Consider the following 144,179-nt stretch of genomic DNA (forward strand, 5'->3'; position numbering starts at 1 on the left):
TCGTGGGGCATTCCCGAGGGAATTCTCTGTATTTGCTGTTTTGGCAGCTTCTACCAACTTTCAGTTCCTAAGAAAAACATTGGAAAAAATGACCATTAGGGCCATAAAATGAATTCAAATATAGCCCTTCTGTGAGATTTCTATGCATTTTAATTTGATGGGGAATGTCTGTAATGTTCTAGTAAATGTTTCTGGACAAGGGAAGTCAGATGTGGAAGGCAAGATTTATTGAAGAATCTATTCCTTCTTTATTTTAAGTTCCACAAGATTAACTGTTTCCCTTGTAAGTTTTTGGAAAGTTAATTCTGCCATCAAAAAGTAATTGCTGCATTTACAGGGAGAAAGATTTAACAAGCTCAAGAAAATGAATGAACCTGTGCTCATATGAAGCATTCAAGTTCAATCATTTCACAGTGAAAAGCATTTTCATGGCAGGGATTTTTAAGTGCTTCTGGTATTTATAAAGGAGGGAGACCCTGAACTTCCCCCATGCCTCTTTAAGTCTCAATACAGAGCAAAAATAATCATTTGACTTCAGACTTGCTGTTTTCAAGGATTCTTTTCCCTGTTTTCACAGCAAGTCCTGTAAGGGAAAGTCAGATGGAAGAAATCCTCCAAAAATACAGTGAAGGGAAGAGTAAAATGAGTGAGTGTTGGCTGTTCTGAGCCCATCCAGGATTCAGGGAGGTTCCCAGCTCCTTCCGAAATTCTTCTGAACATCCCAGCCCTCCTGCTCAGCCAGGAGAAATCAACTCACCCCCTTTTAGTATCAAGGCAGAGACAGGTGAGGATTTTTCTCGGCAAACTTTGCCACAAATGATTACTTTTTTTTCCTTAAAGGCTTAGGAAACATCCTGAAGAATCTCTGTGACAGGAGCAAATTTAGTAGGGGAAGCTGAAATATTTGCATTTCCTTTAACCCCCTGAGTTTTGGTGCACAAATACCCCTGAGTCTCTGCCTCTGGGTCGTTCCACACTTTATGAAGCAGAGGAAATCACTGAGTGCTGTGAAGTATTCCCATCTTTGGGGCAATGGGTTGTCCCAGATTTGGCAAGGGAGGACTGACTCCTATCATCAAATTTTCCTTTTCAGAACCCAAATCGTTCCATGACTCCATGATTTTAGGTCCTTGTTCTTTCCTCAGAATGGCTCAAATGAGATTTCATTTAACTCCCCTGGAAGGGATTGATTTTCCTAAAATTCAGCAACGTTATTTCCACCTCTGTCGTTTTCTTTAAAGTCAGGCAGCTCTTATCTGAAATGTGGAGTTGAAGAAATTCACATCAGCTTCTTCTATTTCTTTCTGCTTCTGTGATCGAAAGAGTAAAATAAAATAATAAAACTCTTTTATTACAAAGTGCATTTCAAAGGCCTTGGCTTGTTACTATACAATTAGTGATTTTGTGTTAGCACCCCAGGCCCAGAGCCAAATCACAAAAATAAAGGAGAGAGGATGAAATGTACACGCTTTTTGGGATATCATCACAGGTAAACAAAGAGGGAAAGCAAAGGCACCAACGTGAAGCTGCCAGGACTAATTATTGGGTGGGATGTGAGGCACTCAGTGAACAAAGAATGAGAAAAAGCATCCAGTGTTCCATGGCTGCACCTCGTAGGTGTCCACAGGACGCCTCTCCCTAAATTCTGGCACGTTCAGCTTCCAGGGGTTACTCAGTTGTAAGGCTCTGTCGGCCTTTAATCTTGAACTGGATATTGAATATTCTTCTATCCTAAAAGAAACCTAAACCCTCATGGTGCTGGAATATTTGTTAACCAAAAGGTCCTCTAAGCGTGAAGAAAAAACTTCATTTTCTAAGAATGGGGAGTTCAGGTCTAATAAATGTGAAAGCTCACACTGACATTTTTTCATTAACAGGGATTCTTTTCCTGGTTATCCACTTTCTCACTGCTTGTTGGGGGTCAGTACCTTTCAGCCTTCCACCTTTCTGTAAAATACATCTGAAATTAATCCATGTGTTTGACGATTAATAGAAATACAGAGAAAAACATGCATAGGAAGAGAAACTGTGAACATCTTTCCCTAGAAAGCAGCATATACCAATAGCATTAAATGATCTTTGGGGGTTGGTATTGAAAACACTGCAATAAGTCCTGAAATAGGAATTATTTTTTTTATCTTAAGCAAATGTTTGTGCACAAGCTGTTGAAATGAAATGTGGGACACTGTTAGATGGGATAAATCACAGCTTACATATTGCAAAAGGGATCCTGTGTCGGGAGTTGTCAAACATTTCCACTTGAGGAAATAGATTTTCTCATAGATAATTCTTCCTTGCTTTTGATTATAAAATATCTCATGTGTATCTAGAGTAATTTGCTTGCATGGGATCCAAGTGCAAGCAGGAAACAATTCGGACTATTTTACATTGTCTATTAATTAAAGCAGAGAGAAATTAGGAGGGGTCACAAAAATGTCATCCCTTTGAAGCAACCTCAAGATACAGAAGAACAGACCATAAAGGGCAGTAAAAGCTGTGAGACACAGAATAAAACACCTGAGGTCAATGACTGTGAGGTGCAAATAAGGCCCAGGACACACCTGGTGCTGAGTGAACGGTCTGTTTATTAATAAACAGAGATTGGTATGTGGAAAACAACATTTTTCCATCCTCATTCTGAGTCAAGTAAGCAGCATTTAAGTTGGGTTTTAATTGGGCCTTTTGTCGGCAGCAACTCCGTTTGAGAAATTTGGATTTGAAGGAGCTCTTAAGAGCTGGAATTTTCCAGTGCTGCAACTTTGCTTCAGGGGGTCTTGGCTTTTATTGAATGGTCCTTGGATAGGAGCAAAATAAAACACAGCCTTGGCAAGGAAAGGGGATAACGTAAGAGGAAAAGACAATGGTGCAGGAGTCCATGGCAAAAAATCAAAGGAAGGAGTTGTTACACTCATCAGATTGAAAGCAGTGAGGAGAAAAGCAGTAGCAGCAGGACATAGCTGTGAAAATAGAGCCATTGTTTTCGTGCCCTGTTAGACTCAGCACCTCTTACTGGCACTTTTATATCAAAGTTCTTGTCCTGACAACTCATTTACCTACAGCGCCATCAGAAATGGATATTGGCACATTCCTTCTTTCTGACATTAACTGATTCATTAGCTAATAAAATATCACTAATTGCAGAAACGGTGGAGCAAACCAGGGTTGTGGAATATTAATTCTGGTGGCTGATAGCACTGCTGAGCACTGAGAGGGGAGGGTAATCTGATGTGTTCTGCAGACAGAACCGTTTGCCTGACGGAGCATCACATTAATGAGGCAAACTCCGACTTTTGCACAGTGCAGAGATCAAGACGTAAATATCAGGGTGTAACCCTGCAGAGGAAAATCCTCTAAAGACTTGTTGAAAGATGTGGTATCAAATGAATTGCTTGCTTCTTAGAGACTGCTTTGATATTTATTGGTTCAAATTGCTCCACTGACTCACTCTTGCATAAGCTTTCATGCCCCATTTTAATCTTGACATTTCGGGAAGCCAGGCTGAGGCAGGGTAATGACTGGGTTTACAAAGGATCAAAATGAAAAAGAAGAAGCTGGGCTGTAATAATTATAGCCTGTGTAAAAAAAAAAAAAAATACATACATTGAGAAAAGAGAGTGAGAAATGATCATCCATTAATGAATGGGGCAGCAATGCCAAGATGTTTAGAAAATAGAGCCCTGACTTTGGGAAGTCAGGCAGTGCAGGATTTGTATTTCAAGGTACACAAATAGTTTAGTGTCTGTCTGAGGGTGTCATTGTCTCCACACAATCTCCTGAAGTCACAGAGCTGAGATCTTGGGGATTTATGTGGGAAATAAACTTCACTTGCTCCCTGAATTCTGGGGACATGGGACAACTAGGGAATAGGGAAGGCATTAAATGGGCTGAAATCTATCTTAACCCTTCCAAAAGATGTTCCAGCACTGCAGCTTCCATTTCTCTTCTATTGGTACATGTAAAATGAGATTTATTGTTCAATACGAGGCCTAACTGTGAGCAGGCCGTGAACTTCACCCAGTGCACTCTGTCCAATGGCAGCAGCGGAGGATGGGATAAAGTATGGGGTAAATGTCAGACACCCAGGGGAAAACGTGCCTTACCACATCTTGGGAAGGCCATTTTTCAGGGTAAAACAGGGCAGAGTGAGGCCAGGTCAGCTTTCATGTTTCCAGGTGACCTCTGGGATGTTGTATCTCGGCCTATCCCCACTCCCTGGCAGATGGATAATGGTGAGAGTTTGGTGCCCACTGGAACAAAGAGCATCCAGCGTTTTTAAGACTCCAGGACTGAAAGCATTCCTGGGGCAAACCCTTTTAATAGGGGAAAATACCAGCGTGCTTCAAGTATTAGTAAACAAATTATTCCAAGCAGACACTGAGGCCCACAAGGACAGTGATTCACTGCCTCAGGAATTCATGCCAACTTTAATTCTCACCTGAACAATACCTGGAGCTGCTGGATGCACTGGAGCAGCCTGCAGCTCCCTCTCTGTCACTGCTTATTCTCATTGTCTGAACATGCATTTCGGAGCTGAAACAGTGCAAATGGAATCAGAAATAGCTGTGGTTAACCCAGTCATTCAGAGAAAGACCTGTGCTCTGCATTCAGAACAAATGTGCCCTCTTGGAGCTGCTGGGGCTCCTTATTCTGCAGTTGCTCCTGAGATCTCAGCTTCCTTTAATCACATCACAACCTCAGACCAGCAGCCCTGGAGGGCAGAGATTTCTCTGTGTTTCCTGATGTATATAAATTGTCCAATATTGTCCAAATGTGATTGTTCAGAGTTCTCAGAAAAGCCTGAGGAGTCTGGTGCATTGGAAGGAGAAAAAGTGTAAAAAAATCCCGTGTATCTATTTAGAGCAGATGCACAGTCCATTCTAATAAACTGGATTTCAGATAAAATGTCATTGTAGGTGTGTCATTTATAAGCACAACACAATTTGGGTTAATAAATTGTAGTGGAGGTGTTTCAGAGAGTGACCCTTGACATTGTTTTTCCTTCTGTATTATTGTTCCATGCAATTCCAGGAGGTCACGTTGAAAGCTGGGGTAAAATGATGTTGTTGTGATGGTGTGACCTGAGTTTTCCTTCACATCTTGGGCTAGATAAAATTTTCACCTAGCTCATAAAATAGGTAAAATCATTCTCTTAGCCTTGTGAGGGAAACCCTGGAGTCAATGTGTTGATGCCAGGTCTGTTCTGCACAAATACAAAAATAACTTGGAGCAGAATAAATCCAGCATAGTCGGGTTGTTTATTGTTTCTCATTATTTGGGAGTGTAAAATCTGTCAACTTATCTCAAAATAAACTGAGCAAGAAAGACAGTGGCATTTCAAAACTTGGCTTTTCAGTTTAAAGTTTGTCTAAAATGCTTTCCTTGAAATAAATTATGTAGTGACCAACTTCGCAGACAGAGAACTCCTGTACCTGTTGTATCAGGGAAACAAATATTTCAGCATTCATGTTTGGAGTATTCACCCCTAGGTACAGAGAGAAATTTGGAGTGGTTATCTGACCTTTGATATCCAGAGCAAAGCAAAACCCAGCAAGATGTGGACATAAATGGAGGTTTCAATGGTGCTTTAATGGTTTTTAATGGTGTTCCATGCCACCTTTTAGCAGAAATCGAGTACCAGGTTCTCCCAACTGTTGTTTAGCTGGGAATAACTACTTTAAACTTGTGTGGACAGGATGGAAAGGCACAAAACTACTGATCCCCCACTGAATCTGGTTTTCTCTTTCTTTGGCTATGCATAATTTTACATCAAGGCCAAATGTATCCTGAACTTGGGTCAGACAGATGTAGAAGAAGCAAAACACGGGAGGTGTCAGTTCATAAAGCGAAGTGTGGAGATCTGATCACCATACCCAGAGCCATAAATGCTCCCTGATTATTGATTCCCCCTCGACTTGGAATGAATCCTCCCTGGAAGTTCTTTGAGTGTTAAATACCGTTGATCAACATTTAATATAGATCAGCCTTGATAGAGATCTAGGCTGGGCTTAATTTCTTTTAGCCTGAATACTCCCACCTCCCTGAAAACATGTGATTAAACTGTTCTGATTTCTGTTTTAGATGAAGAACTCTGTCTCCACCGAAAACAAAAGAAGGTTCTGTCGCAAGACAAATTGAATCAAATTCTGCAGGAGTTTTGCAGTTCAATTAAGCTGTGGGATAGTCCCTATCTGAGGTGCAAATCTCTCTGTGCGTTACAGGACCACAGACAGGGATGTGGCAAAAGGTAAAACCGGGAGTTATGTCTTTAAGGGCTCGTTGGAGACACTTGTAATCTCCTTTTATTGGTGGTACCCTCCCCAGCATAATGAACTTTGATGAAATAATGAAGTAGCTGTGGCGCCTGTGAAGCTGAGCAGGCTTTGCCAGGGAAAGACCTCCCATGAACAAAATCGCCCAGGCAACAACTCCACACTGCAGCCAAGCCAGAAACTCTGGCAAAGTCACCTCTTCCCATCTCTTAACTCCTGCAATTCTCCTTTTCAAGCCTTGAAAAATTTTTTTTTAAAAAAAGGAAAAGATTGCCCACTTATGTGGCTGAGTGATAGAACTTAAAAACAAAAATAATAAATTCTGTGAGAATCCTCTCCATGGTTGAAAATGGTTCCGAGTTCAGCAGCAAAATTACAGGGACCAGAAGGCTCTGCCACTGAACAAGTTCACTGTGCAAGGAAATGAATCTGTGGAAGACTTTAAACAGCAATATTTTTAATTCAGCAAAGTTTCCACCCCCTGCCAGACTTGGAGAGATGGGAATAGGAATCTGTAAATTCATCATTGTTGTTTTTAAGGAGTTGGATCCGGGGAGCACAAACATTTAATAATGGATATAATTAAATTCTTTGCTAGTTAGCTTGACTCAGGAGCCAATTGGCACCATAATGTCATTTCATTTACATAAAATATGTAGTAATTCTGATTCAGGGAACTGTGATTTCACAGAGCTGGAACTGCAGATGAAATAAAGGTGAAAGAGATCAGGTTTAGGAACATCTCTCTGATAACTTGTCTCAGGTTTGGAGTTCAGATATTCAATCTCTGATTTTCTATAATCAAGCTCAGAGCCAAGTCAGCTCCAAGCACAATCATTTTCAGTGTAACAAATGACTACGGGCACTTCAGTTTCCAGATGATTAAATGAAGATACCTCCAAGTGACCCGATTTTGATAGATGATATTAAACCAAGCCTGAAAATCAGACTCCCCTTGTGGTGGAAAACCCATGGGATCAACTAACAGTGAGATTTCTGCTGTCTTGGTGATGAACTGTCCTAAGAACTGCATTTCCAGTGCATATGAAGTGACCTTTGAAAGCTTCACTGGAAGTTGATCCAGATGTTTAATCTGACCATCACCAAGCTGGTTCATCTCTACATAAAAATACATTCTCATTCTGGTTGGAAGTGAAAATGCAGCACTTCCTTCTTTGTCTTGGGTTTTTTAAGCAAACATTGAATTATTTTAAGTCAACACCACCAAGGAAAGATTTCTGGGGTTGCTTCTTGTTGGGAATTTTCATTTTGAAGCAGGCTTCATGCTTTAATAGGCTGCCTCTCAGCAACACTTGAGGGAGTAGCATCTGCGGGGAGACAAATATAAATTGAAGTCAAATCACAGCTGGGTTTACTGGGAATGTTCAGAGCTTCAACCTCCCTTAGGACTCTTCAGGCCATGAAAAAAAGGTTGAGTGGAAATCCTGGCTAAAAACACCTTTTCTTCTCCTTCTCTGCCTTCAGACACTCATCCCTTTGCCCTGCAGCTTCCTCAGTTATGTCTCTCAAGAAACTGGAAATATTTGACTGAAATAAATAAAAAGGCCATTCTTTTGCAGCTTTTCCCTAATTCAAGTGAATTCCCTGGTCTGGTTCCGTGACCAAGTCCCGAAATACCTGCTCTGGCACAGTGAGGAAGGTGATACCCACAGGATGGGAAAGAGGAATGGGATAGAAGAGGAAGGACAGCAATTAATGCCTAAACTGTTCCTGGTGCTGAACTCTGCAGGATCCCACTGCTGTCCAACAGTTCTCCCCAACACCAGCCAGACATGGCCAGAAATACCCAGGCTTTGGGGTTTTGGGTCTTCCTGAGGCTGTGAAATCTCATATTCATCCATAAATGGGAGATTTATTCCCTACAAGGGCTTGGAAGCACTTCAAGAGCTCAAATCATCCTTCTCCCCTCAACAGAAGGATCAGCTGTGCCCACGCAGCTGTTTCCACCCACCTGCACACAGGATTGTGTGGAGTGATGAGGGATCCAGGGTCTGGGCCATTCCCAAAGATCCCAAGGAGACACAGGCTGGTCAGGTCACCCCGGAGCTGGGAGTAGTCATTACCCTGATTGTGTGGTCACAGAGCCTGAGATTGTGCCCTCTCCACAATAAGTTCCTGATTGCTCATGAAAGTTTTGGGATGTTTGTGGCAAAGGATTGGTGACTTAGTTTCTCATTGTCTGCATGTCAGTGGGGTCAGTTTCCTACTTGTCCTGGGGCAAATCAAATTCCAGCTCTGCCATCCAAATGAAACTGCAAACACAGGGCGAGCAGCTATTGTGTGCCTCTCACCCATCTCTGCTCAGTTGTCACTGAAGGAACAGCTCCCTGTCTGTTTTACCTGGAGAAACTCAAAGTACGTGGTGCCCTTTTAATCTGGAAACAAAAGAGAACAAAGGCAAACAAATGGAGGCCAAACTATCTTGCCCTGAGATCTGAGTTTTCTCTATATTGAACTTCTGGTACCTCCTTAATGAGCCTGGGTTTTTGCTCGCTGGTGATCGAGAACAAAGCAAAGTGACTCATGCTGCCTTGTTATTGTTACATAATCTATACAAGTCATTTATTTTTATGGTTAATTACTGGATTAGTTAAGTATATTGGAAATGTAAAGAGACGTGGAGTTAGGAGAGATTCAGACCGGTGTCTGTGAATCTGTGCAGGATGTCTGTGGGTATCCAGAGGGAAATCTGAATAAAGCACAGCTCTTTTTGGGCTGTGAATTTACACCTCTGTGTGCAGCTGGGCTCCCTTCAGCCTCAGCAGGCACTCAGGTTGGGCAGAGCCTCTTTTAGAGTGACAAACCCCCTTTTTTTACCTCTCTGAATCATTCCTGCTGAGGGAACCTGGAGTCAAGATGTGGTTCCTCCTCACATGAGCACACGGGGCCCCCAAAATCACTGTCTGTAGCAATCACCACCGAGCTGGGAGAGCATGTGCTGTAAATCTTCCCAACTCAGCTGCCAGAGGTCGGTTTGTGTCTTTTTTTTATTAAAATGCAGCAACAATAACTCCTCAGAAGTGGCTGGGTGCACCTCACTATGCAGCAGACACCCAAGAATGCATTTGAAGTCGCAAACACCACGAAGTGACCTAAATTGGGGTTACCTGCTGAGGCATCAGTTTAATATGGAATTACTGCTCTGTTTTTATTGTAATGACCAATTAAGGATCAGCACCTCAGAAACCTCAGGTGGCTGCTTTACAAGGAGCAAGCACGGCCTTGCCAAGCTGCCCTTTTGGAAAGGCCAGCACCGGTGTGTTGTGCCAGGGTCACCCGTCACCATGGTGCTGGCAGGGCTCTGTTGTGTTTGGCTGCCCAGCACCGATCCACCCTCGGTGCCAGGGATGAATTGTGAGCAGGGAAGTTGCTAAGGAGCCCGGGGAAACACGAGTGCTCCCTGCTTTCCACACAGCTCCACTTCAAAGCCACGCAGCGCGCCCGGGGAAGGGCCCAGCGCTCCTCTAGCAACGTGTGCTGCGTGGGGTAGGGACTCACTGCGGGTTCTTTTGGGTCTTTTTAAAACAAATTTTTATTTAACCTCTGCTTTGACCCAGCACCTGAATGTGTTGCCCAGATATGCTCCATTTCAGTTTATTTAACCAGAATGTTTGCTTACTCAGTGACCACTGGAGGGGAACTACTGTTCTTATTAATTCCACAATGGGTATTTGTTGCTTCTTGTTTTCTGACATTTTCTTTATGGCCATAATTGCAGAGTTCTTGTTTTCAGATAATAAATGCACGTGTCTATTTGCTCAGGTATTATGTAATTGATCCCCAGCTATTAATTAAAGATCTAGACTCAATGTCTCTGAACCTGCCTCCGGATATTTGTCCCTATTGTGTCATACCTTGGAAGCACAAACAGGGAAACCACGGGCAGTTTTGCATGTGCACTGCTCCTTCCCTTTAATAAAGGAGCCTAAATTCAGGAGTTGCAAAGAAGGATTATACAGAGCAAGGAATATTTTTCTGATGGGATTTTGATTCTTCCTTCTTTCCCTGGGCTGCCAGCGTTTTCCTGAAGATGCTGACATGCAAACATAATGAGCTGTTTGCTCTGCACTGCTCTCCACAGGCCCTGCACACTAAAAGGAGTTTATTTTGCCTTTATTGCTGTTGCTGTTAATAGCAGGGCAGGCTGTAGCTGGCACTGGGAGCAGGATGAAGATTTCATGGGTGAAAAGAGAGATCAGAGATTGCAAATTCACTGCAGAGAGAAGACAGATTGGTTGCTCTCATTCCCAAGAGCCCATTTGGGAAAATATGTTATATGATCCTGTGAACAAATTGTTACTTTTCCAGACAAGTCTGTTTTCTGTGTAAACACTTTTACTGTAGCAATGTACAAGAACAACACTTTCAATCCAAAACTCAACAAAAATAGACACCCCAGAACATTTGGAACTTGTTAAACTCCAGAAGGGGAAAATAGGGAAGAGAGGCTGCTAAGAAAAAAAAAGCTTTCCATTTCTAAACATTCTGATTTTTATATTTTTAATGGTCTAAAACTCCTGCCAGAGAGCTCTGAAGCTGTTCAAAGCAGCTGGGTCCCCACATATAGCGAAGGTACAGCTTGGAGAGGCAAAAACTGCTTTGAGTCCACTTAGTAAGAAGTCCTTACATCTGAAGAGCAAAGTTAATGAGCTTGGGAAGCCGGGATTTGGTTCCTACCCCTTTCATAGACTTCCTGTTCCCCTTAGGAAAATCCCTGAGCACCTTTGTGACTCAGTTTCCTCACTGCCAAATGAGAAAATACCTTCTGACCACGCAGAGAGGGATGGAGCTTTATCACCAGCAGGTGCAACTCCTGTTTCTCACTGCAGCCAAACAACCTTCACGTGAGGAGGCTTCCTCTGAGAGATTCTGGTTCTCTGGAACCAAAAGGTTTGGTGGAAAAGAAGTGATTTTGTTGTGTTATGATAAAAAATTAGTCAAAGCTTGTGCTTTGAGACATTTCAAGATTGTATCAGTGCAGTTAAATGTCTCATTTATCAGCTGTGCAACAGTTAGAAGGGCAGTGCTGATCTTATCGGAGCCAAGTCCTTCAACATTTTAATCCTTGTGCAGACCACTGGGCATTCCTTAAAGCTTCTAAAAGTTAAGGTTTTATTTATTTGTTTAAAACTGCTAAAACTTAACTTTTAAAATACTGTTTCACTTGAAAAGAAAAGGTTATTTCTTCCTGTCTTCAACAAAAGGACCGTCTCTAACCCCCAAACAGACCAAAGGTTTGGTCCTCATCCCTCTGAGCGGTCCCAGCCCCCCAAAGACACACAGAGGCATTATCTGAACACAAAGTAAAATCACCAACTTTATTTTACCCCTGGAGCGCTGTCAGCAACTCACAGTGAACACACGTTAAAATAAGGAATTGACATTTCTGGTTTGATCCTGAGCTGGAAATGCTGGGTGTTTCTTTAATTTTTTTTCCATACCCTAGACAAATTAAATCTTTTGCTTCACGAGCTCCTAGAGCCCTTCTCTCTTTCAGCATTTTGGTTACTGAGTGAGCAGCAGCAGCCCAGAGCTGCTTCAGTTTGGAGGGGCTGCTGCAGCCTCATATTTCTGTACACAGAAAACACACAGAGCTCCTGATCCAGCATCACAAAATCCTGCCTTAATTTCATCCTGCATGACAAAATGAACCCCATGAGAACACTGCCATAATCTCTTGGCTCCACAGGCTTGGCTGCCCCAGGCTCAGCTCCTGAAGGTTTCAGAACTTTTATCCCAGTTCAGATAATATTGCCAAAACTCAGGCTGTCATCTCTATAAAATAATTGCTTGTCCAAGTCTTTACAGTCTCTGCACTGGTTTAATAACGAGTAATTAGTTGAATAAGTCCAATTAATGCCTTTGTGCAGATCTGAGATTGGAGTAGGATTGTAGGTCAAGTTTAATTTTAAAATACATTAGAATTTCTATCAGTCTGAACACACCCAGGGCAATGCTATTATGGGCTTTCCCATTAATACACATGAATCATGATTTGGACTCAGAGCCCAGATCTAGCAGTGCATGTGTTTAAATCTCTGAAGCCTATCTAGAACTGGAATATTCTCTGCACATGGGCCTCCTGGTTTTTTGATTTCTCCAATAAACCTGCTCTGGAGCCAGTGTCAGGTCTGAATGACGAGGTTACTGCACAGTCCTGTTGATGCCTTTTCCTGGTCTTAAAATCAAGAGTCATACACGGTTAGAAGGGGAAAAGGGATTTTACCTTGGGATTTATTTTAAGGATCTTTAGGTGCACACGTCCAGGTCGAATGCACCTCCATGCACACCCCAATGCCCCCCCAAAAGATCTGGTCCAACATTCTAGGTGTTACTAATTAGCAGAACTATCAAAGACTCCCCAGTGAGAGGCTCAAGTGAGCCTCCCTCCCCAAGGAACCTCCCCCTGGATGGTTCTATCTTGGTTTACAGAATGTGTTCTGGAGAGGACCTTGGGGTCTGGGGCACACTGATCCCTAACTACGAAGCTTCTAAAATGTTGAGTCTCTCAGCTTGACAAAAAAGTCCAAGAATGGAGGCAAAAAGCACTGAGAATACAGAAGTTGTAAAAAGGTATAACAGGGGTATAAAAGAAAAGGCAAAAAATCTTCATGGCATCACCGTAAGTGGAACAGAGAAACCCAAAGTGTGAGTTTCGTATCAGATGATGCTTCACAGGGGGTCCTCAAGTCCTGAACAGCAAAACCCCCAGAGATCCACACCTGACCAAGGCTGTGCTTTTCAGAAGCTGCTGAGATTCATGAGTTTTAATTTTCATTTTAATTTTAATGGCTGACTCTGTTGCTGCAGGGCTCTGACAGACCTTGCCCCAGCCCTTGGCTCAGGCTGTGGCAGTGCAGGGAGACTCTCTCCCAGCAGCTTTCTCGCTGAAAAGCATCATTTAAGATTAACGGGCCGGGCCAGGAAAACTTCACAGCCCTCTGGACAAAGTGTTGTCGAGCCATTAGAGGCACAAAAGGACGAGCAGTGTTTTGCAAGGCAGCTCATTTACTGCGTGTCATTAAAAGCTCGTGTACCTCCCTGGTGTGTTGTTCTCATTATTAAATGATAGACAATATTGCACTAATTGGAGGTGAGTGTTTTAAGTGCTGTTTTTATCCTCTATCACTCCTTTGGGTGATGAGAGCTCTCTGTTCTTGTCCCTCTTGACAAATTTCCTCCAAAATGGCTTTTATGTGAACGATTAAATTAATTACTGTCTATCCTGGACCACTAGCAGCTGTATTGTGATATCACAGTTAAGTTTTAAATGGTTTCTTTTTATTTCATTGACATTCTTCACTGAGCTGAGGTGAGGATTCCAGTGAGATTATTGCTCACTGGGTCAGATGCCCATTCTGAAGGTTTTGAGCTTATAAGAATAGGAACCATAATTATAAATTACATTTCTAGCTATGGATATTCAGAAATAAATAAATAAATAAATAACTGTTATTTGAATGTAGGTTGTTCAGAGCAGCTGATGGACTCAGGCTACCAAAAATGTCACTTTTATGACTTGGGCCCTTCTATCCTCACAGCAGTGACACCCAGAGCTTGCTGACATTTTTTGTGAGCACTTTTCTTGCTGATTTGAAGGTTGTTCCCTGCTAAGTTTAGAGATTGTCCCTCAACTCTTCTGCTGGACAAGGAGAAATGCAGTTTAGGTGAGGTAAACTGACAACCATCACCTCAGTGGGTTATTATTGTTTATGACGTGCAATTTAAAAGCCAAATTTTCCAACAATTTATGGATGTAATTATGCACCTAATTTGCACAGTTATTTTAGACTTATGTATAATATTGGCTAACTGCAAGTTCAGCTGGGCTAATGCAGGGCTGGAACAGCCCCAAATGTTCCCTGGTGTGTTTTTCCAGGGGATGATGCCACATTTAACATAATCTCTTCTAACTGCAGAGAGCAGTAAGGCAACCATGCTAATAGTTTCACACCAGCTAAAGCCACATTATTTTTCAAGGTGAGAACATCCATTATTCTCAATAGAAGAAATCTCCTCTGACTTTGTAGTTTAGCACTAATGGGCACTGGTCAGACAAAAATTAACAACACTGACCAACCGAGCTGCTCCTTTTTCAAGTGCAGGTCACAGGAGCAGCACAGCTTGGGAATTTTCATTTGGGTTTTCCAGCTGACACAGCATTCATGTCTATAATACACAATATATGTATCCATTGGCTCATCAGCAAGGATTTTGGTAAGTTCTTCCAGAGCCCACGGCCTCTGAAGGGTGCAAAAGGCCACAGCCTTGGACAGGCTTGGAAATCCATCCTTGTCATGCACAACACAGGGAAAAAGAAGTGTTGCAATTCCTGCCCAAAGCCAAGCCAGTCACGGGGCCAAAAGTTTGCCCACAAAACTGATGTTATTGAAGGATTTTCAGGAAGCCGTTTCAATAACTCAAGACAAAACCTCCTGAGTGTTTGGCTTCACCCAGTGCCACACTGGGGAGTTGAAAGCCAAAGGTTTTGGAGGGGAGGGGTCTCTGTTGCTGTAAAAGGCCCAAATCCCCTGATGGCAACAAGAAAATATAAATAAATAGAAAAGAGCAGTTCTAGCATTGTAATGACTCATCTTGGTGGTTACACAAAGCACTTCCACAGCTCAGCTGAGCTGAATACTTCATAAAAGAGACAAAACTGAAGAGGATCCATATGAAACTGCGTATTCCAGAGATTTATGGGGAGCCCAGATGGCTGTAAATCATTGACAGGGCTCTTGTCTGACTACATCATGTAACAGAATGATCACATCACATAGTGAGATAGAAATGACTCATTTAATTTCATGGCAAGACAAATCTTGGATGATATTGAAGTTTTAGGAACTCGAGCCACTCATATGTGTTCACTTTGGCTTCATGGTCTTTAAAACCTCTCAAATAGCTTTGAAGTGAGGTTATTTGTTAGAAATAAAAAACCAAACTAAGCTAAATTCAGACAGCAATACAAAATAGACATACAAATATCTGACCTGAATAAACATTTCGGGAAAAACAATTCAAATAACAAATGAACAGCACAAAACAACATCATCATGATTATGGCGCTTAAAACTATTTTCTCCAAGCTTGCCTGCCTTCAAAGACATTTAAAACCTGCTTCTCCTCCAGCATGTATTAGTGTCAATCAAAAATAACTCTGCTCAGGTCAATGGATTTACACAATTGCAAAATTAGTATAAGTGAGAGGACAATCAGAGCTTTTGTATACTACAAAAATCTCTCTTAATAGCAACAGCAATAGAGAAGGAGGAGGTGGGAGGTGCCTTTCCAGGACAGGCTGGGTGGATAAACAAGAAAAACCTGCTGAGCTTGTAAGTGAGGATTTGTAGGAGGAGCTGCAACATTATTTTAACCATTAATTCACTCCTTTAAAATTTCCCCTTTCCTGTCTTTTCCTTCATCTGACACATTTAGCAGGAGTTGGGCTACAAGTTTAAAATCAGAGTGCAGAGACATGGTCTCCATCACATAGGATCCATAAGAAATATGGAAGTTTAGAATTACATCCTGGAACAGGAGCAGTGGCTTTGGGGTTGGGAATGTGTGACAAAGGGTGTCCCTCCACTCTGGGGCCCACCCTGGGGGTCTGCCCAGTCCTGGGCTGCCTTCTGCAGCTCCAACCCCACCACTGGCCACCTGGGAGGGTGGGTTGGTGGATCCATGGGGTGGCTCCAGGGAAAGGTGCCCTCAGGAGGCACATTCCCACTGCAGATCCGTGTCACAGGATCAGCCCTTCACGTGCAGGGACGTTTCTGCCACAGGACATCCGGGACCAAACAAGGGGACATCAGGATTTCACTGACCTGTGGTGGCTGTCCAAAGCAGCAGTGACCCCCTGCTGCCTTCCCTGACTGGGACAGCCAACATGAGTCTCTTAGGGCATGGAAAACAACGGCCAAAAGGCAAGGAGAAGACACAGCACAGAAAACCTTTCTCTGTGTGACTCCACAGATGTGCCAGAAGTGGATTTGTTCAACTCTTGTAGCAGGTCAGATTCCCAGATCACAGGAGCCACTAAAAATTGTCACTATAATCTTTTGCTGGAAGATCTGATGGATTCAAAGCCAAAAATAAGTAGAGATGTGGGGAGAAAAAGCTCCAATCCTGTACAGAGGCACTTCCCTGGGCACAGAAGGTCCACGTTTGGAGTTGAGAAATAGTTCACTTTCCCTAAAGAAAAGAGACTGCCCCTGCATCAATAGATATTTAAACCTTGCCAGCCAGAGAGGAAAATCCACTTATTCAGGACAAAACATAACTTCCTTAAAACTGCTGGAACTTTGCCAGCAGCTTAAGCCACAAATAATTTACCCAGGGAATATGAAGTCAACAAGCTCTGGAACTGTGGGAACTGCAACTGTTGAATAAATCATTTGTGAATCTCATTTAACTAAGGACAATTATAATATCCCAAAGTAATAGAGGGATCAGTATGTTCCAGATAAGCACGGAACAGGCTCTCAGCTGAGACCAGAGCACAGCTTCACTGAGAGCCACGTTCCTCTGTCACTTTGGGCCAGGGAAGTAGAACCAGCACTAGGGGAGTTCATTCTCTGTTTTGGGCTCACGTGGAACTGCTTCAGAGTGTTTCAGTGGAGCAGAGACCAGTTTCTGTAGGATGTAAAAGCTACTTTTGAGCTAATAGGAACAAGAAGAGTTTTCCCACAGGAGAAATGTAGCACCATGTCCCGACAGTCCTGCCCAAGGGAGTCTCTGTTTGTGCTGGAAGAGTCTCTTTGCCAGCCCAAGACTGCCCTGGAGCCACATTTCTCCAGAGCTTCTCTCTGTGGCTCTGCAGAGCCTCCATGTGCTCTCTCCCAGCTGCTTCTGCTTTGGTATTTGGCTTCAGCGAAAGGCCAGGGTTGCAGGAGACACAGCCACCCACCCGGGCCGTGGCACTGCCCTTGCTCCCAGCAGGAATCCCTCTTCCAAGGCTCCCTCCTCCCTCGCCCCCACGCTCCTGTCCCATCCCTGGCTTGGTGTCAGTGCAAACAGAACGAGTCACGTTGTGATTTTGGGTCACCACCCACCTGAAAACCCTTTTGAGCTTTTGCCTGAGAATAGGATCTGGTTGGGTTTTTACTTTTCCCATCCAAGAGAAAATCAGAAAATACAAAGCTCTGAGGTTTTTTGACGTTTTTATTCCAGTTTCACTCCCTCTCAGGCTCCCCTGGAGAGTCTGTCACGGCTCAGGGGGTATTTTCCCTTCTGTCCTGGTCTTGCTGACAAACAGCAAGAGGTAAATTTGGGAACGTCATCCCAGCTCTAAGAGGGTTTCTCATTTCATTTCTCAGCCTCCTGAGGCTCTAGGAGGGAATCCCACCTCCAGACAGCTCATAAAGTCATTGGTGACACAGGATGTCCCAGTTACTATTTAGGAATGCTGAAAGCATTTTATTTTCTCCCCTTTGATTTTTATTGGTTGAGCTCCCAGTGTTCTGTGAGTAATTATACCATTTGCTTTATGTCTTGCTTTTCTAATGACTAATACAAAAATATATGTACAAGCAAATGGAAGCGTATTACTGAGTGATTAACAATGGACAATTAGGATTAATTAAGGCAATTATTTTAATAAATAAGAATTAGTAAAATATATTCATAAACAAAGCCGTGGCACATATTTAGCAGGGCTGATGCAGGTTAAAGAAGCAGAATTGTGACAACTGGGAGCAGAGGCAAGGAGGAGACAGAGATGATTAAAGAGAAATAGTTGTGTACATAAAAAATGTAATTAGGCATAAAACAGAATGTGCATATCCAGACTGCTCTGTCCCTGGCAAGGGTGTTTCATTTCATCTCTTACCACTAGAAATGGGGTTTACACACAGCCATTCCTGTGTCACCATGTCCTCAAACTTGCTTCTCTATCACAGTCGTACAAAGAGGTCAGAAAGGCATAAAACTGTCCTAAGAAACAACAGGAAAATCATTCTCTCCCATCCTTTTTTAGCACCTCAGTTCTGGAAGCTGCTCATAGCACCAAGGGGATGCTCTGTCCCAGGATTCTGAGCTGCGAGTGAAATTCTAAGTGAACTAGACAAGATTTGCTCTGGCAACACTGAAAGCAGGAGAAAATACAATATTTCTTTTAATGCTTCTGCACCTATTGATGACACTCTTTAATATTAGATTTTTTGACTGATTTTGGAGTTGAAGTTTGTCTGCTGTGCTATTTAGTACTGCCGCAGATTCCTCAGCTTCCGTCACCTCTGAGAAGGACAAAGCCTGGTGTGGCCACACTGGAGGATGATCCTGCTCCTGTGGCACCACAAGTGATAGTTTTCCCTGGGGCTAATCTGCCCAATTAAATGGATATGGTTTATTACTGGGCAATGTTAACCTTTGGCACAATCAGATCAGCAGAAAGAAGCCAGTGGAGCTGTAAAATCAAAGCAAACCTCAAGGTTTGATGTGCCAGACCTGTGCCAGCAGCTTTTCTCCCTACAGCCAAGTGCTTCAGCAGATTGGAGTGCTTAAATTACAATCAAATGTCACTAAATGGTTGCTGGAAGGTTTAATACCCAGAGCAGTAGGAAAGGACAATGAAACACTGCGAGTGGTGCCACAGAACAAGGCTGTGGCGTCCCCAGCCCTATTCAGCACACAGTGTTTACCCCGGGGTAAAATCCAGTTGGCTCCTTTTTGGATGGGATGCTTTAGGGGTATAAAGCTGTCAGGGCCACAGCCATGCTCTCCCCTCCTGCAGCAGAGCCCAGCTGCTGGCTCAGCACTGGTTTGTTGTGGGGAAGAACTCCGAGTCCCAGCGGAGCCTCGTAAAGCAGCTCTGGGCCCGTAAATCAAACTGGGTTTCTGTGGGTGCTGAAGGTCAGCACAGCAACGGGAGCACACACACAGCTAAGAAACCAAACCCCCAGCAGAGACTTTCTCAAGTCCATGGATTATTCTGTTTGTGTGCTTTGTCTGCTCTTTTTGGCCGTGATCAAACAACAGGTTTAACACGTGGTTTAAGGACTTTTCTGAGCTGGTGCCTCAATTTGTTGTTATGCAGCTGAGTTTTTGGTGGTTATCAAGATTTTCTCTGGTCTGTAATCAAGAGGCATGGAGGGGAAGGGACTAAGAAAGACAGAGACCAGAAGAGTGCATCCCATTGCCCCAAGTCCAAGCTGGAGGCCTCCAGACATTTCACTAACTGGAAAACAGCATGATTTGAAGGGTAAAAGAATGTGTTACATTCGAGATTAAAACAAAAAAGTCTGCTCCAGTCCACTCTCAGGGAACAAAAAAAAGGCACGAAATCTTTTTTGTTTCTTTAGCGTGGAAGAACATCAAAATGATATTTATCTCCCTTTTGGGAGAGATAGAATTGAAAGCATTTTAATTCATAAATATCTGGGTTCTTTCTTTTCGGAAGCTGCCTGAGAATGCAGAGAGGATGGGGAGTTCCCAGTTTGTAACCATGCTGGCAAATCCAGGTGGTGCAGCTCCCTTCCAGCTCCCAGCCATGGATATTCCCACGGAATGATGCACACACACTGTTGACAGGGCTCTTCTCCTGGCTGCCTCTGGAACACAGCCCTTCCAGCCTGCTTTTGAGCGTGTTCTGGCCACTTGATTGAGCCATCATTTTATCATATGGCTTTTGTAACCTCTCTTGCTTCACTCTCATGCTGCCAATAAATCACAGTTTCCCTCTGCCATGTGCAGGTTCAGAGGGGGTTTTGGAGGTTTGAAGGAAAGAAGGGGATCCCAAGGTTTGCTCTTTGGGGTCAGTGAATTATATTTCACTGTGTAAGCAAACACAGGCAGAGTTTTCTGTTAAGGTTTTCAGGCAGAGCAGTCCAACAGGCAATTTCCTGTCCTAAGTAGTGTTATAATTAGAATTGCCACTGGAATGAAACACTCTGTGCCCATATTATGGTATTACACCATGTTAGCATTTAATTGTCACATCTGACAGACTTCCACACCCCCACATTTGGAGAGGTGAACTTCTCATACGCTGCTTTTCACAGCCTGGTTTTAAATTCCCTGGGTTATTCCTCAATAAATATTTCCATTCACCATGTGTATCAGTAGAGGACCAGGGATAGTAAATCATCACAAACTCTTATGGTTATTTGTTATCTGTACAAAGGCACACACACATTTATCAGCATCTTGGCTGCAGGAATGTCGAGAGAAAATGTTTGGATTTGGTGATCGAGGGAAACCTCTCAAATCCAGCTGTGCCAGCCCAGGAATCCTCCTGAGTTCTGTTCATAAAAGTAAATCAGCTGAAGCTGTCCACAGACACACACCAGGTTCAGAGGATCTTTGTGTTTCTCTCTGCCAAAAAGACACTTTTGACACCAGTGGCAGCATCCATGGGCAGTTTATAATTCCAGCTTTCCATGGCTGGCCTTTAGGCTTGCAGGGCAACCGGGGGATGCTGAAAAGAAAAAAAATTAAGAATAAAATTAATAATAGACTGCAAGCTGCAGGCTTGACTTGTGTGTGAGGAGCTGTTTGTGTATGGATCATTGCTGGTGGCAGGCAGGAGCCTCCCCAGTTCATTAGGAGCCAACGGAAGTCCTGCAGCCCCAAATTCCTGTCATTTCATCTAGAGAGGAGGCCTCTGGCGTGTAATCAGATCTCTGCCCTGCTTTAGGGCTCCCTGATCTTTGCCTTCAGACTTCTGGCCAGGATTAATTTACATAGGGCTGGAAACAAGCGTGGCACTGGCCGTCGGCTTGAGTTACACGCAGGGAACACCAATAAACTTCCTGGTGCAGCTAATAAAGGAAATTGGGGAGGAAGGAACAGTCTATCAATTATCAATAGGAGAAGAGTTGCAGGGATCGGGCGAATTAAAGCGTGCAAACCAAGGAGCTGAAAGTTGGAATTCAAAAGGGGATGCGGAGCTCGCTCTCATTTTGAGCAAAATTCCATTTACAGACCGGCAGCAGAAGAGGCAAATAAGGCCAGAGACAGGGAGAGTAATGGCTGGAGATAGCACATTTCGGGAAGAAAGGAAAAAAGGATGATTAATTCCTAGCTGGGAGAGGTGGAGATGTGCCACTTTTCATAAGATGTGAAAAAAACACATTTTGGGGGGGCGTTTCCTGAGCCATTTGTTTGCATCATTGTTTTAATGCCACTCCTATTTTGCTCTGATCACTAATAAATTAATTTAATTAATTCCAGTGAGAACAGTACTTCCATATTCTGTGATTACTCTGACCCAGGGCAAGGAACTGGGACATCATGGAAGAAGAGAGAACTGCTCTTGTGGGGATTTTCCCCCCTCACCACTCTCCAGTTAATGGGGTTTTTTTACCAGTGGCTAAATCTGCTCCATTTCCAAGAATCCCGTCCTGCATCTCAAACACATTAATACTTTCTGCCTTGGGTCTAAGTTTTCTTCCAAATTGGGCTTGTAATCCTTTCTGCAACCTATTTCTGCTGGTTTCCTTATAGTAGTAGTAGCAGTAATAATAATAATAATAATAATAATAATAATAATAATAATATTCTGGTGGCTAAATTGCTTCTCTTTTCACATTCAGATTTCACCCGAACCCACAAGAGAGATTAAGAACAAAATCCAGGAGAGTGAAAACAAATATTTGGTCTTGCAGCACTCTTCCATGAGGTCAAGGATCAGAAAGAAAAAGGGCCAGAAAGCCCAAAAATGGGCCACACCCTGACTCAGGCCTAACCTTAACTTAGGCCTAACTCTGAGCTCACTGCTAAGTCTCTTTTTGGCAGATGGGCTGAGCAGAGGGATTTCCTCTGCCAACGAGCTACTTACAATCTGTGTTTTCAGTAGTCGGAGTCAGGATTGGGAAAGTTGTTTATTATTCAACCATCTCTTCCAAAGCAAGGGAAACTCTGTTTATAAGAAGCTTCAAAAGCCTCTGTCACAGCTATCAAGGCTCTATGCTCTGTGCCTTTGCCAAGTCAAATTAGGTTATTTTACTTGATATTAAGTTTGACAAGCAAAGAGCCTGTGAAAACCAGAATCCCAACTGGGCGTGCCTCCCACAGCTCGCTCCATTTTTGAGGGCTAAAATTCCTACAGTAGCCCCATTCTCCACTCTCATATTTCTGCCTGTATTTATCTTGTCTGGAAATTCCCCTCACTGTGTCCTAGACATCTTCTAATATTCAGCTTCTCCAAGAATGTGACCAACTTTGTTTTGGCAAACCGGTCTCACCGCACGGGGATGTCTCTGTGGGCTTTGGTTTCCATTTACCTCCACAGATGATAAAGTTATTATCATGCTAGCTTGCAGGTCCACTGAGTGTATCAGACTTGTGGGCTCCTCCATCCTATAAAAATACCCTTTTGTTGCATCATTTCCTGGCGGGGACTGTGCCAAGTCAATTTGGGTATGAACAGCCATAGAAAATGAGGGAAAACATTAATAACACGTTGCATTTTTAGAAAGCAGGACAAGCTCTTTGAGGACAGAGGGAGCACAGAAGATTTCACTCCTTACTGCCTTCCACTAATTTGCTTTGACCATGTTGAAAACAGCATCAGGCCTTTGAGAGTCACAATGCTCCAAAATCCACTGAACTACTTAATCAAGTCATACTTGCACTTTACTGAACAAGGCTGTGAATGTTGGCCTAAATCTTTCCCAAAGCCACTGCCGTGGATTTCCCCCAATCATTTCGGGAGCCCAGCTTTGGGACAGCTCCATCACTGTCTGGTTTAGCACTCTTGTTTCAGTGTTTGTGCTTCCAGTTGATGTGGCCACCAAAACTGAAGCAGAATTTAAATATATTCTTCAACAGATTGAAATACTGATCCACATTAACATAGAAACGTGAAATAATTGAATTATAGCACAGCCTGGGTTGGAAGGGACTTTAGAGATCGCCTAGATCCAATGCCCCAGTCCTGAACCATTCCATGAAGAGAGAATATCTGCCTCTTCTCTGACAATGCCTTGTGCTCCAGGAAGAGTTGTTGGCAGTGGGAAAAGGAGCTCCAAAGGGGCTGGTGTAGCTGTGTGGGAGGTGTTACCTGATCTTTCCATGCCCTTTTCTGGCTGCAGCCAGAATGCAGAGGCATTCCCACAAGGCTGGGATGAAGCAGCCTGAGGGATCCTTGACTTTTCCAAGCCATCGGAGGGTCAGGGATGTCTCTTTGCACTCTGACTCAGTGCTGATGGAGGACACCCTGAAAAAGGGTGATCCCACCACTGCATTCCCAGCAAATTGCACCAGGCTGGCACTGAGTGCCTGTATCACATCACAGACCCCCAAATAAGAGCTCTTTCCTTGCCACAGAGGGGGAAATGAAGGAGAAACACTGCAGGAGAAAACCTGTGCAAAGTAGGAGCCCGCAGTTTTATAAGGGAGCAGTGGGTCAGGGTGTGTAAATTTGACTGTCACACTCCCGTACAATTTAGGTCCACATAAAAAGTCTGAGAATGCCACTTTATTGACTCCTCAGTAAATGCAGTGTGCACTCGAGGAGAGGGTCTTGTCTTACATCCTGGGAATAAGGTCACTGGTTTGGGATTCATAAACAGGGTCTGGACAGGAAGAGGGGATTATGCCAGCAATGTGAGAATCCACCACGAGGAATATTTACAAGCTATAAATCCAGCTGTTAATTTCAGGTTATCAAAACCAATCACTGTCTCTCAGCTCTCAAACAGCATCTCATCATCATCATCATCATCACCATCATCATCACACCAGTAATCAGCCACAGCAGAATGAACCCACAGTGAAGCTGAATTTCCTTAAGTGCATTGTGTTCTTTTCCCTCACCAAACATTGAATCCCAGCCTCAATTAACAAGATATTTCTTGCTTAGGCAGGAGAGGGGGCAGGAGGGGGAGAGGTCTTCGAGAAATACATGCCCAGCTTTCAGGAAGCAGAAATGTGTTTGTAATTTGCAACAGGAGGGAAAATAAAAGGCTGAAAAGAAAGATTGATTCCAGTTTTCAGACTATTAAATCAATGTCAACTTATCAAATCCTTGTATTTCCTGGAAGGAGAACAAAGGTAACATAAATGAATATGTTTCCAGATTTGTGATCTGTTTACAGTTATATTGTGCACTTATTAGCAGTGTGTCTATTCAACCACAATTAGAAAGACTACCAGTTTTCCTTTGAGTTTCATGTGTAAATTTGTACTCAGAGGAGTGATAAACAAAAATCAATCTCTACAGGAGCTGTTCAGACAAGCATCCTTCAGACTTTACTACCGACAGCTGCACTGAAATACTTCCCCAACCACAGGACAGAAGCTGCCAGCTGTTCTAACCCTGCACACAGAGCTCATGCTCTGCCTTGCAGCCTTGTCCCACAGCAGCACCTCAGCTCTGAGCCTTTTATGTTGCTTTTATATAGAAATGCTTTATGAGGGTGCAATTCTATCATCTTCAGATGGAGCCACTGCCCATCCACCCAGGTGTGAGAGCACAGCCAGAGCCATACAAGGGACAAAACCCCATCCCATTGTCAGGATAGTCCCATATCCCAAATCTGCAGAGCAATAAAGAAGCTGTTTACAGCACAAAACATCTGCAGTTTGGGTCTCAGCATGTTCTGAGTTGTGGCAGAGGTGGAGAGTCTGATCTTTTTTGGCTTTCTTCTCCATCAGTCTTGTTTTCTAATTTTGTACTAATCAGCTTTTATTGTCTCAAGTGACAGGATCTTTATGCATCCTTGGGGATAATGATCTGTGGTGCTCTCGAGCTGTCATTTTGATGAGAGATTGACTGGGTTGAATAAACAGGTCAATCCTAACATAAAGATTATCATTGAAAATCAGCTGTCAGAGGCCCTGCTTAATTTATTCTGACCTCATATCCCAGAAAGCAACACGAATCCTTCTGGAAATACCAAGATAGCTCTGGCTCAGTTCCAGCACTGACAGAGATATTTTGATCAATGGCTGGGTAGGTTCCTTTTACAATGACATTAGGCGTGGTGTGTCTTCACCAGAGTCCAACAAATCATTGCATGCTGCTTATTCTTCTCCATCCTTCCTCCGTGGAACAGGATCCAGCAGATTGGGTTCGGAGTGCAGCAGGGCTGGGGACAGAGATTCCACCAGATTTCACAACAAAATGTGCATTGCTCTTTTTCCCACGGCTCTCTGCTCCTCATGTTTTGCTTCCCCTGTGATGTGTGACAATAAGGTCTCATAAAACACAAGAGTGAAGTGAAACGACCACATCTCTCAAACTCTGCATTTTGGAACCATCTTTTGCTTTCTAGAAACTCTGAATCTGTAGGAAAATTGATGCATTTGCCTTTTTTTTTTTCCCCAGAACTAGTATGATTTTCCTAAGTTTTTTAATTGCTTATTGAGGGAAGAGATCAATTAGAGAGGCACAAATTTCCTGAAACGCTCTGACCAACCTGATGTCTCCATTCCTCACAGGACACCAGAAAAATCTCAGGCAGTACATGAGTGCAACACCATCCAAACAGAGATCTTTTCCAGGAGAACTCGGGCAGTTTTGAAGCTTTTTTCCCCAGCCCTGTGTTGTGATGAGTGTCTCTTCGGTGGCAAAAACATCAGGTTTAAGTGAGGAAGACCTGGGAATCCAATCAGAGAGTGCACAGATGTAAAATGCTGTGTCGGGGTGCAGACATCAGCCTCCAAATGTCTGGGGTGGGTGAATATTTCCTCAGGATAACCTTTTTGTGACAGATTTCTCTGTGACTGCCTCCACTCCTGGATCTCTCCTGCTTTCCTCTGAAGCAGCCTGAGTTGCTGTGATCATAAGGGGCTGGATTTTCCATGTGCTGGGGTTATTTCTATGGAATCATGGAGTACCTGCCATGTGAGACACCAGCTGTGCCTCGGTGCTGGAAAAGACACATAAAAGGCAGCGATGAGTGGCTGCAAGGAAGGGCAGTGGGGAGGACAAGTTCCTCACCCTGCTGATAAAGGGATTTCTCTTGAGGTGATGATGATTCAGGATTCACAAGGATTGCCCTAATTGTGGAGTGATGCCTCCACACCGTGCCCAGCCAGGCAGATGGGGAGAGACAGTTCCAGCATGGGATTGGTGCCTTTGGCTCCTCCAAACGTGTTCTGAGGAGCTGCCACTCATTAGGACAGGTCCACAGGTGATGCCTCAGGCTTTTTGTCCTGTATAGTGGAACTGCTGGGGTTTCACAGTTACAGAAGGTTCCCCTGGCTTGGAGGCTGAAGCCGACTTTGAGTGTCTGGAAATTAAACCAAACCAGGCACCAGGGTTAGAGACCCTTCTCCTTTTGGCTTCTGCCTGGTCCATCCTACCAAAAAGGAGATGTGCCAGCTCCAGCAGCCCCTTCTCCCTGCTGTCTCCAGCAGGGATTGCTCCGAGTGCTTCCCTGGTGGTTACCAGAGAAAGCAAATCCCAGCACTGTGTGAAGCCAGGCAGCCCGTGGGGGTGGAGGAGGAAGGGAAATGAAAGAATATTTAAAATAAACAAATATACATCCCAGGAAAAGCTCTTCCCAAGAATGTGTAGAGAACTGCCTGCAATCAGTTAATCAGCATAATTGTTTCTAATTAGGTTCCAGAGGCACCTCACAAACAGAGGATGGGGTAGGGGTCTGGGGAGTGCAAAGAGGAAAAACCGTGCAGTGCTGTATTAATGACAATCATAGCTCTCTGCACAGCCAGGGAGGCTTCTGCTCTAATTAGAACCATTCTTGCTGAAATGGGAGGCGACATGATTTGTGAAAAAGACACCCTCAGCATGTAATTTTCTATGTAACAAATCTAGAAAGATGGATGCTCTTTGATCTCGATTCTCCTGTTATTGCTGTTCACACTGGGAAGGGCCCTTTAATGAAACAATCTCGAGGTAATTTACCGCCTTTGAAGTCCTGAAATGTGCTGCCAACAAAATTTCTGGTTTAGTGGAGGCTGCTGCAGCAGTCATTCAGGGTTGCTTAATGGAGCACCAAAACTGGAACATCAAGACATCAAAGGTGAAGGTGCCATGTGATTAATAAACTGAGCTATTCATTTGTTTCTGCCTCAGAGGCAATCTGACAATTTATTGTCACCGGCTAATTTGCACTTTGTGAGTACTTGCTCTTGCTAGTTGTGCTGCCTATAGAACAAGATAAGTGATGTTTACACGGAGAGGGGAGGAGAATAGACCCTTTTTAAATCTGGGGAAGAGGAGGGAGAGGAGAGGTGTTTTCCAAAATGACGGTGGAAGCAACCCAGACTGTGGAATTTTATAGAGGGGAAGCTGGACCGAGGAGGGACTCATTCCTGCATGATTCCCTGCCCTCCCCCTGCTGCCTCTGACCATCTCCTTGTTTACACGCAGTTGCCAGGAAGCAAATCCCAATTAAAAGTGGATTACAAGGCAATGAAACAGCATTGTTATGAGGGAAGAGTTACACCAATCCATTTCTTTTTAATTTGTTGGCCAATCCAGGGGGTTCAGTGATACTGGGATAGGGAAGGTGGGTCTTGCAAATCTCTGTGGTGGCAACAAAGTCTGGTTTTTGAGGACAGGTCTTTCCTCTTGGAAGTGCCCAGGTAGGAACTCCACCCCAGCAGGACTTCCTTGCCTTGAGAAAGACTGAAGTGAAATGAAACAGCCCAAAAAAAAGGAGAGGAAAAGGTGCTTTCACAGAGAAAGTAAAAGCTTCGTTCAGATAATGAAGGCTGATCACCTTTGTGACCAAGTGAAAACAAAATATTTGTCTAAGAATTCCGGGAATGTAATGGGGATGTGGAGTCTGATAATGCTGCCTGCAACAAGGAGGAGTTTGGGGGAATCCAAACCATGAAGAGCAGGCAGAAATAGAGTCAGTACCTCCCAGATTAGATCTGCAGATGAACTCTCCCTCCCTCTTCCAGAAAAATCCCCTTTCCACGGCTGTGCCCCAGCAGCTGGATGCTGATCTCCCTCACTGCAGGGCACAGGAGCAAGGGGCATCCTCTGGAGGATGCTCAGCCTCCTCATCTGGCCTCCCATGTTGGAGCTTTCCAAAACCTCGGGCTACAGGGAGGTCATACACCAAGAATTTGGTTTGATGGGGGTACATTGGCTGATGAATTCTATTAAGACACCTTCAGGAAATTTATATCCAGCTTCAGGTTTTCAGCCTTCTCCCAAGAACTGGGAATGGGCAACTCCAAATCCAATTTTGATGTTTTCAAAATTAAGTCAGAAATCCCAGGCCAGAAGAGCCCAAGTTCTGACTAAAGGGCGAGTCTGATCATGTCGGGCTTTTTCTTTTGGTTGTTTTTGTGGTGGGGGGTTTTTTTAATGTTTTTCGAGGATTTGATCCTCTCCTGTGCCACAAGCACAGACTTCCCTACCCTTTCATGGCAGCTTGTCCCAGGAGAGGCCACGAGGTGCTTGTAGGGTGTATGGGCTGCACCGTGCCGTGCCCACAGGGCTATTGCCTAAGGCTTGCAGATACCCTACAGCCCTTGAACACAAACCAGAACCCTCCAAAACTTCCACCTTGGGCTGCCCCAGCACCCAGGGATGTCCTGCCACACCCAGCACGGAGCAGCCAGCCAAACTGGTTACACTGGTGGGGTGAGGTGGTCTCGAATTCACAGCAAAATGTACTGTGCCAAACCAGTTTAGGGGAAGATGTCGGTGTGCCAGGCCAGGATGTCACAACCACCACGCTCTGTGTGGGCACAGCAAATATTTATAGGCAACCTTTTCATGAACTGGCTGCAAACTGGGTTCACACTGGGAAGGTAGGCAGGGCCTTTGGGGTTATTTTTGGGCCTTACAGTGAGGCTGGAGATAGGAGCCTCTTTGACAGCTCATTGCCTTCGTGAGCTGGGGAGAAGGGAGGAGTTCAGAGCTATGTAAAAACTCAGGAACAGTAATTAAAAAAACAACTGGAGGACAGCTATCAAACCCCTGAAAGGTATTGTTTCGTGAGCTGGTGAAGCTGGAGGCAGTAATTTGGCTCTTTGTGAACCCCTGACCATTAAAATCTAAATTTTGCTGTGCAAAGAATCAAAAAGAACCACAAGCTGCAGCAGAAAAGAGTGATTGCAATTTTTTTTCTTTTTTTTTTCTTTTTTTTTTTTTTTTTGGAAAAGGGAAAAGAAGCCTCAGCTCTTTGCTCTATGGGGGTTAACATGCAGTATCCTGGCTCCTGTCACTAAGAAGCACGATAAGACTTCAAAGAGTACAGTGCAGGGCAGATACAGGCAGGCAACAAAAACTGGGGCTAATAAGAAGCTTGTAAAAAAACCCAAAAAACCCCTCACAAAACAACCCCCCAACCAGAAAAGGAACCTTAATGAGATCTTACACGATACAATCATTGTCCATCTTAAATAACCTCTTTTTATTAGCAGGTTTAGAGGACCCCAGACAGCAGCAAAATATTATCTGAGGTCCATAGCCATGGGCATGGAGCAAGGAAAGTGAATTTGAAGACCTCGCTACATCTGGAGTTTATCAGCTCTTTTCCTGGCTAGTATTACAGTAAACAATTATCTGTAGATCAGGAGACAGCAGGGACTTTAAAGACCCAAATTACAGAGAAAGGGAGAGAGAGAAGGAGAACACAAGAGATAAAAAGGAGCCTATGCATCTTATCGTGCTAATGAAATCAACCTGACAATCACGGCAGGCTGCGGGGGTATTACAGTGTCTGGGATGAAATGAGCAGTCCCAGCACAGGCTCCTGTGTCAAACAGCAAATAGACACGAAAGAGAAGAAAAATGGACCGCTAGGGCAAGGCAAAGTGATTTATAGGCAGCAGTCAGACGGCTGGGCAGCTTTAAACCCTCCTCGAGTGTGCTGTCAGGAGAACAACATATTCAAATGTTTCCATTAGCATTTCAAGGGGCTGGGAGTGTTCTGCTGCACGGAAAAGCTCCCAAAATGCAATTAATGAGGAAATTAGCGAGTGCCTGCAGCCGTGGTGCTGTTTACGTGCTGAGGAACCATCACCTGTCGCAAGGGCTGGAATAATCCCGCTTGTTCTGTGGGCAAATTCCACCGATTCCCACTGTTTCCATCCTTTCATTCCTGGAGTGCTCCTGGCTGGCTGCAAACAGCAGCTCTTCCAGCAAACAGTAGGTCTCCAAAGGGCTGTTTTCCAAAATTCTGGGAGGTAAAATGGCCAGCTGCAGTTGTTAAGTGTTATGGTGTGCTCTACTTTTATAAAGGCCTGATGGACCCATTATTGCTTTGGAAAACTCCTTTTTCCCCCCCTCTTCATCCACAGACTTTCTGTGTCTTTCAAGTGGAAACAACCAAGCCAAAGGATTCTACGACTGGAAAAAGATAAAGCAAAAATGGGCTTCGGAGTTGGGAGTGAAATACCGGAATATCTTGCTTAGCAATCCTTCTGGGGCACTAAAGTTGTGTTTGTCCAGTTCTGCATTGCACAAAGAGGTCCTGAGACTCAAAAAGGACTGACAGGAGATCCTCAAGTTCACAGACAAATCTCCTCCAGCAGAACGGGGCTCCTCATGGCCCATCCTGCTCTGAGACAGAGCTCCTGTCACTAAAAGAATGCACCTGGAGAAAGCCTTCCCACCACAACACTGATATAAACTGATAGAAGCTGCTCTCTGTGACCCACCATGGGATTAAGGCAGTCGGTGGGGTCAGTTCCTGTGTTACAGACAAAAAAATAGAATAAAAACTTCAAGTATTTGTGATGAAAAATTCTACTTCTTTCTATTTGACAGCAAAGTCAGTGTCTTGTCTGGGTGAGCAGAGCTGTGAGAAATCTCATGTGAAAAGCTGAAAATATGAAGTAAATTCAGAAGTGAAGCTCTAATGTTTGCCTGAGATGGAGTCAAAAATCAACAAAATACAAAGGGCCTGATGAAGTGGGCAGGGGGCAGGCAGGACACAGCCTTTTGCTACAGGCACCGAGGCACTGCACCAACTTTCCTGAGGAATAAATTCTGTAATCCTTTAGCTCGCAGCTCCATATTTGTACGTGTGAGACCAAACAGTAAAAAAATCAAGCCAAACCAGGAAAAGCAGAGGCATTAATGGCTTGTTTGTGTGGCAGGAATCCTTCCCAGGTCCTCCTTCCCCGAGGTGGGGGCTGGAGAACCCTGCATGAAGCAGAGCAATCCAGTACCATTTAGGAAGCAAATATTCATTTTGGATCTGAGTTATTTTGCCCTCTCATCTCTGTTTCCGGAGGAGACGGGTCCTGATGCCCTTGGGAAGACAGCAAAGGCTGATTTCTACCTCCCCCACCGCCCTGTGAATCTCCACATCGCACTGAGGGCAGGGCAGTGCCCAGAGGTGTCCCCTGGGGCTGGGACAATTTTCTGAAGATGCTGCAGCCTGTTTGGCCCTTCCTGCTGACGAATCCCAGGCCAGCTGGGCAGCTTTGAGCAGCTCTGCCTGTGCTTTTCCATGGATCTTTGTCCTGGAGTTGTAGTTCTGCATTTGTTTGTGTCACGGGAAGATGTCATCTTGATCTCTCTAATAGGTTTTCAAAGGATAACATTTTGTTTGAAGGGAAAAGGGAAGAAAAAAAGCAAGTGACAACACTAAATTAGGGTTACTCAAGATGTTTATATTTGCCCTTCAGATGGGCAGCGTGATGTGTTTCAGTTCCCATTCCTTCCAATAAAATCGGGTTTTAACTATGGCTATTGTTAGAACCTACTGTTTAAAAATAAATAGGAACTCATTAGGGCTTCTTAAAGAACCCAAATTGTCTAAAGGGTGAGATTATGTCATTTATAGCTCTGCCTAAGCTGTATAGGTCAAAACCATTTAAAACACACTGGAGGAAGAATTTATCTTTTGCTGAGGGTCATGAATCTGGATGAAGAGTGATGAAATATGTAATTGCTCTCTTCCCTACATGGGGAAAAAAGGGAAAGGAAGGGGGACATGGCAGGGATGCAGGAGAGGAGAAAGTAGGTGGAATGGGAAATCCTGGAATACGTTTGCTTTGGAGCAGGTTTGTTTTGCCAGGGCTGGCCCCAGCTGCTTGGTCAAACACTCTGGACCAGCTCCTCTCTCTGTGTGAATCAAGAAGAGCCTGAACTCATCCATTCCATTGGGACTGCATCTATTCATAGCCAGGGAGGGCTGTATCCGAGAGTACAAGACAGGTGTGCCACAGAGTTCATTTTCCAGGCTTGTTTTTTAAGTGCTGAACTTGATGGAAGTCATCAATGCTGATACATGGGGGTAAACAAGGCTTGTTTTGCCCCACGTGGCAGCTACAAATCATTCTGTACCTCAAACAGCACTTGGTGGAGTGGTTTCCTCGGCCAGTCAGCTCTCTAGAAACAAAACTCCTGTTGCAAATATTCTCTATTTCCCCCTGTCCCCAGAACAAGGTTTGCATCTCTCTCTCTCTCTCTCTCTTTTTTTCCTGGGGCATTGTCAGTGCAGCTTTTTGATTTCCCAGGCAGATACATTATCTGGTGATCACACCTTCCTTCTGACACCATGCCTCTCCAAGGAGATGTGGTGAAGGGATTGTGCTTCCTCAGTGATCAGACTTAAATAAAAGAGCCTAAAAATACCTTTACGGTGTTGTCTCCAAAGTGCCTGCTCACCACAGGTTACATGAGGGACCAGGAATGTTCTTTCCTTGTCACTCGGTTCTTCAGCTGAGGAACAAAATGGGGACATGGGCAGAGCCAGGCTGGCGAATCCGGCAGCAAAGGCACAGCATCTGTCACTGCTCCTTTCCAGGAGTAAAATTCTCCACATTGGGCACAAAGCCCACAGGATGTTTTCTCTTCTGGTATTTTCTTTTTTTCTTCTTTTTTTTTTTAATTGATTACATCTAAGTTTAGAGTTTGGATTGCTTTTCCCTCGTGGACTTCTCCTGGGAGCAATTCAGGCCTGATCAGCTGCGTTTGTGTTTTAAAAGCACGGCAGAGCTGAAGGCATTTTTATCTGAATGAGATAAAAGACCAAAGTTTGTCCGTTAAAGTTCTTAAAATTTCCATGATGGTTTCCTCAGGATTAATAATAGGAGCCCTGGAGGAAGAAGAGGAGGAGAGTTTGAATTAAACTGCATTCTGCCTGCCCTGGTCTCCCTGGGTGTGATTCTGCCACACTTCCATTGCTGAAACCTGCTCAGAGGTTGCACCCCAAAAATGACCTTATTCCAGAAAAAGGTAAAGTGATCCCTCTGCACTTCTTGCACACATAAATTGCTCTGGCTGCAGCTATTTCAAATCAACAGGAGATTCTGCAGAGGCAGAAAATAGTCCTTGATCTGCAGAGTATCGTGGAAAGCCAGGGTGTAAAATGCTCAGATATTTGTGGCAAACCAGAGGAATCCTCTAAAGCAGAATGAAGCATAATTTCAGCTCTCTGAACAGATGGATGGATGGATGGATACAGAATCACTCCACAGAACCAGTGGGAAGGTAGGTGCAGGAGCAGAACTCTCTGTCGCTTGGAAAATGTGGATTTTACAGCAGGCAAAAACAGGAGAGAGATGAAAAGGAAGAGGGGAATTCACATCAGTAGAGGGCAGGGATGGTTTCGAGCTTCATTAAGTCGTTTGCAGAGCTGAAGTTCTGTTTGGTCAGGATGGCAGGGCCGGGGGTGGCTCCTCAAAGTAAAAGGTTCTTTCTTGTGAAGAAAATTAGCCCTTGGCTGTAGCTCTGACTCACACAAAGCCAAACACAACAACCTGGAGCAGCTGCCCCTCTCTGCCTGGGAACAGGAATGGGGGCCCTCAGACTGAGCTGGGATGAGGCAGGGAAGAATCCAGGGGGACAATTTCTTCTTTGCCCTGAGCTCTCTGGGGGTGCAGGGCTGCGAGGGGCAGCTCAGGAGAAATCCCCTCTCTTTCCCATCAGATACGGTATCAAAGCTTTAACACACAGCCAAAGGGATCCTTTGCTAGGGCTAATGATGGTCAAATCTCAACATGTTTTCGGTGTCAGCTCGACTTGAAAGGATCCTACCAGCAGTCAGAGACTTCAAACATAGGAAAAATTGCCATATTCCTTGAGGTCTCCCATCCTTCCCTTTACTGGATCTTCTTTCTCCAAACACCAAATCTGAGAGCCCTGACCTCAAAAAACACCTCACTAGGCAAGGTTCTTCTCCTGCCAACTGGAGTCAAAATTCAACCCTCCCCAAGCCTAAAGGAAACTTTCACCTTGTATATTCCAGTTTCATTTATTTTCAAGGTTATTTTCACTGCTGCTGGAGCTTAGGGGAGTTCTGTGCATTATTTACTTATCTTTGATCCATTGTTCCCAAGTCAGACATTCTATTTCTTTCTGTTTTCAGCCTAAATTGTTTTGCATCTCTTATTTTCTTAGTCATGTATTTTGGTTTTGTTTTTCCTCTCTGGCCGTTGGGTTAGGGGGGAAACTTCAAATATAAAATGTATAATTCTTTGGTTTAGGAACATTAGGGAAAATGAGGAATGAAAGAGGGTTTGTATATTCAAAAGTTTTCTTTCTCCCTGTTATAAATTGGTTTTTTTACCTTGAGGCCAGTTGCTTAAATCACAAGGACTCCCAGTGCCAAAACAAAACAAAAAAAAGAGCCTGGTGCAAGGCAAAGCACAGTTAAATGGTCAGAAAAAGAATAATCATTTTCCAGGTTTTTTAGTTGCCAGCAGGGGAAAACCTCTTCTTTACATCTCATTTGAACTGCAGGAGCTCCTCAGCTCATGCTAAATGAACAGTTCAGCTTAATTACTGCTGAGGAACACTTGAAAGAAGGAAGTTTGGTCAAGTCATTTGTTCCTTTTGCATCTTTGTCTTCAGTCTGACATGGGTTTAACCTCTGCTCCTAATCCCCGTGTCAGTCAGGTTCAGCTTTAATCTCAGCAAGTGAAAGGAGCAGTTCAGGGTTATTTGAAGAGGAATAAAATCTCTAAAGGTGAGCACTGGGCTATGGCAGGATGGTGCCAGAAGATGAGGGGAAGAGGTTTTTCCTGGGGAACCTCTTGAGAAACAGCAGGAGCCGGGGGGGGGGGGAAGCTTGGTTTGTTTCTTGAGGAATCCCACCAGGCTTGCAAAGCTTTGTAGAGCCACTTCTTATTTATTCACTCCTCTACCTGAAGGCAGAGCACGCTGTTCTGGCTCTTCAGGGGCTCTGAAGGTAGAAGAAGATTCTTGACTTGAATCCTCTTCCCTAAATTTAGACTCTTAAATCAGGAGCCCAGCTGCTCCTCGCTTCCCTTTCTAGCCAAGGGAGAGACAAAGATGCCTCTGGAGGGAATTTAGACATTGACATTCTGCCATTCATCTCCTTAATCCTCTTTTTCTCTGCCTGGCTGAGTCCAGACTGCCCAGCTGCACCCATTTCCTTGGATTCCTTGACATCTTCTTGTCCATCCCATTCATCTGGCCCCAGAAGTGAAATCCCATCAGGATCCACAAAGCAAATGCACCTTTAGCCCAGGGGAACTCATTGCCACGAGGTCTTCCCGAGGCCAGAAGCTTTGGAGGATTCCAAAAGGTATCAGATATTTGTATCAGGAACGAGAATAGCCAGGTTTAATAATCAAGATTAAATAAACAAATAAAACTTTTGAGAGAGCTATAAACCTAACATTCTTCAGGGTTTATGTGAACTTCTGACTAATAAGGGCTTGGAGTGAGTTTTGCACGGTAGAAATTCTCTGGGATTTGTGTTTTAGCTCACTTAGGCACTTCTGAAATCCCACCCCCTGGGTCTGCTGGACTTCTGATTGATCCAGGATGACATTTGCTGCGAGCATGTGTTTCTAATCATCAAACAATGCACAAATTTGTTTTTAAAAATAGTGAAAAAAAGGTCCTGGATAATTTAGGGGGAAAAAAAGACAACAAACAAATAAGAAAAGAAAACTTTTCCCAATAAATAGCCACAAATAATTTGCTCAGCAGGATTCCCTTCCTCAGTTCTCATGCTCTGCATTGCCTTCCTGCCTGCATAAAGAAAAAAAAGTGGCCCTCTTTCTCTTCCTGCTTAGTTTGGGTTTTCTTCAAATGGCATCAAAAACATCATGGATGCCTTGGAGTCTGGAGCGATGGTGATGGGCATGGCTGGAAGAACTTCCACTCCAAGGAATACAGAATTCAAAGCTAATTACTTTACAAGGTATTTTGACCATATTTCTCCAAATCTCCAATTAGGAGCACAGTCTAATTTGGGATGCAGCTCATTATGCGCGCTGTTAATGACTGCTGTACTCTGAGGAAGTACAAAGCTCAGTCCTTAATAGCTGTCATTGGGGAGGAACCTTGGAGCACAGATACTCATCAGGACACCGTGGCCATCCTCCAATTCCTGACGGAAATGAAGGGGAGTCCCTCCAAAGAGATGTTTTCCATGCAGGATGGAGGGTAGGGAACAAGTGCCCTCCAGCAGAGAGGCAGGGACTGAGCCCGGCCAGGATTAAAGGATGCAGAGCCTGTAAAAAGAAGGTGATGCCAAAGAACTGAGCAGCACCCGTACTTAGAGCACACAGAGTGTCTCCTCACCTCGTGTAAATAGATGAGGTCATTGTCAGTTAGAAAGGAGAAGCCTCGGAAGTCAGAGCAGTCTCTTTGTTCGCAGCTTTCCCCCTGTGCTTGCAGAGATCACAGCACCTCGTATAAAGGTCACCCCACTACACACCCTGCAGCAGGGGGTGACAATTAGAGCACCCCCGGGAGCTTCTAGTCACTGCAAAATAATTGTTGTAAATTTTTATAGAAGCCTTTTGTGGGATTTTTTTTTTTTTTTTTTTTTGGTCTTTCTTTTTTTCACTCCTTCTTGATCTGTGCAGCTGAGTCACGGAGCTGGAAGGGGCTGAGGGAACTCCCGTCACTGAGGGCTCCTACTGAGCACCCAGAGCTGCTTTTGTGTCACTGAAACCACCACACTGAAACCACTGTTCTGTCACTGGGGCTGCATGTCCCTCCCTGAGACTGGAAACAAGCAAATTGCAGCAGCAAGTGGGAGAGAAAACGAACACAGAGGCTCTTTGTGTTCTACAGGCGGCCTTTTTAAATTTACAAAATGTCTTAGAGCTTTTTCTAAAAGCAGCCAGTTAGTCTTTGCTGGCCTTTTATTGGCTTGGCTTTGATCATTTCAATCAAATTTTATAGCTGCCAACACTGAAGAACAGTTACCATCCATGCCATGCTTCTTTCAAGTCCCAGAAACGATCCCAAAGAAATAACTCACTCCAGGGTTGCATCTTCAGAGAAGACAAGGGGCCAAATATTAACATGATTGCATCCATTTGGGCCTCATGCACTTTCCCCAGCCACAGAGGAAAGAAGAATTTACATAATTGTGTGGCCTTCTCTGCTCTCTTCTCCCTGTCCCACCCCAAAGAACAGCTGCATCCGGATTTCATTCCTTCACCCGCTGCTGAGGCTCTTGTGGATCAAGTTGGTGCCTAAATGGTAAGAAAATCACCTGAGATGTCTTGCTTGCCTGTGCACTGAGAGGATTTCAGTCTGCAGAGGTCTCATTGGGACAGATCTGCAGATGATCCTTTGATTTTAGAGGGAGAGAGGTGTGTCACTGATGCCACTGATGTCGTGGAATTGAATTTACCACGTGCTTCAGCGCTCCTGTGCAGCACCAGGACAGGGCCTTTCTGCCTTTCTGACAGAACATTTAATCCCACCTGTGCCTCTGCTGGGCTCTCTCACCCCATGGGCTGCTCCTGATGGTGAAAACTGAGGGCTAAAATCCTCTGTGGGTTTGTAGGCAAGAGGGACAACCATTAATGGCTGGACTCTGTTATTTCCAGACATCCAAATTGCTGCACATCAGGGAGCTGTGGGGCTGCTGTAAAGAAAGAGCCTTTTACAAATCCTAGGGATGACTCCAAGCTCCCCAACATGAGTTCCTGGGAGTTGGAAAGAGCTCTGGAACACCCACTGCAGCACTGATACACCTGGAAGTGTTGCTTTGCCACAGCGTTGTCTCTCCCACAGTCAGCTCAAATTGTGGAAAAGGAAAATTTCTGCTCAGCTCAGATGGTGGAAAGGGAGAATTTCTGCTCAGGGAAGCAGAACTCATACAACAAATTGCATCAGAGGCACTGGTTTTCTCAGAGAACATGCCTAATTGAACAGCAGTGCAATGAATCTCTAATTCCTCTCCGGGCCTGGCCACCCACCCACTCAGCCCAATGAATCCGTTCCCTCCTGGCAGCCACAGGGAGAATAAAAGGGGAAAATATGGTGAGAAGGGGCTTCAGTGAAGAACATTTGAGGGAATTTCTCTTCAAATCTCCTGCATCATTCCCTTCTCTTCCCTCCACCAGGCTGCATATGGGCAATGCGGGCCATTACTGATAAAAGGCAGCCAGAAATCTGAACATCATTGTAGGGCCTGGTTTGTTTACTGAAGGTTTTAACCACAGACTTGGCCTTGCTCATGGCTTCCCCCATCCTATGTTAAAAAGCATCCTATGGAGGCAAAGAATTAAAAGCTCATATGTCCTCTGTTTTATCCTGGCTTGATTTATGGTGCACCTTGGTTCCACTCTCTGTGTGCAACCTGTTAAATCACCCTGAGGAGGTGTAAGGATAATACCTGATGGAAGCCTGATGGTGAAGCATTTGTTTAAAAAACTGCTGAGGGCAGCCCTGCTGGGATTAGAGATTGGCAGGTGGGGAGATGATAGTTTGATCTTCATTATCTCCTTCTAATTAAATAAAACCAAAGGCGCTGTGGGCAGCAAGCAGACACCTTTTAAATGTTACACTGCAACAAACACAGATAGTTCAATAAAATCTCTCTGATGCTTTCCGTTCCCAGTAGAGCTTGGGCTAAAATCCCACAAACCACTCTTGTCAACTTTGAAGTACATTGAACACACAACTTTTTCGGTTTCAAACATGATTTTTCATTCATGTGTTGCCCTTTCCCAGGTTTTTTGCCTCAATGCGCCAAAGATGGGTCCTACTGTGGTACAGGCAATGTTCCACAATCAGAGCAAGGGAGAGGAGAGAGAGGCAGAAACCCTGATAATACAAAATAGATGTAAATTAGGCTAAAAGATCTGCTTTGTTTAATATATTGGCCTTTGATGAATGAAGTCGAGGCACGGAGTGAGTCACAAATGTAATGAAAAAGGAGTGAGCGTGTTTGGGTTTGAAGTGTGGCAAACTCCAGGCCACATTCTGATAATCCAGCAGTGGAAGGTGAAGGGGAGAGCCAGAGCTGGACTCCTGAAACCTGAACACCTTCAGATGTTGACCTGTTCCACTGACCCACAGCTTTACAAGGGCTGGAGCAGAAACCCCAGACCCTGAGCTTCACCCCTGTGTGAGGAACCCAAACCTCTTCCTAGACTTTATAGTTCTCCTCCTTTAGCACAGAAAAGCTATAAATAATCCCATTTACATTGCTGGGACTTTGATTTAATTTTCCTCCTTTTTCCTGCAGCTCTTGAAGGGAGGCACTGGATAATTTTATGATCACTGAGTACTTGTCTTGCTGTTCAGGCCTGGGCAGTCAGAAAGGCAGAGCTTTCATGGTGTAATGTGGTATTTCCCTGGGGAAAGAGGAAGCTGTGTCTCCCCTTTGATGGGATATTGTAGGTTTTGTTTGCACTTCTTATAGGAGAATTGGGAGCTGATTCTTATTTCTCCTAGGTTTGATTTCTCTGGTGTTGCCTGTGATACTTTTATCAGGAAACGTGATCTATCTTTCATAACAGACCTGCTGATTGGATCTGACAGTTGCACAAAAGAGGTTGAATTTCTCCCAGGGACGAGAAAGAGGGACAGGAATTTCTAAAAAAAAAAATAATAAATAAATATGGTAAAAGGGAGTTTGAAACCATCATTTCTATGGGTCCAGGGGGCTCAGGGATTATTTTTAAGCCAAATAATGAATTCTGATTGGTGCCAAGAGTGTCTCAATGTGGTGGGTGGACACTTTGTGCCACATGGCAATTTTACATGAATACCAATTATGTGAGAAATGGCCACTGGCTGTGGAATCCATCAGTGCCACCAGGCTGGGACAGCCAGATTGTCACAGGCAGAGCAGGGACAGCAGCCTGAGAGCCAACACCAGCCAGGGGGAGAATCTCTTGGATGCTCCTGCTGTTACACCAAGGTCCTTGGTGCCATCCAGGGGACCCCCCAGGCCTTTGTGTACCCTCCCTGGTGCCACCAGGAGCTTTCCTTGCTGCCAGCAGGAGTGGGCTGTGATCCCATTCCCAAAAAAGGCAGCTGGATGTTCTGGGTGGACTGCTGGCCTGAACCAGCGCGGCGAATCCCACGTTAACTTAAAAAACATTAAAATGATAACTTCATCTCGAGTTACTTTCCTATTCATCTATAGAATTTCTCAATTATGTATGACTAATTTTGCACAAAGTCATTATTTGGAGCAATTTGTCTAAGTATGAGAGGCAACACCTTCAACCTTCCTGGATGGTGGGTGGGGAAAATGTCATAATCAGTTCTGCTTTGGCATGAGTTATTAAGCGGTCACAGGAGTTCAAAGGAGAGAAATAATGAACAGGTAAGTCATTACATGCAAAAATTCTTCTTCTATATTATCAAAATACAAATTAATTACAGATAAGATCAAATGAATTTTCTTTAATGTTAGTTTTTTCCCAGAGATGGTAATGAAAGCGTAGAGTATGTGGGAGGAGAGGAGTGGAGATGCATGGAAGGGATGTTTTATTAATGTTGGCTTGATTTCACTGGGAAGACATTGCCTGTGAAAGCAGTAAAGGAATCAGGAAAGGCTCTGGGACATGCAAATAAAATCATTTTTATTGCACTTAGTGTGCTAACTCATGCATGATCTCATTCAGCCTCTCAAAGCAATCATAAAACTATCTCCATGCAACAATTACTCCATCAGCCCATGCAATCAGCAGGTAGGGCAGCTGGCAGCCCTTGCCACAGGAGCCTCCTGAATTCATTGCCTCGTGCTCTTGATACCCTGACAAGGCTTCCAGCCTTCATTTTGGAGGGGACAACTACCCCTAAAGTGACCATGGGACTCCCCAGAGCCAGAAAAACAAAAGAGCCCCCCCCCTCCTCCCCGCTTTCCGTGCAACACTAATATTCACATGACAACAAACATTTTCAAAATAATAGTCCTATATACTTAAGGCTAATCAGAGCGGGCGCCATCCAGCTTGCAAAGGTAGCAATTTTCCTTCATTAAAGGCAAATCAGGAGAGAGAACTTCAGGATTCCTTAGGGCTAATTACAAGGTGTTAATAATAACAATATAATGGCAGCAATTTTCTAGCTTTGCCCAAACCTATAATCTGCCCTGAGTGCCTTATAGGATTGTCTCTGAGTTTATATAAAGCCAAGTGTTAGCCCAGAAATGCTTGAAGTAATTGAATTTTTACATCATGTCTCTTTCCAGCCTGTTTGCAGCGATGCTGTAATTGCTGCTGGAGAAGCCTTTTCGTTGGGGGAGAGGACAAGTAGCAGCACGACAGCTCGGAACAAACCCTCTCCCATCTTCCCAGGGCACACTTTGTACACCAGAACAGAGATCCCAGCCCAGAGATCCCAAGCTCCAGCCCAGAAGGGTCCCAGCCCCACTGCTCCGGCCCCTCCTGCCCCAGCAAAAGGGAGGGAGGTGAATGATTATAGAAGAGCAGGAGACAAACAACAAACAGACAAACGTACAAATTATTTTCACATCCACCTCCTAATTGCTTGCTAAAAACCCTCTAGGACTGCAGGATCAAATGGGACACTTTGCTGGAGCGGGGATGAGTCACTTGTCAAAAATTTTCAGCCTCAACAGCAAATCAGCAGCGCTGGCACAGCGAGGCGTCCTCGAAATCCAGCCTGGAATTGTTGGGCAGCTTCTCCAGGGTGGATCCAGCAAGAACAGAGCTCACAGACGTGAGGAGGGGCTTCAAGATCTGCTGCTGATCCTGGAAGTGTCACCTCCACCGAGGTGAGGAGAGACAGCTCAACACAGGCACGAAGCAGAAATCTGAGCTGGAAATGAACCCCCCGCTAAATTTCAGATGCTCCCACCACAGGTCTGCCTGCAGCACTCGGCCTCGTGGTGATCACTTACCTTGACAATGTAACAACCCAGCGCAGTGTAATTCGGAGAAAATTGGGTTTAGTCATAAACTGGAGACATCAGAGACTCTGCTCTAAAGCGGAAAAAATAATAATAATAATAATATATTGGAGGGGGGGGTTGGTTTTTTTACCAGAGAAAAAGTGTTTACCTACAGCATGTCAAATTTTAGCCTGCAGCAAAATGATTTATGGACAAATTCGAAGCTTCTTCGCAGCTGACAAGTTAATTCTCACTGGGGGGAAAAAAAAAGCAGAAAAAGAGGAATTATGACAACACCGAAGAATGTTAACATGGTACCTACTCTAATTGAATAAAAGACACCTTACAGAGCTGCAGTGCAAGGCCTGATTCATTTCAAAGCTACTTACAGGCTGAGAAACTTCAAAAAATTTGGTATTACAAATAGTGGAGTCAAATTTCTGCGAGCTGAGAAGCTTATCCACCTCAGACCTTCCAAAGTTAACTGTGAAATCTCAGACAAACAGTTTTGTCTAGAAAATTTCTGGGACTCCTCAGATGACAAATAGCGTTGGGTTTTCAGGTGAAAACTGAAAGAAATGAGAAAAGTAGCAAATTGAGCAGCCAGAGTCACCCAACATATTGGGGGTTTTTGCCCCACAAAAGCAGGGAGGGAGAGAGACATGAGGAAAAATAAGGGGGGTGAGTAGGAAATATCTTAATTTTTCCTCTTCCCAGTCTCCCCTGCATTTGGGAAGGGGAAAAACAGTTGTAAGGAATTAAGTGCAGGGCTGGAGTCGAGTCAGATGAGTTCAAGTGGTGGCTCTTTGTGTATCTTAGACGATAACCCTGAGAGAAACAAGCAGCTCCTCTTTCCTGTGCTGTGTCTGCCTCCCCTTTTCAAAAGCCCCACCAGCACTTATTCAAAAGTACTGCAGACTTTGATGTCTGGAGATGAAAAGCGGTTTTGAGGTAAGAAATCACAGTTTAGTCCTAATCTAGAAGAATCAGTGGCTACTAATGATAAGTAATTTAATTTCATGCGAGCAATTTTTGTCTCTTTATGGGTTTGTTTTACGAGGCACTTAGAAGGTCAAACGGTGCTAAGTGAATAAATGAAGAGTATTTCTTGGGGATAAAGTGAGTAAAAATTACCTTTTCCCCCCACTACCACCACGACCTCCTCCCAGTTTACAATTATTTAGTGCATTTTCCCCACTTTAGTCAGATGCAGCCCCAGCAGAGAGAGAATTGCACACTTCACACCCATTCACTAAAGTAAATTCATTCTGATTTATCTCACGCACTTGTCAAAAGCTGTGCCAAGATGGATACACAAACCATTTTCTTGGATTGGTTCGAGTTAATCATATTAATGTATTTGCTTTATTGGCTTTGGGGGGGTTCCAAGTGGAAATGATTGAAGTAGGGTCCAAAAGCAGCTTTGTTTCAGTGCCAGTTCTGGTGCTAATGTGAGTCCCATTGGGTTCTCCTGTCCCTGTCAATGGGCCTGAACTTCCACATGAGGAGCTTTAAGTGGCAGCTCATGGTCAATTTATTTCTGGAAAATGTTATGCTTAATAATTCAATTATTTAGAATGCGAAACGAAAGCAAAACGTGGCCTTGAGTCTGCAAAAAAAATAAAAAATGGTGCTCATCCACTGCAGTCAGGGGAGCTTGGGAGATCCATGCTGGCTGAAAAGCAAGTTATCCACAGAAATATATAGGGAACATACAGGAAACATACAGGAAATGCTGTGCAACGAAGCAACAAATTCAGCAGATCCCAGGGGAAGAAGAGGTGGCATGAAAGGCTGAAGAAGTCCATCCCACAAACCTCAGCTTTATCAACACCCTGCAGAGGGGAAATGATACCCCTTAAAAGATTGCCCATCAAGCAGAACTCCCAGCTCTGCCCAAGTGCAAAAGCTAAATGGACAGAGGACATGCAAAAGAAAAAAGAGGATATGCAGAAGTTACTGTGACCAATATATCCTCTACTCTGCTGCTCCAGCCATTTCCAGACATCTGAAAAGCCATATTTGGCTTCTTGGATTATTCTGAGCTTTCCCAGCATCAGATTTGCTGCAGTTTCTGGAGCAGCAGGATCCAGCAGGCCGGGCTTACAGAGTCTGTGCCTTGGGATGGAGCAAAACACCTAAAAACCCCTTGGCTTGGCGATGCAAGTCAGGGCTTGCAGCAAGCACAGCTTTAATCAGAGTGTAGCACTGGAGGTGCCATTCAGAGGCAGAGTTAAGGGCACAGACCTCTTGCTGGAGCTCTGCTGAGGGTGGGAAAAACAACCAAGGCCATCCAGGCATCCCTGTGCACACACCAGACACATTCAGTGTTGCTACCAAGATCTCCAAGTGCTTTGCAGAGGAGTTTCTCCCGTGCAGGGATGTTACTCAGCCTGGATTTCCCCCATATCAGCAGCAGGATCCAGAACAGGGCTGCTCTGAACCCATACTCAGAGCTGCTTATTCCTTTTTTCCCTAGAAGACCCTTTTAAAAAAATACCTTTGTATGGTTGTCAGACACCATTAATTGTTTGTCTCAAAAAGGGCTCATATCCTGGGAAATAAATAAAATCAAAGCCCCACAGGGATGATTTTTATAGAAAAGGGTTTTTCAGCCATCTCCACATCTGTGGCTCTGTCTCCGTGCTCTGGTTCCTGGGACCTTGCAATGGAAATTGCTTCGGAGAAAAGCTTTTGGAACTGTACAAGGCAACAGAGCATCCACATATGCAAAAAGATCTCAGCTTTGAAAAGGTGAATTCAGTGACCTGTCCTTCCCTTGCCTTGTTCCCTTCCCTTGTGTCTCCCTGCTTTCTGCTCACTGATTTCCTGTTCTTTTCTCACGGAGGTGACTGGGATTAAAGCTTTACTGGGGATGATTATTCAGGAAAGTCCCACTTTCTAAATCTGCTTCTAATTAAAAAGGGGTGGGAGGGGAGGAAAGGAAAAAAACCCTCCTTACTGTACACACAGGCAGCCTAATCCATCCTGCTGACTTTCATAGGCATGAGCCCCTAGCACAGAATTAATAAACTATTTTCCAAGATTTATGTTTCTTAACCCTCGTCACCCCAGAGATTTTTTCGGATGTGAGCCGTGGATGTCACTTCAAGCAAAGACGGGCATCTGACTTTAGCCTGGACATCAGTTTATTTATGAGGGAGTGGGGCAGGAGTTCAAGCCTTGTGTTCATAACAGGGCTAAGCAAACAGCTCCAGCCCAGCCTAAGCCATTCCAAACACACGGAGGAGCTGGAAACCCAACTCCCCTCCATGGCTGGAGTTCACGTTTAGGTTGGGATTTCACTCCATTCCCAAATGTCACTTTATCCCTGCTTTTTGGGAGCTTATTTTCAAGGATTTATGAAATGTGAGATGACAAAGCTGGTGCAATAATGTTGTGGGGATTTTGCCCTCAGCTCACCCTAGGAAATGCTCTGCACGAATGGTGTGGAGTGCCTTCCCAGAACAGGCTTATTTCCCCCAGGAAAAGGAAAATCTGAGCTGTGTGTCATTAAGATGAAAAATTCAAAGAGGATGGGAGGGGTCTGAGAAGGGCATTAATCAGAATTGGTTAAAAAAAACAATAAAATGCAAGATTTCCCTTGTCTGGGAAAAAAAAAGATGCGAAAATGAAAAAAGAAATGAACTCAGAGGAGGACAGAGCAGCCCTACCAGGATTTACCTGTAGGCTGCACTCAGACTTGTGCTGCCTCCACACAATTTGCCTTTACCAGAGACAAAAAAGTCCCCATTGCTTCCTTTTTGTCTCTGTTCTCATTATTACTACTTTTTACTGGTGATACAGAGCACCTGAGCTGTGTGTCCGTATTCCCCCAGCCCCAGGAAGAGAGGATCCTCATGGATTTTCGGTGTGAGCTTCAGATCAGGGGTAAGTCAAAGGCTTCACTCATCTCTATGTGATTTATGTTTAACTGGTGTGATTCACTGGAGTTTTAGACAAGAGATATCACATGAGGATGAAGCAATTTCTCCCTCAAAATTCCCAGCTGGCCTCCCACAGCAGTTTCCCAATCCATCTGCCCGTTTTAATTTCTGCTTCCTGTGTTACCAAAGCAGAGATCTCCCTAAAATTGTTCCAGGCCAGGCTGGACAGGGCTTGGAGCAACCTGGGGTAGTGGAAGGTGTCCCTGCCCATGGCAGGGGTGGAACTGGATGAGCTTTAAAATCCCTCCCAACCCAAACCAGTCTGGGACTCTGTGATTCCTTACAGGCAGCAGCAGTTCAAGACACAGCAGAGTTTTCAGGAATGCCAATATCTCAAACCTGGCATCATAGTTGTGTATCCAATGTCTCTTCTCTCCTTGGCTCTTCTCAAATCGTTTTTCCATCACTCACCTGCATCTTTGTGTCTCAGGAGTTCAGCAGCCCCTGCCCAGTGCCACCTGAAATTCCTGCAGGGAAAGAGGGAATACCAGCAACCAGGAGGGAAACCTTTATTCCTGGAATTCCTTATGGAGCTGTGTGCTCAGAACACTGGATGGGCAACAATTAAAATTGAAAATGTACTGTGAATTATCACTGGAATCAACACAGGGTGCAAGCGTCAGGCTTGGTGGCTTTGTGACCACGTGGCAGGAAATAAAAAGAAGAATAAATTAAGAAGAACTAAAAAACAAAGAAGGGGGGGGGGAAAAAAGGAGAAGGAAATAAAAGATCAAGTAGTTCATCAGTAAGAACAACAGCAGCATCTTGGTTTCACACATGGTTTATCCATCAATGCTTTGCAGCCATTCTCTCCTAGCACAGCTACAGGAAAATCCAAAATAAAAATATCTGGCCAAAATCTCTTTGCTACTACTCGAATGTCAAGGTAATAGTAAGGTAGGAGTAATACTGTACAAACTCTGAGGTCAGGAGGGGGAAGAGCACAGAGCAGAGGCAGCAGAGCTGGTGGCTGCACCCCACAACGTTGGATGCGTTCATATGAAAACAACCATGGGGATGTTTTCGTGCCGCGGGTGTTTGCATAAATATCTGCCTGTATTTATAACCCACCTCTCCCAAAGACACAAAGCTATCTCTGCTGATTTATGCTGTGGATCTGGAATCTCTGCAAGGTCAAAGTGACAGAGCTGAGGTCTGTGGAGCTGCTCCAGATTTACGCGAGTCTAATAAAGATCAAAATCTGGCCCTGGGTATTACCCTGCCTATTCACGAGAGTATTTTTATGTTTCTGTTATCTCCTGCCTTCCTACATTCCTGGAGAGTTTTCCTCCTACCATACTTGGACTACAAGACTTGCTCTAATCACCTAATCTTGGCCCTTTTTTAAGAGGAGGGAGAGCTGATAGCTGGGTTCCATTACAAAAATGACAGCGTTTTATGACTGGTGCTATCTAAAAACCCTGATCTGATTCTCAGCCACTGCTGAGCATCTAATTCTATTCATGAAATCCTGCAGAAGTTCCACTTCACTCAAATATTTCACTGAGAAACTAAAAAGGCAAATTATTCAGAGTTAGGGAGGAAAGCAGTTCTGTCTGGAAACTGCACTTCCAGCAGTAACATCCTTCTCTGTGTGTGTGAGATGAGCTTGGTATTATCCTTCAAAATGTGAATAAAACCCAAAAATCCTAGTGGTCAGTTCTTTATGTATTAAAAAAATATGTCATAGTTGGGGGTTTGTGTTGTTTTGATTTGGTTTTTTGGGTTTTGGGGTGTTTTTTCTTTATTTCAGGTGATGCAGGGATCTGCTTGTGGATTCTTCAAGTTCCCTTTCAGGAAATGCGATTCGGGAACATTCTACAAGAATTTTTCCATGAAATCTGAATGATGTCAAGCAAAACACATGGTCCATAAAGGAGAAGAGGAACCAAAATCAAGATTTTAGATGCTCCCATCAGAAAATATAACTCTCTTTGTACAGCTGATATCCAAGCCATAGATGTGACATCCCCAAGGCCCTCAGGGAATTGGTTCCAGTGGCAGGTTGAGATTCCAAGAGTTCCCAGAGCCCAGGCACTCATTCACTCACTCACCCATTGCACCACTTAATTCCATCTGCAGAAACACTTATTCATGCTCTAAATTTTACTGGAAGCCTTTAACACACCTGATTTTTATAGTTCTTGGAAAGGTTTTAGAGGAAAAAGAAAAAGACAAATTAACTTCCATACTTTGTTTAAGAATATTCTGTTCTGCCTCAGCACAGGATGATTTCTTTCATTCCACTTTTGCACTCTGCCAATCTGTCCATATCTAAGTGAATTAATTGGGAAAAAGCTCCTTCCAGATGTAGCCTCTTTCCCCACCAATTTTAAGCCATAGTTTTAACTTAAGATATTTTCTGAGAGTGTTTATGCCTCCAGCCTGTGAGTGCCAGCTGGCTCTAGGTGGAAAACTACCCAAGAAGAGGGAATATAGAAGTTGCAAAATCGTTTTTGAAGAGTCTTCCCCCTACCTGAATGGTGATGAAAGATGTTTTGTGAGTACTGGATGAGCTTTTTAAACACCTGACCTCAGAGATTCAGCACAAATGGGGGGAGAGGGGGGCGAAGCAGATTGATTTGGGTTGATGCACGGCCAAAGGGGAACAAAGCTCCTTGCAGGCTGATGTTCCCAGAGACACAATGAAATAAAAATGTTATCTCCCTTCTGGCTGTAATCTCTGATTAGAACGTTTAATCAATTAGCATCGCTGTTGTCAAAACTTGCTCCCGACAAAGGATGAGAAAAGCTGCCCGAGGGGGATCCCAATCCCAAACCTCGCAGGAGGTGGGAGACTCGTCCCTGCAAGAAACCTCCTGTTCTACCAGGGTGCTGTGTCGTGAGCTGAGAACACTGAGCCTGCCTTATCCAGCTCAGGAGCACTCAGAGAATGTCAAATAACCCCGAGAAGAAGAAAAGCTGAAAGCCAAGAATTGTGAGTGTCAGATTTCACTGAAGAAGGTGTATTTTTCTTCTCCCCCCCGCCCCCCCATCAGAAAGCAGAGAGCTCTTGTGATCTTTGGAGAGGGGGCTGCTGCTGTTTAAAAATAAAACCCAAAGCACAACGTGTTTGGAGGCCAGCTGTGAAAGACTTGCTGCGTGTTTTCCTTGCTCCATGTGTCACCTGGGGTTCAGTCTCTCAGAGCTGGTCATTATTGGAATTCCAACAAAAATGACAAGAATTCTTTTCCTTTTTTTTCCTCCCAGTGAGGTTTATTATCTCTCTCATTAACACAACCTTTGTGTTACGGAGTTCTCCGAGGTCTTGGACAAGAACAGGATCTCATTGTGCTAAGTACTGTACAAACATATAATGGCTAAAACAAACAGGCAGGATCAGGAGACAAAGAGGAGAAGGAAGAAAACACAATGCCTCCCATTTCATACACGGCCACCCCAGCCCCAGAGAGGTCACAGGACTTTCTTACAGCAAAGGACAATGTCCAGGGCTTAAAAATTCACCCATATTTCCTGTGGGACAGTGCACAGCATTAACCACAAAATCACCTTTCCTTCCACCTACCTATCTGCTTGAGAACACACAGTGGTGAAACCTCTGGTTGCTTCCCCAAGGGCAGCAGGGTTTGTCCTTGTCCCTGTCCCTGTCCCTCCACCAAACCCCTCCTCAGAGGCCTCTCCTTGCCGGTGCTGAGCCCTGTGAGGAGCTCACCCATCCTCTGCCCTGTGCAGGAAATGCCCCAGCAGAGAAATCTGTACATTGATTTCTCTGCACCACGGACATAACTTGGCTGTGGTGTAATCTTGGGGCCAGGCCAGATGGGCGTATTAACCAGGGATATTTCTTCACAAAATCCAATGTAGGTCATGGTAAACAAATGTATTTGGATGGGGATTATTTCTTTGGGGGCAGAGAGGTTTTTGGTGGGTTTTTTTTCACATTATTTTATATGAGGCTGCTCCACAGAAAACAAATCACCAACTTGGGACAGGGAGAAAGTATCTTCTTGCCTTAAAGCTGCCAAGGAGCAGGCGGAACCCTGCAGCCCCCAGAGGAAAGGAAAGACAAACCCGGGGATTGTTCTCATGTCAGAGCTGCAGAGCAGCGAGATTTAATGTGTTGGGGTTTTTAATGAGTTGCAGAAAGAAGTGGACAGTGAGGTGATGAAATTTCCTGAAGTGCTGACAGCCCAAGACGTTCTGACTTAGTTATGGGAAATGCTGGAATATGCATGTTAATTGGGATGACTGTTTGGGGCTGTATTCAAGCGTGCAGCGTTCTTGGAAAGAGCTGCATTGGTTTCATGTGCACCTTTTTGATGTGGTGTTCATTCCTGAGCCACGACTCCGGCTCCCCAGCACTGGAAAAGACAAACAACCATGGGGAGTGTGGCAAGAGCAAAGCTGGAGAGGCCCAGGCTGCGTTAGGAAGGGTTTGAAGGGATCTCTGACTCTTGTAGGAGGTCCTAGGGCAAAACAAGGGAAAAAGGAGCCACCAGGAGCGGGAGCAAGGAGCTCTGAGTCCCTCAGCAGAAGGAGCTCTCCCACTCTTTGCATGAAGCACCCAAATGTCACACTCAAAATCAGGGCTAAAAGCTCTGGACAGAGCCCCACCATCACATCACTCAGCCCAGAAACTCTTGCGTACTAAAGAGAAAAATTAATTAAAACTGGCGGTAGATCTGTCAGCGGGATGGGGTGAAACACTGACAGAACCCTCTCAGCAACTGCAGAGCAAGGGCACGGCCGGGACAGCCAGAGCTGCAGCCTGGACAGGAGCAACAGGGCCAGCCTGGGATGTTCCTAAATGAGAGATCAGCTGCACAGTAGCGCTCCCCAACCAGGCTGGAAAAGTGACAGGCACGCGAAATTAAGCAGAACATGATGGATTCCTGCAGGCTGGGGAGTACAGTGGAGCCATTCAGCTGCTCAGAGCTCCCCACAACAGCTCTTGGGGAAATGGCTGGCTGGGTGCTGGAATTAGAAATGGAAAAGGCTAAAACCATAACCAAAAGGCTGTGAAAAAATGGTGGAATTCACACCAGAAATGCAGACTAGGAAAATATTTGGTGTGGTTACGGCTTATTTACTATTTTGTTCTGTCAGGCGGTTTTATTCATTCACAGTCCTCCAATTGCAGCTTGTAAAGATCCAAATATCCAAAGCAGCTCCTTGAATTGATGTTGTTTTACCATTTCCAAATCAAATATTACTGTCTCTCAGAATAAGCTGATTGTGCTAGAGAAAGTTTGTCAGAATAAGGAACCCAGAGCAGTTTTCTGAATTGAATCATACCCCAATTTTTCAGATTTCTGACAGAGAAGCAACAACCTACCCCCGAAAATCCAGCATGGTCCCATCCCCATTTTATGTCAAGGGTTTAATATGAGTAAACCTGAATTCACTGACACTCAGGAAAGTTCGAAGGACCAAGAAATAAACTGAATTAGAGCATTTCTGCTGTCAGAGCTGACAATGGATTATTAAAGGAGCCATATTCAAACCTCAGTGCCATGTGTTACTCATTCCTCTAATAGTCCAGAGACTGTTGTGTTAGAAAAGGGTGTAATGAGGACACATTGTCCCAGGCATTGTGTTTCCTAACATTTTGTTAACTGGACACATTTTTGCGGGTTAACAATCTCGCTTGTTTTCTGATGCTTCCACTCAATTGCAAAAGCAGCTGAGAGGAAAAAAAATACTGCAAAGAAAGACTGGAAGAAAAGCCAAGAAACCCTTCTGTGGAAGTGTAGGTGTTTGGACATGAGAGCCTTTTGGCAAGTTCAGATGTTGGGCTTTTGTTTTTCTAGGTGTTTAAAGAAAAGCAATTACCTCTGTGATGACACTTAATATGCCAAGATTCAGCCTTGAGCAATTTTTTATGGCTGTGTTCTAAACTGCAGAAAGCACAGAGCACACTGGATCCACTGAAAGATGTTTCAGCGTAGCCGTTCTGACAGGAAAACTGTGGTTACGCTGGCATCTGAAAATCCCTGAAAAAAGACAAATAAGAGAGAAAAAAAACAGTGGTTTCAGGGGGTGGAAATGCTGCATCACTGGCTGCAGAGGGATAATAAATGGGCTGAGATACTTGGCCTGTTTGAAGCTTATCTTTGAATTTTGAGGCAGATTTTCCCCCCTTTGTGTTTGTTTCTTTGAACAGCGAACATGACCTTCACTGAGGGGATGGAAGGAGCGAGAGCAGGAGATGTGAGAGAGGCAGAAAGTTTGAGGTTTTGGCTTTTTTGCAGACCCTGGGCAGCAGCTCTGAGCAGGGCAGGGGTTTATTCCTGCTCCTGTGCTTGGGTTGGGATCTGCACCCCGTTGCCAAGGCTGCAGTGGGGATACCTGGGACCTCCTGGAGCAGGCGCTGACCCTGCAGGGCTGGATCCCAAATTAATCCTGGGAAAAGACAAGTGGCTTGTGCTTCTTTGACTCCAGAGAGGTCAGGGATGGGTTTCCTTATCCAGCAGCGGTTGGGACAGGACTTTTGGCAAAGCAGGAATGACCCAGACACAAATCCCAGGTCTCCGCGTTCTGAGTGGGGTTTTAGCGTGGCTGTCAAAGTTACCCTGGCAGAAATCAGGAAAAAACCCAGCATTAAACAGGAAACCATCTAGAGGTGTTTGCTTTAGGACATATATGTGACATCAGGAGGTTTTTGTAATTAAGGAATTAATTAACAGAAATAAGACTTCAAGATGGTCCGGAGAAAAGGAAAAAAAAAGAAAAAAAAGAAAGGAAAAAAAGAAAAAAGAAAAAAAGAAAAAAAAAGAAAAGAAAAAGAAAAAAAAAGGCAAAAAAGGCCTGAAGCATGGGAGATATTGAGGAGATTTCCCATAATCTGACATTTACCCCTTTGTTTGTAAACCAGAGAAGGGGAATCATTGAGCAAAATCAGGGCTAGAATGGAAATTCCTCCCTCCATCCAGCCTGATTTTCCCCTCTACATCTTGATCAATATTTCCCTGCTGTTTCAGTAACTGTAAACTGTCATTCCGTGAGCCCACAAGTTACAACACCCAATAATGTTTTCAGATATGCTCCTGTTGTTTATTTTAAGGCTATGTCTAAATGTAGGCTTCTAATTGCTTCATGGAAAAACAAGTTTACTTTATGGTTTGAGGGTGTAAGGCTGGGGATCGCATTACTCTGTATTTGTCTAAGAGTGACTATTTAAATGGTTGTGATAAGCTACCAAACCTGCAGAGCTACAATTAAGATGTTTCCAGAAGTTGTGCCATGTCAGTCAGCACAAGGTGCAACAGATTTTTGTTAAAACGCTGAGCTGAGAGATTGGGAAATTTCTGAAAATGAGATATTTGTTTAAAAAAATCCCCTTTTTCACCAGCATCTAAATATCAGGGTTTGGGTTTGGTTGTTTTGTTTTGATATTTTCAAATTTGTTTTGATGTTTCAGACTCAGTTTTGAATAAAAATATGTTTAGAAATGTGATTGGAAGCTTAATGTTTTTTAAAAAAATTTTTAAAAAGCGCAGTGCTTGTTGAATTGTGCATTTGAATCCGTCTATAACTATAATAAATATAACTATAAAGCGAGAAAAGTATAAAGTGAGGAAAATAAATATAGATGGATGAAAAAACAAATATAAAATGATGAGAACTCCTTCTTTTAAGCAGAATAGAGTCGGTGAAGTGAATGGATATAGGGGTACTGACTGATTCTGTTAAAAGAAATGCAAACTGCAAATTTGTTTTCAGCTTTTCCAGAATTTGGAATGGAAAGCAGCAGCTCTCGCTCCCGACCCCAGCCTGCTCCACTCGGCTCTCCCAGCACTGCAAATTAACGTGTTTATTCCAGCTCGCAAGCAGAGCCGAGGAAGATCCTCTTGGCGTTGGCTACAAAGCCATTACGCAGGTGATTAACCCATTAATTTTCAAATGCGTGCGTTGTCAAACACGCCAGAACAAACGAGAGGAGGATGAAAGCAGAGCTCCCGATTACGCCGCGCGGAGGAGTCCGCCCGGATTTCGGGGCCGGCCCTTTCTCTCCCCTTTGGGGGAATTTCGCTGCAACTGCACCGAGCACTTGGCCACATCTGATGCAGCTCCTGCGAAGCCCGCGGAGGATTCCGCTGGCTCCAAGCGCTTGCGAGTGGCGAGGCTGAATCAACCAGCCTCAATTGAAATGGAGATTTGGCTGGATATTGCATTTCCTTGGACTTAGAATGTAAATTGCCGCCGACTTAGACAGATCCAGCTTTGGATGTGGGAACTGTGATTCCAAAGTCATTCAATCGAATGCGAGTCAGGGATCCACAGCGCAGTTTCTGTTTCAACCGCTGGTTATAACACTCAGGGCAGACAATAATCTTTTTATTCTCTTGTCATTGCGTTAACCAGCTTTTAATTTAAGGCTGTGTCACTTCAGGGATGGTTTGAGATCTCAGCAGCAGAGATTCTCCTCTGCGCAGTCGCTGTAAATACGTGAGCACAGAGAGATGTACACACACACACACACACACACAAAATGTGTCTGGAATGGGATCTCAAGGGTTCCTCTGCCGTTGTTTGATGGAGATATAATTGGGAGAATACAAAGAGAGATTGTTTGGAGGTAACCAAAGAAACCCTGGCATTACCCATCTTTTAAATCATCAGCTACCTCGAACATGAGCAATAAAACACATGTTTTCAGAGTGCAGCAAATTGTTTTAAAGACATCGCTCCCAACACATGGAACTCTGGATGACCAGAGTGAAGTTTAGGGCTGAAAAAATTGTTATCAGCTTCTGGTGTTCCCCTTTAGACACAGGTATGTTTTTCCCATTTAATCGCAGACTGGATTGTTTTCAGATCTCAGTTTTAACAGTCCAGAAACTTCAGTGGAACAGCAACAACCTAAAAACTAAAACCATTTTCTCTTCCACCATTACGAACACCTGCACTCAATAAAACAGAATTTCAATCATCCCTCTTTTTTTCTTTTTCCTTTGTTTTTTTGGGGTTTTTTTGGTTTTTTTTGTTTTTTTGTTTGTTTGTTTGTTTTCTTGCACCAAAACATTCATTTCACTTGGATTGTGGAAGTGAAAAACTCACTGTCATTTGCATTTATACTTTTTTCTTTCCTGGCACCACAAAATCTGGGAGGTGGTGGTGGGGATTTTAATTATATAAGATAATTCTTTTAATTGGAAAACTTAATATCCCTCTGTTTATACTTTCATCCATTTTGATTTTTTTTAAAAAGTCCTGTTTGTTTGTTTTATAAAATCCAAATTTGGCCTGAACAAGCCCCTAGAAGAGACAGTTAATAAAATTACTCAGTATTTATGCTTCTCCCTAAGGATTGCACAGAGCTAGCAGGAGAATACACAGATGAAGGAGTGTCTGACTCTCAAATCCAACACTGGATGATCTCATGTTTCTCCTGCCTTTTCATATTGTTGTTGGAAAGCTTTGCCTAAAAAATCATAAATAAATAAAGGAGGAGACAAGAGATGATTTGACTTTCTGATGGAGACACAGAATCCGTGGTGGCTGGAAAATGCTGTTGTTCCCTCACGTCTGTACGGTCTGTGCCAGTGTCACCCCTCTGCCCCCGACAGAGAACAGCCTGCACCACTCCCATCCCACACAGGAGCCAGGGAAGAGATGAAGGAAAACTGTTGGAGGGGAAAGAAATGGAACTGGCTCTTGGAAACAACTTTTAGCTCCCCATGTTGTGAAACCAGTCCTTCAGTGAAAGTTAGAGCTTAGCTCGAGCTGCAAACCCAGGATGGGGCAGGACAGGTGGAGACAGCGGGGCAGCTGCTTCCCTTGGGAGCAGGCACTGCGGATGAGATGGGAGCTCCCAACCTCTCCCCTCACAGCTGGGCAGGGCTCCAGCGTCTGCTGAATCCAGCCCAGGGCTGCAGGCAGAGTTTAAAGCCGGTGTGGGGGCACCAGAGGTGAGTGGAGAGCCAGCCTGGCTGCTGGGGAGAGCTGGAACTGCTGCTCCCTGCACCATCCCACCCCTCCTGCTCCCTTGGCCAGCTCTGGAGCAGGTGCCAGGCTGAGGAAAGCTGCCTGCAAAGCCAAGGAGCAGCTCCACACCCAGGCTGGAGAACGTGTGACAGCCACAGAGCATCTCCAACATCGAGGGAAGGGCAGCAGGTGATGCTTTAGACAAACATGATCCATGTGGGCTCCCAGACCTCATCCCAAATTGCTTTTCCTCCCAAACCAGGGCCGGTGTAGAACTAAGAAGGAGCCCTTTGGTCCCTCCAGGGCCCTCTGGCCCCTGCAGCACGAGCTGCAGCTGCAGGGATGTTCTGCCCTGGATCCAAGCCCCGGTGGGAACGCGGAGGTGACTCGAGGACAGCGATACCCCGTGATTTGCTCGCTGCTGTTTGCATTCTGCAGAAGCTGCTTTTCTTGGCATTCAGCGACTTGAAAGAGAGAACACTTTGCATTTTGCTGCGAACTGAGCTGCAGAACACAAACACACACACACACAGACACGGGATTTTGCATGCTGGCTTTTCTGCCAGGAAAGAAAAGCAAATGGATAATCACTAACAATAATGTTACACTTGCAAGAAACAGTTGTTAGGGGGGAAAGCTTCTTGAGTTTCCCAGAAGGCTTCAGCAACTTTCATATTTATTGAGTATAATCTGCCTTTTGCATTATCCTCTTTGAATTCTACCACACCAATAACTCCTCTAATCATGCAATCAGCAATTCCCTGTGAGGGCTCCTGCCACTTGCCCTTTATTATTTACAGGTAGATGTTCATGTCAAAGAATTTTCCCTCTTTTCCCATAATCACAGATTTCACAACCTTCACCTATTTGAAACATGACCAAAGAAATCAAAATCTGGCTGAATAAACTAAGAATTTATACTTGTGAATTATGTATTTACACACAGAAAGAAAATGTATTCTTTAAAGCACAAATGGAAGTGCTGAACAAACAAAGGGAGCTTTAAGTCTCTGTTGCTGTCTGCTCTGTGTGCTGTGGGTTTAGGTGGTACTGGTCATGCTCCAGGAGATCTGGTGGGAATTTTGGATCATGCAAAGCCTTTGTTACCATATTAGAGCTTGGGCTGATTAGGCCAGTTGTAATTGGAGTTAGGTCACAACGAGGTTGACTTTGCTGGCGCTACCCCAGGAATGATGGAGAATCAGAGCCGGTGTTGGCACTGCACACCAGGGCTGACCAAATTTTCCTGATTGCTTGAGCTCGAGATTTATCCCTCCACAGAAAACTGTTAACGTAATTTTAAGATGATTTTCTTGGCGCACACGGAGCTGGCTCTCATTGTGCTGTGCAGCCACCTCCCGAGCCCTCTCCTGCTCCCCCTGTGCAGAGCAGGGCTCTGGAATCCCAACTGCTGCAGATCCAAGCCTTGCCTGGGCTCTTATCTGCTGTGGGCCAAATGAAAATTCATTACGCAGAGCCTCCTCCACGCCGGAGCTCTGGTTGCTGTCTCAGCCTCTGTGTTGTGGCTGACAACCATCTGGAGTAAATCAAATGAAATAAAACCTCTATTAACTGAACCTTAAATATCCAGAGCTCGCCATTATCACGCTCAAACACCCTGACACTGCAAAAAATCTCTTTGCTTGGTACAAATCTCTGCTTCACACGTTTCGCCAACATTGTCACTGCTCTCAGGAAGGGAGACTGAGCTGCATCCATCCTGAAATATTCTGCACCACGTTTTGATGCAGCACAGTTGGGGAAGTTGACCAAAGCCAAGCCACTGGCGGGATAACCAAACCCTTAAATCCCAAAAGCATCTCTGGGCACAGTGGTCTTGTTAGCACCACTATCAAACAACGAAGAACAAGCATAGAAAAAACAATTTGATTTGTCTATAGGATAACCGAGATTTTTGCAGATGAGGAGCAGTGGGGGGGCTACTGTCCAAGGAGCATTTCAGTGGAATGGATTGGGGTTGTGCAGTCAGAGGAAAATGCAGATTTTTAGTAAAAAGTGCAGAAAACCGAGTCAGTCTTTTACAAGAAGCAAAATCCCTTAAAACAGACAACAGACAAAGTTTCCCTGAAGTGTTTCTGCCCCAAAATCTGTGCAAGCAGCCACCTCAGAGTTAGACTTGCAAAATGTTTAAATTTTTTATGTCTTAGAGACTACAAATGAAATTGCTTTAGAAGTATTCTGTAAGCACGTGGGTGCTTATAGAACTTACTCTTACATTAGAAAGAGGGTTATTTTCAGTGGGGAAATTATGGGAACAAGGCACTGTTGGATATTTCTAATCACCTTACATGTGTAGAAAGAGGGAAAGTTATACTAACAGGGATAGAGGAGTTGGGGATTCTTCTCCTCTCTGATTTCTGAGAGTCTGGGCGAAATAAATCTGTGAAAGAAGTCGCATGGATTTAATTTCATCATTTTCTGAACGAGCATCCTTCCAACATCTGCTGCGTTCTGAAGTATGATTTATTCTGCTTGTTATAACTCTCTGTGCAAATACATTTATACAGACAAATAAAAATTGTTGCCCTGCTTAGAAAGGCTTGGAACCGATACAATCGACAGAGGAATTAGGAGCATCCAAATAAATTCCCCACCCCTGCGGACCGTGGCGGGGACGCCGGTGGCATTCACTCCTGGGCTAATATCGGCTCGAAATGCAATCAGAGTCATTGCGAACGCCGTGAAAGAGCCCTGAGTGTAATTAAATAAAGCGGGGGGTGAAAAATCCCTGTAACCTTGGAGGGCTGGCTGGAATCCGGAGTGGAATGTGCTCGCTGCCCACCCCACTCACGTTCCACGCCGTGGGTGAGAGGACAGGGATGGATGGAAAAGCACGTTTGGGATGAGGATTTTGGCTGTCTCCAGATTCCTGCGGGGATCCCCGCGGCTTTGGCAGCAGCCAGCCCTGAGCTCACAGCCAGCACGGCCGGCCAGGGATGCGACACCGCGGGAGGCAGCGCGGGGTGTCCCTGCGGGGGCACCGGGACAGCCCGAGCATCTCCCAGCTCAGCCAGCGGGCACAGCTAAACCGAGCCCCAAACAGCTGCAGAGTCAGTCCCCGTCTTCTTTCTACCGAGTAAAAATAGTAAAAGTCCTTAATCTCACTTCAGCAATTTTTTCTTTTTTTTTTTTTTCGGAAAACAAATAAGAAAAATTCAATTTTCTTTGCAGAAACGAGGTTCGAGAAGTAAAGAAATCAGCCGGTTGATCTCACGGAGTCTGGCACCCTCACAATCTATTTGTACCAAATCTGAGCCTGTAACTCAAAAGCTGTTTGTTGATCGGTTTATTACAGCGTCCGGGATAATCAAAAAGAGATGGGAAATTATGGGAGACAAGCGGCAGTCGCGAAGCTGCGATCATTCGAGGGGTTCGGGATAGATTTGGGAAATGATGACGAGGAGGTGAACAGGAAAAAAATAACCGACAGAAGAGAATTGTAATTGTGGAATTGCATCCAGCGTGGGACACATCACACCGCGAATGCACTGCATAAATAACGGGGCTTTTATGGGAGCTGCCTTTGGGCACGGGACAGTTCAGTGCATCTCTCATTCAGTGTGTTTCGCATCCCGCATTCCCTCTGCATTTCCAAGACTGATGGGAGGCAGCGGGCGAAACACCGAAAACGAATCTATCTGAAATTCGACAAACTAAAATAAAATGCGCCCGTGAAAATAAAACCCGTCTGCTTGTTTCTGCGGGAAGGTGGGGAGACTCCGGCAATCATCGGGTGCTCCAATCTAAGCCAAAACAGGAGCTTTGAGTTTCTCACTCTCCACGCGTTGCTTCCCTGGCTGAGGTGAATCTTGCTGGTTTATTCATCGCCCAGACAGACAGGAAGGTGTGAGCGATTATTAGGATTCCCTGCAACGAGTTCGATGGAAACCGTTCACAAACAGAAAGAGTCCGGGGGAGAGAAAAAACAAAACGTTTTAAGGACATAGATCGTGGGGTTTTTTCCCTTTCTCTGCCTCTTAAAAATAAATAAACAAATACATGGAAGGTACCCCTGACGTTCCCCTTCTCTGGGGAGTCTCGGGGGTTCGTCCCTCTGCCCTCGGGGTGTGGGGGACGGGGCGGGAGGCACCGGGGCCAGACCCTAAAGTATTTTGCCCACGTCTTTTCCAGTGGTGGATTTGGGGGGTCCTGTGGCGGCTCTGTGCAGCTCCAGCAGGTGCCCGGGGGTTGTCTCCACGGGGCCCGATCCTGCGCTCTGGGGAGAGCGGGGTCCGGCCCTGGCCTCCAGGACACAGAGGGACTCCCCGGGGTCCAGGCTCGCAGGACAACCCTGGAGCCCCTGGCTGAGATTCTCAGCCAGGGGCCGTGCATCACCTCCAAAATCCCGGTCTCCAAGCATCCTCTTGACCGCGAGTTCTCTGCGCGTAAATTTAACCTCCCTACCGGCGCTTTCCTCCCTCGAACCTTCCCCTTGTGTTTATTTAAAAAGTTATTACTTTGGCAAAAAGAAAAAATCGTTTTCAGTCCTTAAGGGCAAAACTGTTAATTGCTTTGAGCAGGAAGACATCTGATCTCTCCCAGCTATCTCCTGCCTCTTGCCAAGCAGAATAAATATCTGCTGGTAAATCAAATACCTGCGCAGAGAGGGGGAGAGAACAACCCTCGGCGGGTGCGAAAGGAGACGCTGGCGTTGAGCAGCGAGCACGGTTCGTTGTGCACTCGCTGTCCAAACGAGTGGATGACACGGGTGCGATCAATGGGGATCATTGTCGGGTGACACAGGGGACAATTACAACGCGTGATTGCGCTTAGCGCAGCTCGGCTCCATCGCTTCCACCTTCCCCGCGCCCCGGGAGCCGGGGCAGAGCCCCCCGCCCCCTTCCCGGCTCTGCGGGACGCGTCCCCCCGAAGGATGCTCCGGGAAGGGTCCCCTCTCAAACCACTCGGAGCTGGCTCCGCAGCCAAGAGCTGTCAGCCAAAACGGCTTCGGGAATCCAGAGGGGGATCTAGATCGAGGCGTCGGTAACCAGCCCTGATCCCTCGGAAGCTCTGATGTTCAGCTCTCTTTAATTCCTTTCTAGCGTCTGGAGATAAACGCGTATTACTGTTAATACAACGCCTTTCTCTTGGCTCCGGGTCTCATCTGGGGCAAGGCGATGAAACAATAATCTCCCAGCCTCTGACACATCAAACACTCCCTCGGTGTACACCTCGTTCCGGGGCAAAACTTACGCTTGATGCCCACTCTGATTCCATTTTCCTGCCTTTCCTTCTCGAGGTAAATCGGGAGCCTTATCTTCCTTCCTTGAAGGATGTCCTCACGCCAGCCTCACGGCGGCTCGTTAAAAAAAATCTCCTGTCTCTAGAAAACGGATTATTAACCAAATCGATCACAAAAGGAGGGGGAAATGCTCGCGAGGTTTTCCCTCCCGGAGAATAAACGCGCTCCCTACGGCCCACGGGCGTTTTGTCCTCCCGAGGTGTCTGTGAGGGACAGAGGCTGCTGCTTTACGGGACTGGGGACACGGGACATCATTCGTGTAATGGTCCCAGTGAGCTCCCTCCTGATTTACACCGATAAGGGGAGGGGGATGTCGGACAGCCCCCTCCCCCAAATCCACCATCCCCAGCTATCCCAGACTAACGATGCTGTGGAATTTCGTGGCGGGGATGCTGCTCCCGGCTTGATGGATACAGGAGCGAGGATGCTGCGGCACTGCCTGCCCGACACCTCCCTCCGCCTCCAGGCTGGGAAAAGCGAGGCGGAGGTGGGCCCAAGGGTAGCCTGGAGCCCGGGGGAGGCAGAGGGGGAGGCAGAGGGGGAGGCGGAGCTGGCCGGGACGGGCCGCCGCTGCTGCTGCTGCTGCTGCTGCTGCTGCTGCTGCTGCTGGAGCCGGTCAAACTGCACAGCCACTTCCCCCAGGAGCTTCCCTTTCATCTCCCCGCTCCTGGCGCCTGCAAAACAGCCTCAGTTTGTCTGCAGCGTCTCTCTTCCCCCTGCGCTCCCTCCCTCCCCGCCCCGCTCCAGCTGAGAGCCCCAGGACCGGGGCGCCCAGAGCCCTCCCCGGCTCACGGGGCTGATGCTGCGGGAGGGAGGGGGAGAGACGGAGGGGCACGGGGGGCTGGGGGCTCTCTGGGCGTCCCTGGGACCCGGCCGTGGCCCCCAGAGCCGGCCCGGTCCCGCCGAGCCCCGACGGCCGAGCCCCGGGGTCTCATCGGGGACACAAAGGGGGAGCCCGGCGCAGGGGAAAGTCCCCAGATTCACGTCGTTTCCTCGGGCTGGGAGAATTCCTTGCTGGTCTGAGGCTGGGCGGCCGTTCTGCGATCCTGGATGGGGGGCAAAGCTTAATTCCCAGAAATTTCTCCAAACCTCGTCTCGGCGAGGTTTCCGTGCAGACATTCAGTACCGTATGGAGCTTCATCCTCTGGTGTTTAACTGACAGCAGGAGGATGAAGGAGGGGAGGGGTGAGAGAGGATAGAAATCTCTAAGTTCAGACTTTAGACAGAAAATGCTCCAATTTGGAGATTGCCTGAGGCTGAAGAGGGAAAACACCACTAGCAAACCCTGCCATGCTTTGCTATCCCAGGCGCCTCTATGGCACCCAAAATTCAGCCAAACCAGGCTGGATGAGCCAACTTGTGCTCCGTACTTCACAGCACCGAGAGCAGCTTGTCCCTTGGTCCCCTTTTTTCCTCCGGCCTCCCCAAATACAGCAGCGCAGAGGAGCTTCTCCAAGTCCACGGGGACAGAGCTTGCACACCCGGCGCACAACCGGGGAGAGAACCGGCACCCAAGGGACGTGATCAGTGTCACCATGACCCCGAGCTGTGGCTCCCCAGGCGCCCTTCCAGCGGGCATTGACTTTGGGGGCGCGGTGTAATTATCCGCGGCATTTTCAGCAGCCCCACAATGGCTTTCCACGGGTGGTGCATTGTTCCTGACACACAGACATTGTTCCTGCGTGTCCATCAATTCTCATTTACTTGTCACGGTGCAGGAAGCATGGAGAAGGGAAAGGAAGGGAAAGGGGGGGGGAGAAGAGGGGCAAAGTCAACCCCACTGCAGCAGCAGAGCTTTGCAAGGCCGAGGCTGCCTGGCTGCTGTCTCGGTACCTCCCAGCAAAGACATGAACCCTGTGGGGAAGGAGAAGTGACAAACTGGGGCTAGCAGGGGCAGCTGGAGAGGCATCAGCTTGTGGCATTAACTGTTATTTTCACCCTCGGAGAAAAGCCCGAATCGGGGCTCTGCCGACTGAAATGTGGCAGCCAGGCTGGCTGGATTGAGGCAGTGCAAGGCATCGCTTCTCTCCGCAGATCTTTAATCCTTAACCCATCGAGGTCTGCAGTAACACTGCCAGCAATCAGTAATGAGTGTGCAAACCCTGCTATTAGCCCCGCTGATGAGTGGGGTTTTGTAACACGGCTTCTCGTACATGTCCTCCCACACTCCTTCCCACATGGCAATCCCGTGCCGCGGTCCCAATTTGCTCTCCCTGGCACCAGACGAGATGCTGTCAGGGCTGGGGCCACTGAGATATTTGGTGGCTGACCAGTGGGGAGGGATGACCAGGGCTTTAAGGGGTGGGGAGGACCCCTGGGCCCAGTACAGTGCACTCCATACAGCCCCATCCTCTGCGAGCTGGGAAGTTGCAATTTGCAGGGCTGGAGATTTCCAAAAGTGCTGCTCCTGAAAGTCAGGAGTCCAAACCGGGCAAAAGATGAGCTAATGAAACCCTCCATGTTCTATGGAAGGGATATATCCAAACATTCGTGGAGCAGAGTCCTGCAGCCGTGCAGGACCGAGCCCGCAGCTTTGTCCGAGCTGCCCCTGAAGTCGGGGCTTGGGGAGAGGAGTTGTGCCTCTCGTCTTCTCAGGGTGGTTTATAGTGGCTCTAAAAAAACCCCTAATTTATAAATTATAACACCAAAACAGCTCCCAGACACTGCCCACCCTGGACGTTGGAAAACAAAAGAAAAAAAAAAAACAAACTAAACACCTGAGAAAGTTGCGGGCACAGCATGAAATAACGCCCGGCGCAAGATTAAAATAATTATGAAAAGAACAATATGTATTCGCTTTTATCCGCGCTGTAATTATAAAAGCTTTTTAAAGGATACTCTTTATTCATACCACTGGTAGGAAGTCAAAAAGTGAGAGAATCGCTTTCAAAGTACGGGTTTGATATGACTTTTAATTAAGGGCTGCGTGCCCCTAATTTATTAAAGCTCATCTATCCATCACGTGTGTAATTGACGCTGGAAAAAAAAAAATAATTACAGATCTAACCTCTGCAGAGTGGTTTTGCCCGACTTGGGTCCTGCTGCCTTGGAAACGCAAACAAGAAAAAAAAATGGATGAAAAACCAGCGGCGCAAACAGCGGCGCTCGCGTTTCACCGCGGGAGCGTTTGGCTGCGCGGGGCCCGCATCCCGTCTCCCTCATGCCGTATCCCTGATCCCCCATCCCCAGACCCCTCTCCTTCGGGAAAGGGACTCGTGTTTGGGGGAGATGGAGGGAAGGGGCGGACGGACCCCGCTCCGGGACGGTCGGCGGGGCGGGGGTGCGGCGGTCCCTGACGGGGCGTTGTAGGATCGGGATGAGCGCGGGGGTCCGCGATGAGCCTGGGGCGCCCGGGGAGGAGCCGAGCAGGCGGCGAGAGGGGGCAGAGCCGCGCTCTTCTGAAGTTCCCTCTTCGCCTCATCATCAGCCTTAATTACCGCGGCGATGTTTTACTTTTTTCCCCGCTCGCTTTGCTCTGATTGCAGCCCTGCGCGGCTCCGGGCCAGGCGCGCTCGGCGGGCGGCCCGAGTGTCATTAACCCCTAATTGGGACCGGGGGGCCGGGCCGGGCCGGGAACTCCCCGCGCGGCACCGCCGCCACCGGGGCCGGCTGGGCCCGCCCCCCGCGCGCTCTCAGCCAATGGGATGACGCCTCTCACGACGTCACGCGGCAGAACGGGCGCTGATTGGTCGGCGGGGCGGCTCCCCCGCTCGCCAAAGGAGGACAGCGGCGGGGAGCCCCAGAGGGGGAAAAGGGGGGCGGCCGGGCCCGCTCCGCCGCACTCGCCGGGCAGCGCCAGCTCCGCCGCACCGCCATGGCTTCCCCTCACAAGGCCAAGGAGGTTTTCTCCTCCGACGAGGAGGGCCCGGCGGCCGGCGCCGAGGAGCACCACAAAGTCAAGGTGTCGAGCCTGCCGTTCAGCGTGGAAGCGCTCATGTCCGACAAGAAGCCTCCCCCCAAGGAGCCGCCGCTGCCCGCGGCCGGCGGCAGCGCCGATGGGGCGGCCGTGGGCACCTCCAGGAACCTGCTGCTGGCGGGCCACGGCTCCCGGGACGCGCACAGCCCGCCCGGGGCGCTTACAAAAACCTTCGACACCGCCTCGGTCAAGTCGGAGAACTCGGAGGACGGCTCGTCCTGGATCCCTTCGGAGGCCGGGAGATATTCCCCGCCGCCAAGTGAGTGCCGAGCGCCCGGGAGCGGCGGGGGCGGGCGGGATGCGCTGCAGCACGGAGATAAATGCTCATAAATCCTGTATTTTACCTTCGGTTTTATATCCTGTATTCCCATCCCTGCAAGTGCTCGAGGTCACGTTGGATGGGGCCCTGAGCAAGCTGCTTTAGTGGAAGGTGTCGCTGCCCATGGAAGGAGATGATTTTAAGGTCCTTTCCAACCTAAAACATTCTGAGATTCCATGGTACTTTTAAAGGTATTCATATGTGTGTGATTTTTAGGTATATTTACATACTTCTTCACATATTTATTACGGTTATATATTTATAGAGTTATATATTTCTATACGTGTATTTCTATACGGTATATAAATATATACCGCCTTCAAAGCCACAGAAAGATCAGAAATCACCAGGGACCAGCTCCCTTTCCCGACTCTCGACCCCCTGGCAGACAGCTCGTCCATTTATGTTATCCCCTTGCAACAACAACTGGAATTTCTCCCTGTTCCCTTCTCCCATCCGCGATGCGCAGCAATCTCTTAAACTCGGGAATTCTCCCTTCCAACCTTGAGCTGGCTCCGCGCTGGCTCCCGGCGCGGGGTTTGTCCCTCCATCAGTTCTAGAGCCTGTCAAAGTTCCCCGAACTGGTCCTGACCCCTTTAGCCCCCGCGATCCCTCCCGACCTCGTCCCCCGCCTTAGGGACACTCGCTCCGGAGGTGACAGGTCACTTCTGAAACCCCTTTGCAGTCCGAGCGGCTCTGAGCCGCGTTTCGCTTTCCGTGCGATTTGGGGGGGAAAAAAAAAAAAAAAGGAAAAAAATTTGCTTTTAAGAAATTAAAAGTTCCAAAACATTCTTCAGGAGAAGGGGAAGGAGCATGCCGGCCGTGCCAGGCTTCCTGCCTTCCCATGGCCGGGAAGCTGCACACCTGTGTCAGGATTTATCCCCTCTCGTCCCAGCATCCCAAACTTGCCTGGTGGAAATTACATACTCTGCTTTATTTAAGTTAGACATTTTACAGACGTGAACTGTCTCACGGAATTTTTTCCTCTATCTACTATTGCAAGAGGAAAGTTTAGTGCTATTACAGCTTTCCTTATTATTTTCTTTTTTAACAATAATTTCGATTTGGCTTTCATCCACTTCCTTTCCTTTATGATAACCCCGAATTAATTTGATTTCTGTCGTGCTTGGAGAGGGCAGGAGGAAGGCATCCCGCCCGTGGCAAGCCCTGTGTAGCTCCAGTTTTTAATTTTCAGGTACCCCAAGTGTGCTGAAAAAAACATGAAAAGAAGCGTGTGCCCCTACTTGGACCCTTTCTCTAAATGTGCCCAAAACCCCAGACTTAGACACGGCCTAATAATCTCCCTCTACATTTTTCCCCTTCGAAATTTCTCTGCTTTCTCTTTGAAAATTTTTCGTTCTTGGGATTGGCAAAATAGTTTTGTAAAGGACTTCAGGAGCTGGAATTCCAGTGACTTCCGAGGGATCTGGGGAGAAAACTGAGGATCAGGGCAGGGAAAATCCTTCGGCCTCGACCATTTTCCTGATTTCCCACCTCGGCAGGAGGCAATGACCGGTTCTCCCGCAGGAAAACTGCCTATCCATGGAGAGCTTTGACATTAAAAACCGCCCCTCGATTTATTGTTATTAATATTAATATTAATATTAATATTAATATTACGGGTGGGATGAGCTGAGGGAAAAGCTGTAAAAGTTAGAATTTTGAGGAACACGGAGAGGGAACCCTCTCCAAATGATGATTTTTTGTCCGGTGTTGGCCAGGAAAAGGAGGATAAAGAGAAAAAACAGTGAAACAAATCAGTGAGGGCTTGGGGACTGGCACGGGATAAACGCAATTCCGGGGGCTGCGGTCCCTGCTGCTTATCAGAGCCTGGCAATCCTTCGAGGGGCTGCGACAGAAGAAGCCTGGGAAGGCTGGGCTGTATCCCGGGGCGAATATTTCCCGGGATTTCATGGGAAAACATGTTCCTGCGGTTTCCCCGTGCGCGGCAGGAGCTGGGACGGGTCGGGCTCACCCGAGAGCAGGGGAAGGTGCTGGGACACGGTGCCAGGGCCATCCCTCCAAACCCTGTCCCTGCTGCGAGCAGCTGAGTCTGGGGAGGGCTTCACTTTGGGAAAAGAAAGGCGCTGGGTTTAAAAATAGCGTGGAACAACGGGCTGAGCGGCAGGGAATTCAGGGTCGGCTTGCTGTAGCTTTAGTTTAATGCAGTTTTAGGAGTGAATCAGCTGTCACGGTGAGCACCTGAATTATTAAACTGCCCTGGTGGGATCGCAGGCCAATATTTGACAAGCTGTTTCCTAAAAAAGCTTTATTTTTGGCTTTCGGTATCCAGAGGAAGAGCAATAAGAGAAGTTTGATTTTTTTCCCGCTGTAACTGTTTTCTCCCTCCCCTTTCTGAACTTTTCAACAATTCCCTTGTGGGATTTTTTTAATTGCATGATACATGCTTAAACAGCTTCTTAGTCTGGTTTATTTTTAAAAATAAAAGAGAAATGAGTCCAGAAAACCCAAAGTGCAAATACTGACAAGCATTTGAAGCAGACACCACAGCGGGAACAAAACTCAGCAGCCTCTTTGGGCAGCCTGGGTGTCACTTGCTGTGTCTGGCCAGGGTGACTTGTCCTGTGCCCCGGGAGTGAGCAAAACACAGCCAAATTACCGAGCTCTTGAAGTCAGCCGCCTGCTTTTTAGTTATTCTTTAGATTGCAAAATTATTAGTGAAGTGCTAAATTAATCTAAAGGCAAGTCAGCGCTCTGCCATCCCAGGAATATTGCCTAACCTGGCTGGGATTTAAGGCAGGAACAAAAGGTGGTGGATTTTCTGGCTTTTATTGGCTACAAAATGCTGAAGTTTTGTCTGGGTTTTGTTTTATTTTTTAATTGGCAAATGTCATAAAAGCAAAATGTTGAATTAAAAGAGCGCTGCTTTCTTGTTTGAGTTTTTGTTAGGGGTTTTTTGTCGTACATGCAAAGACCAAACATAATTAGGGATTTCATGTATGACATTTTTTATACTGGTTGATAATCAGAAAATACTCACTGAAAATCGAAGTTAATAAGCAGAGGAAAAGCTTGATTTGGAAGAAGAAACAGCAAGGAAAAATGTCCCATTAGCAGAACCACTAAAATTGTCAGATCCACTTCTTCAGCTGTCACTTGTTGCGCTTTGTGGGGAAATCCTGGAGCAGGGCTGAGCTCTCCTCTTGCCCTCTGTCCTTTTGGGAATCTCCTGCTTTTGTGGTGTTTGTCCTGTGCTTTATTGGAGTTGTCCTGGTTTGTGTGCTCTAGACCCCTGTGAAGTGGCTCCCAAAGTGACCTGTGAATCCTCTGTCCCTTTTGAAATCGCTGAGGCAAAACTTCCCTTCCCAGCACATCAGCTGAAGTGCTGTGAATTTAAGTTTGGCCAGGAAGACATTTCCCGAGCCCCTTTGCCAAAGGATCCCGTGTTTGGAGGGGATCGCAGGGACACCCACCAGGCACAGCATCCCTGCAGAGCTCCAGGCTGTCCCTGCTGTTGTGATAACCGGCCTTTCCCTTCCTTGCAGGACACCTGAGCCCCACTGCCTGCACCCTGAGGAAGCACAAGACGAACAGGAAGCCCCGAACCCCGTTCACCACTTCCCAGCTGCTGGCTCTGGAGCGCAAGTTCCGCCAGAAGCAGTACCTGTCCATCGCCGAGAGAGCCGAGTTCTCCAGCTCCCTCAACCTCACAGAGACCCAGGTCAAAATCTGGTTCCAGAATCGGAGGGCCAAAGCCAAGAGACTGCAGGAGGCCGAGCTGGAGAAGCTCAAAATGGCAGCGAAGCCCATGTTGCCGTCGGGGTTCAGCCTCCCTTTCCCCATCAACTCCCCCATCCAGGCTGCCTCCCTGTATGGGACATCCTACCCTTTTCACAGACCTGTGCTTCCCATCCCGCCCGTTGGACTCTACGCCACTCCCGTTGGATACAGCATGTACCACTTATCCTAAGAAGATCCGACACAGACTTCCTGGTGGATCCTGTCCAGCCCTGAGAAGGCAGAACCCCAACCAGTACTGGCCATTCCTTCTGCACGCTTCTATCTGGCATCCTGAGTGTCTGGGAGTTTGCTACGGGTTGGGCGTCTCCTGAGAGTGCTCTGAGCACGCAGAGTCTGCTCCTGAAAGCAAAAAAAAAAAAAAAAAAAAGCATAAAAACCAACATAAAAAAAAAAAATTTGATTAAATGTAGGGGTTTCATCCAGTGCACGTAAAACTAGGTTAAAAAAAGAACGGGTGAAAAAGGAATTTTATCATACGGAGGCAGAAATTCCCTGACACCTTCCTGGCCCACCATGGGTTTAAAATAAGAGGGGTGCGTGCCCTTGAGCCACACTCTAAGTTGCCATCACTTCACATGGGGGCAGGGGGGAGGGCAATAAAAAGGTCTAATCCAGGTTTTGTTGTTTGGTTGTTTTTTTAAGGACAGCAGAGCCTGTAGCTAGAGACGTGTAAATAGAAACTAGAGCCGGTGGAGTCTCAGTGAAGTTCAGAGCCAGCAAATCCCTGCATTTCTGGGGAGAGGGCAAAGTTTTGCATCCCGAACCTCGGTGAGATGAGCAGCAGGGCCTCTAAATGTAGAGCCCAGCTTTCCCCACCACGGCTCCTGTAACGCCTTTATGTGTATAAATAGCTTCAGCCTTTGTAAAGCACTGGGAGGGGAGGCGAAGAGCAAGGGAGGGTTCTTAGGCTGGTTTTTATCTCTTCCTATTGGCGTGCTTAGAAATTTTTAGCTGCAGCCAGGTAATCTTGGCTCTGCAATGCTCTTGGAAAGCCAGGAGAGAAGGGAGGAAGACATGGGTTGTTCCCAGAAAGGATTGTTGAACCCTTCTGGGGGATGTTGTGGGGTTTCTATTTGCCACGGCCTGTGTTACACAGAACCCCCCGAGTTTTCTTCCGTTCTAAGGATGCCAATAGGAGTGACTCGTGCTTCAAGCCCTTCTAAAGAGAGATCCGGGTGTCACAATCAGCCCCACGAGCAGGACAGACGGGTGATAGAGACTGTGTGACTTCTCTGTCCCCGTGGGAGCTCTGGCAGCAGCTTCCCCAGGCTTCTCCTTGTAACTCTTGTATTATGTGTATTACTCTTGCTAAAGTTTATGAGGAAGTTACTCCCAAGGCTGTGGAGCACTGAAGTCAGAGTTTCTCCTGGATTTATTTTCTTAGCATGCTGTTGTGGAGGAAAGAAATGAAACAAAAAAAAAAAAATCAGAAAAAAAGGAGAGAAAAAAAAAAGCCACGAGGTTTTGCTGGTTTTGGTTTGTTTTGACCCAGGCATTGATGCTGCCTGGGACCCACTATAGATGAACTTCCTCTCTCCCTTCCCCTCACCCCCGATCTCCCATCATAGGAGAATCCCTTTGAAAGGGATGCCTTGTACAATTTTATATATTTTATTGAAGATTTATTATTTCTTATCTCTTATTTCGAATTAAATTAAAAAAGAAAAAACGTGTTTAATCGTGTGTGGGTCTGTTGGTGTTTGGAGTCCTTTGAAAGGTGCCTTCTCTCTGTGTGTGTTTTGCACCATTGGGTCAAGTTCAAAGGAATGTTTGGGTTGCCTTTGTGATTATTTCCCCTTCCTCGATCTGATTTAAAGCCAAATTTGCAGCGCGGGAAGGTGAATTGCAAGTCAACATTTCAGAGTCAAAAGCCAAAGCTTTTATGAGGTTTCCTTGTTTTTAACAACCGCTTTTAGGCGCCTCTGTTCTTTACAACATCGTGCTCCGCTGATGTTTCCATCACTTTTAGCTCGTGTGCCTTTCCCTTTCCTTGGGAGCTCTCCCCTCGACTCCACCTCAGCTCTGTGTGCTTTAGAGGGAGACGGGTCTCGACTCCCGAAGGATTTGAGGGGGAGTTTGGGACAGGTTAAACCTGGTGGGGGCCCTGCAGTGCTTTAGCTGCATTTCAGGGCCCCAGGGTGCTGCGCTCTCGCAGTTTTGGGGCCAGGCTCAGAGAGCAGGTGCTGGACCACCCTCCCCTGGTGAGGGGGGGCTCGGATAAGGGCACCCGGAGGGACCCTGGCACACCCAGGTGCCACCCCATGGAAATGTTGTCTCAGGAGGGCTGTCGGGGTTCGGAGGGGGTGCGGGTCCGAGGTGTGTTTGCCCCCTGCCCAGCTGTGTTTGCCCCCCCCGGGACTTCTCCCGGGTGCCCTCTCCCCGCTCCGGGCGTGCGGATCCCGCAGGTACCGCGCTCCCGGCACCGCCGCTGGAAGCACCGGGAATTCTCCCGTCCCCCAGGCTCCCAGCCACATCCCGGCTGGCTCAGCATCCCGCCGGATCGGGAAGAAAAGGGTCGGGGAATCAGACACTCGGAGAGCCGGGCTGTGCGAAGGGGCTGCGGGCTTGGGGAGCGCAGGGACTCGCGGAGCTCGCCCTGCTCACCCCTCTCCCTTTCCCGGGAAAACCCCCGGTGACCTCCCCGCTTCGCAGATGTAGGGAACAAAGCTGGGGGAGCCCAATCTCCACGCAAACTCTTCAAATTAGAATTTACCGCCGCATAAAAACGGGAGAAACGCGCTTCTTTCCCGGATTCCCTTTTCCCGAAGCATCATCCCCCTGAATCCAGGGCGAGGCGAAGCCCCCTCGGCCCTGTCCTTGCCTGGCCGGTTGTCCCGAGTGCTTCCTTAGCCGGGCTGGGCTATAAATAAACCAGCGGTGTTTTTTAACCTTCGGTATAAATCAGCTGTGTCAGGGATTACAGCTAAATCTTTTTGCTGGAAATTCTTTGAGCGCAGGAGCTTTGCGTGTGTTATGATAGATCCCTAAATGGATACAGATTTATTGCGGCACACAAGGGTGTTGAAGGAAAAGCTTCCAAATCTCGGTTACAACCTCTGCTCTGGGAAAGGCAAGGAGGGATCTGTGACACCTTCTCGGAGCCTGCGGATGGCATGACAATTCACCCTGCGCCCATTATTAACTTGTTCCAATTAAAGCCTTCAGAAAGGCCGAGTTAATTGAGTATTATATTTTATTAGGAGGGAGGTGTCAAGCTTTACTCATGAGACTTCATCATCGTCCTAATGGGGAGCTGCCCCGCAGGCAGATCTGTAACTGAATAAATTACAGCGAGGCAGGGAAATCAGAATGCTATCATTAAAAGCGATGCACTTACTGAAATTCCTCCCCCACTTTCGCAAGAGGCTGGGGAGGTGTGGCTTTAATTAGTTATTTTAATGCAAAGTTAAATTGTTCCCAAAGTATTTTCTGACACAAAGCAGATGCGATGATTAGAAGTTGAGTGAGACTGAAAGGAGTTGGCATCTGTTCCAGGTACATCTATATATTTTAAATTCCCGATAGAAAGTGAAAAATAATTAGAGCAATAAATAATAAACATTAAAAACAACGCGATAAATTACCCCGATCCTTAAAACCAGGACTTGCTGAGCGGCGGCTCAGGCCAGCCGGGCACAGCGCGGCTCTCCCGGGACTTTCAGTCACCGGGGATGGATTTGTTGACATAAATATTTGGGACTGGGCTTTTCTGCCTCGCTCAGGCCAAGCGTTCATTACCTAAAGCCACGGGCGCTCCGAGCCTGCATTTCATGTTGTCACGTTGCCTTGTCAGAGCCCGGAATTCCTGCGTTTTATGGCGAACGAGGAAAACTGCCTGGCTGCGAGCGGCGTGCCCGGGAGAACGGGGGGATCCCTGTGCTGAGGGCCGGGGGCTGCGGGCACCGAGCGAGCCCCGAGCCACGGGCCGGACGTCGGGAATGAGGACGGGAATGGAGATGGGGATGGGGATGGGGCCGGGCTCCCGACACCTGCCCCGCGAAGCCCACCCGGGGCTGCGGGGGGCTCAGGTGCCCTCCAGACCGGGCAGAGCCCCTCAGCCGCATCCCGGCTCCCAGCCTTGTCCTGACCCTTGGTTCCACCGCCCCGGCGCTTCACACGCACCCCCCACCTCTCCGGAGCGGGGAGCTGGGTATTCCACTCGCACACGAGTGCCACGGACACTCCAATGTCCCTTTCGCGCACACCTGGGGCTCTGCAGGATTTTGGGGGGAGTGCTGGACACGCACTGCAGGAGGAGGGGAGCCCACGGAGGGGATGGATGAGAAAGAACCACCAGAAAGCGCCAAACTCTGGGGCCCTGCGCCTTCGGAAGCGGCCCCAAGCCACGCACTCGTGCCCTGGCTGCACACAAATAGCCAGAGGTTCCGCGGAACAGCCGCTGCGGCTCCACTCCCACCCCCCGAGAGAGAAGTGAGCATTTTGCTCTCTCTAAAGTATATTATTTTCCCCTCTCTGTTTGTCCCCTGTTTAGCATCCCCGAAGACTAACCTGGATCTCTTTATTAAAAAAAAAAAAAAAAAAATTAAAATTATTAAAAGCACCAAAAAATAAAAGTCTCCTCGAACGAATAAACCCCAGCATGTGGCCAGTGTGACTGTGTTCCTCCCGTTCCTACACTCACTATCAGCCACGGAGACGCCAAAATGCCTTTTCCGGGGGTCACTTTTGGAAGTTAACCTACTTTCGGCAGCGCCCACATTCTTGGCGTAGGAAGCCTCTCTCACAAAATAAAAACAAAGAGGTTATTCCAATCTTTTTTTTTTTTTTTTTTTTTTTTTTTCCTTTCCCCTTTTTCCATTCCAGAGCAGAGGGGGCACATTTTTCCAGTGAAAAGCACGGGGGATCTCAGGGAAACTGCACAGCTCATCCCAGCGCTGCGAAACCCAGGAGCCGCCGCTCCACGGTTCACGCTCCTTTTCGCTGCCGCGGGGAAAGGCAGAGGGGGGAAATTTGGGGTCTTTTGTTGTTGTTGTTGTTGAGCTTTTTTATTTTGGTTTGTGTTTGACTCCCCGAGCCCCTCGCTGTGTGTTTCCCACCATAATCCATGAGGCTTTTGGCGGGTGCTACCAGCAGCTCCCAACTGGTTGCACGCAAGGAATAAAAATCTTTCCATCCATTATATTTCAGTCTTTTAACACCCGAGCAATTCTGTCCCTGCTGTTTTAGTGGAAATACCGGTCTATAAAGCTGCAACTGCAGTATATTTTAAAACGCTACCATTTTTAAAGGGGATTGGAATAATTCTGCTTTGCTTGGGAAGAAAAAGTCTCGAGCAATGTATGCGCGATTAAGGTTTTATAACACTGTTCAAGGAAATTAAAAACATTCTGTGATGTTCTTGCTGCAAAGGCAGGTCTCTTTTTTTTGGCAAAATGCTTTGTATATGTATTTCTTAGATTGCTGTGTTTTGAATAAGCAAGAATCTCGTAAAGAGAAAAAACCCCACGTTCCTTAAAATTATGCTCTACCCGTTTTATTAAACTGATTATGCCAGCGTTCAACTCAAAAGTTTGTTTTAAGTAGGAATATTTTCCCAGACGTGTAATGGATTGCTTGAAAACAGAATTCTTTGCTTTTTAATGACCTGTAATGGCCAATTCATTTCGACTGCGCTTATCAAGGTGCTGTGTTAAATAACAAACCGGTTCTTGAAAACAAAAAAGTCATAATGAAAAATAAGCAGTCAGAATAATCTCCCATCTCCGAGCCAAAAAAATGCAATAAAATTAATTTAAGACTGTCAAAACATCAAAGCTGAGAAAAGGAGCTGCTAAAATAATGTCTCTTGATAAGGAAATAATAAAAACACACCAAAAAATGTCTACTCAATAAACTCCACTGGATTTGGGGGTCTGTGCTATATTTTATTTGGTGATGAAAGCACTTTGATGTCACTGTATTCCAAACAATTATTATTATAATTTTAAACAACCTGGTGTTTTCCATTACTAACGGCTTACGCTTTGAAGTTACACCTCATAATTTCTTAAATTAAATAAATCATTTTAAGTTTGCACTGGGAGCCTTTTAATAGCAGAGAAAGGAATATCATTATCTTATTGAGAGGCAATTGCAGTGGCTCCAGTTTGGCTGTAGCTGGGGGCAAAGTGGTGCACTATAACAGACATACTTTATTAGCCTCCCATAACTCTTGAAAGAACATTTTTATATTTTCTTTGATTCCTCCCCTCCCCCTCTTGTTTTAAAGCTGTCCCAACCTTTAATTACTGCCTAATATGAAAAGCATTATTTTTTAATGCTGTGTAATTTACCAGAGGCAATAGGCCAAGTTAACAATTGTTTATTAGGGTTGCTGTTTCACACAGGGCAAAGAATGCTGTTCCAAACCCAACTTTTCATGGGTGGTTGCACTAATTAATACAGTGTCTGAGGCTCCTAGGGGGTTTTTAATATTAAAGCCTATGGGGCGGAACGGTTTTTAGAAGTCCAGCTCCTGCTGACGTTCCTCCTCCCCTCCCCGGTGATTTCTGGGGCTTTCAAGGCTGTTTTGATCCGAGGCAAAAGTCGGCAGCGGGAGGGGAGCGCCCTTGGAGCCGCCCCGGCCCCGCGGTGCCCGGCGGGGGTGGCACCCCCTGCCCCGAGCCCAGCCCGGGGCGCTTCCCCCGAGCCTCCCCCGAGCCTCCCCCTGCCCTGGCTTTGATTTCTTTCCCCCTTCGCTGCAATTCAGGCTGAGGCGGGCGCTGCCGGCGCGGCGGCTCCGGGAGCGCTGCGGGACCCCCGGGGCTGGCACGGCCGGGCTGGACGGACCCCGCACCTCTGGCACTGCCCGTGTGCTCTGGAGTCGGGCAGGAAACCGCTCCGGGCACAGCGGGATGTGCGACTCGGGGGGTGCTGCTCCCGAAAACTCCGCACGGCCGATCCGTGAGCTCTTCCCGGAGCATCAGCGCAGCGCTGCGGTCTCTCCCGAGGCGCTGACCGGCACCTCGGAGCATCCCTGTGCCCCCAATCTCCGTGTCCTCGGTGGGCACTCGGCTGCCCCTGGTGCCCGAGGATGCTGCGGGCAGCGCTGTCCCCGCGCTGGTCACTGCCCGGCCCATCCCCTTCCCAGGGGAGACACGGGACATCCATCAGCTTGATCGATGGGGGTTGCTCACTCCTGTTCTCCCCGCCAGTTTATTTTCTTAAACTACCGGGCAAAAGTGTAATGACGGAGCAGACAAACACCCTAACAAACAGACGACAGCTTTATGGATGGAGCCGCGCTCCGAGGGCTGAGGGGTGTTAAAATCCGGGCTCCGCCGCCTTCAGCCGTTCCTGCTCCAGCTCGGGTCACTTCAGCCTCTTGTAAAAAAAAAAAAAAAAAAAAAAAAGCCAAAAACGAATCAAAACAAAAATCCAGCCTTGGCTGAGTTTTAGAGGAGGAGACACTTACGGATTTATTTTATGGGCTGACCAGGACTGTTCTCCCTGCTCCCTTCGCCGTTAGCTCAGCTCCTTTCCAAATCTAATCTGCTCGGCTCCTTTGCTATTTTTCATGTTGGACCCATGCGTTTCTCCTCTAAGCCTTTCTCCTTTTTGATGTAGCGAGTCAATTGAAGAATGTTGGTCTCGGTTATCAATCACCCAGCTGGGGCTTAAAGGGCTCGGGCTAATCAGATTTAATTGCTCATGTAGCGCCACTCCTGCCCTGGGCCACGACCGACTTGCTCAATTAAACCCCAAATACCTGCAATCAATAAATAAGGAATGACAACACGTTTAAGGGATTTATCCAGCAAAGGAATTGAGCTGGAAAGAGATTACAACAGAAAAAGGCCCTTTTATAATTAAACGTACACCTCTCACGTAGGGAAAAGCTGTGTTTAAGGAAACAAAAAAAAAGGAAGAAGAAAGGAAGAAAAGATTAAAAAGAGATCTTGTTCCCTTTGCAAAGGGGTGATGCGGGCTCTGCCTTCCACGAGGCCATTCCCGATCACTTATTCGCTTATTTCTGGCCCAGGAAAGTCCGGGATCTGCAGGGCCCGCCCCGTGTCCCCTCCCGGACGGACGGGTCTCCTCTTTTCCCATCCTTTCCCAGCAGCCTGCGGCCACTGCCTCAGCTTTCCTCTCAAATCTGTGTTTTCTGTTTAAATCCCCAGGCTAACGGAGTGAGGCATCATCGTTTCTGACGCCGGGAAAATGTTAGTCCTGATTTCCTAAAAAAAAAATAATAAAAAGGGAGGGAGAAGATTTGCTTATGTAGCTTCTTGTTTGGAACACGGTAGTAATTGGCCGAGATAAAATAAAGCTGAATGAGCATAAATAATGGGTTTGGGCATATTTACAATTCCTTTTTTTAATTTTTTTTTTTTTTAAGAACTTCTCTGAAAGTGGCAGATGAAAAAAAAAATCGCAATTAATACCAAAAACACGTTACTTTGGATCATCCAAGCATGCTCTTGTCCACGATTTCCTGACTGGCAGCTGCTGTCTTTTATTGGGATTAAGTTATAAAATCACCCCTTCAGCAGATCTGCCGCCAGAGCTCATGGAAGGAGCACCAAGGGAAAAGGGAGCGGAGGGAGGAGAAGCTGGTGGCCAACCCAGAGGGATCTGGGCACTCCTACTCTGCAGTCCCGCTGCACCCAGGGGAATGTGCTAAAAATTTTGGTTTGCAGGGTTTTGCTCAGCTGAACTGGGGGGCCTTCGTGTCTCAGAGCTCTCTGCACTCCTGGGGGAAACCAACACCACCAAGCTGGGCAGGATCCCAGCAGCGACCAGGGTGAGGTGTTGTTTCATTCCCCTAATCCCAGGATCCCAAAGGTGGAGCTGGAACCACCACACCACCCAACCCAGCAGCTCTGGGCAGGATCTGAGCTGGGTGAACAGGTCAGGGGGAATTGTCCACCTGGGGAATTGCTCTCCCTCTGCACGTCCCATCCACTGGAAGCTCAGCTCTGAGCTTTGCTGCAGTTAAACCTGGCTGCTGGTGGCTCAGCAGGGCTCATCCCCTGCCCTGGGGGATGCTGGCAGGACACTGGGGCCGTGCTGGTTTCCCGTGGCTCCCACTGGGATCCAGCCTGTCCCCAATGCAAACCTGCCAGCAACGGTGCCACTCCAGAGCCGTGTTTGGTGGCTGCTCTGTAAGACAATCTTTGTGGGAAGTGAAGGTAAAAATCTTCATAGAAGTCAAGGTGTTGATTAAAAAAACTCCTCAGCTGTCAAGGGAATATTTCTGTAAGGACTTCTGTTTGTTTGTTCCTTAGCTTGGTTTCCTAAGGAAGCCAGGATTATATGATCAAACTGTTACAGCCTTTTGAACTCGTGGGCCAACTCCAATCAAAATTGACAAGGGGGCAGAGGTCTCAGAAATAATCAGGTTGCTGTGATTTTCCTGAAGATAGACTGCTGGATAGCAGGGAGACAGGTCCTGTTAAATCCCTGCTAAGGCTGTAACCAGAGCTCAGCTCTTAAACACCAGAGAAGCTAAATGGGAGTGAGCACAACATCCCAAATATCCCAGCAGCTTTTACCTTGGCTCCCAGAGACCAGCAGCTGTGAGACACAAGGACCAAAGGTAACGTGGTTTGTGCTTGAGAGAATTCTTATTGGTTGCATTTATTCATCTTTGCCACTTTCTGGACCAATCTGCCCTCTGACTTGGAGAGCAGCAGAACACTGAAGGGTGGATTAAGGCACTGGCAGAGTTTTTGGAACAGTTCCCACGTTGTGGGCTAGCATCATCCACGGCAGCAACAGCACAAACACCTCCAGGGTCTTTGGAGGAAGCCTGAGGCTTGGTCCTGGCCCAGGAGTTTGGGGGATGAGTGGTCCATGAGTATGCAGAACAGAGCTTTGCTCTCACTGCTGTCTGTGTTCTCTCTCTGAGTGGAAAGCCACGTTGTGTTTTTAACAGATTGACCCAAACTCTCTCAAGTAGAGAGGAGGAGAAGAATGAAAATCCTCCCAGGTTCTTTGATGAGTCTCAAAGCAGGCTCTAGATATTTTTCAAAGTGGTCAAATAGATCAAGGAACAAATGAAACAGTTTTATTTAAATTCTGAACCTCAAGCTTTGCCTGTGACTCTCAGTCTAGCCTGAAAAGCCGATCTATTAATTCCCGTTTGACACAACAAATATCCAGCTGGACGCTGCATGGCATCCTTGATTCTGAGGTTGGGATGCGCTGCCACAATTCCACGTTTAGGCAGAGGATGCCAGTGGGAAGGGGGGTGGCACTGGGCAAAGAGACCCATCCCTGGGAGACATGTGACTTCCTAATTCAGAGAGAATCATCCTGCACTGCTCCAAGAGAAATGAGGCCTTCCCTGACAAGCCCAGTGTGGAATGAGACATTTCCTCCCTGCTGGTGCCAAGTCCAACTGGGCCAGTTTGGAATCAGCCACGTTGCCAGCTCAGGGCTGTGTCAGAATCTGAGCTGTCATTTATTAAAATAAATGGGTTTGTTGTCATTGAAAAGGCTCCCAAACACAACAGATTTTGTGAGCCTGGACAAAACTTAGGTCTTACAGTGCCCTGGGGAGAGAAGGTTTTTTATTCCATGTCATTGCTCTGTTAACTGTGAAGCCTAAGGAAGGATTTCACCAGCCACAGGTGTTCAGGAGCTGAAGAATCTCATGGAATGGCACCTCCCTTTAGCATCAGACACAGCCAAATTGGGCATAAACAAAAGGAAAACTTAGGAAAAATAGAACAAGGGAAAACAAACACGACTGGATTCCTTCCAGCTGCCTACACGTACCCCAGCAATCCCTTCTGGCAGATCCTTTTTTCTTCTCAGATCAGATCATTACCCTTATTTTAAGATTTTTGCCCTTTGAGGTGGGTGGGGAAAGGGAAGGAGAAGGGGTGAAAACAGGGAATGCCATGAAAATCTGTTGTAGGCAAGACTGGAATAATCTAAGAGCATTGCAAATGCAGAGCAATGTATGGGATGAGACAGATGGAAATGCCACGTGGAGTTAGCCAAGGGCTGGCCCCACCAGAACATACAGAAATTGGAGTGGGAACAAGTTTGTGAAGGAATAACAATGGCCAAAGATCAAATTGCACAGTGTGAAGGGGAGTCACCCACGAACTTAAACATAAAATTTCCCCTCAGTTCCTGAACTAGCCGATTTATACCTGATTTCTCTCCTCCAGGCCATACCAGCAAGAAATCCTGGATATATTACAGCCAGTGTTGGTACATTCTAACGTGGACTTCACGCATGTTCGTGTGTGATGAGGTAAGGCCCAATCCTCCCTCTAGTTTTGATCCTAAACTGGGAACTGTGAGAGCACACCACCTGCAGAGTGCTGGGTTTATGTTCCATGTCTCTGACTGAGAGATTTTGCATGTTTTAGGAGAGAAGAAACTCTCCATAAAGCTGTTTCCCAGCAAAATTTGGTCTGTCCAGAACAGCAAGAACATAAAGAACAGCTACTGGGAAGCACCACGTGCTGATGTCATCATAGAGGAAAAAATGTCTGCTTAGAAATCCCAATCCACTCTCTTTAAGGGATGTAATTTACTTTTGGGAGCTGGAAGCATGTTTTCTGCTCTGTAGGAGGACAGATCCCTGGAATAAAGTCAGGAGGAATGAGGCTCTTGTATTCCTCTAAGCTCTGGGGATCTCACTTATCAGCAGCCTGTCTGAGGGACCAGGTGGCTCTTTCCCATCTTGGGAATAACAGCAAGGTGGATTCCAGCCCCAGTTCCCATGAGCTGCTCAAGCCTAGGAAATCAAATCCATTACCAGGGAGAGGTGGAAACACTGGGCTGATTTTCAGTGGGGTCTTGGTCTTGCCCTGCCCTCCCTTCTGCCCTCGGAGCTTCCAGGCTCAGCGATGGAGCTGCTGGGAGACGTTACAGCCTCCAGCCGTCTGCCCCACCCCGCTCCCAAAATTTGGCAGGAGGCAACGAGTGTCTGAGCCTCAGCTGCTGCAGCTCACGGGCTGGCTCATCACTGCGAGCTGGGGGGAACACCAGAAGTCGATGAAGCATCGCCTCCAGGAGGGAAAGCACCAGAGGGAGACTCGAGTTGAGTTGTCTCCTTTGGTGTTTTTAAGAGAAAGGATCTCTGTGTGTGTACATTTGCTTTGCTCTTTGTGAATTTAAATACTTTAACCTGGAGAAATGCAAAGGGATTTTTACTCATCCAGGCCTTCAGCTGGTGTTACTGAGCTTTTCTTCCTGCTGTCACAAGAGCGTGGAGTCGCTGGGGGCTGCTAAAATGGCACTGGCGCAGGATATCAAACATTCCTGATGTGGAATTCTCTGGACTGATGTGACTGTGCTTTACGGCAAAAGACAAAAGAGGTGATAGAAATGACCAGTGGACCACTGATTTCTCTTTGTCATTTCTCAGAGAGCATCCTCCTACCCCAGACTGAGCTCTTTTGGACTAGATTTTAAGGTATTATCAGCCAAGTGACAGAGATAGATGCAGCAGAAAGGAAAGAATATCTTCTTTTTCCAGAAGGCAGCCCAAGCACAAAAAGAATAAAGAGTTCAGCCCAGTCCCATGGAAATCTCTGGCAGAGTCCCATCAGCTCAGTCCTTGCTGGGCTGAACCTTTTGATGGCCAAGCAGACATGCAGGGACTGTCAGTGTGCAAGTTCCTGCATCCTACTGCATCTGAAGAAAACCTCATCTCTTTGCTTCCATTTACTTTCTCCAGAGATTTACCAGCTGAAAAGCTGCTGTGAGCCCTCACATTAATTAGAGCTCACTGCTTTTGCTGTAATATGCACCAGCACAACACCAAACCCTAATAATCCAAACAAAAATCAGACTGTGGCATAAAATACAATCTCTCTCTGGTGTCTGAGGAGAGCTATCAATTCAGGGCCTCAATCTGGTTCTGCCTGAAGTCAACAGCAAAGCTATTAATAATGGCAGGATCAAGTCAGTTCACAAATTTGCCAAATTCCCCATCATTAGTGTGAATTAATGAGATCCTACTGGAGCTGCCTGTTGGCTGTGGGTGAAACGGAACACGCCTGGCAGCACATCAGCGGCAGGGGGGAGGCTGGGGAGGAGCAGGAGTGCTTTGGGGGGAGGGAGATGAGCAAATGGAAGAGTCCTAATGCAGTCCAGATGGAAAAAATTGACCCTGACTTCACCAGGCAGGCAATGGCCATAGCCAAGCTGTTTCCTAGTGAGGAGGAAAACGAGAGAGGCTCAAGTAGCAGATGAGAAGTCAGCTCAGATAAAATAAGACAGCCATTCCCTTTGCCCCCCAAATGATCTTTTGCCCAAAACATGAAGAAAAATGTGTGTTTTCCTGCCCCTTCTCAAAGCTGTCCCGTGGTTTTCCTCCTCTTGCTTGCTTTAAAGCTCCTAGAGGCAGCAGTGCCAGTGCATGGAGCGGAAGGCTGTGCTCACTCTCACAGCCAGTCCCATCCAGAACTAAAATTAAAACGAAAATCTCATGAAGAAAACAGCTCTGTGAGATTTACAGTGCCAAGAGGGTCATATAAAGTTTGGAAAAGCATCCAAAGAGATGTCAAATGGAACTTAATTGAGCTTGGCTGTCATCACTAAATAGGACACATCACTTTGAGCTTAATGGATCCTGCCAAGTCTAACAACAGATATTGTTGCTGTGTTCCTTGAGCTGGTGATGGGGGTTTAGCTGTCCATGAGTCACTGGGATCACAATTATTGCCTGAAAAGAATGTGCAAGGAGGAAAGGATGTTCTTGTCTGCCCCTCTGTCTGCTTTTGGTGCCATTGCAGAGACAAAGCCAGGCTAATGCTGCACTGAGATCCTTCAATGGCAGCAGCCCTGTAGAAGCAATTGGGGAAATCAGAAAATTTGCTCGTTGGAAATCTGGTTTATTTGTGGTGGAGGCAAATGCAGACATGTCCATTTGGGGCAGTTGGGAAGCCTGAAATTAATGGCTCAAATGAAAGGCATGGAGCACACGAACAAACCTGTTTCGTTTCGTTTGGGGGTGTGATGACAGTGGTGCAGCAGCCTTGATAACACCCTTGCCCTATTCAGAAAGGACTTTGGGAGCATCCAGTTCTGAGCTGGGTGCTCATTATTGACCAGTAAAATCCCAGGGGTTATTTTTGCAGCCTCTTTGGTCAGGAATCCTCTGTGCTTCAGGCTTCTGGGCAGAAGTCCCCTCCTGAGCCAGGCCTTACATCAAACCAGCTTCCAGCAGGGTGGGAGCTGTGCAGTGGATGTAGAGATGAATTTTGCAGCCCCCAAAGGCAGCTCAGCCCCCTCAGCAACTCCCACTGGTGACATCAGAGCCACGGCCACAGCGAGCCAAAGGGGAAACAGCACTTGGGAATATTTCCTGATGGCGAAATACCAATAAAAAATGGACTGTGATAATCCTCTCCTAACCAAATACTGACTGCCTGGGCTGAGCTCAGCGAGAGAAAACCTGCATAAATATGATCCAGACCCACCAAATCTTGAAATACTCATTGTATTCCCTTGAAAGTACCAGGGACTGATCAGCCATGCCAAGGATAAGCAAACACACTCTTTTCCAGTTGTCCCATATTACAGAGCATTAATTATCTTACAGTAAAACAGTGGAGCAGGATGAGATACCTAACTGAGAATCTCACCTATTATTTTAAGCATCTAATTTGTACATCTGTGCCTGTAGCCATCAGAGTACCCTTGTTTGTTTGAATCGTTAGTCAAAAGAAAACCTGTTAATTTTATCAGGATTTTAAAAGGTGTCATTAAATGTCCTCTACTTAAAGGAAAAAAAAAGAAAGGAAAAAAGTCTCTGCAGGCGATGAGCTGCTCTCCCAGAGATAAGAAATGCTTCACATACACAATCCCTTTACTTTGTAGTTCACTTCTAATGGGCAGTTTGGTGAAAGGTACTTTCCAACATGCATTTAAATCGATCCATTCAGAAGATAAGTAAAGTGCAGCTGTTCATTAAAGCCAGCACTTCATGTGGTGCTGGAACGTATACTTAACCAGGAAATGCTACTGTAGGTTCTCAGTGTTTGGGGTTTTTTTTCCCCTCTGAAATGTAGAAAACCTTGTGATTCATCATCATTTACAGAAGTGGCTGAAAATTACAGGCCAACCACGGCAGCAGAGCAGGAGGTGCTTGGGGAAGTGAACACCCCAAGATCACAGCGAGTGTTTTCCACACAGCTCCCCTTGCTTGTTGCTCCTTTTGATCATTGTTTACAACACAAGCTCTCTTTCAGAGGAAACAAAGCTCCTGCAGTGATGTTATTGTGCAGCCTGTGTGCTGTAGCAAAATTAAAAACTTTCTAGGAAGGGTTAAAGTCAGGGCCAAACACCCAAGTGGAGCTTTGAGCACACACGGATCCCCAGAAAGCCAGAACTCCCCCCTGCTTCTTCAAACTCTGCAAGTGCCACAGGGAATTCACACATGCTGAATTCTGCAGTCATTTTTGGGTTTAGTCCCATTTTCATACTCATGGAAACTCTCCCCATCGTGCCCTGAATGGGATGCTCAGCTTCCTGATAGGACTTTTGGGGCAAATCAGACAGGTTCTCTACGCCAAGAAAGAGATGCTCCCTCTTGCCTTACAAAATCCAGCACGCGTCAGTGTCCTCAGAGGTGATGTAACACGTCTGGGGAGATGATGTGAGGGAAAGGAAACATTTTTCAAGTTATTCAAACTTGAAATCTTGATCTTCACGACAGCAAAGACCAATTTGTCCCACAGGAAGAGCCAGGCACTGAGCTCTACCTTGGGAACAAGCTGAGCGCTGCTCAGGCCCTTTAGGATGTGGGGATCACAGCCCCATGGCACAAACCTGATTTTATGGCAAAACCCCCTCAATGGGAGGTGCAGCAATGCTGTGGATACCCCAGCACAGGACTGGGACTGTGCCTGTGCAGGAGGACAAAAATGAGTGTGTGGGCTCCCAGCAGAGGCCAGGAAGGATCTCAGCCCCCAAACAGAAACTCCACAATTTCTTTGCTATTTCTTTCCCCTCCCAACAACATTAACAGCAGTTATTTGTGCTTCTGTGGAAGGTCCAGTCCTTTCACCTCTCTTTCCCAAGGCACAGGGGGGTGTCACGTTCTGGGAGGTGCAAATATTGATTTGCCTGGTAACTCTGGGTTTATTCCATGCCAGAACGCATAAGCTTGAGCTTTTGTTCAGAGCTTCAATCAAACCTGGGCATTTTACAGATAATTTAACGTTTTGGAAACCCCCAATTTTTCATGGTGTTAGGAGTTAAACCAGACTCATTTCAAACCATACCATATTCATTTGAAGGATATCTCTGAGAAAGAAGTGGGGTTTGTCTTGCCTTGTAAGCTTCCTTCTAAAGTTTTCAACATTTTTGTTTCTTGACCTTGAAATACCCTAAGAATCAAAGCAAAACAAAGTCTTTCTGAGGATACTTCAGCATTTCCTATTCCCCGTTGAAGAGAAAATATGCAGAGACAGAACAAATATGGGAAGTCAGTGAGAGAAAACCAAAACAAGAAAAAAAAAGTCAACCAAATTCCTATGGAACCTTTAAGAGGTGTTGGGTGCCAATTCTGGGTAGAGATGGCTCCAGCCCAAAACGTTACAGACTGCTCTGAATGAGGTTTTCATCAGCCAGACTTTGGCGTGGGCTCACAGCTGCCCTGTGTTCTGTGCAGCCTCCAAAACAAGAACCCGGTCTCTGAACAACCCCAGGCTGCTGGGGGTGGCTGCAAGGTCAGGGGAAGATCCCAGCTAGGCTCTATCACAGGTGTCTCATACAAGATGAAGGTCCATGCTGAGTCCATGCTTCACCCTCCCTGATTCACCTATTTTCTTAATAACAATGAATCAGTGAAAAGGAAACTTGCTGAGAAGAAAGCCCTTCATTTCTGCTGTTGGGTTATTAATGCTGCTGTCTGGAGAACAACCTAGAGAATCTCCACAGCCACCAGTTCTGTGTGACTTTCCTACCAGGAATGAATAATTCTGTGTGCAGACATTGTCTGTATTCATCTCGCTTTTTCTGGCTGAGTTTTGAATGTTTAAGGAGGTGCAGAGCTGGAGAAAAGATTCTACATTGCATTCGGGTTGCATTTAATCTGGCCACAATCCCCCACAAGTACAGCTCTGCCTCAGACAGCAGCAGTGGAGACCAGGGCAGAGCCCACAGCTGACATTTATGGGAATCATTTGCCCTGCAGAAAATAGGATTAGCAATGCAATCCCAGAATTAGGGAGGCATGTACGAACCCACAATGTTCATGGCGGGGAAAACCCCTCTGGTTCATCTGCAGCTCTGAAAATGATGAAGTTTAGGAGAACAATTGGGTGATGCAAGAGCAAATCTGGAGAGATCAGGGTGTCTGGGGCGAGGGAGAGAGAACAGCAAAGTCTTGTTCCTCAGTGAGACTTTCCTGCTACAGTTTGGCCAACAATTTGGGCAGGACACTGAGGAGAGAAAGGACAGATTGCACTGTCTGAGGCTGTGAGAAATTTCTTTGCCTGAGCATTTAATGACATGAAACTCCACTGGAGCTGGAGTTTTGTTGTGAATTTTAAGTAAGCCTCGGTTGACAGGTTCACTGTGATCTACAGAGTCTGACTGAGATGGTTCTGTGATTTTAGTGAGTTTTGGTCTCAACAACACTGAAGGTTCACCACGAGGACAGCACAGGCGAGGAAGGAAGAAGAGAAAGAAAAGACAACTCCCAGTTACCCCTTGCTCATTGAGGAGAATCAAACTGCTTTGCCCAATTTTGCTTTCCAAGTACCAGCTTAGCCCTAATTACTGCATCTTTTGTAGGCTCACTGGCCTTTTGTCACTTTGTTCTTCACCACAGTCCACCAAAAGTCCCAGCAGTTACTACTGGATGGAAAAAAATCACGTGAGGAGCAATGAAGAAGGAATAAATAGACTGGAAATCAAAAGGCTTCCTTTGGTTCCAGTAAACCATGATTACCATGAGCCCTCATGCCAATTAAAACATCAGGCAGAGTATCAGCCACACCTCAGCTGGAGGGATATAATGTTATTAACAAGATTTTTGCCATCACCTGTAGATCATGTTTATTCCCTTTAAAGCTGCTCCATCGTCTGCTCCGTTCAGGATAAACTCCGAGAGCTTTGGCTCCATAAAATGCCAGCAGCAGGTGATAAATAGACTGAACACTTGGTCCCAGGAATGATCCCTTCCATCCCTTCACATTCTGGGCCAAGCCTGCTCCTGCCTGTTTGCATCTGTAATTGATTGTGGGAGCTGTTAATCATAGGTGCCTGTGATAAAGGTTAGACATCTCTTTGATTCAAGGATGCTATTAAGGAATTAGGCAGCAGCAGGGTAAGAGTTTGTCTCTGCAATTAATTGCTGCCAGAGTTTTGCAATCCTGGATCGAGTCGTGGTGCAAAAATCAAAGACTGGCTTAAAAAAACCCCAACAACAACAACAAGAAGCCCCAGCTCCTGGGTGCTGTGCTCTACTCATAGTCCACGTGCTGGTGGAGGCCATGGAGATTCCTGTTCCATGGGTGCAATTTGGGGAACAAATGCTCAGCGCCTGTTTCAGCTCCTGAGCGCTGCTACTGGAGCTTGTACAGGATCCGATGGAAAACGGATAAGGTAACCAGCAGGATAATTAGATTTCCCTCCAAGTTACACTCCAACAAGGACTGGGAGTGACTTCACTCACTGCTAGCTTTGGTCCCATTATGGTTAGGATTCTGACAAGAATTGCCTTATCCTATTAAAATTCTCATAAATTTGGACTCTTGTTCTAGTCAGAAGACATCCCTCAGGCCTGGCATTTCCTCGTTTCTTAGAAGCTGGTATTAAGGATGTTTGGGCTGAATTTGTTTTGGGGTCAAAAGCAGGGTGAATAAAATGTCAGAAGAAACCATTTTTGAGTCTTCAGAGGTGGCTTTCCATCTGGAATTAAACTCCAGGAACTGGACTGGCACCTACTTTGGTTGTAAATGAGAGGTAAAACAAAACCCTTCCCCAGGTGCCCTTGGTTGTTTAAAGCTCTTCTGATGTTTCTCATGTAAAGCATTACATGCAGCAAGACAAGACGACTCTAATTCAGGCAATTACTTTTCACTTAGGCCAAGCTCCTCCCAGTTACTTAAAGTGAATTTTCAGACTGGAAGGTCTCTGAGGCAGGAGATTGCAGCAATAGTGGGAACTAATTTAATATGAGTTTTCTCACGTCTTGTGCTGGTTTTTATACAAGGTGGCTGCCATTAACCAACTATTACCTTCCACCCCAGAAATAGATGCATTCCAGCCCAATATAAAATAATTTGGCTTTTTTTGCAGAGTTCATTGAAATCAAATCCTAACATGTAATGCTGCTGTTGTTCTTGTTATGGGAAATGATCCTGCCCTTTGAATGCCTTCTCTTCCCTCTGGGGACGTTGCCATCAAGGTGACTGTACCTGCTCCCAGCACCAGCTTGAGAGCAGTGGGGAAAATGGAACACAGAGGTTTCCAAATTCCATTCTGGTGTCTCGCTGCCAAGGGAGCCTGCCGAGCTCAATTCAAGGGCTAATCCATGACCATCACTCCACTTCAATAATTGCAGAACATTAATGAGTCTGTTTCCTTATTACAGAGCTCAAAATAAGAGCATTGGCATTCCGATTTAGCAGGGAACTTTTAAAGTCTTAGCCCAAGGATTGTAAGAGGAATGGATTTTTTTTTTTTTTAATTAACTTTGCATTCAAAACTTGTGTTAAACCATCTGTTCTCATGCAAGGGGTGAGGGAGGGGGACCATAGCCACAGATTTTCATCAGCGAGCTGTTAAATTAGTCCCTTTACTTCACAGAGCTTGTTTTATTCAATCTGCCTTTATTAAGAACACAGGTTTGATTCTGCAAAGAACAAATTCTTCTGGTTCTTTAAGGAAAATGGTTTTAAGCAGGGTTTTATTAGGTTGCATTACTGGATAAGCGATACAACATGTTACCAGCGTGAATCATCTGATTTAGAGTGACAAGAAAGGAACTTAAAAAATACCCAGAGCCAAAACATTGCCTGGCAAGGGCTGACAGGGCCAGATTGGATCTACTTCTGCAAAGTTTTGCTGTTGCAATTGGTAGTAAATGTCTAGGGCTTGTAGATATTTTGACTAACTCTCTTTGCCATCCCTAAATTCAGACAGAGAAATTAGGGCCAGGCTAAGTCTAAGCAGATTGAATAGTCCCAGGGCAGTCAGCAGGGCTGCTGATGGGGTAGAGCATGATCTGGGAGAAGGTCCAGCAGGATTTCATCCTAAGAGACATCCAAGGGCCACCTTGCCTTCACGCTACAGCACTCGTGTCTCTTTTCCCTGCCTCAGCCCAGCCAGCACAGCCCCTGTGAACCCCCTGGCTGCTTGTCTGGTTTGCAAACCTCTGCCTTTGGAATTCCACATCCTTCAGCCACACCAGGGGAGACAGAACCCACCCCTGAAAACCCTCAGCCTGTTTCCACTGCCTGCATTCATAGCCTTGTAGCTGCAAACCTCAGTATTCTGTTGGGTGACCTGACAGGCAACTGGGAAGAGGCACAGAGAATATTGGTGAAACAGAAATGGGGTTTCTTAATGAGAAACTACAGCAGAAACCTGGCCCTAAGTCAAATATTCAGCTACCATGAGGTCAAGGAGCATCTTCTCCTTGCACTGAAGACAGAGGGAAAGTGGCACATGAAGATCTGCAGGTTCAAAGATATCTCAGGCAACCAAAAAGGGAAACTGAGTATTTCCACAGAAACTGTCGTAACATAATAGAATAATTTTGGCCAAAGTTGACAGCTGTCAGTGTAAGGGTGTGTCTCAGTCATGTTGAGGGATCTCTTTCAGGATTGGGGTCTAGCCTAGAATTAGCTCCTTTCCTGTGTTGAGGTCCTGAGACTGAAATGAGCTTTTAAACCTGAAGCAAACTTCTAAAAGGACTCCTGAAATACACAGCTAGAATTGCTAAACCAAAATTCCCAACTAAACCAAAATTCACGCTTTGTTAGGATGTACAATCCTCTCTGTTGAATTTTCAATCTGTGCTCCTGTTATTTGACTTTATTGAGACTTTATTGAGAGCCCAGCACCTGTGTGGTTTCAGTCTCCAAACAGAACTATGGAAGTAAAAGGAAGGTGACTCCCTGAAAAATCCATTTCTAACCTCACTGCTGTCCTCCTCAGCAGGATTTTCCCAGTTGGCTCCCCCTGCCTATCCCAACTGAGTCTTTCTGCCAAGAGCCTGCAGACTGTTGGAGCTGTAAAGAAAACTCCATAAATGTTTTGTTCCTCCTTCCACTGCAGTGAAGAGAATAAAAGGAGAAACAAGTTTTGCAGCAAGACCATTCCTTTGGGAGGCAATGATGGGTGTTCTTACCACTAACAAGTGTCACTTGTTTAATCCCCTCAGAACCTATTCCCACTTTGAGGCTTGGATTTTATTTGTGGAACAAGACCATGGTCGAGCTATGCACTAAGGACTTGTCACTGAAATGATGTTGGGACCCGTCTGGGGAAAAATAAAATGTCTCAGTATCATCTCTTATTGGAGAACTCACCCAAAATATTGGTTCGAATTAAATCAAATACAGCACATTTTAAACACTTCGTTTTGCATCCTGTGGAGCAAATAATCCTTAGAGTGAGATTTTTACACGCATTTACGTGCAGAAGATGACATACATATATTCATATTTCAGACTCCATGAGAGAGGGGAAAAAAAAAGGAACAAAAGGCCAAAGGGCTTCCAATTTGCCCTGCACAGGGTTTGGATTTCAAGTCTGAGCTCAGGAACTCAGTCTTACATGCAGTGGACAATTGCTGCCTCAGTTTCATGAGTAACCATGGAGTTTTCCTTTTTGGTGGGTGTTAGTCATTGGGGATGCTTGGCTCTGCTGCATCCTTTCCCTCACAGGGAACAGAGGAATCCCATTACTGCCCCTGGAGTCTGTGCCAGCAATCCAGGAGTGGCTTGGGAATGAGAGGCTGTTATTAAAGGAATGATGACTCCTAGTTCTGAGAAGCCCTGGACGTTTGACCACGCTTGGGAATGAATCTGCTCCTCTTTTCTCCAGAGCGTGTTGGCCCTCTCGGCACAGGGAGAAACCCTGAGAGCAGCAGGGCTCAGCAGCTCCAGTCTGCCATGGCAGGTTGGACTGGAACCTCCATTTCCACAGCCGTGGGATTCCAGGGAATTTGATGAGCTGGGAATCCTGTGTAAGACCACAGATCCATCCCAAACACGGCTCCTTTAGCCTCTCCCTCTGCTCCATCCATATCCAGTGCAATCTCCTTGTTACAGTACAGAAAAATGAAGGCTGTGAAACCCCTGGTTCTTTTTTTAAACATCTATTTACGTGGAATTTGAACCTTGCTATGAATAAACCATTAAAATGACATTAATAAACACCGGAAAGCAGTAATGATGTGTTACTGCCATAGGAGGGCCAGTTAAACGAGTTAAAGGCTGACACAGTTTTCCAGGCTCAGGGTTGCACAATGTGCTTGTTTACCTGGAACATTTATTCTCTCCCTTTCCCTCCTCAGACAAACACGTGGGGACCCAAGGAACAACAGTGAAATCAACTCAGAAATTCGAAATACAGGCTACAATCTCCATTCCCTACAGTTCTATCTGTAAGATCACAACTGTATCTATCTTTTACTTGTAAAACCTTTCCCAAATGTACCATCTTTTGAGAAATAAGTTCTGATATTTGAAAATGAGGATACTTGTGTCTCACCTAGAGCTCCAATCCCCTTGGTTCACCCTCTTTGTGCATGTATATTCAGTTTAAACCTCCATTCTAAGACTCATTCCTGGACTTTCCCATGAATCATGAAAGCTGAAAACAAGTTTTTCTCTGCTTGACTTTGTAAATCTGTCCAGAACTCTTCTGTTCCTCTTCCCACTGAGTCATTTTAGCCCTTTAAATTTCACCTTGGAAGTTTCCTTTCTCTTTACTCCATGATGATGACTTCTGCTCCTTGGTTGTGTAATACAGTCCATCGCTGAAAGTCAGGAATTACCCTAAAAACACAGTTGGAATTAGGAATAAAGTTTAGGATGCCTGAGGAGAACAACAGTGGGCTTATGTCTGATTGATCTGACTATTCTTACTAATGAGAATTCCTACAGTGCTCTGGAATCAGCTGCTCAGAAAAATTCTCTCTGAATTTGCCCTGTGTTTGGGACTCAGATCCCACAGGGTGCTGAAGTCATACAGGTGGACTCAAGCTGAACTGGTGTTCAAGCTGGTTTTGACAAATCTAAAATCTCTACACTTCCTTTTTCAAAGGTTTTCTCATCATTCTGATGTGGAAGGGACTAAATGAACACTGCAGGAGGAAAGAAATTGCACTTCAAAAAGGATTTACCCTTGCCATCACCTTACACACCTAAACCAAGGCAATTCCCAGGGTTCAGATCCATCCATACTTTCATATCTTGCCAATTCCAATGAAATGAGGATAATTTAGAAAAGCATAATTATATTTTAACAGATCAAAGATGAGTGTATTAAGTTGAACTAATTGCAGTGAGGAATTTTGACCTATTTTCTTTGAAGTCTTACAGAAAATGATTTAAGTGAGCCAGTCCCATTTGCACAGGTCAAGTTCAAGATTCTTCACAACATTTTTGCTGCCAATTGATGATTTTTTTTATGTACACCAAATAAATTCATTTTTGTTTCAGGATGAAGCAATTATTCATACAAGGGATAGGAGTCCAAATAATCAGTATCTTCCTACTTCTCATGATTGTCTGAATCCAACTAGTCCTTTCTGCTACTCTTGCTTTGGGTTACTCCTCGGGAAATCCAAGACTCTTGAGGTGAATGTAGATCAGCAGCTTCACACAGATTTATTTATTTATTCATTTACTTATTTACTGGTTAGGATCCCAGAAGGTTTCTCTCCAAAGAAATGGTGTTTAAGAATATTTTATAGCTTATAGGATACAGTTTGGACCTAAATTTTAGCCTTCTCTCCACAGACTCAAATGCAAATGTGCTGAAAAGCAAAGGTGATCCTGTGCTTGGGTCCCCTCAGCTCTGTGCCAAGAAACGGGCAGGAAGCTCAGAGGGGAAGAAGAACAAGAGCAATGAGGCTGTGACATGGTTTGTTTCTTTCTGGTGGATTTGAAAGGAGATTGGATTTCTCAATGTGAACTCTGTTCACAACTTTCTGAGGCGGCAGTCGCTGAGTATGTGAGCAAAACTCTGCTGTGCAGTTTCTGATTCACCTTCCCTGTCCTTTGTGGCAGCTGTTTTTGGAGATGTCTCTTCTTCCTTCATTAAATCTTCCTCCTGAATCTTAGAAGCAAAACTCAAGCTTCAGCTCAGAAAATGCCTCTTTTTTCTTGAGGCAGCATGGAAGTAGGAAAGGAGAGTGGACAGAGGCAGTGATTTATCTGGGCTGTAATTGGCCATATCACCAGGGCAGCTCCATTCCTTGGCACTGTAGGGACAGAGAGAGCCAAGAGGCATGGCCTGGATCTTCTCTCACATTTATACCAGGAGAGGATTTGTCTTTAGCCAGGAGCACAAGCCATTAAAGTTACATGGCTCCAAACTCTGGTCCAGTTACACAAAGGGACCATCTCTTTCTCTCTCTGTTTCTACCTGGTCAAAAAGACTCCGAACCTTTCTACTCCCATTTCCTCGCTCACCTTCCTTGTCTCCATTCCCTTAGGGTCCTACCTTCTACTGACTGACCTTTACCAAGTGCAACAACAATAATTATCCTATAATTAGACACTCTAAGTCACATTGTTCCTAAAGCTGTCAGTGTGGGAAGGAAGCAAGAAGTGCTTAAGGTAAGAGTTTAAGGGCTCCTTCTTCGTTGTATCACCAGAAGTATTTGTGCCAAGTCCTTGGCACTTCATTAAGTGGTTGTTGGGGTTCTCTCCTAATTGCATCTCCTAAGTAGGTGATTGCAGCTCATGACTCAGTGGTTGTGTCTCCAGACCACAGAGATAGAGAGTGAAGGACATTCAGGGTTTCAGATTTCAAGTTCCTGCTGCCATTATGGCCAAATTAAACCCTGCAAGCCCATCGTGCCACCCACACAGCATTAGGGGTGCACCTCAGTCTTCTGGGTGTCATCCCAGAGCCTGCCATGCACAGCTTCGGTTCAGGTAAATATGTGCAGCTTGTTTGAAATTCAAACACCCAGCAAATCCTTCTTGGTGTTAGAGATGCCTCTGAAACCATAATTCTCACTGTCCTATCACAGTAGGTGAGACTTTGAAATGTTCTTGTAGGAATATCCCAGCTCTGCCAAGGTTTGGAAGCACAGCCCTGGACTGAAGGCACAGGGCTCGTTTGATCCCCTCTTTGTGACACCAGCACTCCATTTTGAATTCCTTAGCAAGACATTGCAGATAAATCCAAAGAAGCACATGAATTCCACATTTTACTTTTTCTCCTTGTCTTTAGTGTCCTCTGGGATCATCTGTTGCAGAGTAACAAATCCCTCCACCCTGGCTCTGACTTGAAACGTGTACCAGGGTTTCCCTTCTCGCCACTCACTCCATGGCTGTTTCTTCTTCCTCCATTTGCCTTGTAAAAAAAAAAAAAAAGTTGTTTCTTTTTATTCCCCCAGTTCAATTTTCTCTGGGCACACAACATCGAGTGGTGCCTGCAGAAACACACAGGATGGAATATCTGACTTTCCCCTTTTGCTGTCCACATTTCACTGTCTTGCTGCTCGGATTGGTTATCCAAACCTCAGTGCAAATATTACAAATAAAATCACACTTTCACATAATACTCTGCCTCGGCACCGAATTCCTCCTGGCTCTTACTCAGGCTTGGTTATTGATAAGCATCAGGCAAAAGAAGGGTCTCTAGGTTAAATCTATATTGCTTTGAATTTCCCTTCCATGCTTAACATCAGACGCCACCAACACATCTTGAACTGATTTAAGGCCCTGGGGTGTTACTCGGTGCCATTCAAAACACAGCAAGCCACTTTCCATGTGCTGGGGCCACTAGGGCTCGTTAGAATGGCATTTTTAATAAAACTTAAGTGTAACTACAACATTTTGCGGCTCCACTCTCCAGATAAACCACTACAGACGTCATTCCCCACCTCACCTCCCCGTTTACACACCCACCAGACTTTTGACCAGCCGGCCAAATTCATTCTGGGTGTAAATCTATGGCAATCAATAACATTCCTTCTGCTTGACACCCATTGTGGGCAAAAGTTTCCATAGGGTTGTTTGCGTATGTGTCTTTTTTTCACTTCCTATAACAAATTAAGACTTGAAACAAAGCCCTGAATGTTATTATTCAGGTGAGGCAATGCAGGAGCATTAAAAACACTTTGGGTTTAGATGCAGCTGGTCTATGTTAGAGTTGTTTTCTGGTCCAGAAAAGTTTGGGCTGTTATTAATGCTTGAAGATTTTCCCTTTCGTTGCCTAGAATAAAAAAATACACTTACCCAGTGCAATTTCTTCTGGACAAGAATATCTTCAGTGTTCAGGAAAAAGCTCTCTGGTGCTGGTTGGGATGTGACAGGCAAAAAAAGCATAATGCCAAAGGATGAACTCATTATCTGTGCCACTGGCCAAAATCAGATTCTGAAAGGATCATCTACAACTCACAGAGACAATCCTAATGAGCTCAGTGAGGAGAGAGTTTCTTGGGAAGCTTCTCCATGGGAATTGGGGGCGAACTGAAGGGGAATGACCCCAGCAGGATCTGCAGTTGCTGGAGCAGGAGCCTTTCCAGCAGAGAGTTTTGCATTGGTGATTGCAGGGGGCAAAGCTCTGCATCCCCTCAGCAGCTTTGCTCCTCTGATGACTCCTCTTAATAAATCCTGTTGTGCTTCTGCCTTCAGTTTCCTGTCACACTCCGGGTGTCACACGTGGGACAGAAGAATCAATACATGGATTCCCTGGAAGTGAATCCCCGGAGAGTCTGTGGGGTTGGGATAAAAAGCCTGAATCACACTTTCTTCACCTCTGGAGACTCCCATTTCCAACTCTGCAGCCCCCTGAGGACAGAATTCTGCTGTTCCCAAGTGGTTTTGCAGTGATCAGCAAAGACCTCAGTGCGATATTTTCCATACCAGTACCATCTTACGCTTCCTGATGGAAGGAAGGATCGTTTGCCTTTGCATGATGAAGGTCTTTGCGTTCATCATCTCCTGGCAGATCCTGCGGAGTTTTGTTTTTTGGAAAGGTCTGGGTGTGAGTGTGCAGATGTGTTAGGATGCACAGCTCCTAGCAGAGTTTCAAGCATCACAGGGATCAATATTTAAGGCTGATTGTGGGGTGGATGAGCTGTTCCCACCTCTTTCCCATCCCAAGCCTGTCCCTGCTGAAGGGAAGGGAGGTGTGAAGTGTGTGGCAATGCACACCCCAGGGCAGCCGCCAGCACCACCATTCCCAGCTCCCGCCGTCTCCACGCGATGCTGTTTAATACCAGACCAATGAGGTGAATAAAACCTACAAAAGTTTATAGTGTGTAAATTACTGTTGCACCCTGCCCTCTGCCTCCGCGCTGAACTGAGAGGGATAAATGGAAACAGCCCCTTTCCCTGCCATGGCAGGAGGACTTCCAGGAGCTGGAGGAATTCCTGGGCAGTTATATAGGGATGGAAAGCAGCAGGAAACGTCCCAAGCAGTTCTGGCTCTTGACACCTCATCCTCTGAACATCCCACTCCCAGGCACTTGTGGAAAGAGGCTGAGATGGAGAGCCTTGGCTCCAGGCCACAGATCTCTTCCTCAGCACCCAAAGCCACAGGGCTGAGCAAAGCTGTGGTCTTTGAGGGCCAGAAAGAAGGCAAAGCAGCAAATAGGGGCTACAAGCAGCTAATTTGGGATTTTAGCAGGGTACAGAGGGAGGAAAAGCAAGGCTATTTGGAGGGGGGTTCTGCTGGAGGCTGGGCACCGCCAGGGCTGTTGTTGCCTCTTTTTGGCCTTCAAAAATGTCTGTTGTGTAACCTGAATAGCTGCTGGCCATCCCATATCTCACATATTTGAGAAGACTGGAAAATTCTGTTGCAGAGGATCTAAAACTGCTGAGGGAATGTGCCATTGGAGACAGGCATCTACAGCTCAGCTCAGCACATGAGCAGCCCTGGCAGCTGCTGTGTTATCTTTGGAGCCACTGCTCACTCTGTCAAACTGAAAACACGACAAAACATTTGAGCAAACGCTGAAACTTTTATGATCTCTTGGGGGGAAAAAAAAGAAGTTTCAGATAATGTAATCTGATGAGTGTGGTACAGATGGAGAGATAGACAGTGCCTGTTAGAAGATGCATCTGCATGTTATAAAACGAGGAGAGAGAGAGATCTGGCTCCCTGCTTTACCCTCAGATCTGCGAGCACAGATTCCTTTAACCATTCAAAACCCTGCTGCTGGACATAGGACCTGAGCAAGGGACAGAGGCACTTCCTGAAGGAGCTGCTGGTTCTCCACGTGTGTGGGAGAAGCACAAAGTTGACGCCGGGTGCTCAGTCTGATTTAGCAAATGATGGCCTTTGCACACATGATTTCATTGTCTGTGCCTCAGTTTCCCTGTTTGTAAGACAGCAAAATCAGTTGCATCACCGAGTGCTTTGGTATTGAAAAAATGTTCTATCTAGGGAAAGGTTTTGCTGTTCTCATATTTCTGGATGCGTAAGAGGTCACTGGAAGTTTAAGGAAGCTTACTGAGGTGTTAGTTAAAAATAGTTAATGATGTAAAAAAAAAAATGTAACTCAGAAACATCCAGGGGCTATGTTTTAAAAACAAACGAATGCACAGCCATAGCAAGCAGCAACTTTTGCCAATACTTGCTGTAGCGAGGTGTTTCAAGAGCTACAGTTGGGGCTGCTCCTGCTGAATCCAAGGGAATTGTAAGTGCTGAGAATGTTCCAGGATCAGACCTAGATCCCTTTATTTCAGTGCAAAGGGAAGGGGGGACTCCCAGGAGCAGCTCCAGCGATAGGGACTGCGTGCAAATGCGCGGCTCGCACACAATCCGAGGGTTGTTCTGCTGACACTGGGCACAGAAACATCAAGTTAAAGGTCATCTCTGAGTCTTTCATTTCCCTCCTCTGCTCTGCCCTCTCTGGAGTCCAGGATTTTGTCTCCAGACTTTCTGGGAATCGCTCTGGTCGTGTGCCGGAGCACCGGCTGCATTTCGCTGATGAGCAAAGAGCTCCTCGTGTAGACACTTTGCACAGCCAATTAGCAAAGTAATTGAGAACTCTTTGGGATGAAAGGTGTAACACACACACACGATTATTCACCATTTTCATTACATGCCGTATCCGGGAAGCTGCTGGAATGGAATGCAGCGAGGCACTCCGTGATGAGGTAACTGGGAATGACCTGCTTTCCCTCATTTACATCTGACTCAGAGCCATTTGAATACTCTGCTTTATGTGTGATATTGCCTTATTACTTTTACAACACCCGGCAGAAGACAAGGAGAGCCAGCAGGTCTCTGCCCTCAAGAGGTTGTTTTATCAGAGCGAAAATGAGTGGAAGGTAATGCACAATAGGGAGGAGATGGGTGGAGAGCTCGAGATGGTTGGGCTGCAGCATAATCATTGTTATTAAAGTCCTTATGGACATCATGGGAGAAATTAGTCTTAGGTAAGGATTTGAATGGAATGAGACCAGCTGCTCAGCAGGCCAGAACTGGGAGGCTGTTTAAGCAGAGATGGGTGGTGTGGGGAAAAGATTGGATATTCTTACTAATATATATACATATATATATACATTTATATATGGCTATATATAGATTTTATATATAAGATTATATAGAAGATGATGATAATACCCAGCCCAGGCTGTAAAGACAGTGCTAAAATAGATGTCACACCTTCATTTTTGGAAACAGCCCATCAAACCTGATCTTCTTGAGGTTGCTTGTAAATTTTTAGGATCAGGTTTTCAGAGCAACTGGGCAAAGCACGGCACCGTTTTGAAAACCTGCCTCTCAAAACACTCGTGCTTCAGGAGGTTGCCTGGATTGTGGAAACTGGGGGATTGTTTTGCTGTCTGTATTAGATGTTTTATTTTGGTATCCTCACCTTGCTTAAAAAGTGCCAGTTAAAAACACCGAGCTCCCGAGCTCCTTAATCCTTCCCACAGCAGAGCACGACATCCAACACTAAAGCTCTCTCTTGTGGTCCTGCTATGCAAACACAAGTCCTTCGTTAGAGGCAAACTCGCTTCAGAAGCTACTTCAGCAAAACACCAAGCTCGTCAGGAGTTGAGAAATCCCGTCTTAATTTTCTGTTAATTAAGCTGACAGTTTCTATTCCTAATTTTAAATGGAGGATGTTTATTATGGAAATTATTGGCAGCTCTTACTCTGTGCACACCAAATGTGTTACCAGAAAAAAATCCCTTCTTTTAAATAAGAGGTCGAACTTTTCGCTGCTATCGACGAAATATTAAAAAGGCTGATTCAGGTGCTTACAAACACAACCTTCCCATTGTGCTGGAATATCCAGCTTCCACTTCCAAGAGTCATTTTGCCCTGGCTACCTTTGATTTCCCGGGCTGAAACCTCTCCTTTGCATTTATGTGCGGAGCCATGAGGGCCGGGAGAGCCTGGGAAGGGCAGGGACATGGAAAACAACTGGGCACCCTTTAGTTTTGCAAAAGCAGAACCTGTTCCCTGCAGATGAAAGCTGATTCATGGGACATTTTTCTGACAGCCAGCACTGTCTGTGCTGATTAAGGAATTGTGTGATCAGATAGAGAAAGTGGCAGGGAGCTGCTGTGTCATCTCCTGGTGGGGCTTCTGCCGCTGGGAATCGGCCTCGTCTGAGCCACTTTGTTCTGGCACCAAGCTGGGCTCACGTTTGGCCTTTCCTTGTCCTTGGCCAGAGGGGAACTGTGAGCAAAACTACAGGAAGAAATCTGGATTCGTTTACCGATGCTCCCTAAATGCCTCAGGGTGGGCAGAATGCCTCCAGGGGCTGGGAAGCTGGGATTTCCCACCTGATCAGGAGTGTGGAGGTGAAAGGATGGAGCTGCCTGGCCTCAGGTGGGCACCCCACAGCACAGTGAAGGCTGGCAGCCCATGGCAGGGAATGTCTCACCAGAGGAACATCTTTTCTGGGCAGGGTTGAGGTGCTGCTGGATTTGCTTTCACTCCTGAAAAACGAAGGGGTGAAAAAAAATCTTCCAAAGCGACTGAGCCATGAGGAAGATGTGAATGTTTCTTTTCAGTAATACAACAAACAGGACCTTGAATCTTCGGGATGGGCTGGAAGATCCGAGGAAACCCCTGAGCCTGACCAAAGGGGCAGGAAAATGTCCCCAGGATTTTGGGGACATTCAGGCTTTGAGGATGGATGGGGGGAAGCAGGGGTTGCATTTCTTGGCTCTCATCTGGCATCAAAACCACCCACCAGTGTCCCTATCTCTCTCCCAGGACCTGCTGGCAGTCACCCCATGGGCTTCAGTGTCTGCTTTAAAAGCCCCTCAGGGGCTCTGATCCCAGACCAAGCAGCCTCAGCGATGATGTTTTTGTCCCTTCCTGTTCAACACAGGAAAAATTCCACCTTTATGATACACTCAAACACAGGACTCTCTCCTTCTGAGCTTATAATTGACCACATAAAATCACATTGATGTTATGATCCCAGCAGCTCTCAAACACAAAATTTCATGGGAAGATTTGAAATCCTAAAACTCTTCATTTTCTGGAGAGTTCAGGGAAAAAAATTATGTTTTCAATATATATATTTTTAAGAGTTTTCTGAGAACTGGAATGCCATGGACTTACTGCTTCATTCTTCCTTTGTACTTTTTTGTTATTCCACATATGGTGGTGAATGGCGTTTAGAGAATTTCCTTTTTTCTGTTTAATATTTAATGCATATTCCAAACTTGGCCAATTTTGGAATGTTAGAGAGTGATCAAGGTAATAAAATGTCAATAAATACGAAGATTATTTTCTCTCCTGATAACAGCAATGCTAAAAAGAATTGTGTATGTTAGTTTTTGACAAAGAAGACCCAAATCGCCTGAGGATAGTTTGTCATTTTAAATAGAAATAAAAGCCCAATAAAGTGGGAAAATTCAACCTAAAGTATGGAGGGTCACCTAGAAATGAACAGAGTTGATTTTTTAATGCAAACCCAGGCAGGACCAGGATGCACTTTGCCTTACTGCAAAGCTGGTCATTAAAACTCATTTGAATTTGAACGAGGCTTTTTTTCTCCCCTCCTCATTGTTTTGAAAGAAGCAATAAATTTTCCTGGACAATTAGAAAATGACAATTCTAAAGGACTGGAAGAACAGGTCAGCTGAGTGAATTCAGGCATACCTGTGACTGCTTTGGTAGAAAGGAACAATTCTACAAAACAACATTTTTGCAGGGCTTCATCCTCTAAACCATCGGCTGCTTTTAATGGCAGCTAACACCAAACTGGGATTATTAAAGGTGAGGAAGTGCTGAGCCTTTGCCAGAGCTGGATTATTTTTCTTGTGTGGATGCAAAATGCAGTGGAGACATTTGGGAATGGCTTAATGTGCAGGAGCTTGATAGTGGGGTTACAAAAACAGAGCTAACAGGCACGCCAAAGGAAAACTGGGAATGCTGCTAACTCCTTTGGAAAATCAAGGCAGAATGAAGGGCTTTCTTGATTAAGTTTTTTTAAAAGTTAATTTACCAAAACAGCCAGTTAAGAAATGTGGAAAACGTGAGCATCCCCCACTACTGTGCCAGGGATTTTCTTCCCTGAGCTGGGAGTGGAAATCCTCAAAGCTCACCAAGGAAGCATCACACCCAGGCACCAGTGGACAGCTGAGTCACCAGGGCTGTAACCCTCTGAGGGCTCCAGACCAAGTTCTCTGATTTAAAGTGGAGGTTTTCAGGAGGAAAGGAAAAATGGGCTTTGAACTTCTCAAATGCCAAAGGTGTTTGTGAGCAGGTTGGGTCTGTGCTGCTGTGACCACGCGGCTGCTGCTTTAGGGAGCCAGGCTGGGACTGGCAGGCACAGAGATGGCAGAACCCAGCACTGCTGCTGAACTCTGCTGAAAATACCCAAAACCTAATCCAGGCATGGAGAAATGGGCAAAATTATCTCCTGTTATGGGTTAAATGTGTTCTGGTCCTGATGTGTAGCTGGGGAAGTCAAGTGGAGCTGCCTTCCAGTCCCCTTCCTGTGGTCACATATGTAGGTGACAAAGATATGTTGCCCCCCAAAAAATCCTAACCAAAAGAAAGGAAAATCAAATCAGAACTAAAACATGCTATTATAATAAAACCAGTCATTGTCTATTTGTAAATATGCCCTGCTTAAAGCATTTTCTGTTCCTTGTGGCAGAAAATCTCAAACCACAGAGATGTGATTTTTACAACTCTTATTCCTATTATTTATAAAAGCCTGAAATTGTTGTCCCAAGACCTACTCTAATTTCCCTGGAAATGATTATGAATGGCAGAGTTAACAAAAGACCTTACAAAGAGATTATTATAGCTATTATTAATGTATATATTCAGCCAAATGTTTGGAGAGGAGATCTGGTTTTTCTTCTTTGTCCTGCAACACCCCATGAACAACTCACGTGTGTTGGTGGATTGTCGTGCTTGCTCAGAAAAACCCATAGTTCATAGTGAAAAACTAATCCTTGTGTTTTGCCAGAAATGAAGGAAACTGCAAGCAAACAGCTGTAAAGTTGAGGAAAGGGGATTTAAATTTACCAATAACAGCGTCTTCATAACTGTTGACTTTGGAAAGTATGAGAGGAATGAAAGGGAACGTTCCCTTGGTTTCATTCCCTGGTGTCATTCCTCATCATAATGTAATTTGAGTGCTGCCTTTTATATTGTCGCTTTGCAGGTTGCCTGTTGTTAAAGGTACACTGTCACATAAAATCAAACAATGCTTTACCTCTGCAGTGAATAACACTTCCAACTACTAAAACTGATTGTTAAAATGTCATGTTAGTCCATTCCATAAATCACCGCTGAAATCCTGACCTTGTTGAAATCAATAGAGGTTTGCCACCAGCTCCCATGGGGCCAGAATTCAGCCTCCAGGCTTGATGGATATCCAGAGGGAACAATATCTCCAATTACTCTCTTAGGTTGGGCAAGTGCATTCCTTGTTCCCATTCCTTTCCTGCTTTCACAGTCCCTCACATCTTCAAGGGGGCACTTGGGCTGCTCAGTCTGATGGGCTGCCAAGGGTCGGGCTGATAGATGGTGCTGAGCAGCCTCTTCCTGCAAACACTTCAGCACTTCCAGAGCTTTATCATCCCTCTGGAGCCACAGCCCAGCTTTGTCATAAATGACAGAGCTGTGGCTGAGGTTATTGCCCATTTTACATCCCTGTGTCCTGTGCAGGAACAAAGCACAAAATGTTTTCTCTTTTCATTTACTCAGGGAGTGAGTAATAAGCTTGGTACTTATTTCTGTTGCTTTAGACAATGAAGGGAAAATATTTCGCTCTTTGTTTTGCCCAAATCACTCTAATTGCCTCCTGGAAAGTCCACTTCATAAAAGGAAAACACATTTGAAAGTGTAGCTGGTAAGTTCATCACTCAGAGATTGAAAAAGCAGCATTTGTTCCTCTAATCAAGCTTTCCAGGTCGATGTGTTCACTGCAGTGTGTTTATTCATGCTTCATCCAATTTAGATATAAATAGTTATCACATGTGTATTTAAGACCATTCTTTAAAAATTAGAGAAGAACCTGTGAAAAATCTTCAGATTTACCTCCCCGTAGCTCTGGCAAGTTTTGGTCCAAACGTGGTGGTTTTTACTTCAGTGCACACAAGTTTTGAAGGCAGGAGTGGGACAAGGAGAAAGCTGCACGTCACATCAGGGCATTAATCCCGGCTCTTCCTTTAGGACTGTCATCCTGGCAGCCAGGGGAGAGGTTTTTCTCTCTGTGCTGCTGTTTAAAAAAGGGAATGTGAGCAGCACCAGACCCATGTGGCAGGCGAGGTGCCGCAGGCAGCGCTGCCAGGACTCCTGCAGGTACACGGGGCAGAAGTGAGCACTTCAAAATGCTTCTCAACACAAGTCCCAGGGCTTATTTCATTGCCTTCCCAAAGCCTGGAATCAAACACGGAGTGTATCGGATGTCTCCAGCAGCAACTCAACTCATGCACTCTTGTAAATCTCCCTCGTAATCCCCCTGCTGCTGACACTTTATTAGCCAGGCATTCCGGGCTGCGCTTTACTGGGGCACCTCTAAGTGATTGCAGATGGGAGCGCTGTGCTGGGTTCAGATGTGCTACCACAGAGCTCTCTTCATATTTTCCATGCTCTGCCTCCTTTGTCAGATTGGTTTTAACCCTGTTGTGTTCAGGATGTTTTCTACCTCAGCCGAGGTGCCGAAGGTGGATGGGACACCAGGGTGTTTTCATGGATGTGAGGGTACTCCTCTCTGCTGATCCAGGGAAACTTAAAAGCTCCCTGCATTGAATCTCCAGCAAGAACTGCTGGACAGGGTGAGGAGATGTGTCAGTGTTCCAGAGGGAAGCTGGGAATTGCACAGAGCTGCCCAAAGCAGCAGAGATACGAGGTGATGAATCCACACCACGGCGTTCACGTGCTCAGCCACAGCTCCGCTCTCAGCAGGCCCCATTGGTGCACAGAGAGAGCCACTGGCTGAGACAGAGGAGATTTCTGGATTAAAAGTCCCTGTGAATGCCATGTTAACAAAAATACATTGCATCCAGGCCGAAATCGGGGTCTCTGCTCCGAGCTGCCCCATGTTTTCAGCTCTGGAGGATGAAATGTGGTTTACCTGCAAACCTTCCTGCTGTGGTGCCTGCAGTGAGGACAGCACAGACAGCACTGCCTCGTTTCCCATCCAGGATTAACCCAAATATCACTGCACAGCTACAACAAAACACTGGAAAATCACTATTTTTATCTCCTTGTGCCTTTCAAAGTTGAACACAGGCCGGAATTCTGGGCTGCCCAACTGGTCTTTCAATTTTACGTTGCCAATCCTGCCTAATGAGCACAGGATCCATAGTGTTGGGCTGGAAAAACTGTGATTCCCACATTCTTAGCAAAGAGGAGTGGGCAGCACCCACAGTGTTAATTTTGTTTCTCAGTTCAAGTGAAAAGCAAATCGAAGCTGTGCACTGCTTGTTTTTCTGAAATCATAAATGTGACATGGAATGTGTTTATCCCTGTGATGACCTTGCTCAATGGAGGTAATGGGAATTACAGATGGTGTCTGCAGTGCTTCAGAATTAACAGCTTTTTGTGAGGAATGGCTTTTAGGATTTCAGGTTGGAAAAGCAATGCTGGTTAAAGGAAGTGGTGTTAGAAAATCCCCAGAGATGAGCAACATTTGCAGTACTACCCAGTGAATCTGTTGTCCCAGCATATTCAGAATCTTAAAGAAGGAATTTTAAACATCAAGGCATGGCACCTGTGTCTTTTGAACCATTAATTTATTTAATTGCTTTGCCTGAGAAATGTTTGCCACAGCCATTGAAACAATGTAAGGCAGGCTCATAATTGCTTAGTGAAATGTATACGTGTTTTTATAACAACTATTTTCCAGAAGCTCTGATTTCTCTGGTTAAATTGAGTGTAATAAAGACAGCGAGTCTGTGACAGACAAGTTGTGGCACCTGTGTTTCCAGATGGGACACAGGAGGAAAACTTAGCTCATCCTGACTATTAACTGAGCTCTACGAACCCACATTGCCCAGAGTAAACAGGTGCCTATCAAACCATAGCTCTGGGAATTCCTCTTGTGATTCATGCTTTTTCCATCCATCCAAACAAGCTCTGCTAAGCTGCTTGACTCCATAAACTGGACTGCACAAGTAATATGATGAAAAGCATCATAATTTATATCCCAAAGAACATATGTCTTCCATATTGATACGTTAGCAAGTCCCAGATTTTGGCTCCATGGTTTGGCCAAGTTAGGCACTTGTGTTGCTGTGGTTAATGTGAATTTGTTCTCTACATATGGGCAGCAGTTCTCAGCAAGACTCACGGCATTATCATGGAGGATTAAATTCACATAAATTAAACATGCAGCCAACGGTGGCTCTTTTATTAGGAGAACATTGTTTGTGCATGATTACAGCCAGATTTTCAAAGGAAATCAGCTCCCAGCTAGACTCCAGAAGGAGCAGACTGATTTTTAAAGCAACTCAACGTTTTAGATGCTGAGCTCCTGAACATTTGGCCATGAGGATCATTCTATTCCATCACTCCCTTCACCGTAGCTCATGGTGATATATTGGCTGTGAGATCTTCAGACATTCCTTATGATCCCAGATTTTGCTTTCCATGAAGACATATTTCTTCAGGCTGAGAAGGGAAAAACATTTTTCAGTGTTGCAGGAAATCAGGGAGCTTGTTGTATCTTCTCTGTTCTTATGAGATAAGTGCTTCAGATCTCTGTAACCAAAGGTATTTCTGGTGTTGTGAGCTGAGTATTTTATAGCTCACAGCATCAGTTGTCCTACCAACTTTCTGGACCAAATGTATATTATAGAGCTATAAAGAACAGAAGAAGACTGAACTCTTGCAATGAGTTGCTTTAAACCATGAAGGTTTGTGCTGCTGGTTAGCAGAACTCATCATCTGCATGTCAATGGTCTTTAAGAGTTCTTAATCACTGACAATTTTTCTTCAGCTGGAAAGACAAAAACTTTGCGTATTTGGTGTGAAATATTCAGCTCTATTTTTTTCTAGGCTGTGGTTTCTTTAATATTCTCTTTTGGAAGCAGAAAATTTCTGGTAAGATGGGAATTTGCCTCTATAGGGAGCATCTCATTGAGGTCACACCTCAAGTGCTGCGTCCAGTTCTGGGCCCTGCACTTCAGGAGAGACATCGAGGGGCTGGAGTATGTCCAGGGAAGGGAATGGAGCTGGGGAAGGGTCTGGAACAGCTGAGGGAGCTCAGGAGGCTCAGCCTGGAGAAAAGGAGGTTCAGGAGGGACCTTGTGGCTCTGCACAACTCCCTGACAGGAGGGGGCAGCCGGGGGGGTGCCCAGGACAAGAGAAAATGGCCCCAAGCTGGGCCAGGGGAGGCTCAGGGTGGACAGCAGCAGGAATTTCCCCATGGAAAGGGTGCTCAGGCCCTGGAACTGCCCAGGGAGGTTTGGAGTGCCCATCCCTGGAGGTGCCCAAGAAAGGGCTGGAGGTGGCACTCAGTGCTCTGGGCTGGGGACAAGGTGGGGATGGGGCACGGGATGGCCTTGATGATCTCAGAGCTCTTTTCCAACTTCAGTGATTCTGTGATGTCTTAGCAATTTGTCAGTGCATTATGGACACCTACATGTGGCAGATGTGAATGATGGCAGTGCAAAGGTAAAAAGTCACATAATCCATCTTGTTGAGGTATTTTTGAGGCTTGGGGGGGGAGAGTATTTCACATGACTGAGCTTCGGTCCTGCAAGATATTACAAACAGGTCCCCAGCATAATGGATCTTAATAAATCTGCTTCCTTAAGATTTTCCATCATTATTGTTGGATCTACTTTTGCTCTCATGTCAGCAGAAAATGGGGCAAGAAGTTTGAGGTCCTGCTGTACCTGGGAAACAGATGCAAAACTGCCTTGCTTATTTATGCAGGTTTTAATCAATGATTTCACACCTGAGGAACACCTCCAAAGCCCGGCATCTGCCACATCAGCAGATCAGAAAATGCCATGTTCCTATGGAAGAATCTCAAAATAAGAATTATTTTCCAATTTTTGAAGCCTTTCTTCCCATTTCCTGCTTTTCTTTCCCCCCCGTGGCCCCTGTTGAGAAGCGTTGGGTAATGCCTAACCTAAATGTTGCTTTAGTCACACACCAGCAGTCACCCAGTAACCATCGAGCGTTATTAAACTGCCGTCATTTCTCTTTGGGCTCCATCAATTATCAAGACTGATGGGGGAAAAGTTCAGCCAAGGTTAGAGCCTGTGTGTGTCTCTGGCCCACGGGGAGCTCTGTATCATTGCTCTGAGCCAGCAGAGAAGGCACTGTGGGTTTGGTTGCTCCTGGGGCCATAAATCCAGGGAATGCGCGAGTTGCAGTGATTCTCGACTCTCCCTGTAGGAATAAGGAGGGAAGGAGGAGAATCACCAGCTAATGTCAGCGAAAAGCTTCTCAGAGCAGTTTTCTAATCTGCAGTACCTCGTTAAGTTTGTCCCTAAATCTGCCCATTTCACCCTTATTTCTTCGCTCTTTATTTACAATTCCCTTTTGAGGTGTTTTCTTCTTTTCTGCACATTTCTCATCCCATCACTGTCATGGCTCTTCAGTTTGGCTCTGGTTCCACCAGAAAATCCCTGAGCCCCAAGACTCTGAGAATGATGAGGATCAGGAAGGGCTGAAGGGGAACAAAGTGAGAGTGGCACTTCAGCCCTTGTGCCAATGCCCTTCCCAGCCTTGCAGCTCTGTCCCTCACCCCTGGTTCTGCTGGAATTACGGATCTGGGAGCACATCAAACCCACTTCCATACAGCTCTGGAAATAGAAAGGGGCTTCTTTGATGACTTCAGGTATCCACCCTCCAGGTATTACATTTTTTATAAGTGGTGTGGCTTTTACAGTTAGTGCAGAATTTGGCTGTAAATTGGAAGGTACTTCCAGGTCTGCACAAAGAGATTCCAGCTTCCACCAGGTTTACCCTCACCTGGAGATGGAGTCTGGTTCTGCCAGCCTGTGTTTGGCTGCACTCTGGCTTCTACCACATGACTTGAAGTAATAAATGGGATGGGATTGCATAGAGTCAGAGAGTGAAGAAAACAAATACCCATTTTAAAGTCTTAGGGGACTGTCTATTATTATAATGAGAAAGTGGAAACCTAATTAAAACAAAGGTTATGAAAAGCAATTTCACAATTTCCTTTCATTTGCCAATAAAAACATTAGATTATATATGACAGCCTAGCATTTGCTCAAACGCCAGAATCCCAAATGTCTCAATATGAAGATGTATTGGTAGAAAATATTTAATCTCATCCAGCCTTAAATTCAGATGTGAATCATGAATTCCTGCAAATTTCCCTTAACAGCTGTATGTTAAAACCTTTCCCAGCTGTTGTAAGTCTGTTCATTTTTCAAAGTTATTAAAGGATACACCCCCTCTAATAATTCTCAGATCGTGGTGAGACACAAAAGGTTTATGTATTTCAACAGAAAGCTATTTTGCATTTACAGTTCTGCACAAGAGAAGGGCTTGTTATTTCCCCTGAGGCTGATCAATACTAGCAGGAATAAAAATGGTGATAACTTCGAAGTGTTCTTTGAAAAATTTCCAGGACTTCAAACCCTGAACAAAACGTAAATGCAAACAGAAAATAAGTTGAATTAAGTAAAATGTGATTTGAAAACTTCTAACAATCACGCTTGCCAAACTCTGTAAGCCCTTTTTAATGTGACTGCAGTGACTTGAACTGGATCAGAACAAGCAAAGCAAGGAATCCACAAGAATGAATTCATTTAATGCAGGGAGAAGGTCCTTTCCTGACTTTGTTCCAAGCACAATCAGCTGCCAGCTCTTCAACCAGCCCAGCCTGCTCCAGAATGGAATGAACACTTTGGGGGATGGCACTTGGAATTCCCTGAATCCTGAGGTTTTTGATATAAAGGATTTCCCTTCTAAGGACAGACACATCCAACCAGGAATACACAGATTTTCATCATTTGGTGAACAAAACCATATGGGCTTGAGTTTGTGAAAAATAGTAAAGTTGCTGATTTTTGTTTCTTGCCTTTGAAGTTATTCAACAATTATTTCCTAACTATTTAAAAGTACTTTTTTGAAGAAGCATTTGCCAAACTTAGCAGAAACTGGTGCGCTGTCCCCGTATTTGAGTTTCGCACTATTTTTTTTCCTGTGAAGCCCAATATAACAATGATTCCCATTCATTAAAAGCACCATCATTTTTCTTCATTGAAGAAGGAAAACCTAAACTCTAAAACATTGATCTTGTCAGACATTTGATTCTGTCATCCTCTCTTCTCTTATCCAGAGCTTTGAGGGCATATGAAATTATCTCCTTAAAGCAGTAGTTCCTCCATATCTCTGGGCTACAAGTAACCATTTTGTTTATGCAATTGCTGCTGATTTTATCTCTATCAGTGCCTGGCACTTCCTCGAATAAGCACGCAGATTGTGTGTTGTGTCCCTGAAAAGGAGCAATATAATTGGTGATCACTTGAAAAAAGTTTGGTTTAAGCAAATTGCTTCACTCAAAGGGAATCGCTGGGTAGAATCAGTTTTCCAGGACAATATCCAAGTGCTTTTACCCACAAAGCTGTTCCTTCTTTAAGGTTTTGCCTCATCTATTAGAGAGTTTCCCCAACTGCAGCAAATGATGCAGAGATCTTAGAGGCCACTCCTTGCTTTGATATTCAGCCCTGCAGTTCTGTGCTGGGTATCAATAAGGCAGCTGTGCTGTGGTCTGTACCTACAGAGCAGCTCAGAATGCTCACAGAAGCTCTAAAACTCTTTTTTCCTTACTTTGAGTGTTCGACTTTGCAGCCTCAATAACCTCTGAGTGTGGGAAGCAGAGGTGATTTTTCTTTTTTGGCAAATTTCCTGGGTAAACGAAAAATGCAGGAAAATCAGAGTCCTCATGGTGTGGGTGGGAGGGGCATGCATTGGGATCTGCCACCTGAGCCAGCAGCATCCCTGAGAGCTGTAGGATTCCAGCATCCTTTGCATGGACCAGGATTAGAAGGAGATGAGACGTTTGTTGGGTTTTTATATTTTTTTGGGAGCAGGGACCAGGAGTCCAGAAGTGAAGGAGAACCAGGGTGTTTCCAGTGAGAACAAACTCTTTATTCTCCTCCCTCACCCCTGCCCCTCCAACAGCTCCAATCCAGGATTATTCAGGTGCATTCACCCAAATGATGGGTGTTCATTGTCAATGAGTCACTTAATTGGCTCCGTATGACTGCAGATAAAATGCCCCAGTGCGTTACAGTGGCAGCAACAGAGCCATGATGCTCTGAGGACACAGCAAGGCAGGGCTGGCAGGTAAAGCCAATGTTTTTTTTTATCAAGCCAGCTGATGCAATTGGAATAATCTCCCAGTTGCACATAAATGAGGTTTTATCTTATCCAGGAAGTGTTCCAGCTGATTTAAAGTTGTTCAGAAATAATCTGCTTAATCAAGGCCAGAATGCTTAGTACCATATAAAATAGATCCCTATCTCTGCAAATCTGGTTTATTCTGGTTAGAACTTAATCCATGACACACAGTTTGTATTTTGTCTGGAGGAACAGCCCAGTAGCCACTCTAAGCCTTTTATTAGCCTGGGTTAGAACTCATGGATTTCACGTATTTTCAGTCTGTGGTCTCCAGAATAGGTGGTCTGGATTTCCTGGTGTCCACACAAGTTCTGGACACTGGGCTGTTGTCCCTTAGTCCATCTGTCCTGACACCGCTGTTCACTAAAGAGAAACTCAGATGGTTCCATCCCTGGAGGTGTCCAAGGAAGGCCTGGACGTGGCATTCAGTGCTCTGGGCTGGGTGCCAAAGTTGGACTCAATGGTCTGGGAGGTTTTTCCAACCTCAGTGATTCTGTGAACCATCATCTTTCAACCCTGGCTCTGGACTCTGTTCTGTTTAGGCAGAAAAATCTGTCTACAAAACAGTTTGCAATGGAGCTGTGTCCATTAAGGGGGTTAAGGGTGTCCACTCTCAGGATCTAGCTTAAATCCACTTTGAATTGAGTTGGATGGTTACTAAACTGATACAGAAATCAACTGGATGCCAAATGGCCCCTTGAAATTACTGGAAATTCGAGTGGAGTGCGTTAAAACCCCCAAAATTGTAGTATCCTAAATAGTTCCTTCTGAAAAAACAATATTCTGCTCTGTTGACAAACTGACAGACTGAAACAGGCTCCAGTAATTTCAGTATCAGTGGCATTATGTCATGTAACTGCTGCAAACGTCTTCAAACAAATTTCTGAATGCAAACAGGCTCATGGAGCAAGGGGGCAGGTAAAATGAGAGAATAATCTGGGATTACTGAAACAAGCCCTGCAACTGTCGAACCCTGAGGAAAGAGAGAGCTAACACACTTCATCCAAACCCTCCCATAAAAGCTGTGGGTAATTAGAGGCTTAGATTTATTGAAAACAATGAAAAAAAATCATAATTACCTTTACATATTTTTCATTCGCTGTTAGAAAGTGATCCCAGTAATTTGGCGTTCAGTGAGCAGGGTGCGTTTTGCATTGTTGTTCCTCCACTTCGCCCTTCTGAGCAGAAGTGCTCCAGGGGAACCCTGTTGAACAGGTCTGTTCTTTTCCTTTTTAAATCTTGCAGCAATTAGCAAGCATTTCACGGCCCATTTCAGTCCCATAATGTGACTTGGCAAAATGGTGCCCAGCTCAGAAGGGTTGCAAACACATCCTTGTTCTAGATGGGAAAGATTTCCTTCAAATGAATAAAATCACCCTCAACGGAGAAGGATGTTGCCTTCTCAATTATTTTTACCCAAACGAGAAACTGATCCTGGGAAAAGCCCCTGTTAGAAACCTCTGTGAAAATCATTGCACAGCAGAGGGGAAGCTCAGAAACCTCTGTGAAAGTCATTGCACAGCAGAGGGGAAGCTCAGAAAGCTCTGTGAAAGTCATTGCACAGCAGAGGGAAGGCTCACAAGAAACCTAATGATCCCTCTTGTGCACGAGTGGATGATGAAGGTGGAACAAACCAGCAAGAGCCCATGAGGGCAGACACCCAAGGCCTGGGGCAGAGCTGGGGCAGCCCAGCCATATGAGAAGCGGTCATATTTCAAAATAGGCAAGTCCAGCATAATCCTGTTTATGAAATGCAGGTGGAGGATAATTCAGAGTTTGTGGTTGGAGCTTTAAAACTCATTAAGTTTTGGTTCTGCACTCAGCGCAGACCGACTGCCTCCTTGTACGTCAATACCGAGATGCTCTGAGCAAATGGGGGCTGAAGTTTCCAGCTCTGGGGTTCTGATGACTGAGTGCAGGACAATTCTCCCCTCTGGAATCTGTCAGCATCCTGCAGCCTGGATAACCTGAGTGATTTGGTTTTCCAGCCTCAATGCACGTCTCCTACGCCAGGCGTTTTATGACTTTCTCCTGAGTGAGAGCAATGTGGTTTGGAAGATAAGATCTGCCTAGGAAAGAGCTACCAGCGCTGGGATACGACAGCGAAACTTAAGAAATGCTGACAGATGAAAAATATTTTGTTCTTCCTTTTCTAAATCCTGTAGCAGTTCAGATCTGTCCCTGTACCTGTCCTTCCTTCCTGGGGAGCCCTGGTAGCTTTATGCAAAGCGGAGGGAGGGTCTGTGCCCTGTCCCTTTGTCATGCTGGAGGTTGAGGTTACAAATTTCTTCCCTGATATATAGAGATGCCACCACAGAAATGTTTCTGGAGACGCTGCCCAGAAATAACTGCACCATCAGACTTTCAGGGACTTAGATTTTTTGGAGGGGTCACAACACAGGCTGGGGGAATCACGGAATGGTTTGGGTTGGAAGGGACCTTAAGGATCATCTCATTCCACCCCCTGCCATGGGCAGGGACACCTTCCACTATCCCAGGTTGCTCCAAGCCCCGTCCAACCTGGCCTTGGACATTTCCAGGGATGGGGCAGCCACAGCTTCTCTGGGGAACCTGTGCCAGGGCCTGCCCACACTCACATGGAAGGATTTCTTCCCAATATCCCATCTAATCCTACTCTCTGTCAGTGTGAAGCCATGCCCCCTTGTCCTGTCACTCCAGGCTCTTGTAAAGAGTCTCTCTCTGTCTTTCTTGTCAGCTCCCTTCAGGTACCGGAAGGGGCCAATTAGGTCGCCCCAAATCTACTGCCTTCCCTTCAAAAATGGCTTTTCCCCCAGCCCTGCAAAGCCTGTCTTTCTGGGATTGATGAACAAGCAAAACAAAAAATCCTAGTCTTCAATTAGAGAATAATTTATGAATATTCTTGTATGGGAGATGGTATGGACAGGATAGGAAGGGAGGAAAAAATATCCCAAGTGGCAGATGAAGGCTTAAATTCACAAAGGGGTAGGATCTTACCACCATTAGTGTTGTTAGCCTGGAGGTTTGGGATATTCATTTGGAGAGGAATGCTGCTGGTGCTGAATACGTCAGACTCTCATTGACTTCTAAACCCAACGATGTTGTTCTTCAAACAAGCATGACATGCTCAGAGAGTGCCGCAGATTTAGGTCAGATGGGGAGGAAGAGGAGCTCTGGCTGCAAGTTTGGGGTTTGCTCTCACTGAATGAGCTGGCTGGGATGTTTGCCTTTGCTTCAGCACCTGACTGTGCTGCTACAGAGCAATAAATGCAGCTCTTGCATAGTTCAGGAGATCTGAAAATGAGATCAAGTTTAATACATTGCACAACTCAGTTAAAAGGCTCCTACTGGGCTCCTTAATATTGGTCTGGAATAGCTACAGGGCAGCAAAGCAATCCTTCTGCGTTTGTTTTTCTGGATTTGGGCCTTCTGCTGCTTATGTTTTTGTTGCCATTTTCCAGCAAAACCAACGTAGAGCAGTGTAACAAAATTAATATGTGAATTACAGCACATGGGGAATATTCTTTGTGGAACGGTGTCATCCTGATCCCCAGGGGGACAGGGGGATTTGTAGGGAAGGGGAAAAGCTCCCATCTGGTTTGCTGCTCCAGGAAAAGCGATGTCTGTGTGCCACTAGAGGGTGCATCAGCTGCAAACCTGTTACTGGAAACCGGGATTTTGCTCTGAAGCTGCTCTGTTTTGAGGCTCTGAAAATAATTTGAGCAGCCTCAACCATCTGATGTTAAGTTCTCAGCATCGTTCAGCTCACCTGACACTGCCCGTGGTGGGTGGCTTTGTCAACAGCAGATAATTTATTTTGGCTCTCCCAATTCCATTTGCTTGCTATCTGTTGCAGAGCCCCAGGCAAAGCAAGATTATTTAAATGTATTGGATACAAGGATTTGCTCTTGTGGCAGCAGAGCCTCGGTGTCTCAGCTCCCTTTGCTCCTTTGCTGGTGGGATGAACAGCCAAGAGTTGAGGGCAGAAGGTGGAGATTTGCTGAACTCAATCCAAAATGAAGCAGATTGGGAATTTCAGCTGCCTGTTCTCCTGCTTGTCTCAGCCTAGAAAAGTCCTGGAGCAAAGCATCCTTTCCTGTCTGCACCTCCCTGCCAGACAGATCTTCATCTTTTGCTTTCAGGAATTGTATTTCTTGGAGGGTGGCATGTTTCTGTTTATCCAAGGAAAGATTATTACAGCTTACAGTACTGAAAGCAAATGAAAAAGTTTACACTCAGGAAGAAAGCTTATAAAGCCATTTCGAGTAATATCTGACATGTAAATTCTCCCAGCCCAATAGGTCTAATTAGTTCCTATTTTAAGCAGCCACATTAAATAATCCTGTTCATAAAATATTTTAAGCCCTACCTGGTTCTCTGCACTGTGCTCCATCCAAAATACCCAAAGTTAGGAGGCAGAAGGGTAGAATAATTCTGGTTTGATGCCACCAGTCTACTTGTGCTCCTGGCTCACAGCACAGATTCACCAAAGGCCCTGTTTGGCTCCTCAAACAATAATAGGTGGTGTTTATGTGGTAAATGCAGCTCTTTTCCCCTCCAACACATTGTGGGAAGGATTGTGCCCTTCCCTGGGTGCTCTAAAAGCCATGGGGCAGCCAGGACAGAACTGCTCTGATGTTCTGACAGCTGCTCTCCCTGAGACCTGCGAGATGAGGTAGGTGGGAGGACAGAACGGCAGGTGAGTCCTGGCTGATGCTGCAAGTGCTGGGGAGCAGGGGAGGTGTACCTGGGACTGCCTAAGCCTTGGTTCATGGATTTTGTGTCTTTTGTTCAGCCTCAAATATGGTAACACAAGTCCTGGAATGGCCTGGCTCCTGTCCTGGGCCCCAGCACTGACCCCTCGCTGTCCTGGCCAGAGCCCAGCAGCCGAACCTCACTAATTTGGCTGATTTGGATATTCCTGTCCCTTGAGGTGCAGGTGGGAGCTGCAATGTCCAGGTGGCCTGGCCCAGGGAAAATGGATGACTCAAAACATAGATTCTTAACAGATTAGGAGCACAAAGCGAAGTGCAGGGAGTGTCAGAGGGAGTTCAGTGCCTCACAGCCTGCTCTACACACAAATATCCCATCAGGGTTGCTTTTCGGGATGGGTATTTTCCCATCTGGAAGACTTTTACTGCATTCCCCTGCCCTAAGCAGCATTTCAGGGTCTGTCCCAGGAGGTGCTCGGCTTTCTGTGGGTGCACAAGTGCAGTTTGGGCTGCAGCTCTGTGTGACTGTGCAAAATGACACAGAAGGGCCTTTACCCCGTGCTCAGGAGCAGGCAGGACCCCCCAGCTCCTCCTCTGAAACTATCCTCTGTTAGAGCCGAAATCCAGCAGTAGATGGCACCAGCAGGATGGAAAAACGGGCTTTAAACTCCTGTAATGCCTCAAAATTCCCCAATTGTTTCCCAAGACACAGACAGGTCAATAAAAAGCCAAGGCACCGGATCCTGGCAGAGGTGAATAACCCGGAGTGGCCCAGGGTGTCCTTCCCAGGACTGGGGACAGACCAAGGGAAGCAGGACACGGATAACACACACACACTTCCAGTTTACATGCACATAGGCAAGCAGAGGAAACTGCTGGGAATTCCCTACAAACTGGACACTGCAGGCTTCAGCGATGCTGTACTGGGAGGATTCCTGCTGCTGTCTTTCCTAGCAAGTGAATCCAAGCTGAATTTCTGCCTCAGATATTTCCTATGTCACACCTGTGGCCATGGGGATTATTTGATACAGGTGGAGATCACAGGAGTCTATTTGTTAAGGTTTTTGTACTACAGAACTGTGATTTCAGATGGATAAATAATTGTATAAAATACTGAAGAAGCTCAGATAAGCCAAACCAAGACACTTCACGCTGTTCTGGAGTCTGTGCTTCTTTCTTTCATTTTGGACACACACAGGAAGAAAGTGATCACTTGGATCCATATCCTGCAGTATTTGAAGTGAAGGAGACAAGGACAAATTAACCAGTTCTTGTTCCTGTCCTTTCCTACCTAAATATGATCTCAGGGCACTCAGAAATGGTGATAGAAGGAGACACAGAGTGAGGGTGCTGCAGTTAAAAAATCAGCCCCCAGTTTTAGCCACCCCTTTGGGAAGAGTTGCTGAGTGCAGGTTTCAACCACAGCAAACTGCATTTCTGATCTGCTCCCCAGAATTATTCGTTGTTTCCATTTCGAGCGTGTAACACAATGCAGATTTTAGAGGGCGGTGCAGATGGTATTAAAAGATGCTTTTTTAGCTGTAGCTGCCACCAAATGGCCTCTATTTAAACATTTTCATTTTCTTCAGAGCCTATCTGCCACTTACATGCCCCTGTAACTTGTTGCTGAAAGTTTTTCTGTGCAGCTCTTTAACCTGATGCCTCCAAACTTGCTCTGGTGTGGGGTGTGATTTCATTTGCAGAGTGGTTTGACCATCATGTCTGAAGGTCCCTTGATAAACTCCATATTCAACAGGCTGGACACTATATTTTTAATAGAAATAGTCATTAAATCGTTCAGTGAACAGCTTTGCAGTGGCTGTGCTCCAGAGATAGTAGGAGGAATATTAATGTGGCAAGAAAAGGGTCTGTTTCTCCAAAGATTGTACAGAAGGGGAAGACCTTGTTTTCTAGATCTCTTTAACAAAGGTGTTTTCAGCAAGAATTGCAAATCAGCCACTCTTCCTTGGAGGCAATTTGCATATCATTAGCCTTCCGGGTTGTTAATTGTTTTCACCTAGAGGAGGTGGAAGAGTTCAGTCTTTGTTTGGAAAATGACAACGCTTTCAGCAGGTGGCACATTTTATTTGTGATAGATGATACAATTTTTTTTAACATTTTCTGTGAACTGCTACTAATTTTGATGGAGATGATGATGCCCTTTCAAAAGAAAATTGAGACCTTTCCAGTAGCTCGCTCAACATTTAATTTCCTTGTATTTCTTTGTATGTGGCTTTTTCAAATAAAATAAATATTTTCCTTTTGTGTCTTTCTTCTCTTCCCTCCCTCCAGCTCCCAGGATAAAATGTGGCACCACACCCTGCAATAATGTTTTCATGATCACCTTTGTAAGGCTGGAACTTCGCAAGAATTCAAGAAAAAGACTGAAAATTCAAAAGGCTTTTAAAAATCTTTGTCCATGTTTGAAACTCTGATGTCCTGTTCCAATTCTGTCTTTATTGTGTGGGGTTGAGGGAACTTTTGCAGCACAGAACAAGGCAGAGAGGAAGAATGGATGCACAGGCTCAGGGTGTGATGGGGATGACCCCAGCAGGTGCAGTCTGACCTTAGTTCATCACTTTATCCACATGGCTCTGGCTGTGATGGGTCTGTGATGTTATCCAAGTGTCTTTACGAATTTTGGTCCAAGGGCTAGATTTTGTGGAGCCAATTTGGGTTTCTCTAAACACACTTGAAGTGTCTCAATACCTGATGCACCTGGACCAGCACAAGGGGTCTGTGCTTGAAACAATGAGCTGGGAAGGACAGGTAGGGGGATTCAAAGATGCTCAAATTCAAAAATCAATTCAAAATTCAACAAAGTTCAGGGGATGAGAAATAAACCCTATAAATTACTGTTGATGCATGGACACTTCTGGTTTTGCTCCTTTTACTTTGGGATTTCTCCCCATGCTGACCTAAGGCTTGTGTGTGGCTTCAGAATAGACACAGCACAACCTTTGGTGGTTTCTTACTCTATTTTTTTTCAGCAACACAACTAACGGTGCATTAATCTTTGCCTCACATTGATTAAAGTGTTAATTAGTGAGACTTTTACTGGAATGAAGTTGGAACTCATGCCAGCAATTAGTTCTGCAGTTGCTCACACCTTTTTGGTGTTAGTTGGAAATAGTCATGAGTCGTCTGACACCTCTGCTACTTTTGTTGTCTTAAAGATAAAAAATAATATGAGAAACTGCCCTTTTGGATCTATTGTGTTCATCAGAAGAAGAAAATGACACATTCTCCCCCTCTCTCTCACTGTCAAATCTTCCTCCCATCATCAACCACCAGAGGGAGATTTTATTTATTTTATTTATTTTATTTATTTTATTTATTTATTGCCTCAAGTGTTGAATGTCTCAAAAAGAAATATTTTATTGCTCTCCAAAGATTTTCAAGCCTGTGACTTGTTTTATAAATCTGCCAACATTAACATCTGGGAGCTTTTGCCACTGACACCATTTAAGTCTTTACTTCTTTTAGTGATCAACTACCAAGTTATTTATTTCCATAGTTACACGTGTCTGGCTTTGCCACAGCTCCCAGTTACATTTTCTGGAGATTATTGCACTGGGCTGTACGTTACCTCCTTGGATCAGCTTAATTTTCGGAGCCTACTGGTCTGTGTGTGAGTGAATATTTGCCACATATGATAAAATATGGAAAACATCTGGTTGAAGTAGTCCAACAAAAATCTGAACATCTGGAAAATATTGGTAAAGAAGCTAATTAAGTTTGTCAACTTACAAATTGTTCTAGCAGGAAGTATTTAGGGGTAGCAGATAATTGAGATTTCATTCCTCTGGCTGCTTGTCCTTGCCTTTGTTTATTTTAGTACCACTGGAAGGACTATTTTACTTCCAAATCCTCCTCTGGACACAAACCGGGAGAGAGTTACCAGGGCTGTGTTGCAGCAGGTTACACTCGCAGTGGGAGAAAAGAATGCTGGAAATAGACTTTGGTTCCTGTTGTCTTCTGTTTTAACCACTTTAAAAGACACCAAGATGACACTGAACTGTGCCATAAATCAAAAAAAATTTGCTGAAAGTCCTTGCAAGGAGTTTCAAAGATAAACCCAGACTTTTCCTTGAGTTTCAATGCTTCCAGATAGTTGTTTATTGAGTCTTATCAGAGGAACAGAGCCACTAGCATGACCCAGGTACAGCACAGAGCACAGAAAGCAGGAGTGAAGGCTCTCTATCAAGATTTACACAGCCTTTTAAAGATATTTTAACCAATAGTTACTAAAAATGTACATTATTTTCACTTTCCTGCCAATTATTCAGTAACACGGGCAGGAACTGCAGAATTCTCTATCCAGTCATTCCAAACTACTTTTACTGCAGAACATGGAGTAGTAGAAGAAGGAGAAGAAGGTTTAGAGAACAACAACAATCCTCCATTTTGATATTTTTTACTCTTATCTATTTACTACAAAGAGAAGCCCAAAACCTCTAAATTTTTCACCCTGTGACAATCCTACATAGTACTCTATCACCTAATTCACACCACTGTATTTTCTAGTTCTTGTCTGACCGTTGGTAATTTTTTCCAAGGTTGGAGGCTACAACAGTGTTGTTCAGGGGGGTAAGACCCCTTAAAAACAGGCAGAGAAATATTCTCGGCACTCTGGGTTCCTACATCAAGGTATCTTCAGTTTCCAAACATCCTGATGAAGCTCTCTCATCCTCTCAGCTGAAGGCTTTGCTGCTGTTCCTCAGCTCTTCCACAATTTGCACTTGGCCCAGGCAGGGATGCTTTTTTCAGGGGAAACTTTTGTAGTGGCTCCACCTAACACTGAACCCATGAGGTTATTGAGAATATCTGCATTTGGCTTCCAGAAAATACCTAGAACTTAAGCTTTCTCTTCAAAATATTGCCTTGCTCAAAAAATCCAAGACTGGGCAAACACTTCTTTCACATAAAAACCCTTTTTTTGTGTGAGAGAGAGATTTCCACAAGCCATAATGCATTGAGACCTCAGTCATGACAGATATTTGTAATTTTTTCTCCGAGGGCAGGAGACAGCTCTGATTTAGTTTTCCAAATATTAACTCAAAGCAAACAAGTATCTTTTAAAAAGTCAAAGCCAACGCTCAACGCTTAAGGGGGAGGAGAGGCACAGAACAGTTACATGAAGTTACATTACGGACTCAGATAAACCCTTGACCATCACGCCATTAAAAACTACGCCCATATTCATTTCTAAAAGCCTGCCTATTATTTTCTCCTCATTTCCTATCAGCGTTCTTCATTTTGCAAGGTAGTGATTTGCTCTGCTTAAGTCTGACCACATCTTGCCTAGCTCAGGGCCTCAGTGAAAATGAAGCTTTTGTCACCATGAGTAACACCCCTTAGATGTAAAGAAATTAAACATTAAGGGCTTTGCAGTGTTACTCACACAAAAGAGAAGATATTAATGAACAGGCTCCTTTGAAAACACCCTTCTGCAGCTAAACCTTTAATGACAAAGTCTTTCTTCGGAGTTTCTTGTTGAATTATCCACCAATCTATCTGTGAGCCTCCCGGCCCTGCAGAAACAGGGAAAATTTCACATTGAATAAAAGTAATTCCCACATGACTGCCTGTCCTACCCACCGAAAAAAAGGAGAGACATGAATAAATTAAGGTACAAATGAATTTAAACGTCAAGTTAATAGTTCAAATACACAGCAGAATAGAAGAAATGCCTGTATTTGTCTCCAGCCGCAAACACCCTGGTGGCCAGATTTGACAGCAGTTAATTGAGCAGTAATTGTTATTAATGTCCTTTGTCTTTGCTGTCCACAGCAATTCTGGCTGTGCAGAGCTTGGGGAAGCAGTGAAAATTCTTAGGTTCCTTGAAGGGATTGGAAATGTTCTTTTCCCATATATTGAGAAATATGAGCGTGTTTGGAATGGGTTCAGTGTGTTAATTGTGACCATCAGCACTGTCTCTGTCTTTGATTTTCTCACCAGTGCTCTGGATCAGTGCTGGTTGTGCTCCTTTACTGAAGCTTTTAACCCAAAAAAGGGATTAATAACAAAATTAAGTGACATTTGAGGGCTGCAGACCTGGCCACAGGGACCAGTGAGCCAAGGGGGGCTGCTGGTGACACCCAAAAATTCTCAGCCTCTGCCATGTGCTCAGGTGTCTCTTTTTGCTTTCAAGAGCTTTAGGAGAACTGGAAGGGCGTTGAGGGGAGAGTGGGGTGCTGAGCTTTCCCAGGAAAAATGTGCTGCTTCCAGAGAAGCTCCAGAGGTGGTGGAGCTGCATCTCCTGGGTGCATGTGAAGAAGTTGTTGCACACAAAACTTTGACTGACGTTTCCCACGGTAGAAGCATTTCTGTCATCTTTTCCCTGTGCTTTATCCTCTGTCTCTGTGACATCGTTTTGTTGAAGGCTCTGCTGGGCAGCCTGTTTAGCGTGAAATCAGAAAAAAAACCCCACCTTTCTGCTTTCCAAATTCTTGTCAAAATTGGTTTAATTTTAGCCAAGGGCTGCAAAGGTTTCAAGAAAAACACACACACAAGCACGTGGAAGTTTCTACATGCACAGTGGGACTTTGTTATGGAACAGTTGGAAAGGGTAACAGTCCAATAATTCCCAGATTCTGAGGGATTAGAATTAGGACAGTGTGAGGTTTCCAGTAATGACAGAGCTGCTTGCTGGGAGGAGATTTTGACCTGCTTCTCCTCAAAGGCTGAAGGTATTTAAGGGAGATTTAGTTTATAGTTAATCTTAGATGTGCACAGCATAATTTCCCTTTTTTCTGTGCCGGCTGGGACTCTGCAATCCTCCGGTGCAAACTAACCCAGCCTTTCCTACCTCCAACCCTTCATGGGCCAAGTGGCTAATGAGGAAATCTGAAATTATGTGTAAAACCAGAGCAAGAATCTAAGGAGAAGGGCCAGATTTGGAGTTGGATCCTAACTGGGCTTGCTTTTCTGTGCTGGCAGCATTTAAAACATGCAATCCAGCTTGGTAAGTGCCGTCGTTGCAGCTGTAAGTCAAGCCCAAGTGACCAACTCTTCATCTGCAGGTAACAGTGGGGTTGGAAAGAACAGGCAGTGTTTGCAAATCTGGTCCCTGGATCGTTTTCACTTCTTTGAAAACACAAAAAAGAAAAAAAAGAAAACAAAGGAGGCTTAATCCCCAAGTGTAAAAGTGAACCTTCATGCTCACTTAAAGTCTGGGTCCTCATTGAGTCTCCTAAATAACTTGGGGGGGGAAAAACCCACAGCAAAACCTCTACTTTTATCTTTCAATCCTTCATTTCTAAATAAACATGAACCATATCCTTGGTAAACCCAACTTCAGGTTGGAGGCCAATCAAATAAATTTAAGTTACATTTCTGAAAGCTTCTTCGGTATTTAGTGTGAGAACCAAGATTTTCTATGTTTTCTGTGTATACCATCCTGGCTTCTTTGACTCACAGGTGACACAATGTATACATTTTTTCTTTCTATTACTTGAAATGACTTTTCATTTCTTTTGTTTTGCTTCCTTTGTTCCCTGTGGATGTTATCCCCTTGATAGAAATAAGAGAAATTCTTTTGGCTTCCTTTTGCCCTGTGACTCCTAATTATCCAATATTTGTACTTTTCCATCCGCTTCAGGATTGGTTGGGGCTTTTTCCCTCTCTATATTTTGGATGAGGAAGAGCAGTTCTATAAAAATCTGTTCTTTGCCTGGAGCAAAATGGCTTGGATACACTGTTGGCTGCAGATCTGACGAGGAGAGGTTTTGAACCATCAGCAACTTTCCTAAAGCCGATATTTCCCTCTGCAGCAGGGAAACACTTTACACAAGGACTCAGATGCCCAGGCAATATCCCAGGTATGACAGCTTTCGTAAAAGTTGTTGTTATTTGAAGAGACAAATTAAAGCAATTGCTGCAAAAGCTGTGATGTCGATTGGAAATTCCAGCATCCAACTCTCTTTTCTATGCCCTTGGTGCTTGCCCACATCAGCTGGTGCCAACAGAGTGGCTCTCTAAGTTTTGGGGATCCCAATCAAATCTGAAAATTGTGTGTCCCCAGTAAGCTCAGAATTATTAACATGACTAAAAGCAGGCCAGGGGAGACCCAGGGCTGCACTGGCACAACTTCCAGGAGAGAATTCTCAATGTTTTCCCTGTTACAAAACAGGGAAACATTTTTACTACAAAATGTAGTAAAAATAATCTCCCTTTTCCAGCTGCCAGGTGGTTGTGCTCCTTGGAAAACTGCTTGGAAATGTATTCACCTCACTCCTTCCCAGCTGTGAGGAGCTGGAACCTGAACCCTCTAAGTCTGGTATTTGCTGAAATCACTGCAAAACCTTTCCTCCATCCAAGCTCCTCCCAAATTTCAGCTCAGGATCCACTTCCCATCAGAAGAGCCTTACTGGTCTCCACTGGTGCTCTGAGCTATTCAAAGACAATTCAGGGATTCTGAGATGCCAGTTTGAAGGCTTTATGTACAAAATGCTTTCTGAAGAAGTGTTTCCTTTTCCAGACATCACAGATTTTTATAATAATCCTCAAATAGGGAATTTCCTCTGCCGAGCAGCTCCCTGGGAAGTTGGATGCTCTGGGAAGCAGCTCCCTGAGCACTGAGCACTCCTGACTCAGAGCAGGAGCCAGAAGGGTCATGGGGACCATGGAGGGCTCATTCCAAAGGGTTGTTTGGTTTCTCATAATATCCCAGCTTGGAAAGTTTGTAGATTTTGGAATCCAGGTAATTCCCCTCACTCCCAGTGTACGCTCCTTCCCCCTACAGCCACCAACATCCAACTCCCTGCAAGAGGAGTATTTGGACTACGGGTTTATTATTTTCCTTGCTTATTTTCCATGCAGATGGCACAAGAACCAGACAGCCAGTGGGTCTGGAGTTTAATGTGAAAGGCTTTTTTTCCTCTCGGGAATATCTGGGTGTCAACCAGCAGCAGTGTGGGGTCTGTTTTCCACCAGGACTCCTCAGAAGGAACCAACCAAGAGAAATGTTTCTGTCTGCTCAACCCGTTCTGAAATCCCTATAAAATTAAAATGCAGACAGGAGCTGGAAATAAACATTTATGTACCTTCCCAGTCGCACTGGACTTCAGTCTATCATAAACAATCACTGGAGCTATAACAAAGAAAAGCCCTGTACTATCAGCTGGTCCTCCCATGGAGGCTGTATCTGCCTCTTTGATTTGAATTTCAATGCTATTGTTTTGCGTGTGTTGAACTACAAAGGGAAGAAAAGCTTTTTGTTATTCCTCTTCATCAACTGATCTAATGCAAGAGGAAAATTACTGGTAATTATTTTTGCAGCAATTATGCTGGCCCAAACACCAGAAGTGCAAGCACATTCCTTGTTATTTATTACAGAAAGATCTCAAACCACAGGCTGCTTAGAATGCACAGCATTTCAATTCATGAACTTTGATGAAACTTATTTTAATATAGCTTTGTTTTCCTTATTAAATGACAGGAAAGATTAATTACAACAGATCTGGTAGTGCTTTAATGTTGCTGAGTGTATTTCAGTAGTTAACTTTCTTTCTCTGGATATGAACAGCATGGCTGCTCTATGGGGGTTTTCTTAACTACTTCCAAATCTGTAAAGCCAGAACTTTTATCATATTTTATGCCTGGACCTGAAAAAAATGAATTTTTTTCTCTTAGTTGAATTTATCTCAATCTGCAGGGAGCCAGTTGTCTTTTTATAAACCTACACCTGACGCGTGTTGTAAACTGAATTTAATAAAGTTTTGTGATGAGAAGAGATATCTCTTATTTTCTAAGGATGACACTGTGGGACTTGTTCTGTTGTTTGGATCATGAGTTTCTGAGTTCTGTTCCCTGTCCATGCTGGGTAGGAGCTGCACCTCCTGCCTTTCTGAAAACGCAGCTCCTGCCTTGCACCTGCCCAGCTGGATGAGCTTGGAAAACTCACTCCCACCAGAGGTGGTTGGAGTGCTTGAAAAATATCATGTAGGGATTCGTGTTATGTTGTTCAAGAAAATATTTTGCCTTGAAATATTTCTGCTTTGTATTTTTTTTTCTGCTGCCTTTCCCTCAGTGTTACCCCAAACAGATTTTCCTCAGGAAAGGAAAATTGTAAAGAAACTTCAGCAATTTTTTTGTCCTGTGCAGGGTTGAGTTGGACTTCAATGGTTCTTGTGGGTCCCTTAGAGCTCGGGAGATCCTGAGATCCCTCAGTCCTTGCTCCTGCCAGAGTGGCATTTTTTTCCTGAAGAAAATCATCCAGACTGAATTCAGTCAGGTTTTAAACATATCAGAGCAGGCTGGGAGAAAAGTTCATCCAGGTTTACGAGGCAGCTTTCGGAGATGAATTCACTTTTCACTAATAAATGTTCATTTCTGACACCTACAGCTCCACATGAGGGATTAATTTCTGCATTAATGTTTGGCTATTGATATTTGTAGAATGAACATTTGTCTCCTGCTTATAACATTTCTATGTAACCCACAATTTCTGCAGTATCTGAAACAGAACAGACTCTTTCCAGAACATCTTTTTGAATACTAAACTTCCAAATGGAGTTAGGGGTGTGATCCTGTCTTCCACATAGATTTAAAATTTTGGTGAAACTTCAGGAAACGCCTCACAACTCCTGCATGTCTGTAACAACATTTATGATACCTGAAGTGTGTTTTTTTAATAATTCTTCTTCTCACTGGTGATGTTTAGGATGTGCAATTTTATCCCACTCCAAGGGGTAGAATTGCACATCCTAAATCAGGGGTAGAAATCAACCCCGGACAGATTGATTTCTGAATGTTCTACTTGGTGATGGGCTTGAAAAATAGAATAAAATAGAATAAAATACAATAAAATAGAATAAAATAATTTGTTTCAATATTCATTTTCTAATTATTGCTTTACTTTAAACTAGTTTTTTATTTTGGTCCTGCACATTTTAGACCAGAAAACAAATGCCTGTTTCAGTCTCTTCTGGTATTTTACATCTTCCCAAGCAGAGCTCTCCCTGCATATTTGTTGCCATCCCCAAGTTCTTCTCCTGAGCAGGTACCAGTAACTTTTCCAGATTTGTCTGAAGCTTTTTCGATGTGCCCCAGGAGAGAACAGGATGAGACAATCCCATTTAACCCCATGTCTGAAGCAAAGGCTTTGAATAGAGGTGAAAGGCTCATTTCACTGACTTCATCACCAAGCCTGTACAAATTAAATCTCTACATTACTCACAGGATGACTTGCAATTATGTTGATTAATCATATGTTACTGAGAAAATGGAAGCTCATTTATAACAGGCATTATTAGTCCATTGTGTCATTCTTGGTTTCTTAAAGCCCTGTTCCAGGGACAATTCCTCTCTCAATGAGCTGGTTAATTCCATTTCTCATCCACCTTGTTTATAATTAATTTTTAAGAAGTTGTTTACATGAAACACAATTAATTCAACACAGTTCTTTAAAGAAAGGGAATATGTAAACTCATTTAGAAGTGTAATATTTCAATACCGATACTCAAAATAGAGATGTTTCCCAGAGTAATATAAATATGTGAATGTTATTTGACCTTTGGTTTGTTAGCAGCAAGTAACATGCACATTTAATTTTCAAAAGAATATTGACCCTTGAACCATCTTCTAAATAAAAATGGAGCTAATAATGAAGAGAATTTTATGGGATACTATTTATTTAGCTAGCAATGAGGTTTGTTTATCTAAGAAACGGCACCACTGGACTCTGAATCTCGGGAAATGGGGATGTCATGGACACTGACCCCCAGAAGATATTTATGGCATCACTTTGGCTGCAGATTTTATGGGGTCTGGGTGTTTTTTTCAGTCAGAAAACCAGAAGTCTGCAGGATTGTTTCACTGGCAGGACTCTGTAGTCGTGTCCTGGTTTGAATTGAGCATAACTGGCTTCGCAACAGCCTGAAAAAACCCAGTATTGTTCATTCAGAGCACAAAGGATGGATTAAGTTAATGCACAGCAGTCCATGGGCGAAGAGGGACTTGCTGGAAGTTCCTGAGTTCTTTCTCTGAGATTTGCTCGTGGTTCTGACTCGTTCTCTTTTCATGGTCCTTGATCCTCTTCTGCCTCCCCTGTGCCCTGTCCCAGTGGGACAGCCCAGCTCTCTGTGTGATTAATCCCACTCTTCCAAGACACTCTGGCTCTCCCAGAACCCACCTGGGTTTTGGTGGGAGCAAGGAGGGAGCCCTTGGAGAAGGAATTCCTGGCTGGTATTTCCCAGCTGTCTTTCAGTTCACACTGGAACGCCAGAGCTGGTGACGGGACCTTTGTGTTTGCCAGAATCTGGGCACCATTTCAGCAGGCAAAAATCTCCATAAAACACAGAGGCTGACGAGTGGTTTTGTTCCAAAATTGATCTGTCCAAGGCAGTCACAGACAGTGATTCTGTGTTACTTTTAATTAGTATACACCTCCATGATTTTAATAAACTGTTTACCAACTGATTGCTCTGTCACAGGGCATTATCAGTTCTTTAAACTTCTGTTGCAGAGAAGGTCAAATGTGAGTAGCTCATTCTAAGACTGAAATAAAACATGCCAAGAGTAAAGCTTTATGGGATGATTAACATTTTCCTATTCAGCCTTGCTGAGAGATCGCTGTTCCATCCCTTTATTAATGTGCAAGTTCTCTTTTGCAACCAAGTGATGCAGCCTGTTGTAATTTGGATAATACAGAGAGTAGTTGTTGTTGTTGTTTAATAAAAAGAATGGTAATTTATTGACACTTGGCTCACACAATGCCGGGAGTGTAATGAAACCCAACAAACTAATTTCAGTCCTCCCCGTGCACTCCATGCTAATTAAAAGCAACAATCAATATGGGTGAGGCGTTGTCAACAATGGCATTAAAAGCCTGAGCTGTGGCCAAAGGGCTGCTGACAGTTTGCAAGGATGAGGCAGATGGGCGGGAGGTGGAAAAGAAACCGAGAATTATGCAGGAGGCAGAAGCTGCCAGTTTTGTTAATGAGATTTTTAAACTTTCATATGAGTATTTTATGGCTTTTCTTCTTTACTTTTAATATTTTATTCGATGACCCCTTAATAAAATTTGTTTCTGTACATGCTGATTTTTAAGGGTCTGATTTAAAAAGACACTTCCGAAGTCAAGGCATTAAGCTTTGCCAGTGGGTCACATGAAAAGGAGTTTTCCTGAATGCAGACCCTCCTGTGACTGTTGTTTCCTCTGAAGCTGGAGGTAAAATCCCATTGCTGTTTCTGGGATCAGATTTTCTTGCTGCACAGGTCCCACTACAAACTTGTAGAAGGCTCCTTGCAGAATTCAGGTTGGTGTGAAGATCACTGCCCTGCTCACCATCCCAGAATCCTGCTCAGGAATTTGAGCAGCTGCCTCACTTTTCTCCTGCTTTCTAAAATCAACAATACTGTTTATCCTCTGTTTCACAGTAAAAATGATGAACACAATAAAGATCTTTCAAAATAGCAGAAAGTGTGAACACTTTGGGCATCTTTTATGTGAGTTTTTTATGTGAGTTTTATTTCCCAGTTTTATACATAAATATGTTTATGTGAATGTTGCCTGCAGCCCTCAGAGGCAGGCAGATTACTTATTGAAATACAGAAGCTGCCATGCAACACAAACAAGCAACTATATTTCAGGTATTGCCAAAATCCCCCTTGCTAAACAATTTCTCAACTCTGATCCATTTAGTTACCCTTTGGGAGCTGGGTGGGCTTTATGGTTTATTCCCTGAAATTTGGCTTGCAAGCTCATTGAGGCTGTTTCAGATGAGGATGAAATAAATTCTGACAAGAGGAGTGTGTTTTGACAGTCATCAGCCTGTGGAGAGACAAAATCAGGGTGATTTCAGCTTCAGTAACTCACCTGATTGGAATTTTGTTAACTAATGGGCAATGTTGGAGTGTCTTTTTTGGAGTTGTTGAGGTCTATGGGGACTAAATTGTGCAGGGCCTCATTTTGTGTCTCTGTGGGTTTAGGTGTGTGCACAAATCCGAGGCACAGAAGTAGGAAAAGCAGGATAGAAAGCCCAGATGTGTGAGTGGCTCTTTGGGAAGACATCCCTGTGGCTTTTGTGATGTTACATCAGGGAAAACTGATCCTGCCCGACCAGTTTTTGAGAGGAGATGAAATTACCATCCATCATCCTTCGAATCAAGGCTCAAAATAACACCAGGCTGAGGGACGCCTTCGGGGAAGCCTGTGGAGACAAAGAGCAGGAGAAGGGGAGAGCAGAGAGCAGATGGTTGTCTCAGGGGAATGATCAGGAGGCTGATGGCAGCCTGATTCCAAACTGGGGGTTGTGCAGCTGGACCACAACATCTGGGCCGTTTCCAGTGGATGGGAAATGAGTCCCTTTCCAGCAAAGACAGTGAATCCCCAAATGAATTCCCCAGGGATTGTGCTGTTCGTTAGCATGTTTGCAGAGCTGGCCTGCACAATCCACAGTTGGAAATAAAAGGCTGTTGGGAGAGTTTTGTTTGTGTTTATAAATCACAAGCTGAAGCCTCAGATGGAGTAAACACGGATGTGTCTGTTGGGGTCAGTGCAATCAGACCAAGGCAGGGAAGCAGCTGAGAACCCAACTTATTTTTAGCATCTTTCTGCCCTTCACAATGACGTGACCAAGACAAAATTCTACTTCTCCACACAGAGATGTGCCTTCCTCTCCCAGCTGGAAACTTTTACACCATCCTACAGAGTGGAAAAATAAAAAAGGGTGTTGAACATGCCCCTGAGCCAGTGGGATGACTGAGCCTGGACAGAAAGAGTGGCTTTACCAGCCCTATGATTTGCAATCCAAATAATTCCTCCTGCTCCATTCACAGATTGCCCTGGTTAATGGAATAAATGCAATTCCACTCAAGGACAGAAAGAAGGAAAGAGGTAAATTGTTTCTGGAGAAGCTGACCTCTGACACACACATTTCCCTTGCAGCAAAATGTTTGCTTGGAACATAAATTTAATGGTTCAGTGGCTTCCAAACAAATTGTTGTTTCCTCTTGTTGGGTACCAGTTAAATGAGAGGTTACACTTGAGGGGGTTTTAACAGTCTGGATAGAGCTGCAATTGATTTGCTTACAGAAGTCATGATTTCAAATATTTGCTTTAAATGCCTGGAAAAGAGAAATCTGGAACTGTGTGATGGGAATGACTTTTCTCCAGAATTCCAGAAGAAATCACTACCAAATGTGGGACCACCACAGAATTTCTTTCTCGGGAGAGTTCTCATGAATCTGGATGGATTTTGACAGTAGAATCCGACCTTCACAAGTGCAACTTTCTTCCTTAATATCAGTTAGTTTATCCACGAAATTGCCAGTGATAAAAACCAGCTTCTAAAAAGAGATTTAATTCTCTAATGGTTATTGCATGAATTATAAATTCTCTGTGTGTGCTGAGAAAAAGAAAGGAGGCCGAGCAGTACAATTTTGAAGCCTCCAGTCCTGCTGCTCATTACAGTCATTTTGTAGCTGCATTTAAAATGTATTTTTCTGCATCTGAAAATGTTTCAAAGGTTGTTTTGGTTGCCACTGAACTACACAGAGAGTAAATTCTCTGCTTTTGTTAAGGGACTCTGTATATGAATCACGGGCTGACTCTAGAACCAACCAAATATTTATGTCAAAGTGGTATTCCAACTTTTTATAAAGACATAAAATTTGCTCTGAAATACGAACTTACCAGAGATTATACTTCTTTTTCCTTACATGTTCTAGCTCTGGAGGACTCCAATAATCATAAAAGACCTCAACAGTTTCACACTACTTAACACCAGAGCGATTTCTTCCTGATCTTTTGGATGCTGACTTTGCCTTTATCCTCTGTAGAGCAGCACTTCCAAGCACAGAGGTTTTGTCTTCCCCAATCCTACTGCCAGCTTTCCTGGGATGTCATGTGGGGTCACCTGAGTGAGCTCTGCAGCCTTTGAGGGGATAAAGGAGGAATACAGAACGATCTTGGAGAGGAACAATCATGGAGAGGAGAGAAGAGTTCTTATTTTTAATGCCCAAATCCTGCAAATCCATGAATTATTCACACCACAGATAACTCCTGCTAATGATTAACATTGTTTCACACCAGGGCTCGAGTTCACTCTTCTCTACCACTGTCTTGATTGTGTTGCTGTTAAATCTTGAGGCAAATTGGCAAATCAGTTTTTGCTCCTCAGATAAACTCCCCTCGACCTGAAGATTTCAAGCAAACACAAATTTCATCTGTTTGGTGAATGCTCCATGGGGGGTTCTCTCACTCTAACAAATCACCCCCTTCCTGTCATCAGTTCTGGATAAATGATCATCAAACTCTGATAAAAATGAAGCTGCTCTTGTCTGTCAGCCTTTTGGCAGCCTCTGGATGGAACCATGAACAGCGAGACGAGCTGCACAAGTCAGGAGTTGTTGCTCGTTTGTGCATTTGATCAAAGATTGCTTTCGTTGTATGAAAGTGTGGGAATGTCATCTGAAGGCAAAGGAATATTATTTTACATTTCTTTTTATCACAGACTTTTACACTAGAAATAATTTGCCTAAATTCTCAGAATTCTTCTACAGAGAAACTCCTGTTTCCCTCAGAAATGGCTGAAAACTACCCCAGTCTGCAAGATCAGTATTGTTTAATATTGATTATTATGTTCACACTTAATTGCACACAAAATGTTTAAAGCTTTGAAAATTCCTTCACAAAACCCACAGATTATCCTGGTTACAGATGGAAGGGTAGGAGAGTATTCCAAGCAGACCACAGCTCAGTGTGACCCCCATCTCTTGTCCCTTTTTTAGTATCAGTATCACTCCGTTGACTTCTGTGGAGTTATTACAGAATTATTCCAAAGCAAATGAAATTACCACTGGCCCCACTGTTTTTATACTGATTTTAAATGAATGGGCAGTTGTTCTCAAAGCAGCAAGGTCTGTTCTAAATATTCAACCTCTCCTTCATCACTTTTGATCCCAGTGATTTTATTGGTAATGAATTGGAGCTCAAAGTGTTGTTTGAAAACCCTGTCAAATGCATCCACATTGACTTGGTTTAAGAGCAGAGTTAAACCCCAATACCTTCACCCAAGACAAGATTTGGCTCCCTGTGCTTGTGTTACATCATCTGTTCATCATCTTTGATTAAAATAGTTCAATTTGATTCTTTTCAGTGATATACAAATGCCCCACCCAGTAGGAATGCCCAGTAAGGAATACCAATGATTTTTCATGTATTCAAATACTAACTTGAAACATTGTCTTTACTGGCCTTATCTTTAACAAAACTCTAAGTACTTAAAGCTCCATAAGGAGAAAATCAGGGTCTAATGGGTTAAACACTGGGCAAAACATGGTGTTGTTTAAAATAGCGAAGCAGGTTTTTTTATCAGGGTGTCAGCAACGAGCCCAGAGCCTACAGGGCTCAATCCTGCCTGTACTGAGGGTGGCTAAATCCTGTCTGTAATGAGGGTGGCTAAATCCAGGCTGTTCTGAACACTCCTTGCCTTTTATCCTCTCTTGGGTTTGGTGGCTGTGTATGAAATCAGCAGTAGCCTCACAGATTTCCCAGCTGGTTGCATTACAAGATGACCCAATTGCATAAATTGCTTTCACTTGTTAGAAACATAATCCTAAAAGAACCTGAGATCTGAGAGAGCTCAGAGACAGGTGGTTTTTCTCGTTTGCTTGACCAGAACTGTCCTTTTTTCTGTGATTATTGACCAAAGGTCACTCAATATTTGTCTCTTTACATTTTTAATTTAAATACTTCAGCACCAGCACCTAAAAATGCATCTCAACATGCAAAGCGTCTAAAGAAGAGCAAAGGTGTTTTTCACACGGTGTTTCCCATAAAGGCAGTGGCACATGGGTGAATTTTCATGGATGGGCCAGTTTGTTTAGGAGGAAACTCTCTCCACTTTAACTACAGGTGAATTTGTGTGTCACAGACATGGCTGGCACAGGGGAGGGGAGAGGTGCAACAGGAAACTTTGAGGTTATGCACACAGAAACAGCTGGTGATGTTAACACGCCACACTGAAACATTTAAGAAGAACCAGCAAGAGTTCTGTATTTAAAGAGGAGCTGCTGTGCTGGAAAGGTTACCTGTTGGATCTAATCAAAGATGTTTCTCCCTGCAAATCCAACCTCTCTTTTATCCTTACCTTTCCATGCCTTCATCCACACAACTGCAACTTGCATATGAATGGGGTCATAAAAATATATGAGCTTAATTCACATCTTAAAAATCAATTCTGTTCTTAAGCAGTGTTCTTCAGCCCATTATTAAACCTTGTGCCACCACCACAAGTTTGAATCACCTGTTGGGACCTCTGTAATCTGTGTGCAGTTGACTACAGAGTGATTAGTTTCACACTCAGAATAGAATCTGCTTTAATTTCCCAGATATTTAGTCAGTACTTCAGGCATTTTTTAAATTTCAGTAAAATTTTCCTTTCTTTCTTGTCAGATACTGCTGCATAACAAAATTAAGTGAAGTCCTTCTTATACCACTGTGTGAAATGCCCTCTTTTAGCTTTTCATTTATACAGATCTTTACCAAGTGATTTATTCTCCGTAGGAACAAACAAGAGTGGACCAGAATTAATTTGCTGGGCTAACCTGGTTCCACAGAGGATTAAAGCTGAAATTTTAGATCTGGTTGGTTCATTTTCACTGCTGAACAGATTATGCCTCATTAAAGATCATCAGGTCTCTTGCATTTGCTCACTGTGCCTTGTGTAATGCCAGGAGCTCAGCGTGTCAAAGTCTGCTGGGAGCTGCAAGGGAGAGCTGGGATGGGAAGGGATCCGGGTGCTTCCCATGCAGAGCCACGTGGACAATCCCAGCTGAGTTTGTGCTCTGGTTTTGGCTGGAACAGTTCATTTTCCTCACAGAGGCTTGTACAGGGCCATGGTTTGGATTTGTGCTGGAAAGAGTGTGGGAAGCACAGGGACTCTTGGGTTCTTGCTGAGCAGGGCTCGCACAGAGCCGGGACCTTTTCTGCTCCTCACCCATCCCACCAGCGAGGCTGGGGGAGCACAAGGGCTTGGGAGGGGACACAGCTGGGACAGCTCTCCTCAGGTGACCCCAGGGATATCCCAGATTGACATCATGCTCCGTGGATAAAGCTGGGGAAGGAGGAGGAAGAGGAGCGAGGGCCTTTGTCTTCCCAAGCCACCGTCACATACGATGGAGCCCGGCTTTCCTGAGGATAACTGAGCACTGCCTGCCCATGGGAAGTGGGGAATGGATTCCTGGTTTTGCTTGGCATCCCCTGTTAAACGGTCTCTGTCTCCACCCGTGGGTCTCCTCACTTGGACCGTTCCCATTCTCTCCCCTGTCTCACCAGGGACTGTGGCTGAGGGTCTGCATGGGGCTGGGCTCCCACCTGAGATTAAACTGCAACAGTTTGGTTGTGTTTTGCCTGTCTCTGGCTGTCAGCCCAAGGATATCATCCATCAATATACTTTTCCATGAAAATTTTAAGTGGGATTCATCTCGTAGAAGTACAGATAAAACACAATTTCTGACATAAACAGGCTTTCTGTTGGTTTTCCTTCCTTTGCTACCACACAATTCTTCACCTCCCTGTCAGCAATAAACTGGTGAGAGCTGGGAATTTACATCCAACCAGACTACTTTGCATCCAATAGTCCTTTCCCCTGAATTTTGCATTCCCAAAAGTTCATATTTCAGGTTCAGTTCAGTTTTCCTGTTATTTCTCCCTCTGGCAGCTGAACTGTGTCCCTCGGGAATGATGTCCCTAGGAAGATGCTGCTGCCTGGGGCTCTGCTGCCATCTAGCCAGCGTCCATCCCAATTTCCAGCTCCATCCCTTCCCCGGGACACGGGTGGATGCCCCGGGGACGGGGTGGAAACTGTGAGTGTGAGAAAACAGGAGTGGTCCTTTGTCACTGCCCCAAAGGGGATGGATAGCAGTGGTTATTCGGCTGCTCAGCTTCAGTCCTCATGGAGGGAGAGCGAGCTGTGCTCAGCACTTGTTCCATTTCCAAATGTGTCTCTCAAACTCCAACACCTCAGAGCTGGCAGACCTCGGTGTAGCAATTTGGGTTCCTTTCACCTGAACGTTGACAGTTTATCAGCACTTAGAGAAAAATCATTCAATCTGTTGGCTGAGAAGACATTCAAAAAGCACAGCAACACTTTAAAATCCCAAACATACCAACCCCAAACAACAGCAAAAACCCTTTTAAGGAGATTGCAGGTGCAAGGCTCCTTTATAGAGCTGCTGCTCCCTTCTCATAGAGCAGATCTTCAAGTAGCAGGTCCCCAAAGTGTTCTGCCAGAAGGGCAGCAATAAAGAGTGACGTGCTCAGGAAAACACACTCATTGAAAGCAAACCAGAAAAAAAAGAATATTCATGGAAAGATATAACAGACAGCAATCATACATCTGTGTATGCTTTTAAATGAAGCACTCATTGTAAAGTTTATTTAAAAGTACTCTCAGCTCTCCAGGAGTGTCTGCATTTACTATTCTACATCTTCAGCAGAACAGCCAGTGGGGAAAGAAGTGGAAGATGATGTGTCTGGAAAAGTCCCCCAGTTTAGCTGTAGCAATCTATGCCAAACACATAGGATTAAAGAAAGCTTCACATCCACCAGCAACTCTTTTATATCCTTCTCCCTCCCTTCCCTTCAGGTTCAGGGGTGGGGTTAGCCTCGAGCCCTGGGTTTGGATCCCATGGGATTGACTCCTCAGTGGAAGCTCAAAAAACCTCTTAAAAGCTTCACTGCTGTGCTCTGGGTGATGCTGGACACTGCCACCAACCAGAGGAGAGGAGGGGACACTGGCTCTGATCCTGAGAGCACCAAGGGGTCTTCAGAACTTCTGCATTCAGGGATTCTTGTTTAGCAAAACCACCTGGAAGTTTAATCTGGCTTTAAGAAGTGATGCTGCCATGCTCTGTGCTTCTCTCCAGGCCGTCCTCTCATATTATCTCTGTTCTTCCTGTATTTTCTCTTCCCTTTCTCAGCACATTCTCATCAAATACCTCAAACTCTCACAGTGTGGCAAAGGGAAATAAACAACAAAAACTGGGCCACGACGATTCTCTGTATTTTATTCTCCCCCATAAAACTGTCACTCACCTTTTGAATCAAGCAGAGCATTCCTGTACATCCGAGACGGATTTGGGGGACGAAAACACCAGGATTTCCACTAGAGGGTGACGTTGTAAAGCTGAAATGGGATGAGAGAATTCCCAGGGCAGGGAGAGAGGCCGGGACAGGGTGGGGATGGGGCTGGAGGAGGAAAGTGCTGCTGCTTTGGGGTTCAGACCGTTCCTCATCCTCCTCCCGGCACCCTCAGAGGGGAACAGGGGGGCACTGCAGAATTACAGGTTGTTCTCATCTTCCAGCTGGGTGAATCAGAAGATAAATTGGAAAACTAATTCTGTGCATTGTTTCCTTTAAAATCTAGTTTATTGGGGAAAAGCAATTTATCCCACCAGAATCTGTCAGCTGTTGTCCTGATCTTAGAAATAATTTGAGGTTTGGACAGCTTTACTGTCTGCTTTATTTTGGATGGTTTAGGTCTCTTCATCCTTGAGAATTATCTGTACAGCAGCAACACTTAAACACTGGGACAAATAGATGGGAATAAATATTTAATTATTATTTAGATGAAGCTAAAATAACAAAAAAATTTATCAAGATCATTACAAGGAGTTTGCATGCAGATTTTTCTTTCATATAAATGAAAGCAAGATTTGGAAAGTTTAAACTGGAGCTGAGAGATGAGTTTGTGTACACAGGCCTTGCAAAAAGAAACCTCATGAAAATTTCATGAAGGTCTCACACTTTGTTTCACACTTAGGATAAAAACACAAAACATTATCATTTTACATAAATTCTTCATTTTGTTAAAATAGAATTCATTCTTCTACACATTGCCATGAGATCTGAGAGCACAAACCCTTTTTCCACTCAATTCTCTGCCACTGCATTATGCATTTCTGAATTTCCACTGTGTACAGGATCTGGTATTGTAATTATTCTTGAAAAGAGACACAGCAAAAAAGTATTTGTAGCAAATATGCATCCAAGGAGCTACACTCTATAAACACCAGGAATCCTTCAGCTGAGCATGCAGCCGTTTCCTACAGAGACTTGTTGTCAGCAGAGAAAAATTCTAAAAGTTACTCAGACACTGCTAAGAAACAGAGAAAAATTCTAAAAGTGAGATACCGAGACACTGTGGTAAGAATCAGTCCTTTTGTCTTGCTTGCCATCAATGATCTTCTCTTAAAATTTTGAGCTTCACAAATCACAGACTCTCATGTTTCTCTGTTGAAATACGTTACAACTGCCCAGGAAAATTGGGTCCAGCCCTTTTGTGGGGAGACCCCTCCTTCCCTAATGTCACAGCAATGAAATCAGGCAGAACAGGACGAATCTTCTAAGAATCAAAGAGGTCTCTCATTCTCACCTTGCAAATTCTCTGTTCTTTCTCTCTTGCTTTGGGTGTAGAAGTCAGTGCGAGGGTGGAGGGAGGAGTAATTACAAGTTTGGTTACAGCTCCTTATTTCCCTCACAGCAGCTCCAGGCACAGCATGGAGATACCTGGGAGGACAGATTTGAGCTGAAATTGTTCTTTTTCCGGCTGTAATGTTACGCTCCCTTTTCTAACAGTGGGGTTGTGTTGAAGGTGAAGGTGTGTCCACACAAACTCAGCTTCCTGTGCTCCAAGGCAGTGCCCTGCCCTGCAGGCTGATCTCAGGGAGATCACTGGAGAATTCACCCACCTGACCCTGCTCCCTTTAAATCCTCTTTGGCTTCTCAAATATACCGGGTTTGTGTCAGCCTTTCTCTCAGACATCTCCTCATCATTGCCTGCTGTTAATTTCTATTTAAAATCTATTCTGGTTCAAAATTGATTCCAGATCATTTTTGACACGAGAGACAAAAGTTATCCAGCCTCAGCCAGGTTCTCCAGAGTCTCCTTTGAACGCTCACCTCCACAAATGGCTGACCAGACCTTAGTGCTGCCATCTCCTTCTGAAGACTTTTCTTTCTCCCTACCAAACCTCCTCATCCCCAGCCCTGACATCTCCCTGACAGCCAAAATCAGAGGATAACTAAACCCTCCACCCTCAGTCTGAGGCCTCCTCAGCACCTGGGACTGATTTGAAGAGGACAAACCTCAGGAAGGATGGAACAGTAGAGCTGGGGTGGCACTGGAATTGCTCCCACATTCTGCTGCTTTGCCCATTTAACTTTCCCCTCTTCTGTCAGCACCAGGGGATGGTTTTTAATTGCTGTCTCAAACATATATGGCAACACCATAGCAACTTCTCCTCAATGCAGCAAATCTGTTTCTTCAGTAATTATTACCCTAATTAACTCTCAAATGTTAGCAATTTTCGATCTGCTGATTAAATTTCAATTGGATTTTGTTACTCACCAGAATTAGGCCAGTCTATAAATTAAGATCTAGTTAATTGTTCTTCCCTGAATGCTCCTGCAGACAAATGTATATATTTGTATTTCCAGTCATTTATGAGCACATACCAGTGCTCAGCCACACTTCCTTACGTCAGGAGCTCACAGGATGAAGCATGAAGATAACACTGACTGTGAAATGGCTCTAAAAACTTACTGATTTGAATAAATCTCAGGTTTTTACCCCTATTTTTTTCAGGCAGCTCTTCCATCAGATTCCAGCGACATAATTCATTTCTCTGCTTTCCATGTTGTCCCTTGTTTGACTTCTCTGTGTTTATAATCCACAACTGGTGTTTATATCTCCTATATTCTTTGCAGGAGGGACAGCCTTTATTTTCCTGTTTGACCTAAGATTTTGCAAGCTGAGAGCACTGCACTAGTTCTGCTGGTTAATATGGGATGGGAGATTGATTCACCTGAGCTTCTTGGTTGTTTGGCTTCCAGAAGACTCAGATATGAGCAGATATTAGGATAAGGAACCACCTGGGAATTTTAGCTAACACAGATCTAGATCTCATGGATGAGCCAAAAATTTAAAATAATTTAATATTGAATGTTATTATTATTATTATTATTATTATTTCAGGGAGATTTAAATTTGCTGTCAAGCCATTATAATTTCCAGCTGCTCTTGGAAGATATTTTTTCCTCTTAGTCTTCCCATCCTACATGCACACTTCCACACTTCCACCCTTCCTTTTGCACTGGTAAAGGGACGTAAATTTAGGGCATTAATTAGGGCCAGAACACTGATCACTTTCTTTGAGAAGGAGGATAATTTGCTCTGCTTTAACTCTGTGAAGCAGCTCACCAAGACCATCCATGGTTCCAGGCTGGGACCTCAGAGCTGAGGGCAGAGAGAGGATGGGACACACAGAAAAACCTCTTAAATTGGTCCAACTGTGACATCCTTGGCCCCACCATCACTAGCATTGACAGAACTTGAAAAAAAATAAGCAGTTTATAGATGGAAGAGGTCCATTATTGATTGTCCTATGGCACCACTAGAACATAAGGAACCTGTATTTTTTCCCATTAAAAACTTGCAGGCTTCCTTTAATACCTGTGTTTCCTTGGAAAGAAGAAAAGAATTGAGATGTTAAACCTTGTTTGCAGACCATTTCATAAATACAGAAGTATTTGCTCAGGGTTTTTGTGTGGCAAACTGAAGGTGCTTTTGTGTGCCTTGGAAGGTCTGTGTGAGTCTAAGCAAAGCAGAAATCCCAGGAGATTGATGAGGAATGACAGATCCTGAACAGCAGGGAATGAATTCAGTGCAGGAGTCAGCTGCTGAAATTCTACCTCTGTGCAAAAGGCCAACAGAGGTCTCATCCTTTATTTAAATCTCATGTTGTGACTCCTGAAAATGCTCACACTTGCACACCACCTTAGCACAGGGCTGAGAATTTGACACGGGGGGCGGGGGGAATTGGCTGTCAGCAATCCCAGTGAATTATAATAATAAATGCCTGCACAATCATTTAATTGAAAATTGTAGAAAGACAAATTACTTTCTAAGAGCAAATGGCACCTCCCAGAATAAGCTGAAGATGTTTCCTTCTGGGAAAGAAAAACCCCAAATGATTACCTGAGAGGGCTCTGGAGGGTGCTGCTCAAACCAAACCCTGGGGACGTGGCCTCACCCTGTCCCCAGCTGGACCATGCTGAAAGGACACCGAGGGACACACCCTGCTTCTCCACCTACCAAAGGAAATGGATGCCTGGATGGATGTGAAAAACTCCCTTCAGCTGTCTCCAGCTATTTATGTTCCTCCCTCCCCTCAACATCTCTGGACAAAGAGCTCCGAGTCCATCAGAGCTGATAGTGAGTTCTGCCTTTATGAAAACTGAGCCAGGATTATGCACAGCCCCTGGAATAGTTTTGCCTGTTCCAGCCACTTCTTTCCCTCAGCTGACAAACTGTGGACTTGAAATTACTGGTCTTACTGCTGTTTGCTCCCTCCTCTCCTTCAGTAACTCCAGGCAGGTGATTTAGGGCAATTATGCTTTATTACATCCATTTATCCTCAATACTTACCTGCCATTTTGGAGCCTCTATCTACTCAATCACGCTCACGGGTACAAAAAGCCTCAGTGTAGAGATGTCTTCTCTGGAGTCCTGTCACAGCCTGAGAGCATAATTTATCTCTGGGGCCATAAGTTAAATCCTCAGCTTGCACAGCATCTCAAATAGAGATTTCAACAGTTCAGTGTGACGACAGCACAGCACGACCATTGAGTCTTCTTTGGACTGCTCTGGAAGTACAAATAGGGCTTGGAACTGAATCCTGGGGGAAAATGGGGTTCCTCCAGGCCAGCATATCCAGGAAAACATAAAGCACAGGAGGCAGGTGAAGGTGGGTTGAGTTTCAGCACAGCCCCGGGATGTTCAAGCCTTTGGCTGGTTTTGTGTCTGTATAACCTCTGTCCCAGGCAGTTTGTCATGTGTTCTTTCCTGGCTGCTTTCAAACTCAAGTGTGGTTGAAAGTGCATAAAATTAGGGATCTGCTGGATTCTGAGAACAAGATTTGTGCCATCAGCCTGGCCATGGGCTCTCTTTCTCATGCCCTGGTACAATGGGATGATCCAATTCCCTCTGCTCTTACCTGGGTCACATCATGAAGGGTTTCCCTCCCCACCACTGATTTATTTACTTATTTCTTGTCATTTCTGTGGTAAAAGTGATCTGCTTGGATGGGCACAGATCAAAAGTGGTGTTAATGGAGCAATGATATCGCTGGGTTGGAGGAAAGAAGAATAAGGATTGTGTCAGGCTCCTTACAAGGACTCAGTGCTGGAGTTGCAAACGGGCAGGGGACAAGCGAGCCTGATACCCCACTCTGCAAATCTGGACTGCTGACCTTCTCCCTGATTTCTGCTTCATGTCTCCTCAGGAAAAGCTGTTCTTTTAAAAAATTAATAATCATGTCTTTCTCAAAAAACACATTTAAAATGTGCTTTTCACTTGATTTAAATGTTACAGTGGAAACATTCTTATGTGTCATGATGGTAAAATGAAAAGAAAAATGTCAAGGCTAAGTCACTGCCATCATTTATCTGACTCTGGGCTGCTTTTGAATTGAGAGGTGACAGCAATGGGATGTAATGTCCCTGTTGCACAGCTACAGCACAAAGTTGTTGTGTCCCTGGGATATGGAAGATACCTGGTAACAAACACCTCTCATAGCCAGGATAAACAGTTTGTCACCTGTGTGTCACCTCAGAGATCAATGGCTGATGACAAAAGCACTCTGAAGTTAAATCTAGGTGATATTAATGTGAGAAATAGGAAATCATTGGCTTCCTACCCAGCACTTCCAGCCTGACTGAAGGAATCTGTCCTTCTGTGTTGTGCTTTGGTGAAATTGCTGAGGACACTGCATTAAAACATCCCTCAGAAACTCTTTTCCCCTCTCTCTCTGAAAAGGAGACTTTGCTTCTGGGTGGCCTGCAGACCTCACCTCAATTATTCACATATTTGCAGCCACTTAATTTATTAATAACAAGTCTGTACACTGAGGATGAACTGAGAGCTCCTGAGAAAGGATAAAACTCTTGGCCTGCTCGCCAAAAAAAAAAACTTCCACTTGTTTCATCTGAAGTTCTGAGTCCTGACATTTGCTTCCCTTTGGAACCTCAGCTGAGACTGAAGCTCCAGACCTTGCATTTTTAATGTGTTCAGATCGCTGGGACCTTGTTTAAACCCGAGACCTCCTTTCTCTCCGAGATACTGATTCAACATGATGAGTGCACTCCACAGGAACGAGGGATCCGTCAGCAAAGCTCATGAGCTGGCAGAATCCAGGAGCTCCAGGGAAGAGCTCATGAGGACTCCCACTTTTGTTTTCCAGGAGGGATGTAAATATAAGCTTTGCATCACGGCTTTCTTGGGATTAAACACCTGAAAAACTTCCTATATCCTCATGGAGAGTCAAAAGGAGACACACATCAGCTCCTTTTGGAAGGTGTCCAGCTCCTAAAACAGTGATGGTTTAAAGTGGATGGAGCTGTGCTTTGAAAGGTTCAGGGTTATTTTCTGTTCAGACAGTGATTTGTGGCTATATTTTGTTGAGTTCTGGTGTAAACAAGCATTGTAAAACGGCAGTGAGACGGATAAGGGATTTTTAGTGGTTAAATCAAAAGGTTTACCTTAACTGCTGAATAACTGGGCTTCTGGGGAGGAGGAAAAAGAGAGAGAGGAAACATAAAGCCAGAAATGTAACAGCAGTTGAAAAACTACATGCAAACACCCCAGGCATGAAGGTCCTACATCTCAGCCTCCCAGATCTTGGTTGAATGGGGAGCTGATCAAAAAAAAGATACTTGAAGTATCCTAAATGTTAATAAAAGCACAGATATAGATTGCAGGTAAAAACCCATCCCAGTGTAAAGGCATGTGTGTGTGTGTGTGTGTGTGTGTGTGTTTGTGACTCCTCTGCTCCGGAACAAAGGTGGGGTTTAATTCCACCTCATGGAGGGAGGCACCACAGCCAGAGTGGGTTTGTTTCCCTACTGCTGTGTTAAAGGATGAGGGTTTTCTCTTCCAATTTCCCATGTTTTTCTACTTGCTCTGTCTTAGCACAGCTCTCACAACTCCTTTTGGCAGAAAGCTCTCAGACAGGAGCGCTCCTCCCTGACTGAGCAAAAACATCTCTGCAGCACAAGACCCGGAACAAGACTGAGGTGTCCCAGACAGTGCTGAAAGCAAATTTTTCTCTTTACAGAGGCCCTGGAAAGGTTTCCACTCTGCTCAGGGCGCAGCCTGAGTTCCTGCAGGCAGGACAGGGCTGCTGTGCCAAGGAGGAGCATCTCACTTGAATCCCTGCTCCTGCCTACTCCTTCCCTCCAAGAGCCAGCTAAGGTTCTTCACTCAAAGATTTTAATTTATGGGA

General features: G+C 45.2%; 1 protein-coding gene and 1 long non-coding RNA gene across 2 annotated transcripts; both read left to right on the top strand.

Moving 5' to 3' along the window:
• The first annotated feature begins 37,309 nt into the window (after nt 1-37,309).
• On the top strand, nt 37,310-42,558 carry LOC125333871. Its single transcript, XR_007206991.1, has 2 exons — nt 37,310-37,587; nt 41,546-42,558. It is a non-coding gene; the product is annotated as an uncharacterized LOC125333871 (long non-coding RNA).
• Nucleotides 42,559-65,044: 22,486 nt separating this feature from the next.
• MSX2 (msh homeobox 2) lies at nt 65,045-70,976 on the top strand. The gene is made up of 2 exons (XM_048320251.1): nt 65,045-65,481; nt 69,048-70,976. The coding sequence occupies exons 1-2, from the start codon at nt 65,121-65,123 to the stop codon at nt 69,470-69,472; spliced, it is 786 nt and encodes a 261-aa protein (XP_048176208.1). The 5' UTR covers nt 65,045-65,120; the 3' UTR covers nt 69,473-70,976.
• The last annotated feature ends 73,203 nt before the right edge of the window (nt 70,977-144,179 follow it).

Source organism: Corvus hawaiiensis, chromosome 15 (genome assembly GCF_020740725.1).
Source record: "Corvus hawaiiensis isolate bCorHaw1 chromosome 15, bCorHaw1.pri.cur, whole genome shotgun sequence".
In the NCBI taxonomy this organism is placed as follows: Eukaryota; Metazoa; Chordata; class Aves; order Passeriformes; family Corvidae; genus Corvus; species Corvus hawaiiensis.

What these genes read in the sequence shown, in the direction of transcription:
- MSX2 (XM_048320251.1), top strand. Translation starts at nt 65,121, where the DNA reads ATGGCTTCCCCTCACAAGGCCAAGGAGGTTTTCTCCTCCGACGAGGAG. An exon ending in GAGATATTCCCCGCCGCCAA is followed by an intron (nt 65,482 to 69,047) that starts GTGAGTGCCGAG and finishes CCTTCCTTGCAG; the next exon opens with GACACCTGAGCCCCACTGCC.